Genomic DNA, 144179 nt, shown 5'->3' with positions numbered 1-144179 from the left:
ATAGCCAGGTAATTATTTCTTACCTGATCAGGTAGTAACAGTGTATTGAAATAGGCAGGTAATTTCTTTCTACTGATATTCCCTCCCTTAATGATTTCCTCTAAAACAGTCAGGTAATTATTTCTTACCTGATCAGGTGGTAGCAGTGTATTGAAATAAGCAGGTAATTTCTTTCTACTGATATTCCCTCCCTTAATGATTTCCTCTAAAACAGCCAGGTAATTATTTCTTACCTGATCAATTGGTAGCAGGGTATTGAAATAAGAAGGTAATTTCTTTTTATCGATATTCCCTTCCTTTATGATTTCCTCTAACACAGCCAGGTAATTATTTCTTACCAGGTCAGGTGATAGCAGTGTATTGAAATAGGCAGGTAATTTCTTTCTACTGATATTTCCTCCCTTAATGATTTCCTCTAACACAGCCAGGTAATTATTTCTTACCTGATCAGGTGGTAGCAGTGTATTGAAATAAGCAGGTAATTTCTTTCTACTGATATTCCCTCCCTTAATGATTTCCTCTAACACAGCCAGGTAATTATTTCTTACCTGATCAGGTGGTAGCAGTGTATTGAAATAAGCAGGTAATTTCCTTCTACTGATATTCCCTCCCTTAATGATTTCCTCTAACACAGCCAGGTAATTATTTCTGTTCTTACCTGATCAGGCGGTAGAAGTGTATTGAAATAAGCAGGTAATTTCTTTCTACTGATATTCCCTCCCTTAATGATCTCCTCTAACACAGCCAGGTAATTATTTCTTACCTGATCAGGTGGTAGCAGGGTATTGAAATAAGCAGGTAATTTCTTTCTACTGATATTCCCTCCCTTAATGATCTCCTCTAACACAGCCAGGTAATTATTTATTACCTGATCAGGTGGTAGCAGGGTATTGAAATAAGCAGGTAATTTCTTTCTACTGATATTCCCTCCCTTAATGATCTCCTCTAACACAGCCAGGTAATTATTTCTTACCTGATCAGGTGGAAACAGTGTATTGAAATAAGCAGGTAATTTCTTTCTACTGATATTCCCTCCCTTAATGATCTCCTCTAACACAGTAAGGTAATTATGTCTTACCTGATCAGGTGGTAGCAGGGTATTAAAATAAGCAGGTAATTTCTTTCTACTGATATTTCCTCCCTTAATGATTTCCTCTAACACAGCCAGGTAATTATTTCTGTTCTTACCTTATCAGGTGGTAGCAGTGTATTGAAATCAGCAGGTAATTTCTTTCTACTGATATTCCCTCCCTTAATGATATCCTCTAACTCAGCCAGGTAATTATTTCTTACCTGATCAGGTGGTAGCAGGGTATTAAAATAAGCAGGTAATTTCTTTCTACTGATATTTCCTCCCTTAATGATTCCCTCTAACACAGCCAGGTAATTATTTCTTACCTGATCAGGTGGTAGCAGTGTATTGAAATAAGCAGGTAATTTCTTTCTACTGATATTCCCTTCCTTAATGATTTCCTCTAAAACAGCCAGGTAATTATTCCTGTTCCTACCTGATCAGGTGGTAGCAGTGTATTGAAATAAGCAGGTAATTTCTTTCTACTGATATTCCCTCCCTTAATGATATCCTCTAACTCAGCCAGGTAATTATTTCTTACCTGATCAGGTGGTAGCAGGGTATTGAAATAAGCAGGTAATTTCTTTCTACTGATATTTCCTCCCTTAATGATTCCCTCTAACAGAGCCATGTAATTATTTCTTACCTGATCAGGTGGTAGCAGTGTATTGAAATAAGCAGGTAATTTCTTTCTACTGATATTCCCTCCCTTAATGATCTCCTCTAACACAGCCAGGTAATTATTTCTGTTCTTACCTGATCAGGTGGTAGCAGTGTATTGAAATAAGCAGGTAATTTCTTTCTACTGATATTCCCTCCCTTAATGATTTCCTCTAAAACAGCCAGGTAATTATTTCTGTTCCTACCTGATCAGGTGGTAGCATTGTATTGAAATAAGCAGGTAATTTCTTTCTACTGATATTCCCTCCCTTTATGATTTCCTCTAACACAGCCAGGTAATTATTTCTTACCTGATCAGGTGGTAGCAGGGTATTGAAATAAGAAGGTAATTTCTTTTTATCGATATTCCCTCCCTTTATGATTTCCTCTAACACAGCCAGGTAATTATTTCTTACCAGGTCAGGTGATAGCAGTGTATTGAAATAAGCAGGTAATTTCTTTCTACTGATATTTCCTCCCTTAATGATTTCCTCTTACACAGCCAGGTAATTATTTCTTACCTGATCAGGTGGTAGCAGTGTATTGAAATAAGCAGGTAATTTCTTTCTACTGATATTCCCTCCCTTAATGATCTCCTCTAACACAGCCAGGTAATTATTTCTGTTCTTACCTGATCAGGTGGTAGCAGTGTATTGAAATAAGCAGGTAATTTCTTTCTACTGATATTCCCTCCCTTAATGATATCCTCTAACTCAGCCAGGTAATTATTTCTTACCTGATCAGGTGGTAGCAGGGTATTAAAATAAGCAGGTAATTTCCTTCTACTGATATTTCCTCCCTTAATGATTCCCTCTAACACAGCCAGGTAATTATTTCTTACCTGATCAGGTGGTAGCAGTGTATTGAAATAAGCAGGTAATTTCTTTCTACTGATATTCCCTCCCTTAATGATTCCCTCTAACACAGCCAGGTAATTATTTCTTACCTGATCAGGTGGTAGCAGTGTATTGAAATAAGCAGGTAATTTCTTTCTACTGATATTTCCTCCCTTAATGATTCCCTCTGACACAGCCAGGTAATTATTTCTTACCTGATCAGGTGGTTGCAGTGTATTAAAATAAGCAGGTAATTTCTTTCTACTGATATTTCCTCCCTTTATGATTCCCTCTGACACAGCCAGGTAATTATTTCTTACCTGATCAGGTGGTAGCAGTGTATTGAAATAAGCAGGTAATTTCTTTCTACTGATATTCCCTCCCTTAATGATCTCCTCTAACACAGCCAGGTAATTATTTCTGTTCTTACCTGATCAGGTGGTAGCAGTGTATTGAAATAAGCAGGTAATTTCTTTCTACTGATATTCCCTCCCTTAATGATATCCTCTAACTCAGCCAGGTAATTATTTCTTACCTGATCAGGTGGTAGCAGGGTATTAAAATAAGCAGGTAATTTCCTTCTACTGATATTTCCTCCCTTAATGATTCCCTCTAACACAGCCAGGTAATTATTTCTTACCTGATCAGGTGGTAGCAGTGTATTGAAATAAGCAGGTAATTTCTTTCTACTGATATTCCCTCCCTTAATGATTCCCTCTAACACAGCCAGGTAATTATTTCTTACCTGATCAGGTGGTAGCAGTGTATTGAAATAAGCAGGTAATTTCTTTCTACTGATATTTCCTCCCTTAATGATTCCCTCTGACACAGCCAGGTAATTATTTCTTACCTGATCAGGTGGTTGCAGGGTATTAAAATAAGCAGGTAATTTCCTTCTACTGATATTTCCTCCCTTAATGATTCCCTCTAACACAGCCAGGTAATTATTTCTTACCTGATCAGGTGGTAGCAGTGTATTGAAATAAGCAGGTAATTTCTTTCTACTGATATTCCCTCCCTTAATGATTCCCTCTAACACAGCCAGGTAATTATTTCTTACCTGATCAGGTGGTAGCAGTGTATTGAAATAAGCAGGTAATTTCTTTCTACTGATATTTCCTCCCTTAATGATTCCCTCTGACACAGCCAGGTAATTATTTCTTACCTGATCAGGTGGTTGCAGTGTATTAAAATAAGCAGGTAATTTCTTTTTATCGATATTCCCTTCCTTTATGATTTCCTCTAACACAGCCAGGTAATTATTTCTTACCAGGTCAGGTGATAGCAGTGTATTGAAATAGGCAGGTAATTTCTTTCTACTGATATTCCCTCCCTTAATGATATCCTCTAACTCAGCCAGGTAATTATTTCTTACCTGATCAGGTGGTAGCAGGGTATTAAAATAAGCAGGTAATTTCCTTCTACTGATATTTCCTCCCTTAATGATTCCCTCTAACACAGCCAGGTAATTATTTCTTACCTGATCAGGTGGTAGCAGTGTATTGAAATAAGCAGGTAATTTCTTTCTACTGATATTCCCTCCCTTAATGATTCCCTCTAACACAGCCAGGTAATTATTTCTTACCTGATCAGGTGGTAGCAGTGTATTGAAATAAGCAGGTAATTTCTTTCTACTGATATTTCCTCCCTTAATGATTCCCTCTGACACAGCCAGGTAATTATTTCTTACCTGATCAGGTGGTTGCAGTGTATTAAAATAAGCAGGTAATTTCTTTCTACTGATATTTCCTCCCTTTATGATTCCCTCTGACACAGCCAGGTAATTATTTCTTACCTGATCAGGTGGTAGCAGTGTATTGAAATAAGCAGGTAATTTCTTTCTACTGATATTCCCTCCCTTAATGATCTCCTCTAACACAGCCAGGTAATTATTTCTGTTCTTACCTGATCAGGTGGTAGCAGTGTATTGAAATAAGCAGGTAATTTCTTTCTACTGATATTCCCTCCCTTAATGATATCCTCTAACTCAGCCAGGTAATTATTTCTTACCTGATCAGGTGGTAGCAGGGTATTAAAATAAGCAGGTAATTTCCTTCTACTGATATTTCCTCCCTTAATGATTCCCTCTAACACAGCCAGGTAATTATTTCTTACCTGATCAGGTGGTAGCAGTGTATTGAAATAAGCAGGTAATTTCTTTCTACTGATATTCCCTCCCTTAATGATTCCCTCTAACACAGCCAGGTAATTATTTCTTACCTGATCAGGTGGTAGCAGTGTATTGAAATAAGCAGGTAATTTCTTTCTACTGATATTTCCTCCCTTAATGATTCCCTCTGACACAGCCAGGTAATTATTTCTTACCTGATCAGGTGGTTGCAGTGTATTAAAATAAGCAGGTAATTTCTTTCTACTGATATTTCCTCCCTTTATGATTCCCTCTAACACAGCCAGGTAATTATTTCTTACCTGATCAGGTGGTAGCAGTGTATTGAAATAAGCAGGTAATTTCTTTCTACTGATATTCCCTCCCTTTATGATTTCCTCTAACACAGCCAGGTAATTATTTCTTACCTGATCAGGTGGTAGCAGTGTATTGTAATAAGAAGGTAATTTCTTTCTACTGATATTCCCTCCCTTTATGATTTCCTCTAACACAGCCAGGTAATTATTTCTTACCTGATCAGGTGGTAGCAGTGTATTGTAATAAGCAGGTAATTTCTTTCTACTGATATTCCCTCCCTTTATGATTTCCTCTAACACAGCCAGGTAATTATTTCTTACCAGGTCAGGTGATAGCAGTGTATTGAAATAGGCAGGTAATTTCTTTCTACTGATATTTCCTCCCTTAATGATTTCCTCTAACACAGCCAGGTAATTATTTCTTACCTGATCAGGTGGTAGCAGTGTATTGAAATAAGCAGGTAATTTCTTTCTACTGATATTCCCTCCCTTAATGATTTCCTCTAACACAGCCAGGTAATTATTTCTTACCTGATCAGGTGGTAGCAGTGTATTGAAATAAGCAGGTAATTTCCTTCTACTGATATTCCCTCCCTTAATGATTTCCTCTAACACAGCCAGGTAATTATTTCTGTTCTTACCTGATCAGGCGGTAGCAGTGTATTGAAATAAGCAGGTAATTTCTTTCTACTGATATTCCCTCCCTTAATGATCTCCTCTAACACAGCCAGGTAATTATTTCTTACCTGATCAGGTGGTAGCAGGGTATTGAAATAAGCAGGTAATTTCTTTCTACTGATATTCCCTCCCTTAATGATCTCCTCTAACACAGCCAGGTAATTATTTATTACCTGATCAGGTGGTAGCAGGGTATTGAAATTAGCAGGTAATTTCTCTCTGCTGATATTCTCTCCCATAAGGATTTCCTCTAACACAGCCAGGTAATTATTTCTGTTCTTACCTGATCAGGTGGTAGCAGTGTTTTGAAATAAGAAGGTAATTTCTTTCTATCGATATTCCCTCACTGAATGATTTCCTCTAACACAGCCAGGTAATTATTTCTTACCTGATCAGGTGGTAGCAGTGTATTGAAATAAGCAGGTAATTTCTTTCTACTGATATTCTCTCCCTTAATGATCTCCTCTAACACAGCCAGGTAATTATTTCTGTTCTTACCTGATCAGGTAGTAGCAGTGTATTGAAATAAGCAGGTAATTTCTTTCTACTGATATTCCCTCCCTTAATGATCTCCTCTAACACAGCCAGGTAATTATTTCTTACCTGATCAGGTGGTAGCAGTGTATTGAAATAAGCAGGTAATTTCTTTCTACTGATATTCCCTCTCTTAATGATCTCCTCTAACACAGCCAGGTTATTATTTCTTACCTGGTCAGGTGGTAGCAGTGTATTGAAATAAGCAGGTAATTTCTTTCTACTGATATTTCCTCCCTTAATGATTTCCTCTAACATAGCCAGGTAATTATTTCTTACCTGATCAGGTAGTAACAGTGTATTGAAATAGGCAGGTAATTTCTTTCTACTGATATTCCCTCCCTTAATGATTTCCTCTAAAACAGGTAATTATTTCTTACCTGATCAGGTGGTAGCAGTGTATTGAAATAAGCAGGTAATTTATTTCTACTGATATTCCCTCCCTTAATGATTTCCTCTAAAACAGCCAGGTAATTATTTCTTACCTGATCAATTGGTAGCAGGGTATTGAAATAAGAAGGTAATTTCTTTTTATCGATATTCCCTTCCTTTATGATTTCCTCTAACACAGCCAGGTAATTATTTCTTACCAGGTCAGGTGATAGCAGTGTATTGAAATAGGCAGGTAATTTCTTTCTACTGATATTTCCTCCCTTAATGATTTCCTCTAACACAGCCAGGTAATTATTTCTTACCTGATCAGGTGGTAGCAGTGTATTGAAATAAGCAGGTAATTTCTTTCTACTGATATTCCCTCCCTTAATGATTTCCTCTAACACAGCCAGGTAATTATTTCTTACCTGATCAGGTGGTAGCAGTGTATTGAAATAAGCAGGTAATTTCCTTCTACTGATATTCCCTCCCTTAATGATTTCCTCTAACACAGCCAGGTAATTATTTCTGTTCTTACCTGATCAGGCGGTAGCAGTGTATTGAAATAAGCAGGTAATTTCTTTCTACTGATATTCCCTCCCTTAATGATCTCCTCTAACACAGCCAGGTAATTATTTCTTACCTGATCAGGTGGTAGCAGGGTATTGAAATAAGCAGGTAATTTCTTTCTACTGATATTCCCTCCCTTAATGATCTCCTCTAACACAGCCAGGTAATTATTTATTACCTGATCAGGTGGTAGCAGGGTATTGAAATAAGCAGGTAATTTCTCTCTGCTGATATTCTCTCCCTTAAGGATTTCCTCTAACACAGCCAGGTAATTATTTCTGTTCTTACCTGATCAGGTGGTAGCAGTGTTTTGAAATAAGAAGGTAATTTCTTTCTATCGATATTCCCTCACTGAATGATTTCCTCTAACACAGCCAGGTAATTATTTCTTACCTGATCAGGTGGTAGCAGTGTATTGAAATAAGCAGGTAATTTCTTTCTACTGATATTCCCTCCCTTAATGATCTCCTCTAACACAGCCAGGTAATTATTTCTGTTCTTACCTGATCAGGTAGTAGCAGTGTATTGAAATAAGCAGGTAATTTCTTTCTACTGATATTCCCTCCCTTAATGATCTCCTCTAACACAGCCAGGTAATTATTTCTTACCTGATCAGGTGGTAGCAGTGTATTGAAATAAGCAGGTAATTTCTTTCTACTGATATTCCCTCTCTTAATGATCTCCTCTAACACAGCCAGGTTATTATTTCTTACCTGGTCAGGTGGTAGCAGTGTATTGAAATAAGCAGGTAATTTCTTTCTACTGATATTCCCTCCCTTCCTTCCTTACGAAGCAGATAATAAAAATATGAAAAAAAATTACGTTACTGAGATTATACCCTACGAGGCATATCATGAACAGATGTGAAATATACGTCAATAAAACTTTATCCTGAAGACGCCGATAATGAAATGGTGTGGAATATACGTCAATGAGACTATACAATTACGACGTTGATAATAAAAAGATGTTGAATGTACGTCAATGGGACTTTATTCTTACGAAACAGATAATATACAAATGTAAAAATTACGTCACTGAGATTATACCCTACGAGGCAGATCATAAAAAGATGTGAAATAAACATAAAAAAAACTTTATCCTCAAGACGCCGATAATGAAATTCTGTGGAATATACGTCAATGAGACTTTACTCTTACGACGTTGATAATAAAACAATGTTGAATGTTCGTCAATGGGACTTCATTCTTACGAAACAGATAATAACAATATTAACAAATTTACGTTACTTAGATTATACCCTACGAGGCAGCTCATAAAAAGTTGTGAAATATACATCAAAAAAACTTTATCCGCACGATGCAGATAATGAAATTCTGTGGAATATACGTCAATAAGACTATACAATTACGACGTTTATAATAAAAAGATGTAGAATGTTCGTCAATGGGACTTTATTCTTACTAAGCAGATGATAAAAAATGTAAAAATTACGTCACTGAGATTATACGTTACGAGTCAGATCATAAAAAGATGTGAAATAAACATAAAAAACTTTATCCTCAAGACGACGATAATGAAATAATGTGGAATATACGTCAATGAGACTTTACTCTTACGATACAGATAATAGAATGATGTGGATTATACGCATATAATAAAAAATATATTAAATGTACGTCAATATCATTGTAACCTAACGATGCAGATAATAAAAAAGTTGTAGAATATGCAGCATTTGTATTATAACCTTCAACAAAGATAGTAAACAAATATGTATTATACGTCAATAAGACTTAACCCTTACGATACAGATAATAGATGGATGTGGATTATACGTCAATAAGACTATCCCCTAAGGATGCAGACAATAAAAAGATGTGGAATGTACATCAAAAGGACTTTATTCTTAGGATGCAGATAATAGAAATAGGTGGAATCTTCGTCACTGAGATTATACCCTACGATGCAGATAATAAAAAGATGTGGAATATATGTCAATGATACTTTAACCTCACCGCGAAGATAATAAAAATTATGTGGAATATACGCCAATGAAACTTTACCTTGTCAACGCAGATAATACAACTATGTGTTATAATATACTTCAATTAAACTTTAACCTTACGACGCAGATAATAACAAGTTGTCGAATATACGGCAATTAGACTACTCCCTTTAACGAAGATAATACACAAATGTATTATAAACGTCAACTAGACTTACCCTTACCGCGCAGATAATAACAATATCTGGAATATACATCAATAAGACTATTCCCTTACAACGCAGATAAAACAAAGATATGGAATTTGTGTCAATGAGACTTTACTCTAACGACGCAGACAATAAAAAGATATAGAATATACGTCAATTAGCAATGATTTGACTATCCCTTACGATACAGACAATAAAAGCATATGTGGAATATGCGTCAATGAGACTATACCCTTACGAGGCAGATATAAAACGATGCGATGCGGGCAATACGTCAATGAGAATATACCCTTAGGACACAGATTATAAAAAAAATATGAAGTATCCATCAATGAGACTATAACCTAGCCGCGAGGTTGAATGTACGTCACTGAAACTATACCCTTACGACGCAGATAATAAAAAGAGGTTGAATGTACGTCATTGAGACTACACCCTTACGACGCTGATAATAAAAAAGAAGTTAACTATACGTCAAAAATTTACAATAGTAAAAAGATGTGAAATAAACGTTAATGAGACTATACAGTTACAAAGCAGATTATAAAAAAATGTGTTGAATATACGTCAATGAGACTATATTATTACAACACAGGTAATTAAGAGATGATTTCAGCTTTCCAATTCTGAATTTTCGATTTATAAGTAGCAACATTCCAGCAGCACCTGCATACGGTGTATGTATCTCCCAATGGATTCGATATCTCCCAGCTTGCAATTCCTATCATAATTTTATCGATAGAGGATTGTTGCTGACAAGGAAGCTATTAAATCAAGAGTTCCAAATGGGGAAGTTGAAATTATCTTTTCGCAAATTTTACCGACGCCATCACGAGTTGGTTGACTGTTATGGAATAACCGTTTCAAAATTGATATCGGATATGTTCCTTACTATGCAACTACAATCCCCTTCCCTTTCATACCGAATTAGACTATTAACCGCATTCGTTCTCTCAAAAAGAACACGACGGTTGTCAGATTAGGAGCAGGATTTGTTTAGTCTTTCGGAGGACCTGAGATCACCTCTAGTCTTTGGTGGGGTTCGTGTATAAACAACGAGATAATACTTTTACGACGTAGATAATAAAATATGGAATATATATCGATAAGACGTTATCCTTAGTACGCACATTATAAAAACAGATGTGGAATATACGTCAATAAGACTATACCTTTACGACGCATATAGTAAACAGATGCGGAATATACCTCAATGAGACTTTACCCTTACGACGCAGATAATGAACAGATGTGGAATATACGTCAATGAGACTATAACCTTACGACGCAGACAATGAAAACAAATATGGCATTTACGTCAATAAGACTTAATCCTTAGTCCGCAGATGATAAGAAAGATGTTTAATATACGTCAAAAAGACTTTATCTTTATTAAGCAAATAATAAAAAAGATGTGGAATATACATCAATAAGACTATACATTTACGACGTATACAGTAAAACAATATGGAATATACGTCAATAAGACATTATGCTTAGTACGTAGATTATACAAAAGATGTAGAATATTCGTCGATAGGAATAGACCTTTACGACGCATCTAATAGAAATATGTGGAATATACGTCAATGAGACTTTACTCTTACGATGCAGAAAAATAAAAAGATGTGGAATATACGTCTATGCGACAATACCCTTATGACGCAGATAATAAAAAAAAAATGTGGAATATCCGTCAATGAGACTATACGCTTTCGACGCAGATAATTAAAAGTTGTTAACTATACGTCAATAAAACTAAATATTCTTACAACGTAGATTTTAAAAAGATTTGGAATATATGTCAATGCGACTATACCCGTACGAAACAGTTAATAAAATATGTGGAATTATACGTCAATTAAACTTATCTTTAGTACGCAAACCATAGAAATACACCTTTACGACGCATCTAATAGAAATATGTGGAATATACGTCAATGAGACTATACCCGTACGACGCATATGATAATACAATATGGAATATATGTCAATGAAACAATAGCCTTATGGCATGTATGATGCAGATATGTATGATATATATAGTGTTCGTCTTTAAGGTATAGTCTCATATACAGATATTCACATCTTTTTTATCTGCATCATATACAATGATATATGTCATAATGCTATTGTTTTATTGACATATATTCCATATTTTATAAACATATGCGTCGTAAGTGTATAGTCTCCTTGACTTATAATCCATACCTTTTTATTGTCTACGTCGAAAGGATGTAGTCTCCTTGACGTATATTCCACATCTTTTTCTATCTGCTTCATACATGTCATTATGTATTCGCGTTTAGTTTTCTGTAATAAGTTAGTACTTCAGTCTCATTATGTATATCTCTTTTATATTCATTTGATAAAATTTACTGTCTGCAAGAGCATTAATTGTTCTAAATAATAAGGATGTTCCTATCCCAAGCATAAAAAAACATAGCCGTTTTTGACACAACCTTTTTCAACTTTTGATCTTCAGTGCTGTACAACTTCGTACTTTTTTCACTTTCGATCTTTTATTTCTGGGCGTCACTGGTGAGTCTTGCGTGGACGAGGCGCGTTTTTGGCTTATTGAATTTTAATCCTGATGCTTTTTGTTATCTATTAATAATGTTTTTTGTCTACTATATTCTCCTATATATTTTTATTGTAGTCCTGTAATATAATGTTGTCAATTCAATGTTATATTTAACATTGCCATTAAAAGACGAGGTTTGAAATGCCACAAAACCAGGTTCAACCCACCATTTTTTCCTTTTAACATGTCCTGTAGGTGTAATACCACCAAATCATGGTACGTCACATCCGGTTGCATACGAAAGTAGATCTTAAAAAAAATATTCCATTGAATTTGACCGTTGTAGGTAATTTATCCTACATTTTATTGCAGTAAAACTATTTCTGTGTCATAAACATATGTCTTGGGTATTTCAAAAGACCATTATTTTTTTATTTGTGATTTCTATAGAAAATTTTGTAATCTTGAGGTTACATGGTGACTAAACCTTGTACACAGATAGAATAAGGTGAGCAATTTGATTGGTTAACTTCCAATGATGGTTATTTTCTTATATGCAATGAAATGTTATCTGAAACTGTTTTTATAGAACTGGACAGGATAAAACTTTACTCATGCCAAGTATTTCTTTATTTGAAACAAAGATAAATTCTGCACAATTGTTTGAAAAGTGCAAATTTAACAAAGACTAATAGGGGAAAATCAATGGTGGTATTACACCTGTAACAAGTCAGGAAAATGGCCATTGTTATATTATTGTTCGTTTCTGTGTGTGTTACATGTTAACGTTGCGTCGTTTGTTTTCTCTTATTTATGAGTGTAAATTCACTTTGCGATAAGACGTGTCACGGTACTTGTCTATCCCAAATTCATGTATTTGGTTCTAATGTAATATCTCGCTCTATATATAGCGTATATATGCTATAGTTGCCTCTCGGCTCATTCACCATTTCAGTTGTAATTTTTTGACAAACAAAAAATAAAACAATGTGGCATTTACGTCAATAAATGATTTGTTGTTGCTTAACGACCGGCTGCCAATATGCCATTATCAGACGAAAATAATTTAACAAACAAGACAATAGAAATGTTATGAAATAGACACAAATAGGACTAACAGCTTATAAGAACAGAATCAATAAATGCAATTAATGAACAAATATATGTTGAATAGACATAAACGAATAGTATCCAGCGCAACAAATTTAAAAAAAAATGTCGCCTGAACCCGTATAATTTATGACACGATACTCAAACAGCTCAAAATCAAAATAAATTGCCATGTTCGACACTCAGAATGTATCTGTATATTAACAATAGTGTAAAAAAAGTGAAACAAACATTTCTTCACATCTACAAGACGGGAACATCACAACTGAAATGATGAACGAGCCGAGAGGCAACTATGGCATATATACGCTATAGATATAGACAAATGGTACCTCTACGATAAAACAAAGTTGTATATAAGCAATAAGACAGTACATCAATGGCACAATTAATTTATGAAAAATATACATAAATGAGATAGTCTATAAACCAAATATACCAGTAAGAAAAAGCTGTTATATTATCACCAACAACAAAGTATATTAACGACGAAAATGTTTCAACAATTGGGTATTGACGACAGAGCTCTCACTTCCAGAAATATGGTGTGCGTATACCTCATTGTCACTCAAACAACACACATGATAAAACAGCCATGTAAAAGGTTATTGATACATATTCTTAAGTAGAATGTATCGTATACACCACGGAAACAGTACTCATACATGTTCAACACAAATTAAACAAAAATCATATTCGTCATTGTGACAGTACCTTAACGACGCTGAACAGAGTAGAAGGTAGGTCAATCAAACCGTACTCAAACTACACATATTTATGTGTCGCATGTTTTATAATGAGACAGAACACTAACGAGACAAACAAATAAATGAAAATGTTTCAGACACGTCAACAAGTCGATATCCTAACGACGCAAATGATAACGAAAAATAAGTCCAATACGTGAACAAGACGATATCCTATGCATATGATAAAAAAATGTTTCCGTTACGTCAACTAGACGATATCCAAAGGACGCAAATGATAAAAAAATGTGTCCGATACGTCAACTAGACGATATCGTAACAATGGAAATGATTAAGAAAAATGTGTCCGATACGTCAACTAGAGATTTCCAATAAAATGACATACGTACCTAACTCGACGTACGCACGTAACGGGACCAGTTATTGCTAACCAATTAATTTTGTAAAATGCGTTACTCAAGTTTTAACTAAGTATTCATAAACTAGGAAACCCATTCATGATAAATTTAATCAATATCAAATATTTCTAAGATGATGAAAAACGAAAGAAATCATGATTTTTATATATCACGTGATTCTTGAGATTCCCACCTAAACTTCACTGTCATAAGACCACGTATATTTACATATCTTTACCTATCATACGATTCATTTAATGAACTTATTATTTGATATTTGTATTGATTTTGTGTGTCGTTCTCAGATATATTCCTCTTTTCGATTTTTAATGTTTTATAATATTTAATTTCTTATTTATCGATCGAAAAGGGGGAGTACGCCCTCTACCCCTGTATCCTCGGTTGCAAGTTTATGTATACTTAAACGAAAACCTCGCCCCATAATTTGGTATAGTTAAAGACGAAAAGAAAAATTACTTTTGAAAAATATATCATTGATATAAATTTCTACCCACATCAAATTATCTTCAATTAAATTATAGAACAATATTATTTTGTTTTACAAGTCGAGTACACCTTTTACATTCGGGTGTGTTGGAATTCACTTTAAACGTTAAATCGTTTTAAAACAACAAAAAGGCAACCTTCTCGCTTCGGAATTCGTTATTTTAATATTTGTATGCTAAATGTCGTCTTGGTAGTTTTTAAAATTCATAATGTGAGAAGAACTAAGATATGGGTCAAGTGAAATGACAAGAAATGATGGGTGTGTGTGATAACAAGTTGGTTATGTACTTGTTCCTTTATAGTATTTATGTTAATAAAATCATTCAAAGTTTAATGACAAAATATTTAAAGAGTAAAATAAATAGTTGTGGTTGATTTTTACTGAAGGCATATTCCAGCAACAATGCGTGTTCAAAGAGTAAAACATGCATGCAGTGTATGCTCCCCTCCGTCATGCTTCAATGCAGTAGGTCGAAATACGTTAAGTTAGGTTGGTTATGTCGAGTAAAGTCATTTTATTGGAATTCTCTACTAGACGATATCCTAACGACGCAAATGATAAATGTGGCATATTTAGTCAATGAGACAGTCTCTTAATAACACATATAAAACAGATGACATATCCGTCAAAGATACAGTACACTTACTAACTACAAACTAATAAAATATGACACATACAATGTTATGAAAAATTTCCCGAAACTCTAGCGTGAAAATAGTCCGGTGATTTTTTTTCTTCATATTTTGGAGAAAAAAAAACATGATAAAAACTATATTTGTGACTCACTATAGAAAAACAATCATATGGATTTTAATAAGTATCCTCCATTCTTCTTAAGGACTATAACTTTTACAAAATGTCGTCTGACAATTTTGCCATCCAAACAATAGGTAAAGTGCAAAAATATTAAATCAACTCGTTTAATGATTGCATGCGTCCGATGACCTTTTGGTATGGAATTACCGTCATCAGGAACGCCTGGAGCCAAACATATGAAATCCGGGAATGTATAAGAACCGAAACAATTGAAGAGCTATATGACAAATATACCTTAAACATATAGCCAAATTCATCTGAGGTCAACGTTCTCGACAGTTTTGCTCTTTCAGAATCTGTTCTATTTATATAATTTTTTTTTAAAGAAATAAACATAATTTCATTTTATCTCTATGTACTTATTATGGCCATGTCGGCCTTTTTCGGTTGGCGGGCGATATCATCGAACGGAATTTTCAACGCAATACTCCAATACAGATTTAATGTAGCTAAAGTTTCAAAGGAGAAATTATTGTAAATGTTACCGACGACGAAGGCGGACGCCAAGTTACTTTTTTATACTAGCATTGTACTGACAAAAGTTGGAAGCTGAATAGGAAATGGTTAGTTGGTTTGAATTGAAGACACATATAACTTTAAACCAACTTGGTCATTAGACAGACAATATTCCCAATGTTCTAAATGTAAACATTCTCGGATATGTTTTGGACTGTAAAGAAAACATGCGATATGTTTTCTGAAACTAGCGGAACATGAAATGATGTCACTGTAATCGTATAAGCGCAGTCAATATCGGAATTAGGATAACATTCATATACGCTTAGAAATATAAGATGTCAACACCGAAGTTTTCACTCGATTAGGTAAAAATAAAATTCTTTCAGATATCGTAACATTTTCTTCTGTAATTCTATTTTGAATAAATCATTCATTTAAAAAACTTGGTCCCACAATAAATGAAAAATTGGTGCTTTGGTGAAGAAATATCCAGGCAATGGTTCGAACACACAATTATAAAGATATATTTCTATAAACCTATTTTATTCAAACGACAGAAACAAATTGAACTAACAATACAAAGGAGGTTCATGTTAAGTTACGCTTAAGAATTCGGATGGCAGTGTTTTTAATGTGTTGAGTTGGACCTATGATGTACAAATACAGATGATAAAAACGCACCTATTCACAAATCAAGGGGACACAACGACTCACAGATAATAAAATAACGTGACTTTTTTGGGGTTTGGCATATTGGTCAAATAATTGTCGCAAAATAGTCTTAGAAGGAATTTGCAAAATAAGTTTACAAATAGGTTGTAAGATAAGTTTAAGTGTTGGTATTCATTTGTTGGAATGAATGAGATGTGATATATACAATATACCAGCACCTGTACAAACTACGATGAAATACGGTTTTCTATCAAACACCAAAATGACCTAGATGTTGACTTGCATACATTTGTATATTTGAGATTTCCAAATTACCATTCAACTATGAACTGTTTTTTCTATGAAAAAAAAAAGATTATGTCACCAAATAATTTGAATCATTTAAAACAGCTACATGTAGCTTTATGACATAATATTATTTCAAATATTAAGTTAAATTATGTTGTAGATAAATAGATCAAATGTAGATTATGTTACACAAATACTTTATTTGGTCAATGATATGATAACAAAATTGCATCACGGGATAACTATTTGTTAGTACTGCTGATACAGCTGAAGGGTAAGTCACACTACAAGTATGTCATATTGGCTTACTATCAACAAGACACTGTGTTACTGTTGCAGGAATACATTAAACTTGATAGGGATATTCTATAATTTGTTATCAATTGTTTGAGGTACGACAGATGTTTCCTGTCGTTTTCGTATAACCATTTTTCATACATAATTTTTTAAAATAGGGATATTTTCAATTTTTCATTCATGAGTTATCGTACTTAATAAATTTCAGAACGACATTTTGTGGATTTATGGCAGGGTATAACTTGAGAATGTTTGATTACATCTTTAAAAATTCAAACTTTTTTTTTCTAAAAGCGTTTTTTTTTATCTTTAAGATACGATAAATGAAAATTTAGACATAGTTTGTTTAACCTTGTTTAGTTGCTTTTCATGTTCATACGTATTTATACATGCCTGGTTTTTAAAAGATAATATTTGAGCATTTCTTAATGAACATATTAAGATAAGGACATCATACACAGGAAATATTAGAGAATGACAATATTTGATAAAGGCCGTCCGAATACACTACTTTTAAAAAAATATACGTAATGACAACATAGTCGAATGATTTGTTTAAGTATCATAAGAGACACACCATTGTCATATCAAATAAAGCCTTCAGGTGAAGTACATTTAAGAGTGTGTTTTTCATCTGTGTTGATACTTTAATTGAGATATATTGACATACAGATTAAGGCATTTCATCGCGTTAGGACGACACTTGGATAGTTTGTTAATATCTAGTAATGTTGTCGATCATTTAGCTGTACACATATTTTTTTCCATGTTTATAGTTTCCGGGTTAATTATTTTGGCAAAACTTAAACGTTATATAACAGGAATAAATCGTATACATTACGGATTTCATTATTTGCTTGATATCAATATTCGTGGAATTCATATATAACTTTGTTTTATTTGTTTGTCCATAATTTGTTCTGAAATGGTTTCTAGAGCTTTGTCAACTGTCTGTATTGGTTACATCTCACTAGTGACTATGACACTTTGGAATAGTGTTGTTAACGTAAATTTTGGAATGGTGTTGTCAACATCAACTTTAATTTTTTGACGATTATTCATGAGTATTCATAGGGAATTTACTGACCCCATGTATACCGTATTACGTCACTAGCGCACTATGCAACGAATTTATCTTACCGACTATATCTTTACGTGTAAAGTTAAGGCGTGTTATCGATCAAAATGAGCAAGCCAGTCTTCAATACTATAAGCATTAAGAAACAACGTCCATTGATCCTACAGGAATAGCTAACGATAACAACACGTTAGGTTAAAATGTGTTTAATGGATTTCTTTCAATCTTAATCATCAATTTCTTCGTCTGTTAACCCGTTTAAGATTTTTCTCAGATCCGTTTTGTTTTTACAACGGGACGTACAACCACTTCTAACCCTGTATGCAATAAGCCTCGCCTCCCGATGTAACTCTACTTCTAACCGTGGAAGACATAAGCCCCGCCTCCCTACTAACCCTATATCAAATATAAACGGTTTTCACGCAAGCGCTTTTAACCAATCAACTTCCTAGAAATTTATAGAAGGTAAGATAATATACTAAACATTAAACATATTCAATATTAGAAGATAAGATGACAAAATGTAAATGCTTAATCAGTACAAATATATTTGTATTATGATATACGATAATAAAACTACATCGCAGGATCAATATGCGTCATAGTAGTTCAGCTGACACATGTATATATTACGATAAATTGTGGGATTGGTGATAAAAGAATGAAACTTTGAACAATTGTAGACTAATATTTGGTTATCAATTTAAGATATTGACACACTCTACATTTAATTCCATCACACTCCTTACTCTCAAAGGCAGTGATAGTCGACCTTAATGTGTGCTATGATTCTAATTTTGTTAAACTTAAAATCCGATTTATATTTTTATCAAATCCTTCACATTTCTTTCGAGCATTGATTCGTTACGTGTCATTTAAGTTCAGATAAGATCAGTGCTCTCTTGATTTTCTAGTATATCTAGTTTCAAGAGTATGTTTAATAATGTCCACAATGCTCTTCAACTTTGTATTTGTTTGGCTTTCTAACTATATTGATCCGATCACCACTAATGAGTCTTATGTAGACAAAACATGCTTCTGGCATATCAAATTATAAGCCTTTGTACACCACTCATGGTGGACGTTTCGTTATATCAAACTATAAACCTGTAATGTTTGCATTGATAACTATTAAGGTAGGATAAATCCATCAAATTAAATCAGGATTACCGACGATAATTCATTATTGCTTGTTGTTAGTTAGACTGGTTTCAACGTCTGTTTCTTCTAAACCATTCTCTATTTCAAATCTACATGATGAAAAATAAGGAATATAGCTTGAAATCGGACATTGTCATTCTTATCATTTAGGAGTTATCGTCCATGAACAATGGGAAATGTCATTTTATGCTGTTTATTGGTATAAACGAGAACAAGTTAAAATATATCAGTGACACTCAACGTTTTGTTTGAAACTTACTTAATGTTTGTTTCATCTAGTTTTATTTTTTATTTTTTTCTACACTCCAACGTTAATTCATTTATTCCACAAAGCAAGCTTAGTGTCTCCTTCAAGCCATATATATATATTTCTAATGACTTATAAAGAATATTTGCATGTTTCAAGGCAATTTAAATAACTGATGATTAATTGCCTATATATTTATATAAACTTTGCATTTATTAAGTAACACTGTTAACATATTTTGCTCGTGTGTGCTCATAAGTGGCATGCATGTTCCACTAAATTTCATTATTTTAAATGCAGTTGTTGTAATTAATTAATACCTTGTACATGTATTATGAAGAGAGATTTTATAGGCAGTGCCTGTTGCTCAATCCTTTTCATATCTTAATAAATTAAATATGTTTAAAATCAACGAGTTAAAATGTCACAATCGGTAAAATTACAGACAAGTCCCTGTTTTTTTTAGTTCCTAAGGAAAAATCGAATATTAAATTGGTCATGTGCGGCGGTCGCCTGACAAACAGTGTATATCCAGTACCTTTACGATTTTTTTTACAAATTAAGCTATGTTGTTTCCTGTGTTAACATAACGGTCAAGTTCGATTTAAGTTTTTATCGTTATTATGTTGAGATCATTATAGAATGGAAACACATGATACTTACATTAATTTCTGCATTACCATTTCTGAATCATACAAACATTTATTTTGTTTTGTTTACTTGATCTTGTTTGGGGTACACTTTTGCAAATGTCATTTTCATGCAGATAAACACGGTTTGTTGTCAATCTTACAGCCTTTTCGCATATTTTTTTTAACTTTTGCAGATTTAATTTGATAAAGGTAACCGATGTTGTTATGAAAAAATACATGAAATAAGCCATTTAAAACATCAGAGGAAAAACCAATGGTCAAATATCATTTAGAAAATATAATTCAGGTATATTCAGGGAAATTAAACCTAACGACATTGCATACTCAGAATGAGCGAGACCGGGTGTGTCAGCATGTAAAGTTTCATGGTCACACAATTAAGTTAAATTCCTTAAAGGGCACACGCTACGAAATATATCAAAAATCTAAAATAGGATTGTTAAATCATAATTAAAGTGAAATAGTGAAATAATAAATCGCTTTAAACAGCAAATATGGTTCAATTGTGACAAAATAAGCTAAGAAATATCTCAGATGAATTATTTCCTTTCAACTATATATTCGATCTCAATAAATCCGTACGCATGTGCACTTTAATATTAAACCTTGGCTATAAAAGGATAACGCAATAATCGTGCATGATCAATTTATTAAAAACAAAATAATGTCAACATTGCAAGTGAAACAATGGTAAATCATTTGATTGACTGATTTGAAAAACGATGATTAACCTATATATTAAATCTATAATTTGAAATTTCAATATCAAAGTGTTGTATTTATATTGCACAATGGCTCTTTTGTCAATATCTATTTGGTCTTTTTTCGTACACTCTATATATTGTATAAATGTTTAGTGTTCAACTTTTATATCATCATTTTGCTCAAACATATTAAAAAATGAAAGCCAAAAGAACAGGTCTATCACCGACTATTGCAATATTTCATCGGGGAACTCGTTATTATACTCATCGGGTAAATTTGGTGTTACACGCATCGGTCACTCGGACGGAATCGATCAGGTCGATGTTGTATTTAAACAAATATTCTGTAGATCTATCATTTGTTAAAAAGCAAAAAAATGTTTTTCTCTTAACATCAATGTAACAAGCATCTTTAACTATCACTTAGACAATGTATCGAATACAATATGCATATGCAGTATGTTTATTTCAAATAACGAAGTTAAACAGATAAACTGATAAAAAGCTATCTAGTGATTGTTACCGCATCACGTGCTACACACACTTGTATTATCTAACTTCTGAAGTTCATATTATAAATCTCATGTGATTAAACAACCGTTCATAAAAACAACATGTTATGTCTGCCTCGTACACAGTTACTTAAAGTGTACTGTTTACTTTGAGCATTATTATTTCTTTCTCAAAAATATACATATATTGCTTAACTGATTGTGGTCATCATTTTCTCATTCACTTCTTAATATCACGTTACAATATTAAAAAAGGAAGGATTGTGTACTGAAAGCTGAAAGTTCATGCAAAATAACTAAATTAAAAAAATGTAATATTGATTATTAGCTTTTTGTAATCAACATTATTCTTTGATATATTGTATTACTGCTTTTGTAAACCAAAGTGTTCAATGTTTGTCCGTCTGTGCAATCTTATCTCGGGATTTAATTTTTATTGCATATCATATCAATTCTGCTGCCAGTCTTTTTCAATAATTTTTACGGTGTTTATGATAGCTAATATCTGCTTTAAACACTTATATAAATTTCAGAGTTGGTCCTTGCATTTATTGTGTTTATTTTGCCTGTATAATGAGTATCTATAATGAAAAGTTGACTGCCTTTTATACCTATTCATATTCGTTATTATCCGTTTTATTTGATAAGATTTCTGTTAAAAATAGTTTACTTCAAAAAGAGACTTGGCAATTGAAATACATCCGCCTTCGTATTTTTCCGATGGGCTGTAAATCACTTGCCAAAGCGCAGAGTCCGCTTGTACATGGTGTATGTACGGACTATTCAAGCACAATGGAATATCCGTGTATCAATAAGACAACATTATTTGCATGTTTAGAACACTTACAAAAACTTTTCTTTGGGCCCGTGGGTGGATTGTCTCAAGTCTAAATTTCTGTCCCTATCAAATACACCTTATTTTCCATTGGCAGTCAAAACTATGCGACCTTCATCCTCAATAACCTCTACTACCTCACCTTTATTTTTGATTGATATTTTGTTCTCTTCCTGAATATACATAGACAGTTTGACATTAAACGGTCAGCAATTAGAAATCGATCAAATTTTAGTTTCTATAAAAAAACATTGAATGAGTAAAAAATCGTCACTTAATGACAATAACTCATCAAAACCATAGTGATAATACTTTTCTTATTATGCATTCTTTCTTGTTATTGAGTATTAGGTGTGTATATGTTTCCGTTGGTTACATAGCTTTTTACATTTTTCAACCTTTATTAATTCCTTGGTTTTAAATGTCCAGATTGAGCATATCCATTTTCAAGAAGAAAAAACAAGATGCGGACATCAGGCGCAGGAAATAACATTATGTTTGAAAATGACGGCATTTATCTAGAGCAATACACATACACTTCTATATTTAAGACATATTCATCGACAAGTACTAAAACATATTTGTGTCAAGTTTGATGTTTGATATGAAACTCTGCTATCATATGTTACCAGATAAAGCTCTAAAGTTAAGTACCATTTATGTTCTGTTGTTAACCTGTATTGATAGGTAAATCAAAGAATATTGACCTACGGGTTAAGACACCTAAACAATCAAAATGTATTACCTTCAGATAAACATTTGTTTTGCTTGTTGGTGTTATATCTGTCAATGAAAAGTAAAACTTTTTGATAAACATTCCCCACATAATAGCTCTGATATTGCTTAGAAGAGTAAGAGTCTTTATTCAAAACCGATAAACGGTGTATGTGGGTTGAATTGTCGTTTTTTTTTAACTTCCAAGAGGATTTCCCATGGTACATACTTCAATCTGGACTAGGAGATGATTGGAAACTCTCAAATACATATTTTACTCGTTATTGCAAAGCCGTTTAGAAATTGTCGAATACAATATATAACACTCTTTAACCAGTGATGTGTATTTTATTTATTTAAAGTGTAAACTTTATAACATTATATAATGCTCAACATGAAAAGAAATTAAATTTTTGATGATTGAATTTTTAAATGCTAAAATAGTTAGTCTGGAAAGCTCCCTTTTCGGCCCCAAAATATAGGATTTTTACAAAGGAGTAGGTCCTGTAAGGACCGATTTTGGCCTCCAATTTTAAGTTCATCTGACGAAAGATTTCGACCATTTTTTTAACACTTAAGTGTCTATTTCATCGTAATCAATTAGTTTATGTGACAGATTTTAAATGATTTAGATATTAAAAACGATCCGATTGAAGCTCAACTATAAAAAATCTACAAAATATGCCGCAAAATGTCACTTTTCAGATGGTTTTTGTCAAAAATGAAAGTGGCCGCATCCATGTTCATCCACAACCTTTATATATGTTATGCAATGTCATAAAATACAACCAACTTACATTTCAATATTATGGATGAACACGAATGCGGCCACTTTCGTTTAACACGAAAACCATCTAAAATTTAACTGAAATGCTAGAATTGTGAAGATCTCAGTAATAAAGCATGACTTAATGGTGTTAGTACCCGATGTATGTGCATTGTATTGTCAAAATCAGTTTCAACAATTTTGTAAAACTGCTATATTTTTGGGCCAACAAGGGGTCTTACCGGACCTACTCCTTTGTGGAAATATACACTTTTAGTTTTTTATTGAAAAGAAAAATACTTCTATTCCAAAAATTTGGGCTGTTTTTTGACAACACAATGCACATGTACTAGATACTTACAGCATTAATTCATGCAGTATTGGCGAAATCTTTACAATTCAAGCATGTGTGCTAATTCTAAGACGGTGTTTGTCTTCAATGAAAATGGCCGCGTTTTTGTTCAGTCTTAATATTTAAAAATATGCTGTATTTGATTATAATACATAACATATATAAAGACTGAACACGAATTATGTTATAACTGTTGCCCTTAAATCCGATTAAGCTATATCATCTACTGCTTGAAATTATCTCTCTTACCCAGTACTTCCATAAACATTAGGGTAACCTCCTAACAATAATTCAGAAGTTTTTAACTCTCTGTCCTGAAATGCGACACAATTTAATATTTTGAATGCAGCGTTGATGCAGAAACATTTAAAATCAGTCAACCTTTATTTATAGAGAGTTTGTATCTTTCTTGAATAACAAAATGAAAATAACAAAATATAAATGGCACAACATAGAAGCGTTTTTTGCCACTTGGTTTTCTTATTTTTTTTTATTTTTTTTTTTTTTTAAATTTATTTTAATATTTGGGTTAGTTTGCACATTTCTTAGTAATTTCGAAAATTAAACAGTATTTTAGAAATGAAGTTATGTTCATCTGTGTTGTTTATTCCTTAGTTTTCTATGTTGTGTCGTGTGTATGATTGTTTGTCTGTTTGTCCTTTTCGTTTTTAGCCATGGTGTTGTCAGTTAAATTTCGATTTCTGAGTTTGACTGACCCTCTGGTATCGTTCGTCCCTCTTTTATGCACTCAAACGTAATATTTAACGGAAAAGCAAAGATTTTTTTTAACGTTTATGTGGCGATAGTAAACCTTGATAGTTCATTTTTCTATTAAAAAATAATGCATGACACACCCTCAATATGAGAACGGAAATTGAAATGCGAAATAGCGGAGTCTTAGTCGTAATACAGATTATGTAAAAACTTACTATTATTTAGGGTTCATAGTTATGGAGATATCAGAGCTAAATTCATTCAAGTGAACTGACCAAGATTTTGCCATTAATTGCATAATAATTGATTACATTATGAATGCAATACACAAATATTGCATTCATTTAAAAGGGTAATTTTTTTTATCTATATGTATATATATACCTCTTTTATTAATTTATATGCAGTCATAGAAAGTAATAGCATTTTAAAGGTTAGAGATTGGAAATAAACAATTCTTTGTATTGTTCATGTTTCATCTTTACATGACTTTGCTAGTTTGTCGTCAACTTGAAAATTTAAAAATCCATTCTAAGTCTTTCACCTATCTTTTAAAAAATTACAAAGTCATCCATTAAAATATTCTTGCCTGTCAAATAGTCTCTTTGTGATGTAAGTTGACATTTGTTTTTGTTTCAATTCAGTGTTTCTGTTGTTCCGTCATTTTCTTCGAATAGTTGATGTTTTTCCATCGGATTCAGTTTGTAACCTTGATTTGTTTTCCGCAAATGATTTGTGAATTCGGAAAAATAGGTATACTTGTGTTGCCTTCATTTATTCAATTTCCAAGAAAACCTCATTTCAACTAAAACGTGCAATTTTAGTTAACTTTTAAAAGAGACTTTATATACAGTTTTCAATATGTGATTCTAAGTGTTTGAGAAAAGAGTTACCAACCTGTAATTGTAATAGTAGCTATATGCAAACATACTGGACATACTATTCAATCTAGTTATACAGTAGCCCTCAGACAGGAGTCCCTTGTATGACGAGAATTACTGGCCCTTCTGAAACAGCTAAGTTTAAGCTTGGTTTTTCGTGTTATTGTGTTAGTTTAGATATATGTGCAATTATTTCATGACTGCTTTCGTTCGATATGTAGTTTGTTTTTATTTAACTTCTAAGTATCATCTCCATCATTTTCTCATCGCATTTTAAAAAATACGATTTCTGCATCAACATTTGCTGATAGACAACCCATTTATATTTCGTCACAGTCCCCACCACATTTACGCAACAGCGGTTAACATAACAATCCATAATAATATTTATATCAGCACATTTCATTATGTTGATTTTGGCTTGTGAATGACACAAAAAGTTGTATGCAAATCATAATTTATTCGAAGAAGCAGAGTTCGAAAAAAATATCAGAGCAGTTTTCATCAATTTGAGTAAATTTTTGTTGCTTTAAATCCGTTCCATATATAGACATCATGTATGTTTTCTGATCTCGATTACAAAAAAGGGACGAAATATGGCAAAGTCAAACTCATTACAACTTGTGGAGTTCTTTGAGAAATTCGAAACAAAATTATGTCACAAAAATACTGAACTCCGGGAAAAAGACAAGACATCATTAAATGGTCTAGTTGCCCACCTTCTCGTTTTACGAGGTATTTCCTCGATGACTTGATGTATACTTACAGTTACTATTTACAACTTTTTATCTGTATTTCAAATGTGATCATATCGTGTATGGGTACCATGATGCCATGATTTTTTGGATGGTATAATGTAAAACATCAGTATACTGACAGCATAAACAATCTATCTAAACTAAGAAATGAAGAAGGACCATTCAACAATGATTTCACATCTACATGTTCATTTAAATTGTTGATGGTACATACTAAAAGAGGGTAATTTGACTCATTTTATATTTGATTTCTCAAATATTGAATGTAACATAAAGGAGTAGGTCCGGTAAGACCCTTATTTGGCCCCAAATTATAACAGTTTTACAAAATTGTTAAAATATAAACTTCTAGTTATCTACAGGAAAAAAGAATGGTTTTGTTACATCAATATGTGCTGTTTTTGACAATACAATGCACATATGTCGGGTACTAGCATCATAAAGTCATGCTAAAATACTGAAATCTTCATGATTTTAGCATTTAACTTAAATTTTTGACGGTTTTCGTCTTTAATGAAAGTAGCCGCATTCGTGTTCATTCATAACATTGAAATGTAAATTGTATTTGATGATAATACATAATATATATAAAGGTTGAGGATGAACACGGATGCGGCCACTTTCATTTTTGTCAAATACGATTTTAAAATTGACACTTTTTGGCATATTTGGTGGATTTTCTATATAAAAGCTAGAATCGGACCCTTTATATGACAAAATCAGTGAACATCTTTCACATTAAATAATTGAATCAATTGAAATAGACACTTAAATGTTTAAAAAGTGTTCAAAATCTTTCGTCAGATGAACCTGAAATTTGAGGCCTAAACCGGCCGTTACCGAACCTACTCCTTTCACCAGAGGATCGTTCGTTAGTTTAGAAATTGTCAAAATATTTGTATTAGTACGCCTTATTTAAGACTATGAACTGTTTGTATAGTTCGTAATTCCTTTACATAGAACACAGATAAGTGAGATGGCTATATGGTTCTTGTAAAGGTTCGAGACTTTAGATTAGTCGAAACTGCTCCAATTTTCAAAATCGTTTGCCATATTCATGATATTGAACATTCTACTGATACAAACAAAATTGCAGAATTCCTACAAAATCATGACAAAACGTCAAAGATTAAAAAAGAGTTGTCAAAATTTGAGAATGAGATAAAATATACGATGCCTACTGATTCGGGGCATAACTTAAACACTGCATTTAGGTCCATCACCTTCCTCACAGGAATTAAGGTTTATTGTGTGTTTTCTTGTTTCATTACAATTAAATGTGCACAACGAAACTTTCATCTATATTTTTATCAAATCTGTCAAGCATACTTTAAACGTTCTATTTGTCAAGTCCCTTTATTGTTTACATGACTTTTGTAGTTACATTGCATCTGTAGCTTAAACTTGAAGAACGTTGGTAGTTCACTTTGATCCGAACTAGCAACTGACGTGCTTCAGTATCTATTTTAAATTATATCTCCCATGTTTGCTGTCTGTTGATATTTAAAATGTTATTGCTGTATATTTTTTTCTACTTAACATTTTTCACATATTTTTCATAGTTTTCGAACATTTGTCGAAGTCGAACATTCAAAATTAAGTTTTAAAAAGTCATATAAGCAAAACAACCAATACTCACAGTTGATTCAATATTATTCGTTAAACACCATTTTTCGTGGAATTCATTGATATCTCGATCTCTCTCTGTTTTCCATATTTGTGTTGCTGTCCGTCGTACAGCTGCCTTTTGTAGCCCTGACAGTTTCGAATGTTTCAATATAATTGAATCCCAAACAAAAAAAATTGAGGAACAAATCATAGTAACAAATGATAAACAAATCATGCAAATGAGCTAACACATCACAATCACAAATCACGAACAAATTGCTTACAATTCATAAGCAAATCATAAACAAATCGTAAAGAAATTGTAACGAAATTGTTATCAAATCATTAACAAATCAGAAGTAAATAATATTCCTACCTTTAGCAAATCATAAACGAATTGTTTTCAAATTATGAAGAAATTATAAACAAATTGTTAACATTTCTTTTTCCAGTTACAAAACTTTGAATTTTCGAAAAACTAAGGATTTTCTTATCCCAGGCATAGATTACCTTAGCCGTATTTGGCACAACTTTTTGGACTTTTGGATCCTCAATGCTCTTCTTCAACTTTGTACTTGTTTGGCTTTACGAATATTTTGACATGAGCGTCACTGGTGAGTCTTTTGTAGATGAAACACGCGTCTGGCGTACTAAATTATAATCCTGGTACCTTTGATAACTCTTTACACCACTGGGTCGATTCCACTGCTGGTGGACGTTTCGTCCCCCGAGGGTATCACCAGCCCAGTAGTCAACACTTCGGTGTTGATATGAATATCAATAATGTGGTCATTTTAATAAATTTCCACTTACAACACTTTGAATTTTCGAAAAACTAAGGATTTTCTTATCCCAGGCATAGATTACCTTAGCCGTATTTGGCACAACTTTTTGGACTTTTGGATCCTCAATGCTCTTCAACTTTGTACTTGTTTGGCTTTATGAATATTTTGACATGATCGTCACTGATAAGTCTTATGTAGACGAAACGCGCGTCTGGCGTACTAAATTATAATCCTGGTACTTTTGATAACTATTTACACCACTGGGTCGATGCCACTGCTGGTGGACGTTTCGTCCCCGAGGGTATCACCAGCCCAGTAGTCAACACTTCGGTGTTGACATGAATATCAATAATGTGGTCATTTTAATAAATTTCCAGTTACAAAACTTTGCATTTTCGAAAAAACTAAGGATTTTCTTATCCCAGGCATAGATTACCTCAGCCGTATTTGGCACAACTTTTTGGACTTTTGGATCCTCAATGCTCTTCAACCTTGTAATTGTTAGGCTTTATGAATATTTTGACATGAGCGTCACTGATGAGTCTTATGTAGACGAAACGCGCGTCTGGCGTACTAAATTATAATCCTGGTACCTTTGATACCTTTTTACACCACTGGGTCGATGCCACTGCTGGTGAACGTTTCGTCCCCGAGGGTATCACCAGCCCTGTAGTCAACACTTCGGTGTTGAAATGAATATCAATAATGTGGTCATTTTAATAAATTTCCAGTTACAAAACTTTGAATTTGAGTCTTATGTAGACGAAACACGTCTGTGGCGTACTGAATTATAATCCTGGTACCTTTGATAACTACTTTCACAAATCATATATTCCTTACTTGAGCAAATCATAAGCAAATCTTAAATAGATAATAATCAATGATCAATTCACAGATTTATAATTAACATCCAGATCAAAAACATGTTCTGCCCCTGAAACCCCCAAAATTTAAAGAGCAATAGTCATATTATCTTTGACTGCGATGAGGGATGAATTGTCCCTCTGTGTAGGTTTCTCTTACTTCTCTCCCGCATGTGACTATAACGAAATTTGAAGAAAAACATGGGCAACCACGTGTACTTAGTAGAATGATGTCGAATATGTGATGGCTCTTAGTCTTGGTCCAAATCTGCTACATTGTAGTATAGCTTTTTTTCCATTTTGCCCGGGGCTTAATCAGGAAACATCATGAACAATTAAAACATTAAATGTGCCAATGTATTATGTCTGCTGGCTCTGGGAGTCAGTCTTTTAATGAATGTTTCGATCTGTTTACACATCTTTTACACATTTGTATTTTGAAAATGTAGTCCTTACAAAACACAATTATCATGATTATAACCAGATACAGCAATGCACAGCCTTTAAATTTTAAAGTTTAACGTTCGAATAGTATTAGTTGAATATGTGAAATTATCAATAAATAACTAAGATTCCTTACCACCGTCATCTTTCATAGACTGAATAAAACTCCTCGTCTTGCAACCTGCTTTGTTCAGGTAATATAAAACAGTATTTGAAATTTGAATTTGACCTAAACCGGAAGTTATAGAGATAGATAAACAAAGAAAATTGAAATGCATTAACATTTTATTCCTTGAAGCAAATCATCAATCATTATGAATCTCACCATGATGGCTAACAGAGTTAACAAATCATTTTCAAATCATTTCATAGGATATTCAAAGTTTACAAATCATACCGAAATCACACCATTCTAGCTAACAAAGTTAAAAAATCTTTTCAAATCATTTCATACGATATTCTAAGTTAACAAATCATAAAGAAATCACACAAACACAGAAACAAATTGCTTACAAATCATACAACAGAAAGAAATCACAAAGAAATCATTTTGAGTGAATTTGGAAAATTCTGATTTGTTTATGATTTGTTTAATAAATCACAAGCAAATAGTACTAAAAAATCGCAGAATCACGATTTGAAAGAGATTTGAATACGATTTGAAAGCAATTTGTTCATTTATTTTTCTGTTTGGGATAACATCATTGTTATCACTTCAAACAAAATGTCTTTTAGAAACAATCATAAGAGACCATTTGTAACTTTCTCCCTGATGTTAAATCACTATATTCGCACACATTATTTTATCTGTATTTGCACTGTAATTGCTTCTGTGGGGCCGTAATATGAAGAGGGCGAGGTAAACGAATGATTAAATTTTGCGAAAAAAATAAGTTCAATGAAAATGTCCAGTAGAGTTCACACGGTCCGTATTTTTTTCTAATCTTGACGGTACCATGACAGCAAGTTCTTTTCTAAACAAACTTCACATTTTTGCAGTATTGCCTTGAAACTGCAATACATGTAGATTTGGTAAATTTTAAAAGCCATGTTAAAATGAAAAACAAACTGTTTAATACCGATGTAAGCTTAAACATTGTTAAATCATCAAATGTTTACGTCTAACATTAAAACATATGTAATTCAGAAAATAAAACGAAATTCAGTTCTGGGTTGTTAGATTGCATACATAATATATAAAATCTATACAGATACCATATTTGTTTAATGGTATGATAATACAACTGCATCACGGGACCAAAACATGTTTATATATATGATAAAGCTGAAGGGTAGGTCATATTATTAGTTTTTCATCTTGGCTTAAAACAATTATTGACTGTGACATGTGTTAAGGTAACATTACTCATTCGACTTCCATTGGGGTTTCCGCCGATAACTTGTTATTGATTTTGAGTAAAAACGGCGACCGGTAGACCGTTCAGATAATGTTCATACAAAACTTCGTATGTCAAATAGGGTCAGCCTTAATATTGGACCTTTTCACGTTTGCTGTTATGAGTTTTCTTCCTTGATGAATGGAAAATACTTGACTACATCCTTTTTTATCATTCGAGGGCTGTATTGCCAGTCAAGGTCATTAATAACTTCCATTTGCTGTACATCCTTTTCAAATTGTAATGTACTGTCTTTCTCGACAAAAGGAAATTGGAAGGGGTTGACAATTTATATAAACACAGCTTATGTGTTTAATGTATTAGTTGATAGCTTAAACAATTGAACTGATGAATTTGAAATGAATAAGACGACAGTTTAAAAATATCCAAACCTAGAAAATCGAATAAAAAACAAGGAAATAACCAAAGCCTGAATGAATACATATTTTCTTGGGTAACCGGCTTCTGCTATACATGCAACACCTTCCATCCGATACAAACTAAAACTGTTACAATCAGTAAAATTACAGACATTTTCTATCAATCTAAAAACTTTTGTACATGTGGTTTTTTTTTGGCGAGTGAGGAATACATGGATATGATCTTCTGATATAAATCAAACTTTTACAATGTCTGCTTTCTTTACTTGGATAAGTGTTTCTCAAATTTCTTTTATAAAATCATATTTGTTTATACTGAGAGACACTGATCTGCATTGAACATTGTTTAACAAATGTTTAAGATGATCTTTATAATATACGCATCAAATATACCAGGACTGCAATTTTATATTTACGCCGTTTGAATAAACAGGGATTAAAAAGGCAAAATGAAGAACGAAAATGAAGAGCATTGCGGACCAATGGGTTCTAGAAAATAGCCGAATTCAGCTAAGGTAATCAATATAATTCTTTAAATCACGATGTTTTTATATTTTTCTTTAAATTAATGTTTTAATAAAGCAATTTAAATAGTCTTTTTCATTCAAGACCTGCAATTACTTACTATCTAAAAGGCCTGGATTTCAGCCGGTAACATAATTAGATAAAAAACCAACCTATGTGTAATGACCCCAAAACATGGCCAACATCTCAATAATGAATACCTCAAAAAATGGTCACCATCTGATTTTGACCATTTAAGAGGTTGTTCTAAATTAGAATATGTCACAGATTGTACTTCAACTTAAACCGGAACCATCTGGAACACCAAAAAGCTCACAATTAGAAAATGTGATAGTGATGTTTTATGGTACTTTTTTTGTAATCAAAATATGAGGGGTCAAATATTTTTATTTTCTTAGATACATCTGTGTTACTGCATTTCGGTAAAACATAAATGTACATTTGTTTCCGTCACTGCAAGCGTATATTTAAAGACTTAATTTTTTTTCAATCAATATGCATTTTATGATAGCTGATGTAAGTTATCTTTTAAGGATTAAAACACTCGTATAAACTGCCATTCTTTCTAGCTTTGGTCATGGCATTAATCATGATAATAATGCATATTCTGCCTATAACATGTATACAATTATTATCTTACCTAGAACAATGGACTGTCCGATTCATGTTCGTTATTCAAAATGTTATTCTATATATAATTTATGATAAATTTCATCCTCCGAAAGGTAACTGAGGAACAGAAGAATGACTACTTTGGCGTACTTCCGCCAATTAGGGCATATCAACCGCTGACTTTACAGGATGTACAAACACGCTGCACCGAACGTGTACGTGCGCTCGTTTCCAAAATATTTAGACCATGATCCTTAACAACCTCTATAACACGACATGATTATTGTATTTAATAATAATTTGTTCTCGTCCTCAATATGCATGTCAAGATTGACACTGGACGTTATCAATACAAATTTTGAGAAAAACACATTGAACTACACAGGGATGTTAAGGTCGTTTCAAGAAAATTTCCATTTTTATACACAAGAAAAATCTTCTTGAACTCAGAGTTAGTTTTCTCTGTCTAAAAGCCAAAATACACGCCATATGAGTAAACGGGGGAAAAAGGGTCTATTCTTATTTACTTTCCAAACTTTTATTTTTAGAAATATATAAATACACTAGTGTCACGTCACTTCAAACTGAAAGTTAAGATATCTCCCCAAAAAGTCAAAATTGCAGGTGCAAGATGAAATCGCATCGCCCTGATTTTGGGCTCCTTGTGATCTGGATAACTTGTTTTACTGAAAAAGTGCTGCGACTTAATTTTTATTAGATGTTTTGTAATTAAAAAACAATAAAACATGGAGAATTCAATCGATTTATTGCTTTTTTGGCACTTCGGGTTGTGAAATTTCTTTGACACGAACGCTATATAACTAGTAGCAGCACTTTTTGAAAAGTATGAAATGTAACTTTCTACCAATACCAGAATGCAGTGGATTGGTAAAGCTCTTGAAGGTGGTTCGGTAGTATTTGCTTTCCCGAATTTAGGTTGCTCTTTTGTGTACCCTACTTAGGTAAATGTATCTAAACAGTGTGATTGGACAAATAATACAGTATCAACTGAACATACTTTCCCAAACTGAGTGATGAATCAGGTGTAGAAAATTATGAAATAATTTTACATACAGATGAAACTGAATTTTTGAGAATTTTTTTAAATAATGTATTCACTGCACCATAAAAGACTTAAAAGTTCTAGTGGCCTTAGGTTTTTAAAAATAGCAAAAAAAGTAAACGGTCATGAAACATATTCAAATTCTTTTCTGAATAGTAAAATGAAAGTACTTCAGTTAACTGTGAATGTAGAATTTTTTGCAGTGTTAGAAAGTGGTGAAAATTCCAAAAAGGCTACCATTATCCCTTATGGCCAGGAAATACAACCGTGCCACCTTAAGTGTGATATATATTTTTACCCTAAATCAATAAAGGAACTTTTTTTACCTATGCAATTTGTAAGTTTATCAATATAAAGTTGATTAAGGGCAAATATGATAAAAACAAGCCTTAAATTTCACTCCCGAGAGTAAAAATTGCTGATTCAGCAAATTTTGCCTGATCTGTAGGTAATAATGTAAAAATTTACCTGGAAAGTAGAACTTAATTATTTTTATGTATCTTGCAATACATTTTTAATTGTGAATGTTCGCTTTAACTTTTCGCTGTGTCTGACACATGTGCAACCACTGAAATTTGAGATGCAACATTCTTCGGTTGCATGTACATCCTATTATTTTCACCGTAATAGATAAATTGCATAATTTCTTATTTTTTTCAACACAAGTACAGCTATACTAATTTTCTTGAGGTTTAATTTGTAGTTTTGATGTAACATGACACCAGTTGGAGCTTTTGGGGAACCAGTAAGTGGTTTAGGGGTCCTTACTTATTCATTTAGCTCTCATATTGGTCTGAAATAGAGATAGAAATAGGGGTCTCTTTACATTGACTGGACATTATTTTTGACAAAAAATGTATTTATGATGTTTTATCAGCAGGATTAAATGGTTTATTCATTTTCCATGAAAATACCATTAGTTGTTAATATTTTCTGACAGTGAAAACCACAATAAAGGCAAATTGATTATGTAAGGGGCCATAATTTAAGTTAATGCATATATGAGAAATAGACAAACAGTCAACTTAGAGATGTATTCTAGTACATGCATTGTCAAACAGATTTTGGAATAATAGTTAACTGCAATCTTAAGACTCTTGTTGTATTACCCTCATAATCTGGAAATGTTTAAAGTAATATAAGGCATGTTGTAAACTGTGGAACGGACTTTAATATCAGTTTTCATGATTTGGTGCTTAAACTGTTTCTTTCAGTCAGATTAACAATAAAAAGAGTTGGCAATCCAATAATTCCTCCTGAATCACCATGTTTGACTTCTGTGTTGATTTGAAACATCATATATTTGGGTTTTGTTCACTCCTTACGTAAAAATGGTAAGATAAAAAAAAAAGTGAAAATCTGCCAGATGGGGAAGGGATGTAATGTTTCATTTTTTTGGGGTAAGAAATGAGTGAAGACAAGTATTCTTTATTGTAATATGTTCCAAAGTAAGACGTCTTTGCATTATAGGTGTCATGACTGGTTTCAAGTTTGTTATGTTTTGGTGAAGGTGACACGGTAGTATTTGCTTTCCAGAATTTAGGTTGCTCTTTTGTGTACCCTCTTAAGGTAAATTTATCTAAACAGTGTGATTGAACAAAAAATACAGTATTAACTGAACATACTTTCCCAAACTGAGTGATGAATCAGGTGTAGAAAAATATGAACTAATTTTACATACAGATGAAAATGAATTTTTGAGAATTTTTTTTAATTTTGTATTCACTGCACCATAAAAGACCTAAAAGTACTAGTGGCCTTGGGTTTTTAAAAATAGCAAAAAAAGTAAACGGGCATGATACATATTCAAATTCTTTTCTGAATAGTAAAATGAAAGTACTTCAGTTAACTGTGAATTTAGATTTTTTGCAGTGTTAGAAAGTGGTGAAAATTCTAAAAAGGCTACCATTATCCCCTATGCGCCAAGAAATACTACCGTGCCACCTGTACCTGCACTTTTCAATTATTTTAACATGTAGTAGCATAATCGCCCTGAAATGCACGAAAACAAGCGTTTGAAAGACCCTGTAGTAGTCGGATCGGCTGACGGAAAAACTACGAGTATATTTTGTTTTCACCGGCGTTTCATTTAAAAATATGTATGTGCGAATAAACAACTTTTCTCTTATTGCTATTTAATTTATTGAAGGAAAAAAAAAAAACAGAATTATGCAGGTCATTATTATACACCCCAAACGTGGATTACATGCATGTAGTGTTTGGGCATGCAGCCTTCCCCCTTTTTTGTTCAAATCCGGAATTGCATCTCGGGTGCTTGTATAGTTCTCGTTCTATAAATAAAAGTTCATTATAAAAATTAATTTAATAGATAAGACTACAAGGTCATAATTATACACCCCGAACGTGGATTACATGCATGTAGTGTTGGGGCATGCAGCCTTCCCCCTTTTTTTGGTGAAAATCCGGAATCGCATCTCGTGTGCTTGTATAGTTCTCGTTCTGCAAATAAAAGTTCATTATATAAATTAATTCAATAGATCAGGCTTCTAGGTCTCTTTCTAGTGTTTGTGTATTGTGAATCATTAAGATTTTAATGAAAAAAGCTGCATTTATAAAGAAGTTAGGTGTGTCATTGGCAATGTTTAAATTATAAATATACTATAAAACTCCTACCTGCATCACATCAATATATCTAGATTTTATTTGTTGAATATCTCCTGCTTATCAAGTGTGACTGGTATCAATTTGTAAATCATGATTTGTAATTTTTTGATTCATTCTGGTGATTGTTTTCCATCTATTTTCACCAGCTGCTATGCCAGTTTTTTTGTACGGCTTGCTTTTTTTTATTATGTCGAACTCAATAATAGTTATTTCTTGCATCTTATTACACAGAATATTCCATTTCAACCAATCTAGAGCAATATTTGACTTATTCTAATGTCCTTACAGTTACTTGGTAAAATTATTCTGCCCTTCTTTTACTGATTTTATTTTGCTTGTAATTCAAAGGTATACATTTTAAAATGTGTACACCAGCATTACCATAGGGGATATAATTCCTTTTTCATAGAATGTGTAAGTTTCAATATTTGCACAAACTACCTTTTGGAGTAAAGATAAGACATTTAGTACCCCAAATTAAAAAAAAAACTTTGTGCTGTATAATGTATGCTTCCACTACATCAGTTTACATGTATATATATATTAAGCGATTACCAGTTTGAAAAATTATATCAGATGCATACATTGTAAATGACTTATTTTAATCTCATCTGATTTTTTTCAGATTTAGGTACATGTACAATGTACCTATGATTCAATCTGCAGCCTGTTAAATATATCATCTTAATTTCCCAACCCCAAGACATGAAAGAATATATACAATTCTATCATGAAGTTGGAAATAGTGACCTATTTTTTTCTGCCGCTCATTTCATATTAAATTCCTGCCTTCTGTACAAAGTGTCTACCAATACAAATGGACAGCAAAGAAATAGTAGTATGAGCTTATGTGACATTCAGCACAATCAATCAATTGTGTTTTCCTTATTAAGTGCCATACTATTTTAATTCAGGTTAATCTTAAAGATGTTAAAATCAAAAAACTTATTTTCTATCACCTGTTGAGATTGGAGTCAACTGAAATGGTGTTTCTTTTTTGTCCAAATAGAAGAAAATTTATGTACCAGAATATATACATAAATACAGAAATAACTAACTTTATATAATTTATACATATCCACAATCACAAAGTGTCAGATCAATCAAAATGAATCATGATTTCCATGATATAGGGGACAGGACAAAATAGTCAGTAGGAAAGTAATAAAATGATACAATGTATGTACATGTTAACGCTAATAAAACTACTGCCTACCAAAAATCATGGGTTAATCTTTACCTGACCCAATCACAGCATTCCCAACTCACAGACACAAATTACTTTCTTCATATTTTAAATTTGCATGTATCATACATGTAATTATGTAGTACAGCTAAAGTATGATTCAAACATAAGATAATGGTGGTATAATTCGAACGACCGAATACCGAATACCAAAAACGCTAACCGGTTAACCGATCTTTTTTTTCAATTTTGATAGATTTGATATAAATCTGTATTGAAATCATAAATTTTGTCGTCGTGGTAATTAATTTGACAGATCAATTGTCAAGTAAATTGATTGCTATTGTTCATCCTAAAAAAAATAAATTGATAAGACTTCGGGGCAGGATCTAAAAGAAACATAATTAGTATAAATGTTTAAATTTTGTTAACAGTAACTTTAAATCAGTTTTGAGATTAAATTTTACTAATTACTTCATTATTTCGTTTTTGATCTTGTATTGTGTAAACCTACATCTAAATGTGCAATCTCCGTAGTGCAAGGGTAAGTCTTACTTTAAATTAAAATAATTGTGAAATGCAAACCAATGTGAATGTACTCAATGTATACGTGTTAGAACGAGGAACACACTTTAAGAAAAAAGCAAACACAGTAAAGAAACAAGTCGTACGATGACCTATAGTTGTTAATTTCTGTGTCATTTTGGTCTCTAGCGGAAAATGTCGTATTGGCAATCATACCACATATTCTCTTTCTATAATTAATCATTTCAAATTGAAACATACCGCATTATTTTCGGAGACAACAAGAGAAAAGGAAAGAATAATCGGTTTCAGACATATGACATATTCAATTCTACGAGATAAATATTTTTTTTTTCAATCTGAAGTTGGTAAAAACGCTATAGGTGATACGGTGTATTTCATTATTAAAAGTCAATTTACGCCAGGAATCCTCACGGACAAGCCTTATAATGCTAAAGGAAAATCTTATGCGTATTTATGTCTCGGATGAAAGGTTGTCAAATGACACTCATAACACATCTTATATCTATGTGGAGGATTCTATTGATAAGGCTTTCAAACACCAACTTAAACTACCGGTTAACCGGTTAATCGGTCGAACGATTATCCGAGCAACTGGTTAGGCAAACGTGTACGATTTGACAACACTAGTACATGTACATGATGTATATGTCATGTACATACATGTATGATATCTGTAGTTTTTCTGGTAGGATTAATATTTATATTGAATAACTTTTTATGTCGGTTTCCTGTAATTGTCATAAAAAATAACAAAACACTCATAGAAGCTTATAAATGAATATTTCAAAATTCCTCTTTACCATGTTAACAGTTAAACTGAATACCATATGTCTATCTGTAGATCTCTCACTCGTCTTGATAAGATATTGCAGATTTTTTTAAACAGATTATGAAAGAGGCATCAAATTACATTTTTGACATCCGTGAAATACAATTTTTTAACTGAAATCCTTTTTGAAACTACTATTTTAAGCATATTCACAAATCTCCAAACTGCCTTTATAATGTATATTATTTTGGTATTCTCTTTAACTGAAGTAAAAACTCTTTAAGATGGTATACATCAACTTCAATAATGATGAAAAAGAAGTTAAATTATTCGATTAATAATATTCCTCTCTCTTTCAGCATCAATACAATAAATTACAATTCATTTGGTTTTGAAACAGTCAATGCTTCTGCTTAGTAAGGTGCATTATGTAGAATTGCTGTCATTTTCTATTTTTCATGGACATATTTGGTAGTTTTTAACTGGTGTCTGACTGCAGGTTTTCATCCCTGAAATATAAAAATGCAAATATAATACATGTACAGTGTATATATCAAATGAAATTTTCAACATGAGAAAAATAATCAAAAGTTAGTGCAAACATACTTCTCCAAAAAAGTATTGTTAAAATGCTAACAAAATAATGTTTGTCTTTTTTTACCAGTAGTAATGTCTTCATTCAACATTTGAACACAAAATAAAATGTCTAAACACATTTTAATAGCGCACTATGTCGCTGATTATGTCTGATTATCAATTTAAAATATTGACACACTCTGAGTCATTCAATATGGCGGTTTTTGTTATCATGTATATCAGATAGAAATTACAACCCAACAAATATTGCATACTCCTAAAGGAGCGAGCAAGACTTTTGTCATTTCGTGGCCTTTTATAGCGGACTATGCGGTATGGGCTTTGACCATTATTGAAAGCCGTATGGTAACCCGTAGTTGTAAATTTCTGTTTCAGATGGTCTCCTTGGGGGATTTGTCTCAGTGGCAATCATGCCACATCTTTTTTTTTTTACGTATTTGATGTGTAGCACATCAAATACTCGGCAAGAACAGATAATGAATATTTCATTGTAATACGGTGTTATGGATTTTATTATGGTTCGTTAAGGTGGTACCCAACACTACAGGGAGATAATTCTGTAAAATCAGCTAAACGTTTTGTTTAAGGAAATATTAAGCTTCTCAATGATCAAAATAAGTGCTTGTCAAACTGCTATCTATCCAACCATTGTTGTCCGAGTAAGTGATTGGTTCAAGATTTCTGAAATATGTATATTTCTTTCAAAGGGTCAACGTTAAAATTTTGTCACGAGCCAAATTAATTTTAGTCAAGGCGTTGGGTACTACCTTACATTGATATAATTATAATTTTGCTCCCTGATTTTTATTAATATGTATATCTTTTAAACTGACTTAACCTGCCCGAAATTATATTCCCACCACCCTTATGTCAACAGAAGACAACAGTTTTATACATTACATAGTTGACAATTCATAACTTTAGTATAGTATAGTTGGCTAATGGTGTAGTATCTTTTGTGTCCATTCGTTTATAATTTCCACTAGATATTAGCACAGCGCATAATTCCACTTGTCTTGAAAGACATTATGTGAAGCGTACACCATTTTTGAATCCGTGAAAATCGCGAAATAGGACGTTATAAAATATTTTTTTCGCGACGTCATATAGCGTATAAGTCAATACAAGTTAGTTAATGCGTATAAACAATAGTTTAGTCTTTAAAATCATTGAACATTTTAGTCAAATAATTGTAACAAGATATCTTTAGAATAAAGACTATATTTGTTGTTAAAAAAAAAAATCGTTACATAATAGTATGTCAAACGTCAAACAAAAAACAACAATAAATAGATTATGTAATAATTAAAACTGCCCCACGAGACTAGTACGTGTTACTATTGATGATACATCTAAAGGGTAAGACACAATACGTATATATTAAATTTATCTAAAATCAGCAATTTACTATCATGTTAATTACAAAAATGTAGGTGATTTTTCCGATGACAATTTGTTACTTATTTTTCCGGCGATGCTGTTCAACAAATTTTCTTACATAATTTCTAATTGCAAAAAAATGGATCAAGCTTAATGTTCGAAATTCCCCCGACCAACAATAAAGCAGTTGCCGATGTCGGGCGTCAGTTTGGCAGTGAGGGATGTACAATTCTGCAGACATGTAAAATCATTTCGGGATATTAAATCCGATGCCACGTGCAAAGAGAGCGGAACACTCTTTGATCGGTTCTTAGATGGGCTTTAGAAACCTAAATAGCTGTCTTGATCAAATATACACTCATTGCCTATGGTAGTCCTAATTTTCCAAATCTTCATTCCGGACGGAATTATAGGACCTATATATTGTATGTATCGTTAATTGTACTCGTTCTTAACATAGATGAAGTACCTGCCAAAAGACGTAAACTAACCAACAATCAATCAATCAATGATATTTGACTAGTTGACATAAGTTGTTCATAAATGTCTGTTCTTTTTAAATTAGAGAATGGCTCTGTCATGGCATAAATTATGAACGCTTGATTACATTCTTATTATACTTGAAGTGTACTGTTTATCACATGAAAAGAACAGCGAATGTGTTGATCAATTATTAAAAAAATCGTTCATGTGTTAAGTGTGACATTAATTTAAAATAGATAAGGCGACATTCTCAATGATATCTAAATCTCGAAAATCGATCAAAAGAGGAAATTACTGGACAAACCGGCTCCTGCTTATATGCAACACCCGTCATGCCAGTGTGCATTTAGTCTACATGTCAAAATCAATATCATTATAAACACAAGTCCGTTATAACCGGTTTTCTAAAGGAAAATACCAGTGTATTAATTTCGGGATGTACGTTTTATTGGCTGGCAGCTGCAACAAAATGTCCACTTTGTTGATTTAGACCTTTAAACTACACAAAAATCATTGACCTTGCTTAACGTAATCCCGGTTGATAAGTAAATGATACTTTAATGCAGAAAAATCCAATTTGCTGTAAATATAAGAGCCTCTTGTTAAATGAAATGAGTATCTAACCATAGAACGTTTGAAGATTTAATTTAACAAAGATTATCGATGTTCTTTGTGCAAATGACGCAATTTGAAAATTATATAGCAAGTACGAAAAACAAAAGAGACAGCAGACATCAAATAGTTATCAATGGTATCAGGCCTATAATTTATAACACCAGACGCGCGTTTCGTCTACATAAGACTCACAAGTGACGCTCAGATCAAACAAGTTTATATCAAACAAAACAAGTTTAAAGTTGATGGACATTGCGAACCAAAAAAAAACAAAAAGTTGTGCCATTTATGGATAAGGTTATCTATGTCTGGGATAAGAACCCTTACTTTAAAAAAAAATAATATATAATTCCTACTTAACTTCAACATAAAATTTGTAAACAAATATTGATGTCTATGTCAACACCGAAATGATGACTACTGTATAAGTGGAATCCTTGGTACAAAACGTCCACAAATAGTGGTATCAACCCAGCGGTGTAAACAAGTTATCAAAGCTACAGGGTTTATAATGAAGTTTGCAAGACGAGTGTTTCGTCTTCACAAGACTCATCAGTGACGCTCAAATCAAAATTGTTATAATTACTCCCTTACTTTTAATCATTTTGTATTTTCATCATATATCAAATTTATTCGTTCACTGTATGCCCATTTGTGTTACTACGTTTTTTTCTAATTGGATTAAGCCATTTCAATGGATATTTTAAAGTGTGTATTTTTATGTTCTGGTGTTACCACTATTATTTCAGATGAAGGTGAAAGTTGTTATCAGTAAAACGTTTAACCCACTGTAATTATTTGCACCTATCATAGGTCAGGATTCTGATAATCAGTAGCTGTCTTTTGTTGATGTGGTTCATAGGTGTTTCTCGCTTGCTTTTCGTATTTTATATAGATTATACCGTTGGTTTCTCGTTTTGAATGGTTTTCCACTAGTATTTTTGGGGACCTGTATAGCTTGCTGTTCGTGACTTCGTGTTAAAGACCCGTACTTTTACTTATAATGGTTGACTTTTATAAAGTGTGCCTTGTCTAGAGACTAGTCTCATTTGCACTAATACCAAATCGTCTTATATCTATATAAAGCCGCATAAGTACAAATCATTGTGGTTTCGACAGCCCTGATATATACTGTACAGTTAATGAATTGTTGATTTCAGTTGATCGTGCAAACTAGTTGAAATGCGTTTTTTGCTTTTATTCAATTCGGTTATCAAAACAATTATTTTGCAAGAAAACCAATTTTGATCGATGTCTCTGCTGGTTGACATTTCGTCAACGAGCACATTACACCCCCCCCCCCTCCTCCCCCAGTAAAAACATTGCATGAGTTTACGAAGATCTTACACGTATGTGGTGACAACGTTTGCCATAATTCCTTTAAGCTATTTTGTTGAATTAGAAATATATCATAAATTTGCCATATAAATTCTAAAATCGGTTATGATTTTCTTTGCAATGTTTACAATTTACACATACACTATTATATAGTAAATACATGTAACCTTAGCTCTTTGACGAGTGTTGGTCAAATTCAATTTTATTAACAATATTTATTAAAGATAACAACTAAATAAAATTGATCTATTGTGTAGGTGTTAGCTGATGTCCGCCTCCATATTCGGTTTTTTCTTTCATCGTTGAAGACCGTTTTTGTATTGCTATTTGTTCGGGTTGTTGTACATGGTTTTTTTAATTTATTTCCCGACTCCATACTCTATTCTATAATAATTTATATTGAGCAGCAATACAATTTTTATTGAAATAGGATGATACTAACATGGTCCATTTGTTTAAAAAAAGTAATACTTTGTAGTAAACATATTGAGATGCAATACCACTTAGCAGTAAACAAATATTGATATGTAAATATAAAAGCTATCAAAATTTTTGTTCATTTTGGCTATTTTGCCATTATTCCATATCAAAGGGTTATATAAAATTGCACCAAGTTTTTTTCCAATACCTTTTGGGTCATTTTCGTACCTTTTATCTATTGTTTAGCAAATTTACCTGACGATATCGGAATATAGGTATTTAGTCGGATCTTAACACGAACTTGTGATTTGTTTCAAACCGGTTTTGTTGAAATAAACGAAGATTGTCGAAATGTTCAGAACTTAATCAAATCTTTAGCTACTTTATTTAAATATTGTGTACATACGTTAATTATGAGCTATGAAAGTCAAGTGGCTCGAGAATTTTTCTGAGGAAGTTTTAAAAAAATTGCAAAGAAATATTTTAACAGTGGGTTAGCTTTCATTAGTCTTCAATGTCTATAAATTTACAACTTTTAGTTATATTTATAATTTAGAATCATCATTGAAGGTGGAGCACTATTGCACAGTTAATTAATTATATTGATGTGTCATTTGTATCCAAGAATGACATTCCGTTGTATTAGGTGACAATTCGAAAAAGATATGCGAGTATTGTCTCCCTTTAACAGGTTCATTATTTTATAATTAAATTTAGGTTTCTGATATAATTTTGAAGAATTTCAAAATGTATCAATTCAATATATTTCAGATTTTGTTATTGGTGTATCAAAAACATTGATGCACGAATATAATTTCATAAATTTGAAACGTTTAAAATGATTACATACCATTATAAAGAACCGTTCATCATTTTTGAAAAAGATAATCACTGAATATCGAATTAATTATGTTCGTTCATGATAGATTGATTGGAAAATGAACCAGAGTTATCTAATGGTAATCACAGAGAGGGACTAGCAAGCAATTTTTTAGTGTTGCTTATCTAACGTTAAAACAATTTTCAACAATAAACAAATGTTACTTTATACAAATATAAGGACTGTGTTAGCTAAATCTACAAATTTTATTAGATATTATGATTTTTTATAACAATAGATTTATATGCTATATTGTTTAACTGTTCAGTTTATAACTTTTATATCATCATATTGTTCAAATTGAGAATGAATGCCAAAAAGAAAAGGATTACTACCGACTATTACAATATTTCATCGGGGGACTCGTTATTATACTCATCGGATGAATTCGGTGTAATACGCATCGGTGAATCGGAAGGATTCGATCATGTCAATGTTTTATGTAAAAATAATTCGTGTATTATTTGTTAAGATACAACACAGTCTTTTCTCTAAACATCAAGCGTCTAGAGCAATCACGTAGACAATGAATCAAAAACAATATCAAAGTGCATGTAAAATTCAATTAAACGAAGTGAAACAGATAAACTGATTTTGTTATTTTTTTAATAAAGTTATTAACGTAAGATATCTTCTGATTGTTACCGCTTCACATGCTGTACACATGTGTTTGTTCTACCGTCTGAAGTCCATATTATAAATAGCCTGTTATTAAATAAAAGTTCATGTAAACAATGTGTCATGTCTTTCTCGTACACATTTACTTGAATGGTACTTTGAGCATTATCATTTCTTTCTCAACAAAAGTTTATATTTCTTAACTCAGTTGTGGTTCTCATTTTCTCATTCACTTCTTACTATTACGTTACAATGTGGAAAAAGGAAGGACTGTGTACACAAACATGAAAGTTCTTGCAGACAAAATAATTAAATTTTAAAAAAAATATTATGTTGATGTTGATTATATACTTTTTGTAATCAAAATATGCGGAGTAAAATATTTTAATAATTCTTAGATATATTGTTTTATTGCATGTCGTAAAACAAAGGATTCATTTTTTATCTGTCATTGCAAGCTTGTCTCGCTTTTTAATTTTAATTACATATCAATTTTGCTCCCCGTTGTTCTCAATCATTACAATTTTCATTATATCTTATTTCAGTTTTCTTTAAACAATAATATAAATGTCAAATTTCAGGTGGTCATTGTAATAATTGTGGTTTTTTTTTGCATGTAAAATGATTCTCTATTATCAAGATTATGAAAAGTTGACTGCCTTTTATAATTATTCATATTTGTTATTAAGAGTTTTAGTCCATAAACTATCTATTATTAAAAAAAACAAGATGAGTACGTCAGGCGCAAGAAATATATGCTCATACAATTTATGTATGTTTAAAAATGATGGTATTTATCTAGAGCCATATACATACACTTCTATATTAAAGACATACTCAACAAAAAAACATTACAACATAGTTTTGTCAAGTTTAATGTTTACTAATACACTCTGCTGTCATATCATACCAGATAAAGCTCTAAAATAAAGTACAATTTATATTGCGTTGTTAACCTGTATTTATAGTATATAGTATATAGACATGTGGAGTAAGACACGTTAACAATCAAAATATATTACCTTCGATAAAATTTGTCAGTTCTGTTATAACAAAATATGAATTACAGACTTTTTTTTTAAATGGTTGTGTTATTTTGTAGGCGAAACACCCGTCTGGCGTATTGAATTATAATCCTGATACCTTTGATAACTTATTGCACATTTCTGAGTAATTTCCAAAACAAGTTTTTTTAACGTTAATGTAACCCTTGTTAGCCAACTTTTCCATTAAGACATAACACATCAACAAGCTGATAACGGAAACTTAAATGCGAAATAGTAGTGGTATTACATATTATGTAAATATTCACTATTATTTGGGTTTCATATAAACGTTTAACACTATTTTAACTCGATTGATTGGTGTTAAACGTCACTTTAGCTATATTAGCTATTATTTTATCCAAAAGGTATATTACTTTGTTATTGCAAATCCGTTGATATATTATTACGTGACATATTATAACCTTTTACAAGTGATTTGTAATTGTATCATGTCAAGTGCAATCTTCATACCATCATTTTATACTAACATCAAACGAACTTCAATTTGACATGATTAGATTAACTATATAAGTGCTTAACAATGCTTAAGTTATACAATTAAATTAAATTTGTTTAACGATATTATAAACTGTATCAGGGGATCAATGTGCGTTATACTAAATCAGCTGGTACGTGCAAAATCGTGGGATAGGTGATAACAGAATGAAACTTTGCACAGTTGTTAACATATGTTTGATAATGATTTGAAGCTATGGACCCAATTGGAGACTTCCAACATGGTGGACGTCTAAATTACACAACCATGTTTAAAAACAACTCACACAACATCTTTTAAAAGTCAATGAAATATAAATATCTTATCTAATCAATCTGTTGCATTTAGATTTTTTTTTAGCATCGAGAATTTTCGAAATGACAGCAAAAAAGAGAAAACGAAAAACGGCTTTTTTTGATATTTTTTTAATACATCAAATTTTAATGCTAAGATTTCTAAGGATTTCGTTTATATCATTTAAAATTGCTGTAATTACATCAAGGGTAGCATGTACGGATTTTGTGGTAGTTCATGTTGATCGACATTAATGTAACCCCCATTTTGTGATGTACATATTGTTGTTTGACTTTTGGTCATGTTTCATTTGTGGCATGACTTTGGCAGTTTGTCGTTTACTTCTAAATTTAAACATCCATTCTGTATCTTTTGCCTTTCTTTTTAAAAATTACAAAGTCACCCATTAAAATATTCTTATATATTAAATAGTGTGTTCTCTCTGATTTAAAGTGTAACCTGGATTTGTTGTCCACACATTATTTGTGAATTCTGAACAGAGGTATACTATTGTTGCCTTTATTTATTAATTCCCTAGAAACCCTCATTTGATTGAATTCCAGAGAATACAGGGTACCTAAACATATTTCAAAGCATAAGGTTGTGATGAGCATGCTAATGTTTATTCATGGAAATAGACAGAACAATTTGCAACTGCACAAAATCTTGATTAGAGCTTTAACACAATAATGCAATTTTCAAGATGACATGTTCTTAAATTTAACGCCTGAAAGAATGAAAAAAAAACAAATCAATACCAATTTTTAAGTACAAAGAATCTCATCACCATCGCCCAATTTAAGACAATGTACTGTTGGTATCTTTGGTGGTTCCTTTTGATAAAACATAATCATATGGTTATCAAATTAAAGGTACCAGGATTATAATTAAGTAGGTCAGACGCGTGTTTCGTCTACATAAGACTCATCACTGACGCTCATATCAAAATATGTATGAAGCCAAAGAATTACAAAGTTGAAGAGCATTAAGGATCAAATTTCCAAAAAGTTGTGCCAAATACGTTGAAGGTAATTTATGTCTGGGATAAGAAATCCTTAGTTTACGAAAATTCAAAGTTTTGTAAATAAGAAATTTATAAAAATTACCACATTATTGATATTCATGTCAAAACCGACATGATACCCTCGGTGACGAAACATCCATCAGCATTGGCATCGACCCATTTGTTTGAATAGTTATCAAAGATAACAGGATTATAACTTAGTAATTCAGACGCGCGTTTCGTTTACATAAGACTCATCAGTGACGCTCATATCAAAATATTTATGAAACCAAACAAGTATTATAATATAGTACGTCAGTGTAGAAATTTTACATATCATGGCGAAAGTCACAGGTCCATCACCTTCCTCAAATATTTTTTTGTTTATCGTTTGTTTTGAATCCTTTTATTGTTTAATTACAATTTAATGTACAAAACCAAACTTTCATCTATATTTTTTACTAAATCAATCACGTTTCATTCAAGTATTTAAATGACGTTAAATGTTCTTTTTTTCAAGTCCCTGTTAGTGTACATTGCTTTTGTAGTCACGTTTTCTCTGTTAACCTAAACTTGGATAAAGTAAGTAGTTCACTTTGATCCGAACTTGACTGCAATTTTTTCTTCTTCAGTATCTATCAACATTAATATGTCTCTTGTCTGCTGTAACGGTTCAAACAATAACATACGGGTGAATAGAAGTCTTGTTTTTTATCGTATAAATCTTTAAGTTACATCCCAGTGTTCTAACAGGGGTGATCTGAGCCGGATCGCCCTACCAGAACACCCAAGTTTGAGTTTCATTGTTATGCATGCTTTTCTTTGTTATTTAACATTTTGAATGTCAAATCCATTATAAAACTTATAATTAATTATACGGAAAAGATTATCTATCAAAATTCCCGTAGAAAAAAATCCAGTGTAAATGCTGGGATTCGAACCCAAGACCTTTAGCATATCAAACCACGACACATTTTTGTTTAATCTTTAACCACGACACATACCACTACACCAGTATGACTGGATACGAACTAATAGTAATTTGACATACTTAAAGGAAACAACATCTTTTTATAAGTCAGGCGAGTTGTCAGAACTGTATTCAGTGGGGTTTAAACCTTTTTCGTTAATAATTGAGTTTTCAGACTGATTGTTTAATTTGATTTTACACTTTTTCAAAAGCGGGGCGATTCGGTAAACAAGAGTGCGGCGATTTTTTTATAAATTGGCGATATAGTGTGGACCGATTGGCAAGTGGGACGAGTTGACATTGTTTGATATCTACTCATCGTGTTTGGGGGTCATAAAGGGTATACATCATATAGTAATATATAAAGTATATTGAAAATTGAGAATGGAAATGAGGAATGTGTCAAAGAGACAACAACCCGACCATAGAAAAAACAACAGCAGAAGGTCACCAACAGGTCTTCAATGTAGCGTGAAATTCCCGCACCCGGAGGCGTCCTTCATCTGGCCCCATAGTAAATATATACTAGTTCAGTGATAATGGACGCCATGGTTTTGTGGCGTTCTAAACCACATTTTATGAATTGTGAATGGTTTTTAGTCTAAAATAAAACAGCTGGGATGTAAAAAAGTTATCCCACTCGGACTTGGTATGTCAGTGTTAGATCATCCTCTGGCCTCCGGCCATTGGGGTGATCTTACACTGACACAACGCGTCCTTGTGGGATAACTATTACAGAACGACATAAGATACACATGTTTATATCGACCTCATGTAACGTAATTGTAAGATAATTTGTGCAAACAATATATCTCAATCAATAGTGCATCGATCATGGTTATCTTTCATCGATAGCTGTTTGACATTCATCGATATCGTATTTACTAATTATATTATTGTTTAAGCGTTTAGTCTATGAATCATGAATCTTGTAAAAACAGCAAAAAACTAAGTAAAACTTATCAAACATATCAATAAAGGGCAATTACTCATATTAGAAACACACATTATCAAACTGATTTAAAAGTACGATAAAGGAAAATTTAAAGCTTGTGAATCCTTTTATTGCAATTAGTGGTTTAACTGCTTATATATTTCTAAGTATTTATACATTGCTGTCTTTCAATGTTTGAGCGTTTCCTAACAATTTACTCTTTGAATAATTTTATTTAATCTTTATTGGGAATGAAAATAACGATACTTGTTTTACACCATACAACTTTGTTACTTTATAGAAAACATATTTAATGACAAAACTGTCGAATTTGTTTGTTTAGTTTAATGTTGAGAATACAATCAAATGTGATGTTGAATAAGATAGGTAAAGCTCTAAAAAAATACAAATAAGAATGTGTTGGTCGACTGTGTTGATAGGTCTTTTGAGGTATAATTGACATTTAAATTAAAACATTTTTCTCATGAAAGTATGGCTTGTTCAGTTAAAAGTTGATTTGTTTGTTGATGTTTAAATTTTTCTATTTATTCCAGTAGATCTTTTTCTTCTAAACAGTTTTTACATATCTATCATAGTTTTCAGAGTCGAACACTAAAAAAAAGTTTTATATTTATATTTGGATGAACCAATAGCTACTATGGATTCATTATTTTTCGTTGGATAACTTTTTTCGTGGAATTCATTAACAGCTCGATCTCTTTCTGTTTCCGCTGCTTTCCGTCGCAGCACCGCTACATTTTGTAGCCCTGACAGTTTCGAATTTAGTTATCAATACAAATGAATGGCAAAATTGCTATCAATCCAAACAAAGAGTCTTTTTTTTAAATAAACAGACCATTGTAACTTTCTCCTTGATGTGAAATCTTTATTTTCTCATTCTTTTAATTGTATTGGCAATTGGAAAACTTCTGCGTGGCCGTGATATGAATAGTCCGAGTGTAAATAAATATTTTTTTTGTCTAGTTGATGCCTATTTGCAAAGCAATTCTAGTCAAAATGTCAAGCAGAGTTCACATGGTACGTATTAGTTTCTAATCATGACAGCAACATAACAGCAAATCCTCTCCCAAAAAACGTCCGACATTTTTGGTATACACTCTGTCGTGGAATTCCAATGTCTTTGGTATATTTTGAAAAAAAAACTTTTTAACAGCGATGTCAACTTGAATCATCGAATATTGACGTGTTACTTCATAAACTAATAATACTGTGAACATTAAACAACTTCATTTTCAGATTGATTAGATTACATATTATGTATATTTAAAATCTATACAGATAATACATGTGTTTAATAATACGACAATAAAACTGCATCACGGGACCAATACTTGTGAATATAAATGAAACACCTGAAGGGTAAGTCATAATATTAGTTTTTCAGTTTGGCAAAAAATCAAATATTGACTTTGACATGTGCTTAGGTAGCATATAATCCATCGACTTTAATCAGTTTCCGACGATAATTTGTTTTTGATTTTGAATAGAAAGGCGACCGTTCATACAATGATTGTATACAATTTCTTATGAAAAATAGGGATCAGGCTTCATATTTGACCTTTTCACTTTTGCTGTTGAAGAGTTTTCTACCTTGATAAATTGGAAATATGTTTGACCGTCCAAGGGCTGTATAGCCAGTCAAGGTGATTAATAACTTGCACATCCTTTTCAAATTTCAATGTACTGTCTTTCTCGACACAAGACAAATTGGAAGGGGTTGATAATTTATACAGTTCAGGCGATTAATGTGATAGTTGATCTCTTGAACAATTGAACTAATAAATGTTGATCATTGACATCGTTCAGGTGTTTAAGGTGTCAGTTGCCACTTGCCCAATTGAACAAAGAATGTAAAATAAATAAGGCTACATAGTTAACCAATATTCAAACCTCGAAAATCGAGTAAAAAAAATCAACTCAAGGTAACAACCAAAAACTGAATTGATACCTTTTTCAACGGAAGCAAAAGGATGCATTCCCAGGAAACCGGCTCTTGCTGGTCATGCAACACTTTCAATCCCGATCCAAACTCAAACTCAATCAGTAACATTACAAGCAAGACTTCGTTTTCAACTGGATTTTAAAAGGAAAATCCCGTTTGTTTTAGTTTGGCGATGTGCGACAGTCGAATTGGCGGCTACCACACAGTGTCCATTCAATAACTTACAACGCTTTCACATTATATTTTCAAATGAAGATATGCTGTCTTATTTGACTAATGAAGGTCGAATTCGACTTTCACGATTTAAGCGTTTATCGTTGTTGAGCTTTATTACTTAAGGTGTAAAACCACCAAATCGTAGTACATCACATCCTGTTGCATACAGAAAGGGTACACACGAAATAGTTCCTTTAATTTGACAGTTGAAGGAAATTATATATTAATATTGCATTGTATTGCAGTCAAAGCAGCATGTTTTTCTTATTTTCTATAAAATAGTTTGGAAACTTGAGATTACATGATTACTTAAGCTTGTTGACAGGAAAAAAAGAGGTAACAACCTTATTTGTAAACCTTCAGTGATGGATATTATTATATACATGCATGCTATGAAATATTATATAATTTGTTTAGGTAGATCTGGACAATAGAAAACTTATACTTATACTTATGCCCAGTATTTCGTTATTTTCACAAAGATGAATTCTGCACAATTTTTGAAAAATACAAATTTAACGAAAGTTAATGGGGCAAAATTAATGGTGTTAGTGCAGTTTATATAGAAGCTACACATGCATCTTTGACAAAGATTGTACTCATATTTATTAATATGTCATGCTATTTTAGTGAAATATTGCGATAATGAAACATTCGAAACTGTAACGAATAAACGAGTACGCTGCACGCATTAAACATATGGAAGTTATTTGTCTTCTCTGGTCAGTACATCATAAAAAACGGAAACAGATGGAAAGAGCTGACGAATCTGTACACAGTCGTGAAGGAAAATGATTGAAAAGTGACTTAACACAAAGGAAACAAACACAATTGCTTAAATCTTTAAATCTTTAAACGGAGTATGTGATGAGTTGGAACACCTTACATCAGAAACAGAGGATACCAATGTGGTGAAACAAGTTTATACAACATGGGTATATTTGAAGAACAATCATTAGTGTCGCATGGATAATTTCAAAAGCTTCTGAAAGTTGAACAAGATAGAGAATTGAATGAAGCGTGGTTTCAAGAGAGAAATAAAATCTGTATTACCCTAAATGACAATTTTCAACAGTGGTTACGTCACTTTGCGTTGAGGTTTTGACTTATTCGGATGTGTCTATTTTTTGTGCTGCATTTTGTTGGGTTATGTAATGTATTTCGGTTGTTTCCTGTAATTAGTTAATACTTCAGTTTTATCATGTATATCTTTTGTATAGTCATTTTATAAAATTTACTGTTTGCAAAAGTATAAATTATTCTAAATAATAGGGATGTTCTGGTAGAGAAAACCCTGGCCGTTTTTGGACAACTGTTTTGAACTTTTGATCGTCGATGCTGTTCAACTTTGTACTTCTTTCGGCTTTCAAACTTTTGTATATGGGCGTCACTAGTAAGTTTTGTGTGGACAAAATGCACTTCTGGCGTATTACAATTTTAAACTGGTTGCCTTTTGTTAGCTATTGTCCGTGTGTTTCTTTGTCAATTGTGTTCTCCTATTTATTTATATTGTAGTCCTGTAATGTTGTGTTGTCATTTTAATGTTTTATATTTCACATGGCCATAAAAGAGGGAGCTTTGGCATGCCACAAAACCAGGTTCAACCCACCATTTTTTCTTTAAAAATGCCCTGTACCAAGTCAGGAATATGGTCATTGTTATATTAGAGTTCGTTTCTGTGTGTGTTACATGTTAACGTTGTGTTTCTGTTGTGTCGTTTGTTTTCTCTTATTTTTGACTGTGAATTCACATTACTTTAAGACGTGTCACGGTACTTATCTATCCCAAATTCATGTACTTGGTTCTGATGTTATATTTGCTATTCTCATAGGATTTTGTCTAATGCTTAATCCGTTTCTGTGTGTGCTACATTTTAATGTTGTGTCGTTTTTCTCCTCTTATATTTAAAGCGTTTCCATCAGTTTTAGTTTGTTACCCCGATTTTGTTTTTTGTCAATGGATTTATGACTTTTGAACAGCGGCATACTACTGTTGCCTTCATATCAAATCAAGCTCAGAAGATAGAATGTCCCGGATATTATGAGGCAATAGACGCGCAAGCACCAGCTCTATTGCATCTAGTCAATTATCAACTGCAAAATCGAGGAAGACAACGAAAAGCAGAATTGATGGCAAGAGCAAATACTTTACATATAAACAGGAGTTGCAACAAGCAAAACTACAACTTAGATAGCAAGAAGAAGAACTTAAAATGTAAACATAAATACAAGTGAGTGAGGCCAAAGTAAGATCAAGAGCTGGAAGAATCACTCATTTAAAATGAAATTAGGACCAAACCAAAAATGTTTAGTTACATAAATAAAGAAAGAAAGAAAACAAGTCACGACAGTATAACAAAAGGTATTTTTGGTACAGATATAAAGAACAACATTGAAAAATCTAAAATTCATGATCATTGCAACAAACAAAGTCAACGTAAACAAATTGAATACAATTGTTGCGCCTGTCCCAAGTCAGGAGCCTCTGGCCTTTGTTAGTCTTGTATTATTTTAATTTTAGTTTCTTGTGTACAATTTGGAAATTAGTATAGCATTCATTATCACTGAACTGGTATATATTTAATAGGGGCCAGCTGAAGGACGCCTCCGGGTGCGAGAATTTTTCGCTACATTGAAGACCTGTTGGTGACCTTCTGCTGTTGGTTTTTTTATGGTCGGGTTGTTGTCTCTTTGGCACATTCCCCATTTCCATTCTCAATTTTAATATCTGTAACTAATGAAGTTTTATCCCACAGTTTAGTGCTAGACTTAGTAGTTGCAAATACTGATTCATATGATGAGAGATTTAACTTTTAATGACAATTTACTATTGGAGAGCTTCATATAATTTTGAGCAGATTTTCTCAATAAGATGTTACGAAGGGTTATGATGCAGCCTTAGAAGAATTTAATGACTGTTATGGAAATTCAGACGTCTTATCTCGTGTGTACGTCAAAAGAGCTTTGGATTGGTCAGTGATTTAACCAGATAAGAATCTCAGCAATACACGATTTTTTTCCTGTATGTTATACTAGTCTACAACGTTGGAGAGTGTCCAGAGTTAGCGATACCCATACGCTTTTAATTTCAATTTGATACAAATTCAAAGTTAATACGTATATGGATAATACTAACATAATTCAAAACCTTACTAACCCATTTTAAATGTCTCGTATTTAAAATTCTCATAAATTAAATGAATTCGTGTTATCTGAAGGATATGATATTATTGTATAGATTTGCTCTCTAATTGACAACGCAGTGATATTAAGTAACGTTATAAGAAAAATGCACAAAATCGCATGTTAAATGGAAATGTATATCATTAGAGAATGGCGAAAAAATCAGGAAAAACATAGATCGAAGGATGAAACATTAAGACCTATATTTAATCTTGCATTTGCTTTTAATATCGAAAGTGAAAGTAGTCGCGTGACCCGAGTCCCCACTGAAAGTCGTACATTACATTTTCAACTTAAAAGTCCAGCATGATCCGAGCATCTTGAAATGTGAAACCAAGTATCAAATCATTGGTTTAAATGTATATTTTCTAAAAAATGCTATCCAAAGATTGAACTATATTGTCTTACGGTAACAGTAAATGTAAATCTGATGAAAAATGTGTAATTTTTAACGAAATCCATGTTTGATACTATGATATTTCAATGAAATGAACGCACATCAGTGTTTGGAAAGCAGTTTTCTTTTAAAAGAGATATTTTTAAATCATGTCCAATCAAGTAAATCTATCTTCAGTAACCCACTGACCTTTTTTTTAACCGTGTACCGATTCATATTGTTTTACGTCTATTATCAACGAACGCTTTGATGACGTGATCGGCTGTACTCATTGTTGAAGGCCGCATAGTGACCTGCAGATTTTCTAAATTTTTGAGTTATCTCATTGGCAATGATACCATATTTTCTTATTTTTATAAGGAGTGCAGATTATGATATGTGACATGTCTAGTCATCATATGGTTCCTACGAGAAAGAGGGTTAGTAATTGATGATGCGTAATTTGTTTCTAGTATTTACCTTTTTGATACAACATACTAGTGTACATGAAATACCATGTTACACCATTCACTCTTGGTATTTCATTTAATAAATAAAACAAACAAACAAACAAAACACTGGTTTTCTGAATCATTGATCATAATCAAAGTTTTATGCATTTTTTTACAAAATATAATCAATATCAGTATAACAGATAATTTGGGTCACAATAAATTATGCTTTATACAAACTATTCATTGAGTAATAAACGACTAAGAATGACCAGTGTCATCTTAAAACTAAATTATAGCTTATGCGTCTCCCCGTTTAATATTTTTTTCAATAAGCTTTAAAGTGTATCTTCAGTTTGAAACATTTCCTAAAAAAATTCATCTGCACTACAAGCATATAGTTGTATTAGTTCTTGATCCTTTTCATTCTTTCTAATCAGCGACGAAGAACATTGAAGAAGTGTAACAATAAGAAATTTAGGGTTACACATAAATCATCGTAAATATAAACTGAATGTAAACTGAGGTATTAAATAAAGCTGAAATAGAAAAACACATAAATTATTAATCACATAGACTAAACATAACATTATCCCACGGCAAGCATTAAACATAATGCAAGTAACATAAAAGTAAAAATATAGGCAACAGACCAATAATGTGTCAATATAGCATCAAACTATAACCTCAAAATGTTCATGTAATGCCGAATTCAATGAAGAGTATGAGGAAAGTTAGTGATTTTTTTTTCATTAGTCCTCCATACTTACATGTAGAATCAATAGGTCTTTCATTGAGCAAGTCTCCATTTTTAAGGCTAGAACTATTAAGAGGCATAAGTAAATATATTATTGTTGTGCATTTTATCAGGATTCTTTTTCTTTCTTTATATTTTCCTCTAATGACAGAATCTAGTAATTTGTCTAAATTTGGTCATGCTAGGTACCTGTAATGTATATGGTTTTCCAAGCACACAATTAGATTATAAATTAGAACTATACTACTTTGCAGGACAAACTATTAAACTCATTTTTATATTAACAGATTTTCTTATGTAATCGTGTAGAATGAATGTAATGCTCCATATATTAATATAGGTCACCCACTGTACAGCCTGATTTGTGTACATGTACAATACACTTTTACAATAAATGAAAAACAAAATGATATACACAAACAAATGAAAACCAGTTTTGTCAAGGAGAAAAAAAGAAAAATGCATTAATTTAACTGTTTAAATAATAAAGCTTTCCTCATTTCAACCACTACTTTAAAGTGGGACTGGTTCTCTGCATCTTGTATTTGACAGGTCAACTAAAAAAGAGAGTTATTATTAAATACATAAACAGATTATTTTTTACAAACATACATGTACATGAGGTATAAAGACTTTTTTTAACCTTTCTTATTTATCCGTTTCAATTAATTTTAAAAACTGACAACTGGACCAAGAGTCCAGAAATCTTTTTTCCCTGCTAGTCCTCGCTTTCTTTCCATCGCAAAATACAAAACTTGCATTGTGTAGGAGTTTCATAAAATTTACACGAGACATACTAATTAAGTCAATGCGGAAACTAAAATTTGGCTGGATAAACAGTCACGGGTAAAACTAATATGCCCTTGATGCCTACAGCAGGGCATAAAAAACACCCACAGGTTTTATCAATTGTTATGTCCAATGTATTTTGTATGTTTTAAGGGAACAACTTTAACTTTACTAAGATAATGAAAAACTCGCTAGCACCTACAACATTCAAAAACGGGGGGGGGGGGGGGGAGGGGGGGGGGTGGGTGGGGGGGGGTTCTTTGTGGGAAAAAATTGGTTAATTATATACATATATGGAATAACTGAAGCATAACTGGGGCAGTCAGTGGCCTCCAAAAATTCAAGATCCCCCAGTGCTTTATTTATAACTATATGTACCTCAACATGCTCTAATAAATCAAGACGATATTGCTTGTATTAAATCCAAGACTTAATGTTTAGGCTGGTACTTATACATTACCCGCCTACGTCCACTTGTATATTTGTCCATCTGATGAGTTAAGCCTTTTCAACTGATTTTTATAGTTCCTTCTTATATGTGTCTTACATGTATGTTGAACCGTTAAACAACTGTCCCAGGTAAGGCCTTAGGGAAAAAGTTGGGATCCCGCTAACATGTTTAAACCCACCACATTATGTATGTATGTGCCTGTCCCAAGGCCGGAGCCTGCAATTCAGAGGTTGTTGTTTGTTTATGTGTTATATATTTGTTTTTCGTTCATCATAGTTTATATACATAAGGCCGCCAGTTTTCTCGTTTGAATTGTTTTATATTGTCATTTCGGGGCCTTTTATAGCTGACTATGCGGTGTGGGCTTTGTTAATTGTTGTTGGCTGTATCGTGACTTAAGTTGATAATTTCTGTGTCATTTTGATCGCTTGTGGGGAGTTGTCTCTAGGCAATCATACCACATCTTCTTTTTTAAAGTAGCTCTGCTTCATAATTCGACCAAGACAAATTTACATTGCACAGTATATAAACCTAGCAAAAAAAAATTGTTTGTACCTTGAAAGAACCTCAACCATTATTTTTTTAATAATAATACGGAGATTAATGGTACATGCTATCCAATAATTGTCAAAGTAAAAAATTAGGCTTTCTCTTGATCTTTCCTGTTCCTAAATCCTGAATTGTATGCTTACTTTTCTAATCAATATCAGATATTTAGGAATCAGATTTTCAAAAGTTGTAGTTTGTTGATGTTGTTCAACAGTGTTTTTCGTGTCTTGTATTATATACATTAGATAGAACTTTGGTTTATATCATTTTAATGGTTTTACACAAGTTATTTTTGGGGCCCTTTATAGCTTGCTGTTCGCTGTGACCCAAGGCTCCGTGTTAAAGACCTATAATGGCTTACTTTTACAAATTGTGACTTAGATGGCGAGTTGTCCCATTGGCTCTCATATCACAGCTTCTTATATCTATATAATAGTTGTTTCTGAGAATATTTACTGTATATTCTTGAACTATTGTGCATTTTTCATTGTGATTTTTTAAGAAAAGACAAAACTAAATTTAAATTGCAAATTGGGTAACAGAAAAGACTGCTTCATAACAGCATGGACAGATACATGTATCTGATACAAGAATGTGAGTTTCTATTATTATGACATGATACTCATTCAGTCGCATGATTCACATGCATGAAAACTTCTTATTTTTTTCTGAATTTAAAGGACTAAACAATTTACTGCCTTGACAATATCTGCTATAATTGGCGTACAAACATGTACATGTAAATATATATGCAGCTACATTGTTTGGACTACATAAATATTTGTATCTTGTCTTGTATGAATTTTTGATTTTAGTTTCTTTCGTATAATTATAAGTTTCGCAAGACGTCCATTATTACTGAATTAGTAAACATATTTGTTAAGGGGCCAGTTGAAGGACACCTCCGTTTGCAGGAGTTTCTCGCTACATTGAAGACTCATTGTTGGCCTTCGGCTGTGGTCTTTGACATATTCCCCATTTTCATTTTCAATTTTATCATCTGCATGCATGCATTTTTATTTTTATTTAAATACTGATGATAAAGGGCTGCAAAGAGAACATGGCAAGGTGGGCAGTCATGATTAACAAATTACATAATAAAATATATAATACAATAATATTTGAAAGCTCTTTTATTTATTTTCTGTGATGCCTACCTTAGATAGACTGTCATATATTAGTCCAAATGATTATGTCATCTGGCAAGGCTACTTTATTTTTTTTTCTATGACGCCTTTCTACGACTTATACATGTTATAACTTTTACATATATGTATATATGAAGGCTTCACAGTAAAAAATCAACAAAACTACCTTTCCAGAAATTATTATAATATTTGGACTACATAGCTATAGCAAGATGTGGTATGAGTGCCAATGACACAATTCTCCATCCAAATAACAATTTATAAAAGTAAACCATTATAGGTCAATGTACAGACGGCCTTCAACACGGAGCCTTGGGTCACACCGAACAACAACCTATAAAGGGTCCCAAAATTACTAGTGTAAAACCATTCAAACTGAAAAACAAACGGTCTAATCTATATAAAAAAAACGAGATACGAGAAACACGTATAAATTACATAAACAAAGGACAACTACTGTTAATCAGATTCCTGACTTAGGACAGGTGCAAACAATTGAAGCGAGATTCAACGTTTTAATATACATGCATTTAAATTGGTCAATTCAATCAACACATACATGATATGGATGAGTTTGAGTACATGCATACACTACTATTTTTAACATAATTTTCCCCAGGTGCAGAACTTTTTCAGAGAAAATTGCAAAGTCCAGGAAAAGTCCAAATAATTATGACATCTATGGAAGAATTTTATGCTGTTTTTTGCTTTCGACGATTTGAAAATAGGAATCTATAAAAATAGGGTGTTGAAAAATACCCAAAGTTATTAGCAACAAATATAACATTCTTGACTTGAGACTGTAATTGGGATATAGCCCAAATCATTATGACGTCTTGGAAGGTCGTTATATTTTTTGTTTACGCCTTACACAAACATAGGAAAGCCTCAAAGTAAAAATTAAATATAGCCTTCCAAGACGTCATAACTATTTGGACCATGATAACACCATTGTGGGTCTCATTGGGTTCTAAGCGTGACGCATGAAAGTCAAATTATATGCCGTTAAAACGGGAAATGATGTCTAGCGGGACACGGGAAATTACAAAAAAATGAGAAATGTTTACGTACATAGTGTAAGAGGGATACGGGAATCTGTCAAAACTGTCAGCGGGATCCAGGATCAGAATCCCCCATTGAGACCCTTGTCATTGTTCACTGCAAATGAAGGAATGAGGAGTCCAAGGCTCCAAATTGGTGGCTGATGGTTCATTCGAAGAAGGTTGTGTGCCCAAGGCTCCAGTGTTTGGTGTCCATGATTGGGGCGGGGGGGGGGGGGGGGAGGATCCCGGCTCCGAAGCAACTACGGGGCTAGTTCATATAATTCCCACGATGACGTCCCAGAAACAAATTAAAATAGCCTTGCCAGACGTCATAATTATTTAGACTACTATGGGGCAGTGGCAATGTTAATCAATATGTTAACAGGATGCCTACAAAATGTAAATTAGGAACGGATTACAGGGCGAGTGTTCAGAAAGGGATCCTGGCAAGATGCATAAGACTTATCTCATTCGATATTCTATTCATTTACTGACTAGATTCTATAAATTATTCTAATTTCATATATTTTTTGCAGTCTACTTTCGTTTTGACCACTTGTATATCATACTTGATATCACTGAACTCGTTTTTGTCTTATACTATGCCAATTTTTGCCATTTAAAAGAAATGATTAACAATGCTTGTTTCATAAATGTTACATATAAGGTGTCTTAAACTTACTTTTCTTGTTGGATTTTAACGTAGAAGTTAACGCATTTCCCGTAGCAATGTGCTTTCCATTCTGCAAACCACAAGATACTATATGATTGCGATCACCTTCTGATTGGTTGATCCTTCAAAGGACAAATGTTGTCTGGGACTAGGTGTTGGGTTCCAGATTGGTAACACAAGGTTCTATTCTGGTTCCAGATTGGTTACACAAGGTTATCTGAATGTTCCTGATTGGTCACACACGGTTCTATCAAGGTTCAAGACTGGTTACACAAGGGTCTATATAGGCTCCAAAATTGTTTTTCATAACGTTATATTATAACGTTTTCATAATGTACTGGTTTTAATGTTTTAATGTTTTAATGTTAAATCACACAGTTTTTCATTACAAAACGGAAACGTTCGACGAATATTTCCTAAACGTTTTGTTTTTGTGTTTTGTTGATAAGCAATGTTATATACAGTCTATAACATATACTCTTTATCTTACTTTATTTTAATGTTCATATTTTTAGATGGCATAAATGAGTTATAACGATCAGAAATGATAGACATATTCATCTTACTGACTCTCCTTCAGGTATGTATCGTTTTAATGTTCAAACTTTATAACTGTTCTTTTTTGTTCTTCTGTCTCGTTGTTTAATGTCAAACGAAGTTATCACATGCACATTATGTGTATGTTGATGTAAACCGTTGGTTCGTTTGCAAATTACCGGGTTTCAATCCCGATTTCAATGTTATCTGACCACACAACTGTGATGGTGTCAAATCAGTTTATAATAGGTTAAAGACTTTGTTCATCAAGTAATTGATACACAAAAATGAATCGTGGGAACACGTGTCAATTTGTGTGTTAACCATCGAGTCATAGATACACCAAATTGAAACTTAAGTACACATTTGTTAGCTTTTCACAGTTCATTAAATATATTCAATTGTTTTCAATTTAGACATTTTTATATTTTTTCGTTTGGGCTTGTATTATATCGAGTCATAGATACACCAAATTGAAACTTAAGTACACATTTGTTAGCTTTTCACAGTTCATTAAATATATTCAATTGTTTTCAATTTAGACATTTTTATATTTTTTCGTTTGGGCTTGTATTATATTTTCCATCCAGTTTATATAATCCGTTCATCCTATCTCAACTCTTTAAAATTCAACAGTCTATCCTAAATTGAGGTAAATAATATGGCATTCCAAATACCGTTTGATCCCTAACATCACTGAAGAGACATTAATTGTCGAAATCCGGATATGGTGTACTAATTTTTGCACATCATGTTTGTGGTATACCATGTTTGCCGCAAATCCATTGTTTTCTGTTTGGTATTGAATTAATATTAAGATCCGTTTTGTTACTTCTTATGATCAACTTATTTGGCAATCGTCAATGGCAACCAGCAGGGTTGAAGAACATCAGTTGTTCGACTTGTTAGTCAAATACGTTTTGTTAAATATACTTTTTCCCTTTTTTTGGTCTTTTTGAAAAATGTTGTTTGTGCTCTATTTAAACCTCTCTATAACGCAATTTGTTTTCTATGCACACGTATAAAATTTGCAGTTTTTATCCAACGCAATCATAGGTTTAAACGTTGTTTTCAATTTTCACTGGTTTTATATTTTTTCGTTTAGGCTTGTATTATATTTTCCCTCCGGTTTATATAATCCGTTCATTATATCTCGACTCGAGGTAAATAATATAATGTGGCATTCCAAAAGCCGTTTTGATCCCTAACATCACTGAAGAGATATTAATTGTCGAAATTCGGATATTGTGCACTAATGTTTGCACTTCATGTTTGTGGTATAATATTTTTTGCCGCAAGTTTATAATTTTCTGTTTGGTATTAAATTAATATTAAGATTCATTTTGTTACATCTAGTGATCATTTTATTTGGCAATCGTTTATGGAAGACAACATGGTTTAAAAAACATCTATTGTTCGACCTGTTAGTCAAAAACGTTTTGTTATAATATACTTTTTACTTTTTTTGGTCTTTTAAAAGTGTTGTTTGTGCTGTATTAAGACCCCTCTACAACGAAATTTGTTTTACATGCACACGTATAAAAATTGCGGTTTTTTATCCAACGCAATCATAGGTTTGAACGTTGTTTTCAACTAGTAGGAGTTGTGTGTTGAGAATTTGGATTATATAATTAGAATTTTCAAAATCTGATTATTAGTTTTAGTTTTTAGCCAAATTGTTAGTAAGATTTTGCATATCTTTGACATGCAATTTTTTTAATGATGTCCTTTGAATTGCGTGGCAGTGACAAGATTTAGATTTTCCAGATTGACCACGAGACAGTGTTCATTGTGTTTTGGATGTTGATATTTTGATATATGATGGAATGGTACTGTATGTACATGTAATGTCGTTAATTCTCTTATTGTTATAAGATCTACAGTTTAGAAGAATCTAACACTATTTTGATTAATAAATAAAACCAGTATTTTCTGACACTCTTAAAGTATAAAAATGTTGTCATTTCTAAGGGATCTAGTAGTTAAAGTGATTTAAGTTCATTAATGGACGAACATGTTTATTAACATGATTTTTATCTACAACAATATGTATACAATTAAAACAACGTTTCTCTTTATGACGTTAGTTTGTAAAATCTCTTTTTCCCCAATAGATACCACTCCACATCTAATTGTAGCAAAATACTTCTTAAAAACAAATCCCCAATAGGTTTCAACAACATAATCTTGTTTAAAACATTATGTGTTTACAACTAGTTCCGCCCATTACCAAGTCTTGAAGATTACAAATGGTATGTTGTGTAATGTTTGGCAACTTTTTAATATTACGCTTAATTTGTAGTTATACAAATTAATGCTTAAATGCATATTCAAAATGATTTCTTGCTGAGCAATACATGTACAACCATTTCTTTACACCTTGTTGTCAATGAAAATGTAATTCTTATTTCGTCAGCTGGCGGAAAGATGGATCTTCCCTCCTTCAATTCTCGTTGAATTTTGAATATTTCTGATTATCCATAGCATTTTCAAAGCTGAATCTGATGGAAATTGATATAACGAAATAAAGGCATATTAGAACAAGACAATATGACATTGAAAACCTATTAATATTACACAAACACTCATCTCCACTTGTATGCATACTTATGTCTTCTCACAGTCACAGGTTATTTCTCTTAATTAGAATAAACACAAAGGTAGTTTATAGGTCTCTTTTTAATTAATATTTGTACACTTTCTGAAATATATGTACAGATGGGTGCACTCCTAACATGTACAGCAAGTTAACTTGATAACCAGTCATTTGGACTGGTCAAAGTTAACCTGTGACCGAATATAGGACTGCTCTGACCAGTCCTAGGACCAAAATCTAGTTAACTTGAAAAGCGGACTTGGTCCTAGGACTGTTTTTATGTCTGCCAAAAAGTTAACTTTGAAACATGTCCGCTATTGATATAAGTTAACTTCGAACCAGTCCTGTCATAAGTTAACATAAGTTAACTTCGGAACCAGTCCTGTTATAAAGTTAACATAAGTTAACTTGGAAACCGGTCCTGCCACAAAGTTAACTTCTGCTTGGACAAATCCGATCAAAACCAGACCTGTTCCCAAGTTAACTTTTGACTGGTCTGCGCAACACTAAGTTAACTTGTAACCAAGACCGCTCTTCGTTGATTAAAAAAAAATAATATCTTTGTTTCGTAGTATAACCATTAATACCTATAAACATGCTTATAAACATCGAAAATAAAGTAATTTGAAAATTAATACTTCCGGTTTATGAACAGGATTAAATACAAAGATTTGAAAATAAGTACGCACAGAACGTAACACAAATTTATCTGTGATCTGACAATCTATCTATTATAAAAACGATCTCGGTTACAATGATAACAGGCATAGAAAATATACATATGTATCCGAGATCAAATTCAATCATATATGTATATTTTTGAAAAGAAGTATATGTGATGTTAGGTGTATACGTCCTTGTTAGTTATACATCCTTGAACTATGAAGCCACAATCAGCAATAGTTTAATTCATTTAAATAATGACTACAAATTTTTGTTCGCCTAAATTAAGGGTGCCAGCATGTCCTTTTTTACTCAAAATACTGATACGTAACAAAATTTCAGTAGTTTTGATGCCTCCAGTTGACTTGTACAACAAAATTATTTGACCGCATCCACTAAAACTGACCATATATGCACTTTAATTTGTAAATCTATATACCCGCATAGTAAATCAGCCATATTTTTTATGTCAGGATTCAATGTATAATACAATCATGACAATGGACAGCAAAATTGCAATATAATAACAAAAAATTTTTGTTCGCATAAATTTAGGATACCAGCATGTCCTCATTTTATTCAGAATATTGATACGTAACAAAATTTCAGTAGTTTTGATACCTCCAGCTGACTTGTACAACAAAATTTTTTGACCGCATTACCAAAACTGACCATATGTGCACTTTAAATTGTAAATCTATATACCAGCATAGTAAATCAGCCTAATTTTTAATGTAAGGATTCAATGTATAATACAATCATGACAATGGACAGCAATATTGCAATATAATAACAACAAATTTTTGCACGCATAAATTAAGGGTGCCAGCAAGTACTCTTTTTACTTAAAATACTGTTACGTAACAAAATTTTAGTAGTTTTGATGCCTCCAGTTGACTTGTACAACAAAATTATTTGACCGCATCCACCAAAACTGACCATATATATGCACTTTAATTTGTAAATTTATATACCCGCATAGTAAATCAGCCATATTTTTTATGTCAGGATTCAATGTATAATACAATCATGACAATGGACAGCAATATTGCAATATAATAACAAAAAACTTTTGTTCGCATAAATTTAGGATACCAGCATGTCCTCATTTTATTCAAAATATTGATACGTAACAAAATTTCAGTAGTTTTGATACTTCCAGTTGACTTGTACAACAAAATTATTTGACCGCATCCACCAAAACTGACCATATGTGCACTTTAATTTGTAAATCTATATACCCGCATAGTTAATCAGCCATATTTTTTATGCCAGAATCAATGTATAATACAATCATGACAATGGACAGCAATATTGCAATAAAATAACAACAAATGTTTGTTTGCATAAATTTAGGACACCAGCATGTCCTCATTTTATTCAAAATATTGATACGTAACAAAATTTCAGTAGTTTTAATACCTCCAGCTGACTTGTACAACAAAATTGTTTGACCGCATCCACCAAAACTGACCATATGTGCACTTTAATTTGTAAATCTATATACCCGCATAGTAAATCAGCCATATTTTTTATGTCAGGATTAAATGTATAATACAATCATGACAATGGACAGCAATATTGCAATATAATAACAACACATTTTTGTTCGAATAAATTTAGGATACCAGCATGTCCTCATTTTATTCAAAATGTTGATACGTAACAAAATTTCAGTAGTTTTGATACCTCCAGCTGACTTGTACAACAAAATTGTTTGACCGCATCCACCAAAACTGACCATATGTGCACTTTAATTTGTAAATCTATATACCCGCATAGTAAATCAGCCATATTTTTTATGTCAGGATTAAATGTATAATACAATCATGACAATGGACAGCAATATTGCAATATAATAACAACACATTTTTGTTCGAATAAATTTAGGATACCAGCATGTCCTCATTTTATTCAAAATGTTGATACGTAACAAAATTTCAGTATTTTTGATACCTCCAGTTGACCTGTACAACAAAAATTTTTGACCGCATCCACCAAAACTGACCATATGTGCACTTTAATTTGTAAATCTATATACCCGCATAGTTAATCAGCCATATTTTTTTATGCCAGAATCAATGTATAATACAATCATGACAATGGACAGCAATATTGCAATATAATCACAACAAATTTTGGTTCGCATAAATTTAGGATACCAGCATGTCCTCATTTTATTCAAAATATTGATACGTAACAAAATTTCAGTAGTTTTGATACCTCCAGCTGACTTGTACAACAAAATTGTTTGACCGCATCCACCAAAACTGACCATATGTGAACTTTAATTTGTAAATCTATATACCCGCATAGTAAATCAGCCATATTTTTTATGTCAGGATTCAATGTATAATACAGTCATGACAATGGAAGCAAAATTGCATTATTATAACAAAAAATTTTGATTCGCATAAAATTTAGGATACCAGCATGTCCTCATTTTATTCAAAATATTGATACGTAACAAAATTTCAGTAGTTTTGATACCTCCAGCTGACTTGTACAACAAAATTGTTTGACCACATTACCAAAACTGACCATATGTGAACTTTAAATTGTAAATCTATATACCAGCATAGTAAATCAGCCTTATTTTTAATGTTAGGATTCAATGTATAATACAATCATGACAATGGACAGCAATATTGCAATATAATAACAACAATTTTTTGTTCACATCAATTTAGAATTCATGCATGTCCTCATTTTATTCAAAATATTGATACGTACCAAAATTTCAGTAGTTTTGATACCGCCTGCTGACTTGTGCAACAAAATAATTTTACCACATCAACCAAAACTGACCATATGTTCACTTTAATTTGAAAATCTATATACCCGTATAGTAAATCAGCCATATTTTTTATTTCAGGATTTAATGTATAATACAATCATGACAATGGACAGCGAAATTGCAATATAATAACAAAAAATTTTGGTTTGCATAAATTTAGGATACCAGCCTGTCCTCTTTTTATTCGAAATATTGGTATGTAACAAAATTTCAGTAGTTTTGATACCTCCAGCTGACTTGTACAACAACATTATTTGACCGCGTCCACCAAAACTGACCATATGTGCACTTTAATTTGAAAATCTATATACCCAGACAGTAAATCAGTCATTTTTTTTTGTCAGGATTTAATGTATAATACAATCATGACAATGGACAGCAATATTGCAATATATAATAACAAAAAATTTTTGTCGCATAAATTTAGGATACCAGCATGTCCTCATTTTATTCAAAATATTGATATGTAACAAAATTTCAGTAGTTTTGATACCTCCAGCTGACTTGTACAACAAAATTATTTGACCGCATTACCAAAACTGACCATATGTGCACTCTAATTTGTAAATCTATATACACCATGACGTACCCGCATAGTATTAATCAGCCATATTTTTTATGTCAGGAATCAATGTATAATATAATCATGACAATGGACAGCAATATTGCAATTTAATAACAACAAATTTTGGTTCGCATAAATTTAGGATACCAGCGTGTCCTCCTTTTATTCAAAATATTGATACGTACCAAAATTTCAGTAGTTTTAATACCTCATGCTGACTTGGAAAACAAAACTATTTGACCAAAACTGATCATATGTGCACTTTTATTTGCAAATCTATATACCAGCATACCATTGTACCGAGCGCCTTAATGTCTTCTCCTGGCGCTACTGTTAACATTTAAGTAGGACCGTAAATGTACACGTAATCAATAATATTGGAAAACTATTAATGCAAAAAATATTCTGAATAAATTGAGAATGTCAGAATTTCATCTCTTTATTCATAATAACAGTCACATCATATATAGGAGTTCATGATGGTGTACGTGTAAAACAAAACTAGTATGCCACATCATCAAAGTACCAACACTGACATGTCTGAATTCGTTTGTACTTTTTACAATGATTTTAATAAAAAAAAGTATACGAGGTTCTCTTCTTGGAACTATGCTGTATAAAATAAATTGGGGGTTAGTTGAAGTTCCTAAGGACAACTTAACAATTTCTGATAGACGCACTAGGGGGAAACATAAATTTAGGCAAATATCCACAAATAAAGATTTCTATAAATTTTCATTTTATCCTCGCACTATTTCGGACTGGAACTCACTACCTGAAGCAATAGGTATGTCTGACACCCTGGAATCCTTCAAAAGTGGCATATCCACTCTAACACTTGAAGGATCCACAGCAACTTATTAAACTTTGAAGCCACTGTACATAATGTATATATGTTATTGATAATGATTTTTCTTTGTCATATTATTTTTAAATTAAGTCCATATGTACATAGCACACAATTTCCGGGAAGTTTTACACTCCTACCTAGGAGTCTACTCCCGTATTCGGAAGAAGAAGAAGGAATCTATTATGTCGGTTGATTGATTTTGTTTATAGTTAAACGTCAAGTGGCAACTATTTCATTAAAGTGCGCATTGAGTATAAATTTAGGACGTCCCATATAAATATCGGCAATGACAAATCTCTCGATAAATCTGACGAATTTGACGAGATTGTTGATAGTTTTACCACACCGTATGCTTACGGACACTGTACAATGTCTGTTAGAATATTCTGCGGGAAATAGAATAGTTAATCCAATGCAAACAAGTTGAATATCAATGAAATATCCATGCAAGTATAAATTTGTGCATAAAATAAAATTTAGGAAGGGACAGGTAAACAACGGGGAACGAAGTAACGTAGACAATGTTGCCGATATCCCGTAATATGAGAATATTGTTCCGATCTGTTGGATAACCTTTCAATCCGCCTTCTAATAAAAAAAAACTATGTGTGATCGTATAGCTATTTTTTATTTGTATAAGAATACATGTATATCAAATAAAAGAGAGCATTTGTATAATATCTAGTAGAGTCTAGCGAGTAAATAATAAATGATATCTGTGGAAAAACAATGCGAATGTTGTTTACATATTTTAATGAAAGCTCAAGTCTGATATGAAAACTCTTATAACGATAATCTGTCATAAGCAGACCTATCCTCAGGTCTGGTCAATAGCAGACTTGTCCACAGGTCTGGTCAAAAGCAGACCTGTTCTCAGGTCTGGTCAGGAGCAGACCTGTCCACAGGTCTGGTCTGAGGTTGACCTGTCCTCAGGACTGGTCAAAAGCAGACTTTTCCACAGGTCTGGTCTGGGGCAGACCTGTCCTCAGGACTGGTCAAAAGCAGACTTGTCCACAGGTCTGGTCTGGAGCAGACTTGTCGACAGGTCTGCAGCAGTCCTAAAAAGGCAGACCGTAGGTCTTGTCCACCAACGACGAAGTTAACTTGCTTGACTGTTTAAAAATTCTCAAGTTAACTTAGAAAGCAGTCAACAAGTTAACTCTAAGTTAACTTTTGTCAAGGTTAGGACCGCACCCATCTGTATGTCCATAATAACTTTTTAAATATAGACTGATATAAATTTCTGTTAGAAATACAGGATTATAAATGGAATCTGTAGATGACATTAATCATTTATAAAACCGTCCATTTTAATTTGAGATCAATTTATAGTTACTGAATTACGTCGATGTTCGTTATACGATGATTTTGATGAAGACATAGAACATCTTAACAGGTTATCGGGAAGAAAAACAAGTTAAAATAAAAAAAAAATGTAAAAACCATCACTAAGGAGATCGGGTTAGTTACAAAACTATAATACTTAAAGCTCACAGTTTGTTTAAAAACATTTTGACAGTTTCCAGAAATGTACAATTATATGCAAAGATGTATGAAAAATGATAACAACCTAGTAGGTACTGACATGATTTATACCATATTCTAAAATGACATGCCCTTTTCGCTTTGTAAATATCAAGGAGATAACATTACCAATCTATCTATATTAACTCCGAGATATACAGAATTATGTCCGTTAAAATATACCTCCCACATACATCCACATTTATTGTTACCTATGTGCAAACGCTTTGCCGATTTTGCTGGGTTGAACATTGCAATTGAAAAAGAAAACGTACAAACTTAAAAAAAACTGATGCGATAGAGCTGGGAAAAACGTAGAAAATCAAAGTTAAACTAGAATTGCCATTGCAAGCAATAGCGGATGGCACCCTTCCCCCATTGCCAGGTGAGTGGCAGCCATTTTGAAAATTCCAAAATCAAAGAGTGCATCTTCACATGCAAATTATCATTTTTTTAAAGTTTCATTAAGTTTGGAGCATTTTGAAATTTTGGATTTTTTTGCTGTTTCCGTGGTTACGGCGGCCATTTTGAAAAATCCAACTTCAAAATGCAACTCTGCACATGTCAATTACCATTCCTGTAAAGTTTCATCCAATTTGCAGCATTTTTACTATTTTGAAATTTTGGACATTTCTGCTGTTTCCATGGCAATAGCAGCTATTTTGAAAATTCCAAGTACTGCTGGTAACTTAGGGCGCCACTGCCAACATTTACATAAACTTTCAAGAGGTTGCCTCTTATAATGAAAGATTTAAAATTTTTGATTTTTTTTTTACATTTTATCAGTTTCCATGGTAACGGCAGCCATTTTTTTACCATTCCAATGTCTCTTGCACAATTTCACATGGCGGTTCATATTATGTTATAGTTCCATCAACATTGGTCTGACCAATTCCAAGAAATAGCGTGGACAAAATGTGTGGCAGAATAAAAAGAAAAAAAAAACAAAAAAAAACAACAATAACAGTATGTAACCCCAACTCCGTTGAGGGTGCCATAATTAAATTCTGTGAAATTCTAGTTATGATTTTGGCACATTTATGTCATTTTCAACGTCAGCGAATAAAAAATCCCACGCCGAATGTTTTCCGTCACGCGTACCCTCCAAATTTATATAATATTGCAATAAAATTAAGTTTTGAGGTATGTGTTTGTTTTTTTTTGTCTATGTTATTGTATTATTCACACCTTCACTGATGAAAGCAAGGTGGGCACAAACATGACAGCTCCATGGCTACAAAATGTCCACCGTCAATTTGATGGTAGCTTACGAACAAATGTTATTTGAAAATGGCAAACGTTGGCTTTGAGAATTCAAAGAATGAAACACATTTTTTTCTCTCTGTTATGTTAGAAATATTTCATGCACTTATAATATGATCAAATATACTTATATGTTGTGCAAATGTACTTATATGAGGTGCAAACATTCATGTATGATGTGCAAATATTCGTATATAATGTGCAAATATCCTTATTTGATGTGCAAATGTACTTATATAAGGTGCAAACATTCGTGTATGAATAGCAAACATTCTTTAAGTTATATAAAGTGCAAATATTCTTATATGATGTGCAAAGATCCTTATTTGATTTGCAAATATACCTATATGATGTGAAAATATCCTGAAATGATGTCAATTTACTGATATAATATGCATTTTCCCTTATATTGATTATGTGCAAACATCTTTATATGTGGTTGTGTCGTTATATAATGGGCGTGTTATCTTATATCATATGGTTCGGTTTATCGCATATCACCTTGTTTATGACGTTAACAAAGCGTTTCCGTAGAGTTTTATTTATGACGTCAATAAAACATACAGGTTCGCGGCAATTTTATGTTGTCCGCTCACAATTAAAGAATAACAGTTTTTATCCTAAATACTTCATTTAAAACAGTTATAAGAGTTTCAGTATATAACGAATAACCATACATTGTCTCAAATTATCAATCTGTTATTTGTACTCGGCTCGAAACAGGTAGAAATGCTCGGCACAGCCTCGCTTTCTACCTGTTTCTAAGCCTTGTACAAATAACATTAATATTTCGAGACAATGTATGGTTATTCTATATATATGATGTCGAAACATCGTTATATGATGTGCTCTCATCGTCGTTATTGTCAATGAACATGAATATTCGATTCCAAATTTCTTTTTCAGATGGGAAGCAAAATAATGTATTTCACTGAAAATAAGGGAAATAATAAAACAAATAATGAAATAAAAAATATGTTTTCCTGCTCACACTATAGATGAAGAATTAGTGCCTAACTAATCTGATTTAAATTCAATGTCTGTCTTAAACTTTCGTTACAATGAACTGACGACATGCTTCATATTGTGTTCGGGCCCATTCCTTTCAAGTAACTTAATTGTTGATGTGCCCGTTCCCAATGAAGATTCATACACAAACATTGTAACGATACATCGTATTCTTTCAATACCAATGAATAAACATTTCTGAATCCACATGTATATAAGGGAAAGGGTCCGATAGTTAAAAATTAAAGTCTGTCCAAAATATCGATCAAAAACACAGTTTTTACTGGTTTGCTGTCAGTTTAAACATATGGTGCTGGTCTAAACTTTTCTCATATAAAAGAAAACACATCAATGTTGGTATTATGTGCTAGTGTTTTGCAAAAGTAAGTGATCTGTGTAAAAAGGGTTTAAGAAAAATACCCACCTCCAAGGAAATTATTGTCGTCCCTGACTTTGGGGTTTACATCTTTCGAGTTTCTGCGTGCTATTTCCAAGACAAGATATGCATATAGATCAACATGGTCTTTAATCCACAGACGACTCCTTATTGTCGATTTGCAATGCAACATTTATCATTTGGTTTTTTTTGTATTTAATAAACTATCATAGATAGATAGAATTAAACCAACCATAAATTACCAATAAGACGAGATCTTTTAAAAAGTGAAATCACAGAAACGCAGGTATCCGAGGAAAATTCAAAATGGAGAGTCCCTAATCAAATGTCAAAAGCAAAATACATCAAACGAATGAAGAACAACTGTCATATTCCTGACTTGGTACTTACCAGATTTGTCAAGTTATTCTCCTTGTTGTAGTAATTGCTCTTTAAATGCGTTTTTTTGGCCTATTATGAGTGTTCTGCTTCTTTTTTTGAATCCATTACAGATAGATAGTCATTTTTGATAGTAAAAATTATCAGCAAACCAACATATATAAGTAGGTAAATGGTTATCAAATTTGTAAGTACAAGTATAGACATTGATATAAAGGTGTAATTTCCCTTAAAGGATTTATTAACGTTTCTTTTTATTTTTGGCAATGTCGGAGACACTCATACGATTTAGTGTTAATCTGCAACAATCATAACAAAATTAAATGTGTCTGCATTTAATCCTTATTTAAATAATGCCAACCCGATATAAACAAGATTGTAAAAGTCTCGTTTTAAATATTATCAGAAATTGAACGTATTCGTGTTAACTGAAGAATATGATATTATCGTATAATTTGCTCTCTATTTGACAAAATAAACGTCAAATATATATAAAGCACGATATTTCATATTCACTAAACAAGGCATTCAACACTCAGCGAAAAGATTTATCAAACAATAGTCTGTAAAATACATTAAGATAATATTCGTCACGAGTTTAAAATTCATTTAATAAAACCCAGACTAAATATACTTTTACTACAAATAAATATTTTAACTTCTTCATCAATATATTGTTTTTTACCCTTTTGTCACGTGATGTGATTCTTGCAGCTTATCATCCATGAAAGGTTTGGTTTTATTGTTGAAGAAATATGCGGCAGTGAGAAGGTAGAGAAAAAGTCTTGAACTAAGTCGGTCGCAAAGTTGTATAAACACAGACATGTACATAGATTATACCACTGTATCGAGTGTGATACGATTTTTTTTCCACTCGAGACAGTTAAGATTTTTAAAACGCTCTGCATGTTTGAAATGTTTAAAATTTAACTGTCCAGATTGAAAAAATATCGTATTAGACGAGCTTTGGTGGTGGATTCCGTTTTTCAAATGATTTTCAAACAATACGCAGGCAAACCTATCCCTTCTTTTCGATTGATCTGCAAAAAGATGTGTTCTTTTTATAGGTCGTCATCAGGCATTGTAGCATTTTTCATGCCGTTATAATTGGAAATTTAGAAGTAAACAAGAACATTAGTCGTCATAATCGGTTTTTATCCAAGGACGAAATGAGATCAAACGAACCACACATTGATTAAGATTAATAAGGCAATAGGTGCAGACAGGGATAAATTGATGAAGAATTAGAGAAACATATTCATCGATTATTCAAGACCATATGCTTACTTGCGCCGTATTATTTAATCCTTGGATCAACGTTGGACCTATGTATTGTATAAAACCTTCCAGCTTTGTGCCAACGTTATTTATTTTCTATTCGTATATGAAAGTAAAGTTAATCACCCAGTTCATTTATTAGATTTAGTGCTTCACGAAACCGCTTTCTAAATCATTAATATATTTTATTAGCAATCAAAATTGTGAAACTGCGTATTCTAGAGGTGGCATGAATCAGATGTGGTACTAAAAAAATTTCAAAGATCTTTAAGAGTACATACAATCTAACTTACTTGCATCTTGCAATAGTATATACTTTACAGAAGTATTCCACATTCCAAACAAAAAGACAAATTGAAAGAGTTGAGGTATTCCACATTTCAAACAAAAAGACAAATTGAAAGACTTGGTGATTGCTTTTTTTTTCATAAAAAAGAGTGGCCAACGTAAATACACGTATATTGTCTTAGTGGGATAAATCTTACTTTGTAAAGGATCACTCTGATTCAAACAAAAAGTTCTCTGAAACTGACATTATCAAGATGCTTGACTTCTTAATTGACAAAATATTGGTTACGTTCGAGGGACGGGTTTTTCAACAGACTGTCAGCATTTCAATGGAAACCAGTGGTGCCCCTCTTCTTGCCAACGTGTTTCTTCCTTCTTATGAGGCTGTTAAAAAAAGAGTTTCAAATGACGAAGTTGAAATCATCCCTTCGTAAATTTACGGACGCCATCACGAGTGTGTTTACCGTTATGGAATAACAGTTTCACAGATGATATCGGATATGTTCCTTACGTCGTAAATACAATCCCCTTCCCTTTCATGAATGTGTCCTATCAAATTAGACTTTTTACTGGATTTGTTATAACATGAGCAACAATACTGGTGCCACATGAGGAGCAGGATCTGCTTACCCTTCTGTAGCACATGAGATCACCACAAAATGTTAGTGGGGTTCGTGTTGCTTATTCTTACGTTTTCTATGTTATTTCATGAATACTATTGTGTGACTGTTTGTCTTTTTCATTGTTAGCTATGGCGTTGTCAGATTTTTTTTTTTGATTTATGACCTTGACTGTCCCTCTGGTATCGTTCCCCCATCTTTTATATATATATAAAAAGAAGATGTGGTACGATTGACAATAAGACAACTTGTAATTGTTATAAAATATGTAAACCAACTCATTTTTGCGAATACTATATTTCGCGTCAAGTCCCTTCATGCCAATTTCGCGGTTATTTAATTTTGCGATTTTCAAATTTACTTGTAATTCAATAAAGAAAGATCCAAGTTTTACAAGTTCGCGACGATTTATATTCGCGTTATTTTTCTACTCGCAAATGTCGCGAAAATAATCGCTCGCTTGTATGGCGTTGATCCTATCGTGTGACATACATTTTGTATTTCTGTTGTGATAGTTTAGATTATTTTTACCGATAACCGCTACGAATTTCAGCTAACGGCGACTATAATAGTTGATGTGTTTCCGTCCGTTTTAGTTTGTTACCCAGATTTGTTTTCTCTCTATCAATTAATGACGTTCGAACAGCGGTATACTACTGTTGACGTTTGGCTAACATATGACCACTTTGCACTTATGCTTTGGGCCTTCGTCTCAAAGCAACGTGGGCCAACGTCTTAAAACAAGGTTGGTCCATTGTTGTACCAACGTACACATGTTGTCTATGTCTTTTTTTGTTTTGGGTTACGAATTGGTAACACAAGGTTCTATTCAGGTTCTAACTTGGTAACACAAGGTTATATAAAGGTTCCGTATTGGATACACAAGGTTCTATTAAGGTTATACAAGGTTCTATGTTCTAAAATTGTTTGACGTAACTTTATATCATAGTCCACACTTTAATGCTTCCATAAAATTATAAAACAATGTGTTCACATCAAAACTGAAACGTTCAATGAGCAGTTTCTGAACGTTTTTTGTTTTGTGGACAAGCAATATAATTGTACAGTCTATCGAATATAGTTTATAACTTAAATGTTTTCCTTGTTCATATTTTTAGATGTCATAGATTGTATAACGATCAGAAATGATGGATATGTTCCTCTTACTGACTCTCATTCATGTATGTATCGTTTTAATGTTCTAACTATGTTTTTTTGTTCTTCCGTCTCGTTTTTTCATGTTAAAGAAAACGGAAAATGGAGTTTACCACGAAGTTATCATATACACATTAAGTGTAATACATATGTGTATGTTAATGTGTACCTCGTATGCAAAATAACGGTTTCAATCTCGATGTCAATGTTAACTGACCACATTTAACTATAGTGTCAAATCAGTTTATTTTTAGGTAAAAGATTTTGTTTAAAATAGTTTTTCACCGAGTTATTGAATCTAGTGTACATATGTTAATATGTGTGTTAACCATCAAGTCAATGAATCTTAAGTACACCGTTGTTTGCTTTTCACAGTTCATTAAATATATTGACACATTAACAAACAATAAGGAGATCTTGAAAGAATTATAACGCTCATTGTTCTTTGTCATGCGTTCGGCAAAAGCTATAAACAATAAGTCATATAGTGTTTCCCCTCTCCCATTCAAAACTCCAATGAGACAATTTCAAACAGATCATCACATATTTGTTAATGTTTAACAATCCGTTGCAATATATGCATTACTTGGGAATTTGTCCTTACATTGAGAAAACAATATATAAACATACCGATGAAGCTATTTGACATTTTGTATTTCTTTTAAAACTACAACTGATCAATTTCTACAGCATTATCTATAATTAATAGGAGAAAACAGAGATCGAAAATTAATTATAACATAAGCTGGTTTAGTGCCCTGCGGTTTATATATATAAAACACCATTCAACAATTTAAATAGAAGGAGTCGTCTTCTTTTTCATTCTTACCTTCAAGGGTGACTTGCGACGGTTGGTCATCTTCTGACAGTGAAACAGTCGCTTTAACGGGGTGTTCGTTTGGCTCTGTTGAAAATATCAAATACACAACCACCACCAGCCAATATTCTGGTGCATTACGGATTCCATATGTGGCCTGTTGCAAAGTCAAATGTTTGTCTTTATCAAACTTATCCACATTTTCAATTGACAGATTTAATTTACCCGAAGACCTATATTACAGTACCTGCCTATTGTATTTATTGTTAATTTATTTTGCCTGCTCCTGGGATTGACCTTGGTTTACTGGCTTAGAGGTCAAGAGTTCCTACTATTTCTGGTAAATAAAGTGTTAGCAATATGCTTTGTTAGAGACGTGCACGGTGTAAGGGCTTTTAGTACACAATAGTATGTGTTAAATTGTATTGCTAACCTTTACAAGTTTCAGTTTATGAATTTGATTGTGTTGATGTTGTATCCGTTGTTTATCTGATATTTACATACAGTGTTGATGCTTTTTAAATGTGATTTCACAAATCACCAGTTTTTAAATACTCCATCTGTGTTGCTCTTTACAAACGTTTGTACTGGCATTTTTTGTTTAATCAAAATAATTGGTTTTGCATAATAAGCATATACTAGACTTAGGTGTACAGGTACATATATTAAAGAAGGTGTTTTTCCAGTGGCATGTAGTAAAATAGTTATTTTTTTTTCTTCTCGGTAAAGTATTTTGTTGACTCAACATATTAAGGGGTAAATAGGACTAAAAAGATAATCACTTCAAGCCTAGTTTCGTACTGTGTGCATCCTATTTTGAATGGCATTTTTATAATGATATATGCATACATATACACAAAGTATGAATGGTGTTAAAAGAAAGGATTATATATTGATTGATTGATTGTTGGTTGCTTAACGTCCAGTGGCAAATATTTCATGCATATTCAGGACGAGAACAAGTTAACAATAATTACAATAGGTAGGTTGTTATAATAAAGGATTATGGTCGGGGAAATTTGGACTGCCACTGGAAAATGAGGGTATATTGGATAGAGACAGAAATTTTGCCTTTCAACAGGCCACCTACGGACCCCTCAAAGAGTTGTTGCAAGGGTTCTTAACGTGCAAAGAGCGTGGCAATCTCCTAACACGAGGCATCGGATTTAACGTCCCCCTTCTGACCGGACGTGACTGCGAACTTGATACATCCCGCACAGCCAAACGGACGCCCCACTTCGGCAAGCGTTTTACTGCCGGTCGGGAGAAGACTAAGTGACCATATTTCTAAACCCCAGTCACCCTTGGGGTTGAAAGGATTATATAAATTGCGTCTTTAAAATATGATTATTAGTGTTGTTTTGAATCATGTTGCAAGTTAGATTTTGCATATATTTGAATCATGTGGCCTGTGTCAACATTTGTTTTTTCATGATTGACCGCGAGACAGTGTTTTGTGTGTTTTAGATGTTGATATTTTGAGATATAATAGAAATGGTACTTTGTACACATGTAATGTCTTTATTTCTCTTAGTTGAAATTTCCAATACAATGACATACGTACCTAAATCGACGTACGCACGTAACGGGACAGGTTAATGCTTTCCTATTAATTTTGTGAAATGCGTCACTCAAGATTTAACTAAAAATGTCTAAACCATAAAACGCATTATTAATAAATTTAATCAATATCAAGTATTTCCAAGATGATGAAAAACTAAAGATATCATAAAAAGTAAAAACACAAAAATACTGAACTCCGAGGAAAATTCGAAAAGGAAAATCAAAAATCAAAAGGCAAAATCAAAAGTCCAAACACATCAAACGAATGGATAACAACTGTCATATTCCTGACTTGGTACAGGGATTTTCTAATGTCGAAAATGGTGGATTGAACCTGGTTTTATAGCTAGCTAAACCTCTCACTTGTATGACAGTCGCATCAAATTCCATTACATTGTCAACGATGCATGAACAAAACAAACATACTCAAAGAGTAAAAATGTCAAAAATAGGGGTACAATTTGTATATATCACGTGACTATTGAGATTCCTGCCTAAACTTCGCTTCCATAAGCCCACGTATATTACGTATCTTTTTCTATCATACGATTCATTTGAGTTGTCTTTTATGGTTTCGACAACGACTTTATTTTCCGATATACTTTGCAAAATTTAATGAACCTCTTATTATTTGATATTGTTGTTGATTTTGTTTGTCGTTATCAGATTGGTGTGCCTTTTTTTCATAATGTTTTATTATATTGAATTTCCGTGAATATTTATTATAAGAGGGATTTTTTTAGCAATCTCGGGGAAAAAATGAACTCAAAGTGTTAATCAGAATGTGTCTCTGTTGAGTTGATAAATGGGATTGCATCATACTTTATTAGGCATCATTTCAAACGTTCTCTTCTGCAGTTAAAATCCTTTATTTTACAATTTTTTTTCCACAGGGAAAACGTACGACAACGGGATGTGTATGTTTAAAAGAAAAATAATAGAGTCTTGTACCTCTTTACATTTTGATAGTTGACACACACTTTTCTGTCAAAAAAAAGTCAACGACCATTAGATAAATAAAAATGTAATTGATGATAATGGATGTAAATGGTTGTAAATAAATGTGTACACCAATTCGTTATATAAAGATTGTTATTTAGAAGGTGCACTTGATTAACAACTGATGACTAATAATGACTGCGTATAAACATGAACCGCTGTCGATAGTAAACTATCAATTTATAGTACATAGTAATTGGCTAAAAATATCCTGTACCCAATTATCTCTGAATAAAACTCGATGATAATGCCAATTTATATACTTGTTACATTTTGAGACAACTATAATGTCACTTCAGTCTTTACGGGAATTTTCTGTTACGTATCCAATTAGAAGTGGATTCTACAAAGATCACATAATTATATTGATTGAGTTAGCAAAAATTGTTAGTTTCAATTTTTGTCACGCTCTGGCGATATATATGTATATATAAGCTCTCCGACAGATCCATGGACAGGATTAATCATCCTTAATATATATGTAATATTTGTCGCAGGATATAAGGCATACATCAATATTATCATCATCATTAATGCTATACCTTGAGGCTAAATCTCCGTCATAACTACATGTATAAAATATGGCTTGAGGCGTCTTCGTAGTAAGTATTATAACTTGAGGCTTCATTTTTATGAGATATTTGAGCAGATTTATTTCATTGTATTTCAAGAACTTATTAAACGCATGCATCTCTGAGCTACATAGTTTTAATAACTGTCCAAGTTAAAGCCAATAGAGATCATATAAGTAAAAAAAAATAAGAAAGGAATTGACTCGTGAGAATGAATCGAGCATAAAAACAGCAGTTCCTACTACTTCAAAATAAACTTAATCTGATAGTATCCAGAGCTTCTGAAAATTATCTTAAAAAAACTACAACTAATAAATAGAGAATAATTATCTAGGTTTTTAATATTGATCAATTATGTTGTACTGTTACATCACTTGTGATAAATCATTAATATTTAATATTAGTGGTTCACTACACTGTATAAATCTGTTTGGGATAGAGCAGGTGCAATATTTAAAAGTTGCGTTTTTTATCTGAAAGAAATGCACATTTTTCATCTGTATATAGATATAACAACAAGCTGGCCAGTAGTGATGTACAACTATTGATAACTTTAAAAGCAGGTTTGTGTTCAAAGGCACTTATGTACAAAATTCAACGAACATGTTGGAGCCATGAAATTTAGGCTTCCTTCACAAATAACATCAGACAGCCACGATGAACCGAACAGTGCTGCAAATGGCGTTCAGTACAAACAATCAATCAATCAATAGATATCATCGATGACAAATTCAAGCATTGTCCCTTAATCTTCTCCGTCGCGTGTTGTTCTTGAGAAAGTGTTTAAAGTGTGCATCTGTGATCATATGAATATAAATATACATATTAACGCTGTCATTGCAAATGTTGCAACCATTCACAGAGACCAAAGAACGTGGTAATCACTCATTTGCGCAGGTGTACTCCACTTTTGTCAATTGAGCTTAATCAATAGTGTACAAAAATATGGTTTATAAATTATAATGTACTTCAAATATTTAATCGTTTTGCAACCAACCTTAATGCCGACTGACAATCATAGAGAACGATCTGTGTTTTAATAACAATACTTAGTTATCAATCATCAGCTCATGCTATCACAAACTTTGATTAAACAAAAGAGTCACAATTATCCAATCAGCTAAGTTAACAAATAATCTATAGCTAGTATAAGACATTTTAATTAAATATTCTTTGTTTATTTTATCTTTTTACCTATATTCACTATTGCTACTGGTATTATCATTACATGTGTGATTGTGTTCGTCGTCGAGTTCTTTATGGCACATATTATCCGTGTTGAAAATATAAGTGTCTCTCTTATATAAATAAGAAGATGTGATTTGTGTTTGCCAATGAAACAACTCTCATTCCCAGTCACAATGTATAAAAAGTTACCAATTGTAAGCACAAAAAAAAAACGACAACAACTAAACAACAGGCTTCTGATTTGGGACAGGGGCATTCAAATACCAGTTTTTTGTATTGAAAACCTCTACCGATTATTAATATACCAACGAAGCATATAGGTGCCATTGTGTACAGTTTTATACAGGTAACATGGAAAAGACGAACAAATGCTAAAACGTTATTGTAAAAATGCAAATGATCAAAAAACTTTTTTAATGGAAGTATTACATTTGTATTTTTTTATGACTTAATAAAATTGAGAATGGAAATGGGGAATGTGTCAAAGAGACAACAACCCGACCAAATAAAAAACAACAGCAGAAGGTCACCAACAGGTCTTCAATGTAGCGAGAAATTCCCACACCCGGAGGCGTCTGTTCAAGCAATTTGAAGGGTATTGCATAAGAATGATAACTACACTTTATCAATCTAAATGCGTCCGAAGCTGTTTTCTGGATTTACCTCAATGTTATTGTTTGTCATGCGTGATAAAATAATGAGTTCATGAAATGCATTTTACTAATCATGCCTCTCGTTTAAAACATTTGTAGGGGTAATTTTGTGTTAATCATATAACTAATGCTGTCAAAGCGCTTCTGATATTTTCTTACCATTAACGTATTAGATAATTTATATAAAAAAATATCTGGTACATTGCGAATAAGACAACTCCTCACATGTTCCCAAATGACACAGACTTCACCAACTGTAGGACATTGTACGTTCTTTACAATGAGCAAAAGCCATACCGCATAGTCAGCAGTAAAATGCCCCAAAACGACAAATTCAAAACATTTCTGTGACCAGGTGGAATAAGGCTCAGATAAATTATGCAGAACGTTCATATATTTTAATAAATATAATATATAATAGAAGGCAACGACAGATCTGAAATATACAGATAATGACAAATAAATACAACTTTACATATAAATGCATATGAATATATCATTTTGTAGCAAATAATGTATATTATGTTTAATTACACAATTGCAAATAAATATTAATGCAAAACACAGTTAAATGACCACTCTGAATGTAAACAATTTGTTAATCAATGCAAATGAAAACTGTTCACTAAAGTAAGTTGACCATACTACTCTATAAAATACTATATAACATTGAAAGTTAATTACAGGTAAAAAGAATATATAAAGTTTGAAATACAATTAGCAAAGTAAATGAAACTAAATAAAATATTTAAGTCAAAAACATTTAACCATAAACTAATTTGAAAAACCCTTAAATGTAAATACCTTATAATGCTGGCTACGGCTCTTAATGTTGTTTCTGGTGTTTCTTATTCTGCATTGACAATATAGTAGAAAAGTACAATATATATAGTCAAAAGGTGAACTGTTTAACTAGATAGAACCAGATAAAACAACTATTAAGTAAGGTAGTTTGTCCAATAGCCAGTGGTGAGTAAATATCAAAGATCCTAAATAGAGTATTTTGGATTCATTGAACCATATAATACAAAATATGTTCAATATAGTAAGATCATTACATTATAGGGTAAAATAGATATAATAGATATAAACTAAGTACAAAATTGGGAATAATATCAAATAGATAATATGTATATAAATGAACTTGTCCACATACTCCCCAGCTAAGTATTAATCGTCTCGATAATGCAAATATCTATATCCACATACTCCCTTTACTATCATAATAAGTATCACAAAAAATAAGTGACAAAAATAGGACAAAAAAAAAATTAGAGACACAAATAAGACACACAAAAATAAGGCATAACTATGTACAACAAATGTCATCAATGAATTTACTTAGAAAAAATAGAATTTGGAAGTCTATTTGGATTTGTATGTTTCCCTGCAGTTGTTCTTGTTGTTCGTCTTGGTATAAACATATCATCTGAACTGTCGGATTCACTGCCTTTATCATCCACAGTTTGTTGCATATTACATTTAATGACATCACGACGGTTCAAAGTTCTAGAAACACCAGCGCCATCATTAGGTTCTACAGTGACGGTATTTTCTGACAAACGCACTACACGATAAACAGTCGAGCTCCAAGTGTCTTGTATCTTATTTCTTCCATGTACACCACGGTTTCTAATATAAACTTTGTCATCGACACAAATTTCAGGATTGAAACGTTTCTCATCATGTTTAGTCTTGCGGTATTCAGCACGATCTTTTGTCTGCTCCCCAGCTTTTTCGTAAGCATATCGTAAACGATTCTGATGCGCAATAATCCATTCATCTAATGATTGATCAGTTTCATCAGTCTGATTTGTTCCAAGTAAAAAGTCAATTGGCAATTTAGGACTACGACCAAACAATAAATAATAAGGACTATAACCTGTTGTTGAGTTCTGTGACACATTGTAAGAAAATACCAGTTCCGGTAAATACTTTGGCCAATGTTTCTTCTTATCTGGAGAAAGTGATTTCAGAAGATTGTGTAGTGTTCTATTAAAGCGTTCACATTGTGCGTTTCCTTCGGGATGATAAGGTGTAGTTCGAGATCTACATATTTGGTACAGTTTACAAAGCTGACAAATAACATCAGATTCAAAGTTCCGACCTTGATCGGAGTGTAGACGCTCTGGTACTCCATATACACAAAACCATTCAGTCAACAATACATTCGCAACAGTGTCTGCTTTCTGATCTTTCGTAGGTACTGCACGAGTAAACTTCGTAAAAATATCTGTCATAACTAATACATTTTCTTTTCCGTGTGCTGGTTCAAGAACAGTAAAGTCAATTGCAAGTATTTGTAACGGTCTGTTAGCTATCAAATGGCCCATTGCTGGTCTTATGGCAGGTTGTGGCATCTTTGAAACAATGCAACGTTCACATGATTTACAATAATCCTTGATCTGTCTAAACATTCCCGGCCAATAACACCTGATTCTAATATTGCAGAATGTGCGCTCAATTCCTTGATGACCTAATTTATCATGACAGTTCTTCAATACTTTGTCCCGTAAAACGGCTGGTAAAATTAATTGCTTCAAGTGTCCCTCATTTGGATCAATGATTACCCTGTAAACTAAACCATCTTCTACTTCAATACGGTCCCACTGACGTAATAATGTTACTAACGGCCTTTCAAATTTCCGTTGCTCCGATCTCAATGGTTTACGTTTAGTGTTCCATATTTCAATAAATTTACCAATCACTGTATCTCGTTTCTGTAAATCTTTAATCTCCTGTCTATCTAAAGTAGGTAGTGTCACGAATGATTCCTCTATATAAACTGATTTCTGTGGCACAGACTGTATATTTGCTGCTAAGTCATTTGGTACAACAGTTCCTGCAGCAAAAGTTTGAAGTAAATTTTTAACATCCTCAGATTTCGAAAGTTCAATTTTATCGTGCATACGGGGTAGTGCGTCGGCATTGGTATTATGTTTAGCTTGTCTATATTTTACCTCAAAATTGAAAACGGCTAATTTCGACAACCATCTTTGTTCATGTGCACTTAGTTTCGATGTTTGTAAATAACACAATGGATTATTGTCTGTAAAAACTGTAAATTTGGATCCAAGTAAATAATCTCTAAACTTTTCTGTAATAGCCCAAGTTAAAGCTAGGAGTTCTAATTTTCTGGAACTATAGTTATCCATATTGCGCTCATTTGGCCTTAAAGCACGACTAGCATACGCAACAACACGCAATTTTCCATCGACAAATTGTGACAAAACAGCACCTAATCCTTGCATACTTGCGTCAGTTTCCAAAATAAACGGTTCATCAAACTTCGCATAACTTAATATTGGAGCAGTAACTAAGTGTTCTTTCAGAGTATCAAAAGCAGTCTGACAATCAGTAGTCCAATCCTTACCAAATAATTTTCGTGGATGAGGTGTAAACTTTTGAGCTAATTTGTGTAAAGGTCCTGCAATTTTACTAAATCCCTGTGTAAATCGACGGTAATATCCTGCTAAACCCAAAAAAGACTTTAACTTCTTAACGGTTGTAGGTATTTCAAAATCTTGAACTGCACTGATTTTATCTGGATCTGTATGAATTCCTTCATCTGAAACGACGTGGCCCAAATAGCGAACTTCTCGTTTAAAAAAATGACATTTGGAAGGCTTCAGTTTTAAACCATGTTCTCGTAATCTCTTGAAAACAACTTTTAAACGCTTCAATTGTTCTTCAATATTTGCAGAATACACAATAATATCATCTAAAAAGACTAACAAAATGTTAAAAATCTCATCTCGAAAGCAATGTTGCATCAAACGCTGAAATGTTGCAGGTGCGTTGCATAATCCGAACGGCGTTCGTAGATATTCGTAAAGTCCAACCTGTTTTGTAAAAGCAGTTTTCTCTATATCATCTTCATGCATCGCCACGACATTGTAACCACTAGTTAAATCCATTGTTGAAAACAATTTAGCTCCACTCAAAGCATCAAAGGATTCCTCAACACGAGGTAATGGGTAAGCATCTTTGTAAGACTTCTGGTTCATTTTTCTAAAGTCCACGCACATGCGCAGAGAATTGTCTTTCTTCCTCACTAGTACAATAGGTGAAGCGTACGGACTTGTGCTTTCACGAATAATCTTCTTTTCAACTAGCTTCTGTATATGTTGCTTGACCTCTTCGTACTGATTAGGCGGAATTCGTCTATATGGTTGAACAATTGGTACATCATCTACTGTGCGAATTTTATGTTTTACTGTCTTTGTATATCCAACATCAGTATCACTTTTCGAAAAAATGTCACTATAGTTATAAAATAATGTTTTTATTTCCTCTCTCTGCTTGCTTGTTGTTGACAAATGGCTAATATCTACAGGCATTTCAAAATCTTCAATCTTTAACAAATTCACATCAGTTTCTGCAAAATAAGCAATATCATGAATATAAATTTCCTCTGTATGACCTGTTCGTATAAATTCAACATGTCCTTTATCATGGGTTTCTACATCACCTTTCAATAAAATACCAACTCTAGTTCTTGGAGCAAGCCATATATCATCATCTCCAATATTAGCAACTCTAAAAGTTAATCGTCCATTTCGAACAGTAACAAACGTATGTACAACAATAAAAGAAGAAGGCAAGTGTCCACTAGTGTGTAAAGGTTCAACCACAGCATTATACAATCTTGGTAAATTCGGCCCAGTTCCATTTAAAATAATCACAGAATTCGCAGGAATACGAACTGGTGAACTAGAACAAAGTTTAATAAATCCAATAGTATTACAATGTTCGTTTTTGTCACAAGCTTTAAAAAGTTCTCTAAGTTTAAAATTTTCGGCTATTTCGGTAACTTGTTCTGAATACTGGTTCCCATAATCTTCTTGCAAAAGTTTTTTACATAAGCTAATAACATTCATTCCCAAAAGTCCAGGGACATTTTCTTTTCTCATACGGGTATAACTATCAATAGGATCCTTCACAATCAAAACACCTCTGTTTGGCAAACGTTGTCCCATAATGTCAATATCAACTTCAACATATCCTATATACGGTATACAAGTTCCATTTGCACCTTTCAGATTAAACGTAATATCAGTTTGTAGATCAGTACACCTCTTCAGAAAACGGTTATAAAATGACTCTGTAACTGTTGTAACAGTTGACCCAGTATCTACTAGACAGTTAACTTTAAATCCCGCAACGTAAGCACTAACGATTGGACATTTACCCACTAAACGATCAGCTTGAATTGAGTCCATATGGTTATCATCTACAATGGGACTCTTCACAGTAGACTCTACCCGTTTCCCGACTTCTTGGAATTAACAACTGGACAATCTGCAATCTTGTGACCTGGCTCATTACATCCAAAACATAACAAAGTGCGTCGTTGTGGCTCAAACCTATTGTATCTACTGTTATAATTAGTCGACTGTTGCTTTGTATTAACGATCTTTGTTAATGTTTCAATCTGTTCACTTTGTTTCTGTACAATACCCAATAATTGGTTGAATTTATCAGATTGTTCACTACTACTGTCAGTTTTATCCTTACTAGCGCAAACATCAGCTGTTGGTTCTTCCGGTACAGTATCGGTTGTTTCGCTTTTCATCTTTGTGTTGTATCTTTTATCTTTATATTCTTCCTCCTCAGACCACATAATAGCTTCTTCACGTAAATCCAAAAATGGTATATGAGATTGTGCACGAACTATTTGTTTCAGATGTTTTCTTAAGAAACTGTCTTGTACATTTTGTGAAAATTGGTCGCACAATGTTTTCTCTTTATTAGGCATCCAAGTAGAATCTTTATTTGTAATCTTACTCATTAAATCCATTAACACATACGAATATTCCCTGAGTGATTCATTTGGCTTTTGCACACGATCTAGAAAATTCTTCTGTAGTTTAGTAATGTTATCCTTTACACCAAAGGCATCTTGTAAAATTTCTAAACTTTGATCTGGACTTTGTCGAACTAGATGAGAACGATATTTCACTTCATCTTTAGCAGAACCTTCAAGTTGTAAATATATAAAATCCGCTCGTTCTTGACGGGACATCTCACGTGCATGTAACACAGTATTAACATCTTCAATCCAATCTTCAACTTGAAAATTATATCCAGTAAACTTTGGAACTTTTCTGTCTTTCTGCACATATACAACATTCTTTTCGTTCGATGGTGTCTTTTTCACTTCATTTTCAACACTAGGTTTCCAAGATAGTTCTTTAATTCTATTCTGTAACTCAGTCACTTGCTTTTGTAAAGACTTACAAGTAGGATTACTTGCCATTATCAACTTTCAAAACTATTGAAAATTACCACAAAAATATATACAAAAATTGCAAAAATACACAATATATAACTCCACTCTATATTCACAAAAAATGAATCAATGCATAACTATAATCCAGTATGAAAAATACACATAATCCAAAATGAATAATTCACATAATCCAGATTGAAAAAATAATAAACATATTTCATCATATGTCACCATGTATCACAATATCACATATATTCCAAATACAGAAAACAGTTACTTCATTGGTAAACGGTTTCGGCACTGTTATACATCTCCGTCAATGTTCGTCTTCAATCGTTAACTCCGACAAGGTTCGGTTAAGTCCGTATATATTCCGATAACACAAATAATATCCGTCACTGGTCGGCTCCTTCCGTGGATTTTCGGTCTGGTAGAAACTCCGTCAAAGTTCGTTCATCTCCGTGGATAGCCCGATGACACACACATCAGCTTCGTAAAATGTTCAGCTTCCTCCGTGGATACACCTCTCAGCCGTCAGATGGAATGCCAGCAGTCATTGCCTTCTGGTTTGTCGACGACGCCATATGTGACCAGGTGGAATAAGGCTCAGATAAATTATGCAGAACGTTCATATATTTTAATAAATATAATATATAATAGAAGGCAACGACAGATCTGAAATATACAGATAATGACAAATAAATACAACTTTACATATAAATGCATATGAATATATCATTTTGTAGCAAATAATGTATATTATGTTTAATTACACAATTGCAAATAAATATTAATGCAAAACACAGTTAAATGACCACTCTGAATGTAAACAATTTGTTAATCAATGCAAATGAAAACTGTTCACTAAAGTAAGTTGACCATACTACTCTATAAAATACTATATAACATTGAAAGTTAATTACAGGTAAAAAGAATATATAAAGTTTGAAATACAATTAGCAAAGTAAATGAAACTAAATAAAATATTTAAGTCAAAAACATTTAACCATAAACTAATTTGAAAAACCCTTAAATGTAAATACCTTATAATGCTGGCTACGGCTCTTAATGTTGTTTCTGGTGTTTCTTATTCTGCATTGACAATATAGTAGAAAAGTACAATATATATAGTCAAAAGGTGAACTGTTTAACTAGATAGAACCAGATAAAACAACTATTAAGTAAGGTAGTTTGTCCAATAGCCAGTGGTGAGTAAATATCAAAGATCCTAAATAGAGTATTTTGGATTCATTGAACCATATAATACAAAATATGTTCAATATAGTAAGATCATTACATTATAGGGTAAAATAGATATAATAGATATAAACTAAGTACAAAATTGGGAATAATATCAAATAGATAATATGTATATAAATGAACTTGTCCACATTTCAAACGAGAAAACCAAGTCCACAAGCTTCAATAATGAATCATTTGAATGTCAGTGAAATTCGATACGCATTGATAATTAAAAAATATATTTTAGCAGCATTCGACGACGTTTGGTTTTTAAATATGAATTTTGGTGCGATGGATGTACATAATGCTCGTATTTACTTAAGTTAGGCTTACTACGACACGACATCATGCAATGACATCTTTGTATAGGTCTTGCATTTAAACGATACGACTACTACTGTATATTTAGCAAAAAGTAATCGAAAAATAAACCATAACCTTTTTTTGACATATATAAAGGCAACAGTAGTATACCGCTGTTCAAAACTCATAAATCCATGGACAAAAAACAAAATCGGGGTAACAAACTAAAACCGAGGAAAACGCATTAAATATAAGAGGAGAACAACGACATAACACTAAAATGTAACACACATAGACAAAATCCCGCGAGAATAACAAATAAAACATATATATAACATCAAAACCAAATACATGAATTTGGGATAGACAAGTACCGTGACACGTCTTACCGCAATGTGAACCCACACTAAAAAAAAGGGAAAACAAACGACACAACGTTATAATGTAACACACACAGAAACGAACTATAATATAACAATGGCCATATTCCTGACTTGGTACAGGGCATTTTTAAAGAAAAAAATGGTGGGTTGAACCTGGTTTTGTGGCATGCCAAACCTCGCACTTTTATGACCATGTGAAATATAACATCAAAATGACAACACAGGACTACAATATAAATGAATTGGAGAATACAATTGACAAAGAATCACACGAACAACAGCCAACAAAAGGCAACAAGTTCAAAATTTTAATACGCCAGAAGTGCATTTTGTCCACACAAGACCTACAGATGGGTGCGGTCCTAACCTTGACAAAAGTTAACTTAGAGTTAACTTGTTGACTGCCTTCTAAGTTAACTTGAGAATTGTTAAGCAGTCAAGCAAGTTAACTTCGTCGTTGGTGGACAAGACCTACGGTCTGCCTTTTTAGGACTGCTGTAGACATATCGACAAGTCTGCTCCAGACCAGACCTGTGGCCAAGTCTGCTTTTGACCAGTCCTGAGGACAGGTCTGCCCCAAATCAGACCTGTGGACAAGTCTGCTTTTGACCAGTCCTGAGGACAGGTCTGCCTCAGACCAGACCTGTGGACAGGTCTGATCCTGACCAGACATGAGGACAGGTCTGCTTTTGACCAGACCTGTGGACAAGTCTGCTATTGACCAGACCTGAGGATAGGTCTGTTTATGACAGATTATCGTTATAAGAGTTTTCATATCAGACTTGAGCTTTCATTGAAATATGTAAACAACATTCGCATTGTTTTTCCACAGATATCATTTATTATTTACTCGCTAGACTCTACTAGATATTATACAAATGCGCTCTTTTATTTGATATACATGTATTCTTATATAAATAAAAAATGGCTATACGATCACACAGAGTTTTTTTTATTAGAAGGCGGAGAGAAAGGTTATCCAACGCATCGGAACAATATTCTTATATCACGGGATATCGGCAACATTGTCTACGTTACTTCGTTCCCCGTTGTTTACCTGTCCCTTCCTAAATTTTACTTTATGCATAAATTTATACTTGCATGGATATTTCATTGATATTCAACTTGTTTGCATTGAATTTACTATTCTATTTCCCGCAGAATATTCTAACAGAAATTGTACAGTTTCCGTAAGCATACGGTGTGGTAAAACTATCAACAATCTCGTCAAATTCGTCAGATTTATCGAGAGATTTGTCATTGCCGATATTTATATGGGACGTCCTAAAATTATACTCAATGCGCACTTTAATGAAATAGTTGCCACTTGACGTTTAACTATAAACAAAATCAATCAACCGACATAATAGATTCCAAGAAGAGAACCTCGTATACTTTTTTTTATTAAATCATTGTAAATAAAATAAGTACAAAGGAATTCAGACATGTCAGTGTTGGTACTTTGATGATGTGGCATAATAGTTTTAAACGTACACCATCATGAACTTCTATATATGATGTGACTGTTATTATGAATAAAGAGATGAAATTCTGACATTCTCAATTTATTCAGAATATTTTTTGCATTAATAGTTTTCCAATATTATTGATTACGTGAACATGGTGAACATTTACAATCCCACTAAAATGTGAACAGGAGCGCCAGGAGAAGATATTAAGGCGCTCGGTACAATGGTATGCGGGTATATAGATTTGCAAATAAAAGTGCACATATGATCAGTTTTGTTCAAATAGTTTTGTTTTCCAAGTCAGCATGAGGTATTAAAACTACTGAAATTTTGTTACGAATCAATATTTTGAATAAAAGGAGGACACGCTGGTATCCTAAATTTAGGCGAACAAAAATTTGTTGTTATTAAATTGCAATATTGCTGTCCATTCATTCCATTGTGTATATAGATTTACAATTTAAAGTTCACATATGGTCAGTTTTGGTAATGCGGTCAAATAATTTTGTTGTACAAGTCAGCTGGAGGTATCAAAACTACTGAAATTTTGTTACGTATCAATATTTTGAATAAAATGAGGACATGCTGGTATCCTAAATTTATGCGAACCAAAATTTTTATCCGACCGCAAAATTTGAAAAAAATTTCGTCGTATATTGCTATCACGTTGGCGTCGTCGTCTGCGTCGTCGTCGTCGTCATCGTCGGCGTCCGAATACTTTTAGTTTTCGCACTCTAACTTAAGTAAAAGTGAATAAAAATCTTTGAAATTTTAACACAAGGTTTATGACCACAAAAGGAAGATTTTGGGAGTTTTGATCCCAACATTTTAGGAATTAGGGACCAAACAGGGCCCAAAATAAGCATTATTCTTGGTTTTTGCACAATAGCTTTAGTTTAAGTAAATAGAAATCTATGAAATTTAAACACAAGGTTTATGACAACAAATGGAAGGTTGGTATTTATTTTGGTATTTGAGATCCCAACAGTTTAGGAATTTGGGGCCAAAAAGGGAAACGCAGGTATCCGAGGAAAATTCAAAATGGAGAGTCCCTAATCAAATGTCAAAAGCAAAATACATCAAACGAATGAAGAACAACTGTCATATTCCTGACTTGGTACTTACCATATTTGTCAAGTTATTCTCCTTGTTGTAGTAATTGCTCTTTAAATGCGTTTTTTTGGCCTATTATGAGTGTTCTGCTTCTTTTTTTGAATCCATTACAGATAGATAGTCATTTTTGATAGTAAAAATTATCAGCAAACCAACATATATAAGTAGGTAAATGGTTATCAAATTTGTAAGTACAAGTATAGACATTGATATAAAGGTGTAATTTCCCTTAAAGGATTTATTAATGTTTCTTTTTATTTTTGGCAATGTCGGAGACACTCATACGATTTAGTGTTAATCTGCAACAATCACAACAAAATTAAATGTGTCTGCATTTAATCCTTATTTAAATAATGCCAACCCGATATAAACAAGATTGTAAAAGTCTCGTTTTTAATATTATCAGAAATTGAACGTATTCGTGTTAACTGAAGAATATGATATTATCGTATAATTTGCTCTCTATTTGACAAAATAAACGTCAAATATATATAAAGCACGATATTTCATATTCACTAAACAAGGCATTCAACACTCAGCGAAAAGATTTATCAAACAATAGTCTGTAAAATACATTAAGATAATATTCGTCAGGAGTTTAAAATTCATTTAATAAAACCCAGACTAAATATACTTTTACTACAAATAAATATTTTAACTTCTTCATCAATATATGACACAGGCCACATGATTCAATATATTTTTTTTTACCCTTTTGTCACGTGATGTGATTCTTGCAGCTTATCATCCATGAAAGGTTTGGTTTTATTGTTGAAGAAATATGCGGCAGTGAGAAGGGAGAGAAAAAGTCTTGAACTAAGTCGGTCGCGAAGTTATCGATACAAAGTTGTATAAACACAGACATGTACATAGATTATACCACTGCATCGAGTGTGATACGATTTTTTTTCCACTCGAGACAGTTAAGATTTTTAAAACGCTCTGCATGTTTGAAATGTTTAAAATTTAACTGTCCAGATTGAAAAAATATCGTATTAGACGAGCTTTGGTGGTGGATTCCGTTTTTCAAATGATTTTCAAACAATACGCAGGCAAACCTATCCCTTCTTTGCGATTGATCTGCAAAAAGATGTGTTCTTTTTATAGGTCGTCATCAGGCATTGTAGCATTTTTCATGCCGTTATAATTGGAAATTTAGAAGTAAACAAGAACATTAGTCGTCATAATCGGTTTTTATCCAATGACGAAATGAGATCAAACGAACCACACATTGATTAAGATTAATAAGGCAATAGGTGCAGACAGGGATAAATTGATGAAGAATTAGAGAAACATATTCATCGATTATTCAAGACCATATGCTTACTTGCGCCGTATTATTTAATCCTTGGATCAACGTTGGACCTATGTATTGTATAAAACCTTCCAGCTTTGTGCCAACGTTATTTATTTTCTATTCGTATATGAAAGTAAAGTTAATCACCCAGTTCATTTATTAGATTTAGTGCTTCACGAAACCGCTTTCTAAATCATTAATATATTTTATTAGCAATCAAAATTGTGAAACTGCGTATTCTAGAGGTGGCATGAATCAGATGTGGTACTAAAAAAAATTCAAAGATCTTTAAGAGTACATACAATCTAACTTACTTGCATCTTGCAATAGTATATACTTTACAGAAGTATTCCACATTCCAAACAAAAAGACAAATTGAAAGAGTTGATGATACTTTACAGAGGTATTCCACATTTCAAACAAAAAGACAAATTGAAAGACTTGGTGATTGCTTTTTTTTCATAAAAAAGAGTGGCCAACGTAAATACACGTATATTGTCTTAGTGGGATAAATCTTACTTTGTAAAGGATCACTCTGATTCAAACAAAAAGTTCTCTGAAACTGACATTATCAAGATGCTTGACTTCTTAATTGACAAAATATTGGTTACGTTCGAGGGACGGGTTTTTCAACAGACTGTCAGCATTTCAATGGAAACCAGTGGTGCCCCTCTTCTTGCCAACGTGTTTCTTCCTTCTTATGAGGCTGTTAAAAAAAGAGTTCCAAATGATGAAGTTGAAATCATCCCTTTGTAAATTTACGGACGCCATCACGAGTGTGTTTACCGTTATGGAATAACAGTTTCACAGATGATATCGGATATGTTCCTTACGTCGTAAATACAATCCCCTTCCCTTTCATGAATGTGTCCTATCAAATTAGACTTTTTACTGGATTTGTTATAACATGAGCAACAATACTGGTGCCACATGAGGAGCAGGATCTGCTTACCCTTCCGTAGCACATGAGATCACCACAAAATGTTAGTGGGGTTCGTGTTGCTTATTCTTACGTTTTCTATGTTATTTCATGAATACTATTGTGTGACTGTTTGTCTTTTTCATTGTTAGCTATGGCGTTGTCAGATTTTTTTTTTTGATTTATGACCTTGACTGTCCCTCTGGTATCGTTCCCCCATCTTTTATATATATATAAAAAGAAGATGTGGTACGATTGACAATAAGACAACTTGTAATTGTTATAAAATATGTAAACCAACTCATTTTTGCGAATACTATATTTCGCGTCAAGTCCCTTCATGCCAATTTCGCGGTTATTTAATTTTGCGATTTTCAAATTTACTTGTAATTCAATAAAGAAAGATCCAAGTTTTACAAGTTCGCGACGATTTATATTCGCGTTATTTTTCTACTCGCAAATGTCGCGAAAATAATCGCTCGCTTGTATGGCGTTGATCCTATCGTGTGACATACATTTTGTATTTCTGTTGTGATAGTTTAGATTATTTTTACCGATAACCGCTACGAATTTCAGCTAACGGCGACTATAATAGTTGATGTGTTTCCGTCCGTTTTAGTTTGTTACCCAGATTTGTTTTCCCTCTATCAATTAATGACGTTCGAACAGCGGTATACTACTATTGACGTTTGGCTAACATATGACCACTTTGCACTTATGCTTTGGGCCTTCGTCTCAAAGCAACGTGGGCCAACGTCTTAAAACAAGGTTGGTCCATTGTTGTACCAACGTACACATGTTGTCTATGTCTTTTTTTGTTTTGGGTTACGAATTGGTAACACAAGGTTCTATTCAGGTTCTAACTTGGTAACACAAGGTTATATAAAGGTTCCGTATTGGATACACAAGGTTCTATTAAGGTTATACAAGGTTCTATGTAGGCTCTAAAATTGTTTGACGTAACTTTATATCATAGTCCACACTTTAATGCTTCCATAAAGTTATAAAACAATGTGTTCACATCAAAACTGAAACGTTCAATGAGCAGTTTCTGAACGTTTTTTGTTTTGTGGACAAGCAATATAATTGTACAGTCTATCGAATATAGTTTATAACTTAAATGTTTTCCTTGTTCATATTTTTAGATGTCATAGATTGTATAACGATCAGAAATGATGGATATGTTCCTCTTACTGACTCTCATTCATGTATGTATCGTTTTAATGTTCTAACTATGTTTTTTTGTTCTTCCGTCTCGTTTTTTCATGTTAAAGAAAACGGAAAATGGAGTTTACCACGAAGTTATCATATACACATTAAGTGTAATACATATGTGTATGTTAATGTGTACCTCGTATGCAAAATAACGGTTTCAATCTCGATGTCAATGTTATCTGACCACATTTAACTATAGTGTCAAATCAGTTTATTTTTAGGTAAAAGATTTTGTTTAAAATAGTTTTTCACCGAGTTATTGAATCTAGTGTACATATGTTAATATGTGTGTTAACCATCAAGTCAATGAATCTTAAGTACACCGTTGTTTGCTTTTCACAGTTCATTAAATATATTGACACATTAACAAACAATAAGGAGATCTTGAAAGAATTATAACGCTCATTGTTCTTTGTCGTGCGTTCGGCAAAAGCTATAAACAATAAGTCATATAGTGTTTCCCCTCTCCCATTCAAAACTCCAATGAGACAATTTCAAACAGATCATCACATATTTGTTAATGTTTAACAATCCGTTGCAATATATGCATTACTTGGGAATTTGTCCTTACATTGAGAAAACAATATATAAACATACCGATGAAGCTATTTGACATTTTGTATTTCTTTTAAAACTACAACTGATCAATTTCTACAGCATTATCTATAATTAATAGGAGAAAACAGAGATCGAAAATTAATTATAACATAAGCTGGTTTAGTGCCCTGCGGTTTATATATATAAAACACCATTCAACAATTTAAATAGAAGGAGTCGTCTTCTTTTTCATTCTTACCTTCAAGGGTGACTTGCGACGGTTGGTCATCTTCTGACAGTGAAACAGTCGCTTTAACGGGGTGTTCGTTTGGCTCTGTTGAAAATATCAAATACACAACCACCACCAGCCAATATTCTGGTGCATTACGGATTCCATATGTGGCCTGTTGCAAAGTCAAATTTTTGTCTTTATCAAACTTATCCACATTTTCAATTGACAGATTTAATTTACCCGAAGACCTATATTACAGTACCTGCCTATTGTATTTATTGTTAATTTATTTTGCCTGCTCCTGGGATTGACCTTGGTTTACTGGCTTAGAGGTCAAGAGTTCCTACTATTTCTGGTAAATAAAGTGTTAGCAATATGCTTTGTTAGAGACGTGCACGGTGTAAGGGCTTTTAGTACACAATAGTATGTGTTAAATTGTATTGCTAACCTTTACAAGTTTCAGTTTATGAATTTGATTGTGTTGATGTTGTATCCGTTGTTTATCTGATATTTACATACAGTGTTGATGCTTTTTAAATGTGATTTCACAAATCACCAGTTTTTAAATACTCCATCTGTGTTGCTCTTTACAAACGTTTGTACTGGCATTTTTTGTTTAATCAAAATAATTGGTTTTGCATAATAAGCATATACTAGACTTAGGTGTACAGGTACATATATTAAAGAAGGTGTTTTTCCAGTGGCATGTAGTAAAATAGTTAATTTTTTTTCTTCTCGGTAAAGTATTTTGTTGACTCAACATATTAAGGGGTAAATAGGACTAAAAAGATAATCACTTCAAGCCTAGTTTCGTACTGTGTGCATCCTATTTTGAATGGCATTTTTATAATGATATATGCATACATATACACAAAGTATGAATGGTGTTAAAAGAAAGGATTATATATTGATTGATTGATTGTTGGTTGCTTAACGTCCAGTGGCAAATATTTCATGCATATTCAGGACGAGAACAAGTTAACAATAATTACAATAGGTAGGTTGTTATAATAAAGGATTATGGTCGGGGAAATTTGGACTGCCACTGGAAAATGAGGGTATATTGGATAGAGACAGACATTTTGCCTTTCAACAGGCCACCTACGGACCCCTCAAAGAGTTGTTGCAAGGGTTCTTAACGTGCGAAGAGCGTGGCAATCTCCTTACACGAGGCATCGGATTTAACGTCCCCCTTCTGACCGGACGTGACTGCGAACTTGATACATCCCGCACAGCCAAACGGACGCCCCACTTCGGCAAGCGTTTTACTGCCGGTCGGGAGAAGACTAAGTGACCATATTTCTAAACCCCAGTCACCCTTGGGGTTGAAAGGATTATATAAATTGCGTCTTTAAAATATGATTATTAGTGTTGTTTTGAATCATGTTGCAAGTTAGATTTTGCATATATTTGAATCATGTGGCCTGTGTCAACATTTGTTTTTTCATGATTGACCGCGAGACAGTGTTTTGTGTGTTTTAGATGTTGATATTTTGAGATATAATAGAAATGGTACTTTGTACACATGTAATGTCTTTATTTCTCTTAGTTGAAATTTCCAATACAATGACATACGTACCTAAATCGACGTACGCACGTAACGGGACAGGTTAATGCTTTCCTATTAATTTTGTGAAATGCGTCACTCAAGATTTAACTAAAAATGTGTAAACTATAAAACGCATTATTAATAAATTTAATCAATATCAAGTATTTCCAAGATGATGAAAAACTAAAGATATCATAAAAAGTAAAAACACAAAAATACTGAACTCCGAGGAAAATTCGAAAAGGAAAATCAAAAATCAAAAGGCAAAATCAAAAGTCCAAACACATCAAACGAATGGATAACAACTGTCATATTCCTGACTTGGTACAGGCATTTTCTAATGTCGAAAATGGGGGATTGAACCTGGTTTTATAGCTAGCTAAACCTCTCACTTGTATGACAGTCGCATCAAATTCCATTACATTGTCAACGATGCATGAACAAAACAAACATACTCAAAGAGTAAAAATGTCAAAAATAGGGGTACAATTTGTATATATCACGTGACTATTGAGATTCCTGCCTAAACTTCGCTTCCATAAGCCCACGTATATTACGTATCTTTTTCTATCATACGATTCATTTGAGTTGTCTTTTATGGTTTCGACAACGACTTTATTTTCCGATATACTTTGCAAAATTTAATGAACCTCTTATTATTTGATATTGTTGTTGATTTTGTTTGTCGTTATCAGATTGGTGTGCCTTTTTTTCATAATGTTTTATTATATTGAATTTCCGTGAATATTTATTATAAGAGGGATTTTTTTAGCAATCTCGGGGAAAAAATGAACTCAAAGTGTTAATCAGAATGTGTCTCTGTTGAGTTGATAAATGGGATTGCATCATACTTTATTAGGCATCATTTCAAACGTTCTCTTCTGCAGTTAAAATCCTTTATTTTACAATTTTTTTTCCACAGGGAAAACGTACGACAACGGGATGTGTATGTTTAAAAAAAAAATAATAGAGTCTTGTACCTCTTTACATTTTGATAGTTGACACACACTTTTCTGTCAAAAAAAAGTCAACGACCATTAGATAAATAAAAATGTAATTGATGATAATGGATGTAAATGGTTGTAAATAAATGTGTACACCAATTCGTTATATAAAGATTGTTATTTAGAAGGTGCACTTGATTAACAACTGATGACTAATAATGACTGCGTATAAACATGAACCGCTGTCGATAGTAAACTATCAATTTATAGTACATAGTAATTGGCTAAAAATATCCTGTACCCAATTATCTCTGAATAAAACTCGATGATAATGCCAATTTATATACTTGTTACATTTTGAGACAACTATAATGTCACTTCAGTCTTTACGGGAATTTTCTGTTACGTATCCAATTAGAAGTGGATTCTACAAAGATCACATAATTATATTGATTGAGTTAGCAAAAATTGTTAGTTTCAATTTTTGTCACGCTCTGGCGATATATATGTATATATAAGCTCTCCGACGGATCCATGGACAGGATTAATCATCCTTAATATATATGTAATATTTGTCGCAGGATATAAGGCATACATCAATATTATCATCATCATTAATGCTATACCTTGAGGCTAAATCTCCGTCATAACTACATGTATAAAATATGGCTTGAGGCGTCTTCATAGTAAGTATTATAACTTGAAGCTTAATTTTTATGAGATATTTGAGCAGATTTATTGCAAGAACTTATTAAACACATGCATCTTTAAGCTACATAGTTTGGCCACGAGCTTCACTGAAGAGACATGTATTGTCGAAATGCGCATCTGGTGCAAGAAAATTGGTACCGTTAATTTTATTACTACCACTTGGTCGATGCCTCTGCTGGTGGACTATTAGTCCCCGAGGGTATTACCAGCCCAGTAGCCAGTACTTCGGTACTGGCATGAAAATACGGATTTTTTGTGTTATTAAAATTTGCTGTTACAAAATATTAGAAATAATTATAAATTAAGGAATGTATCTCCCTCATGCAAAGCTCTGATTCCTTTCACGGATTTGGCTACACTTTTTGGACCTTTTGGATAATAGCTCTTCACCTTTTATATAAGCTTTGGATTTTAAATATTTTGGCCACGAGGTTCACTAAAGAGACATGTATTGTCGAAATGCGCATCTGGTGCAAGAAAATTGGTACCGTTAATTTTACTTTAATAACTGTTCAAGTTAAAGCCGATAGAGATCATATAAGTAATTTTTTGGGAAGAAAGGAATTGACTCGTGAGAATGAATCGAGCATAAAAACAGCAGTTCCTAGTACTTCTAAATAAACTTAATCTGATAGTATACACAGCTTCTGAAAATTATCTTTAAAAAAACTACAACTCATAAATAGAGAATAATTATCTAGTTTTTAATATTGATCAATTATGTTGTACTGTTACATCACTTGTGATAAATCATTAATATTTAATATTAGTAGTTCACTTCACTGTATAAATCTTTTTGGGATAGAGCAGATGCAATATTTAAAAGTTGCGTTTTTTATCTGAAAGAAATGCACATTTTTCATCTGTATATAGTTATACAGTAACAACAAGCTGGCCAGTATTGATGTACAACTATTGATAACTTTAAAAGCAAGTTTGTGTCCAAAGGCACTTATGTACAAAATTCAACGAATATGTTGGAGCCTTGAAATTTAGGCTTCCTTCACAAATAACAACTGACCACAACGATCAAGTGAACAGTGCTGCAAATGGCGTTCAGTACAAACAATCAATCAATTAATAGATATCATCGATGACAAATTCAAGCATTGTCCTAAAATCTTCTTCGTCGCGTGTTTTTAAAGTGTATATGTGATCTAATGAATATAAATATACATATAAACGCTGTCATTGCAAATGTTGCAACCATTGACTAGAGACCAAAACACGTGGTAATCACTCATATGCGAAGGTGTACTCCACTTTTGTCAATTGAGCTTAATCAATTATAGTGTACACAAATTTGATTTATAAATTATAATTTACTTCAAATATTTAATCGTTTTGCAACCAACCTTTATGCCGACTGAAAATCATAGAGAACGATTTGTGTTTTAATAACAATACTTATATCAATCATCAACTCATGCTATCACAAACTTCGATTAAACAAAAGAGTCACAATTATCCAATTAGCTAAGTTAACAAATAATCTATAGCTAGTATAAGACATTTTAATTAAATATTCTTTGTCTTTTTACCTATATTCACTATTGCTTCTGGTATTATCATTATATGTGTGATTGTGTTCGTCGTCGAGTTCTTTATGGCACATATTATCCGTGTTGAAAATATAAGTTTCTCTCTTATATAAATAAGAAGATGTGATTTGTGTGTGCCAATGAAAAAACTCTCATTCCCAGTCACAATGTATAAAAAGTTACCAATTGTAAGCACAAAACAAAACGACAACAACTAAACAACAGGCTTCTGATTTGGGTCAGGGGCATTCAAACACCATTTTTTAGTATTGAAAACCTCTACCGATTATTAATATACCTTATTACAACGAAGCATATAGGTGCCATTGTGTACAATTTTATAGAGGTAACATGGAAAAGACGAACCAATGCTAAAACGTTATTGTAAAAATGCAATTGATGAAAACACTTTGTTAATGGAAGCATTATATTTGTACTTTTTTATGACTTAACTCTGTTCAAGCAATTTGAAAGGTATTGCATAAGAATGATAACTTCATCAATATAAATGCGTCCGGAGCTGTTTTCTGGATTTACCTAAAATGTTGTTGTTTGTGATGCGTGATAAATTAATGAAATTATCATTTCCTATAATGAGTTCATGAAATGCATTTTACTAATCATACCTCTCGTTTATAACATTTGTAGAGGTTATTTTGTGTTGATCATATAACTAATGTTGTCAAAGCGCTTCTGATATTTTCTTACCATGAACGTTTTAGATAATATATATAAAAAATATGTGGTATATTGCGAATGAGACAACTCCTCACATGTTCCCAAATGACACAGAATTCACCAACTGTAGGACATTGTACGTTCTTTACAATGAGCAAAAGCCATACCGCATAGTCAGCAGTAAAATGCCCCAAAACGACAAATTCAAAACATTTCAAATGATAAAACCAAGTCCACTAGCTTGAATAATGAATCATTTGAATTTCAGTGAAATTCAATACGCATTGATAATTAAAAAATATATTTTAGCAGCATTCGACGACGTTTGGTTTTTAAATATGAATTTTGGTGCGATGGATGTATATAATGCTCATATTTATTAAGTTAGGCTTACTACGACACGACATCATGCAATGATATCTTTGTATAGGTCTTGCATTTGAAAGATACGACTACTACTGTATATTTAGCAAAAAGTATTTGAAAAAAAAACCATAACTTATTTTTGACATATAACTCTTCATCGGTTTCGGTACTTATACATCTTCAGATTTCAAAAAATTGATTGGCTCTAAACGTTCCTGATGTTGGTAAATCCAGAAAAGCGCATCGGACGCAAGACATTATTAATCGTGCTGTTTTCAATTTTTTACATCACTGGGTCGATACCTCTGCTGGTGGACTATCAGTCCCCGAAGGTATCATCAGCTCAGTAGTCAGTACTTTGGTACTGACATGATTTAACAAAATTTACTAAAATGGTCCGTTTATAAATTTGGAATTATTAAGAAACTATAAAGGTTTCAACTTCCTCAGGCAAAGTTGGCTTTACCTTAATTTGGCTATGTATTTAAGGTATTTTTGACATATAGCTCTTCAACGGTGTCGGTTCTGTACTTGTCATCTTCGGATTTCAAATGTTTGGCTCTGAGCGTTCCTGATGTTGGTAAATCAAGAAAAGCACGTCGGACGCAAGAAATTGTAAAACGTGTTGTTCTCAATTTTTCAACAGATATAGTTTGGCCCATTTTTAATTGCTTAAGACTCAAACAGAGCAAGTGAAGCAATTTTCTTGTCGACGTTCATGGTTCTTTCCGTTAGGACATTTTGCTATTCCCTCATTTTTGTTTTTTGTTTTTTAAAATAGAAATATTTCATTACATAGTGTTGCTTGTCATGAATAAAAGCTGGGATGGAAAAAACAAAACAGATGAATCTAAATTTATAAGACTTAGTATTTTTCTATTTTTGTGTAGAATGTGTATTAGAACAATTTTGTGTTTTGGAGGGAGGAGTATTGTTACCAAATAAAGTTCGTTAACATTCTGTAACATCTAGTGATTTCAAAACTACATAAGCAAAACTATTTTGCCGTTTGATCAAGGACTTCCAGTTTTGAATTTTCCTCGGAGTTCAGTATTTTTGTGATTTTACTTTTTATGTATAGAACATTTATTATTTTTAATGATGTTGTCATTACTTTGACGAGTCTAATTTAAAAATAATTTCACGTTTTTCCCGTTCAACAAATGTCTCAACTATAATAAAACAGACCAAAACACAAAAACTTAACTATAACCACTGAACCATGAAGTTTAACTTTATTTAGATTAAAACATATTTTATTTGCTCAAAGCAAAAAAGCATCAGACACAAGTAAAACATACTTAAAGTTCAACTTTGGACGCTTTTGACCATATAGTTGATATGGATCATTTAAAAACAAGCCAAAACATTTGAAATTTGTTAAACAATAAGCATTGAAACCAAATATATAATTAATTTTACAGCTAAATTCCTAAGGCATGTAAATCTAAGACTTCGGTTAGCTTGCATGGTTTGTTTGTATATTGTACAATTGCAATTGGCATAACGTCTAATCAAATGTAAAAGTACTTTATAAGAAGATATCAACATTAATTACAAAGCTTGAATTAATATTTATACAACGGAGCAAGCAAACCTTCCAAAGTTTTACTCTACATGCAGTAGGAAAATAGCTGTAATAATGCTTAAAGCGCTTTTTCAAAAATGAAAAATACAAAGTTTACAATATATGCAAGTATACTATAAATGAGGATCTGTCAAGCTGACAAGAACACATATATTTTTTTCTAGGTTTAATTATAATAAAGAAAACAATTTCAATATGATGAGTAATGAAAATTTTTGTTGTGTAAGTTGTACTGATATGGCCCTTAATTGATCGTAAACTAAGAATTTGAGTGTTCCGTGTGTTATTTTTACTTTTTGTTTACCAGATTCAACTTTAAAAATTGAAGGGTAATCTAATTTCTGAACATTTATCATGTTTTTACAATAATAAATGTAACTGGTCAATTTCCAATTTCTATATATGATTATATTTCACAAATAATGCCACAACACATGTCATATTTGCTGTCTATTTAGTAGTCTCTTGTTATAACTTGTTTGATTAATTTTTTATCAATTATATCATATATTTACCTATATGATCTCCTATCATACATGTATCTGCATTCATTTTTTTTTGTGCTTTACCATCTTCAACATTTACCTGTTGATAAGAAATAAAATATTGTATATTTGTGCATATGCATGATCAGTACAGTGAGTTACATCTACATGTACTGTACGTTGTACATTGAGTTGGCTTTATAAAATAATGCATTGGATCATTGAAAAAAAAAGTTTTGTCATTTTGAATTTGTTTTATCTGAGTAATCTGTAATGTTATAATCTCATGTTGCCCGTTCTATGCCCTTTAATTTGGATTAGTTTGTAAGCATATTCTATTCTGATTCTATTTCATTAACTGATAGAAGTAAATACATGTACAAGTTCTCTTTCCATGTTTATAACTGCGATACATGACCTTCACTTCGGAAAGTCGCACAGTTACAAATATTTAGAGAGAAAAAAAAACAAGCTCATAGTCTATAAAACATGTTTTTGAGTTTGAGAACCATACGTTGAATCAATCTGGTTGCATTGTAAAATGTAGTATCGGTAAAGGAATGAATAAAGACAGGAAATTCACAACTCTTTGGGAGCTATATTGTGACTTTAACATTGTTTAATCAAAACCTTACAAAAATCTTTAGGTAAGGGATAAAAATAATGGTAGGTAAGGGTAGTGCGGTTAACACACATACTTTTTAGTTGGCCTAAATGTACAGTAGTTTTCGTTATGTTTATGTACATTAATTTGTACGTGTTTCTTGTTATTCCCTTTTAGACCATTGGTTTTCCTGCTCAAGGGGTTTAACACTAGTAATTTTGTGGTCCTTTATCATTTTTATAGCTTGTTGTTCCGTGTGAGCCAAGGCTCTGTGTTGAAGGCCGTACATTGACCTATAATGGTTTACTTTTATAAATTGTTATTTGGATGAATAGGCACTCATACCACATCTTCCTATATCTATCTACTGAATGTTTACTATTTCAATGGGTTATATTTAAAAACAGGGATTTGAAGCAACCATTATTTTGAATTAGGAGAAAAAAACCTGAGTCAACGGACTCTTATTGACAATTTGGAAAACAAACTCAGGGCGAACTTTGTAATCAAATATATCTTTTATCATGATTATTATAAATTTCTTATTAGAAAGAAAAAAGTTTTTCTATTAAAATTAAGAAGTCAAACACATCAATCTTTTAGTTTCAGAAGAATTCTAAATCATTATAAATGTATGTCAATGAAAATTAAATCAGTGTTTGCTTCAAGACAATTATGTTAATACCCTTGTCAACCTAACAGAAGTTCCAGTGGAAACTTTATCATAAACAATGTCATAATACCTGTACCTGATGGAACAAATATTCTATACTAGTTATTCCGTTAGGAACATCTACTGTAATATTTTTTCCTGTGGAAGTTATATTCCAGAATATTTTTTCCATTAGGAACTTACATTATGAAGGAACTTCTATTCCGTGACACCCCCCCCCCCTTTTCTCCCAAAGACAAATGGTCAATGCTCTTCTTCCTATACTTATGAGTTGATGTGATGTTTCTAAAGTAGGTCTTTTTATGGTGTCAAATTGCTTTTTCTAACCAAAAGAAATAAATAACAAACTTATCAGAAACAAATGAAACTGAAAGTTTTGCCTTCGAATTTCCGTTGCTAGATTTGCAAGGGTCATGAAAGGATGACAGCAACTCATTTTTTCCTCTTGTCCACTGCAATCCAACTCCTGTCCATGTTTGCAGCATATGTATTTAAAATTATGTTATGATAATGTGAGTCTGAAACCTAGACATCATAGTGATAGTCTAGCCTCATGAGTCATGTCTAGACTATCGGATCAGGATCAGACTTATCCCAATGGCAGTTGGAATGCCTTGGCCACATGGTTTACTATGTCTTTGTTACACTCTTTCAATAAAAATAAGTTTTTGGCTACACAATATTCATCAAAAATACCATTATTTTCTATCCTTCTGCACATTTGTTGATTTCCCTCCTTCTGTTATTGACAATAAATCTACCTTGTATTGTGAAGAGTTTTACAAAGGGAGATACTTTTAGGTGTATTTTTCAGTTTTTCATCTTTTATTCAAATAAGTTTATATCAATTTGCAACGAAAACCCCGTTAAGGAATAGTAGTTTGTAGTGAACCATAACGCTAAAGAAAATATTGTTTCAATTTGAGTGACTTTTGAGGTTTTATGGACATTTACAGTACAGGCTGGATTCAAATTTTAGAAAAACATATTATATGTCAATAAAAATAAAACAAAAATAAAGGTTGAAATAAGATCAAAATTACAGTTTATTTTAGTAGAAAGTCTGAATTTTAAGGTAAAACTGTTTTTTTTTGTCACATAATACTATTCAATAAAAAGAAAAAAAAATGTCCATTTTCAACAACATTTTTCGGCAAATTTGGTACTAAAATAAAATTGCCCTGTTTTCACATATTTTGAGATAAATTGTCATTTTTTATACATAGAACTGTTAGATGTACTTAATACTTTACTAGGAACCCAAAATCAGCTGAAAACTCCACAACCCCTTTCCTGGGATAGGAAAATCCTTATTATTTGGTAAAATTCATAGTTTTGTAAACAGGAAATTTATACATATGACTCATCAATGACGCCCAGATCAAAATAGCTATAAAGCCAAACAAGTACAAAGTTGAACATGTTGAACAGGATTGAGGACCCAAAATTCCAAAAAAATGTGTGCAGAATACAGGTAAGGTAATCTATTCCTGGGATAAGAAAATCCTTAGTTTTTCGTAAAATTCATAGTTTTGTAAACAGGAAATTTATAAAAATGACCGTATAATTGATATTCTGGTCAACACCAAAGTGCTCACTACTGGGCTGGTGATAGCCTATGGGGACGAAAAGTCTACCAGCAGTGGTATCGACCCAATGGTGTAAATGGTTATCAAAGGTACCAGGATGATAATTGAATACACCAGACGTGCGTTTCGTCTACAAATTTCTCATCAGTGACGCCCAGATCAAAATAGCTATACAGTCAAACAAGTACAAAGTTGAAGAGCATTGAGAACCCAAAATTCTAAAAAAAATTGTGCAAAATACAGCTAAGGTTATCTATTCCTGGGATAAGAAAATCCTTATTTTTGTCGTAAAATGTATAGTTTAGTAAACAGGAAATTTATAAAAATGACCATACAATTGATATTCATGTCAATACCGAAGTGCTGACTACTTGGCTGGTGATACCCTCGGGGACTAAACGTCCACCAGCAGTGGCATCGTCCCAGTGGTGTAAATTGTTATCAAAGGTACCAGGATTATGATTAAATACGGCAGACACGCGTTTCGTCTACACAAGACTCATCAGTGACGTCCAGATCAAAATAGCTATAAAGCAAAAAAGTAAAAATCGGAAGAGGATTGAAGACCCAAAAATAACAAAATAAATTCTGCAAAATACAGCTTTGGTAATCTATTCCTGGGATAAGAAAATAGTTTTTCGTAAAATTCATAGTTATGTAAACCGTATCAGTTCAACATAATATAACAGTAGAACAATAATCCTTATTCAATAACACAATATCACTCTCAAGTCTTCTAGTTTACTATCTCCACAATCTGATCTCTCTCGCATTCCCTTATATACATAATTATAGGCGGTACTAAAGATGGGGTACTGGGTGGTTCTAAAGATACTGGGCGGTACCTCAACCGTTTTAGACAGGCTACCGGGCGGTACCCCGACAGTTTCAAAGATGGTGTACCGGACGGTACCCCGACGGTTCCAAAGATGGAGTACCGGGCGATGAATTTCAATAATATAGATACCGTTCAAATAAATAGAAATACCGGGCGGTGCCCTATAGAAATGTAATAATAAATAATACTGACAAACTAAAATCGCTACAAAAGGTTAACTTCTCCCCATATCAAATAGTTAAAATCGAAGTATGTGAAAGCTTTGAATTGTTTAAACGTTATGGGTAGCACTGACTGGGCTGATGATTTCAAATGTTAATAAATTTATATAGATGTCCCGTTTGGTCTAAACTAGTTAATGGTTTCATAGAGTATAGCTCCGAAAGAGAATCAAAGATCGAATTTGTCAAGGCTGTGCATTACCAAAGTTTCGTCTGTGTCTTGATACCTTTATAACCACGCAAATTGAAAGTATGTATGTAGAGTCTGACTATCCTTCACTCTCTCACGGACCTTTTAAGTCTGATTTCGCATATACCGTCACGCTTAAGGCATTTGCAGGCAATCAGTCATCAAAATGTTGCCAATCCCTTTCATGGAGATATTATGGAGAAAAATGAACATAAAAAGAAGATTTGTCCATTAGAAATTCGTTTACATCCACATTTAAATACGTGGCGGCATTTTGTGTAAAGTTATGGTTGTTAATATGATACTGTTGTACATAAAAAAACAAACTTGTTTAAATAATTTTGTAATTACATTGTGTCTATGATTAATTGTTTTTCGTTCAGTGCATGTCTACTTTTTGTGAATATATATTTTGATTGAGTTACTCATTTATAAAAGTATCGGAAATGAAGTGACGTCATTTTCTGACTTCAAAATAACCATTTTTTTCAATAATTTGCCTGTATAGAGATGACATCGAGTTGTTCTTTTGGTCATTAATTGTGTCGAACACGATTGTTAACGAAAGGCCGTATTTAAAAATTGAAAAAGTTACACGTAAGTCAATGCTTACGTAAAATGAGAGAGAACGAGCTACATGTACATGTATTGATGTTGGCAACAGGAATGACTCAACTGCAGTTTGCAATAATTTAAATATCTCTAAAATGACTATTGCAAGGCTTAATGTATTTGGTTTTGATGTCATATTTGTTATTCTCATCGGATTTTGTATAATGCGTAGTCCGTTTCTGTGTGTGTTTGATTTTAATGTTGTGTCGTTTTTCTCCTCTTATATGTTATGCGTTTCCCTCAGTTTTAGTTTGTTACCCCGATTTTGTTTTTTGTCTATAGATTTACGAGTTTTGAACAGCGGTATACTAAAGTTGCCTTTATTAAGACTCGTCTTACAGATACTGGCACATCAAATGATCGCCCCCGTAGTAGCAGGTCACGTAAAACGACGTTACGTCAAGACAGGCACATCCGCATAATTCATCTCCGAAATCGATGTGTTAACGCGTCACAAACGGCACGACAAACCCACGGAAAACAGTACAACATAACATCTGCTCAAACAGTTCGTAACCGATTGCGTCAAGCTGGTCAAAGAGCTCGTCGTCCATTGAAGGAACCTATCCTTACGCAGCGTCATTATGGCGATGGCGCAATTTCAATGGACTCTGGTACGCATTCGATGGAATAGGCAAACATGAAGACAAGTTCTTTTTACCGTTGAATCCTAATTCAACTTGAAATTTAGCGACGGCAGAGCCAGTGTCTACCGGATGCACAATGAACGATTTGCTGATGTGTGCGTGCAGGAAACAGTTCGGTTTGGTGGTGGCGGAATCGTGGTAGGGGCGAAATAATCTACCAGGAACGCACCGAACTCAAAATCATCGTTGGTAACCTTAATGCAACAAGGTATAGGGACGAAATTATTGATCCAGTTGTTCTCCCGTTTCTCCGAATACATCGTTTTAACCACGTTGTTCAGCAGGACAACGCCCATTGTCACGTAGCACACATTTCGATGACCTTTTTGGAGAACACCAATATTTGTGTGTTGCCTAAGCCAGCAATGTCTCTAGATTTATCGCCAATTGATCATCTTTGGGACGAACTTGGACGACGTATCAGAAATAGCCAAAATCCATCGGAAACGCTCGCCCAACTCCGAACAGCCCTTATAAGGGACTGGAACAACATGCCTCAAGACTTTATTCGACGTTTTGTTGTCATAAATGCAAGAGGTGGTCATACAAGGTATTGATATGTTAACCTGAATTCTGTACTCGTCCTGTTAAAATTGTCCGAAAATGTGCAATATTGTTTTCAATAGAGAATACTTGTTATTGTTCTCTTCAAAATTATGTTAGCTAACTATTCGATTAACTTATTGTAATTAATTTTTGTAATAAAAAAAATAAATTAATTTACAAGCATGTAAAGTTTCTTTTTTTGCCTAGTATTTATTTATAGGACATTAAATCCAATTTAGACAATTTTGACTATTTGAAATGTGCCGTTATACCGGAAACTAAAGTTTCAAGTGAGTAGTCAATAGAAATTAAAAAAAATATGGTATGATTTATTGATGATGATCTTTCCCTTTACACTCCAAACTCTGATTATGTTCAATGAATATATCCTTCAGAACTAGATAAAATGAAACAATAGACACGGCTTCCTCCGTCGCATTAATATACTTATATCTCTACTTTGGCTCCAGCGGTCATCTTAGTACCAGAACCCAATTTTCTCCTGAAATAATAAATTTCCCAACCTAAGAACAATATACGAACTACAATTGGAAATGGGATATACATATCATGTATTCAAGAACCTGCAGCTGCTACTCAGACTTCATAAATGTCAATAGTCCCTGGGCTAAAAGTTGATGAATCAGGTTTATGTAAAAACAACCCGTCTGTTTCTAAAAGTATTTAACAGTTGTTTTCTATTCGTTTGATGTGGTAAAGCCTTTGATTTGGTCATTAAACAAATGACTTTCCGCTGAAAATTGTCTTTGCATTTCGTTTTCTTTTGTTGTTATTTTACCTTTTTACTGATACCTGATTGGCTTTGTATTCTGTACAGTTTTTAAAAGTACTTTTCTACATTGGCTAGAGGTATATGGTGAGGGTTGAGATCTCATAAACATATTTAACCACGCCGCAATTTTGCGCCTGTCCCATGTCAGGAGGCTCTGGCCTTTGTTAGTCTTGTATGATTTTTAATTTTAGTTTATTTTGTATAATTCGGAGTTAAGTATGACGTCCAGTATCACTGTACTAGTATACATATTTTTAAGGGGCCAGCTGAAGGACACCTACGGGTGCGGGAATTCTCGCTACATTGAAGACCCATTGGTGGCCTTCGACTGTTGTCTGCTCTATGGTCGGGTTGTTGACGCTTTGACACATTCCCCATTTCCTTTCTCAATTTTATGTATTACGTACTATGCATACCATTTCTGGAGTCGATTTCACCAAAAAAAACTTACGACTAAGATTTATCGTAAGTATACGGATTTGTTCATTGACCAATCTTAGTCGTTAGTTTTTTTGTGAAATCGACTCCTGAGTCTGATGAAAACTGTTCAACAAGAATTCTAAGGATGAGTCAATCAAATTTTCCGATAAATTGTTCCGATAAATTGTGTGTGTGGCCATAGTATATCCTCAGACACGATTTTTATTAACATATTTCGTTTTAATCTAAAATTGAATGGACAGCAATAAACAAAATTTTTACCTTAGCAAACTATAAAAAAACAATCATGCCGTCAGAGGAAATCCCACACATGTTCAACACAGTCATATTTAGTAGAATTTATAATCTTGAAACAATTGCAGATCATTTTATAGATCAAGTTACGGAATTAATTTATTACAGCACTTTTGTTATCAGGAAAGGGTATCAAAAGAAAATTATGTTTGAACTTGTATTCTATACTTCTAATTTGTAGATGGTATCATTAGTTGGATCATACGAGTTCGTCTGTCCATCGCAGGCACACTGGAATCTTAGGGCAAAATCCATGTGTAAGGCAACAACAAACTATACTTGTTTATTCGACATTAACCTTCAAATAAATGTATACAGAGATAGATGTTATAGACCTAGCATTGTAGGTCCTGGTAAGTTATTTATATAAACGTTTGTTTCATAAAGGTCATGATGGGAGAGTGTCATTTTTTTTCTATTTGAGCTTCATCAGATTGAACATGGCAAAATAAAAAACAAATCTCATATTTTCTAAACATTCAACATTAAGATGTTCGATTCATGGTAAAACAGATATGTAAATAGATAAGCTTTCAGTATTAAAGATAATGGAAAACACCAGCGACATTGCGGAATCATGACTTAATTAAAGTACTTACGCCTTATCTAAAGCTTAGAATGTTAGTACTGTAATCTGATAAAGTCGTGCTAATTATAGGGTTCACAATTTTATCTGCTGTCAAAATCTTTATGTATGAGCCTGTCACTGTTTCCTTATTGTAAAATACCAACAATTCGCAACTGTACCCCCGGTGAAAGTTTTTTTTTGGAAAAAAATCCCCCCCAAAAAGGAAAGAAAGCATCAAAAAGGGGAAGACGAGTACACTTTTTAATGTTCAGAAGTGTTTGAGTTGACAATTTTGTCTTGAAAACGTATAAAAGAAAAATATTTGATACATCATCTCTCTTCAGATTTTATTATTTTAATATATTGAGGCTGTAGGTTTGTTAAACTACACTAAAATGCAAATTTCCTGTTTGAGTATAGATGAAATACATAGGTCAAGTGAAATATCTTTCTAATGAGTCCTAACAATTGAGCTGTTGTGTTATAATCACAAATTTCTACTTGGTAGTAAAAGTATAATATCAAGTTTTAAAATTTAATTTTGGTAACTTTGATAATTATTGATATGGCAAATTAAGATATAGCAAAATTTCACTTATATAAAAACAAACACGTTATAAAAGTAAATGTATTCAAACATTCATGTCCATGATTATTATTCACTTTCTTTGCAGGTTATAAATACGTCTTTCAACCTAACTTAAACAGAGTAGCATGTAGTGGTAATCGATATCAGCCTTTCATTTTTGAGACAGTTGGATACAGTGATTGCACCTTTCAAAAATCACTTTGTAACAGCCTAGGTCAGGAGACATATCAAATCGGCGACACTACGGTCGACAGAAAATGTATTTGTAATACTAATGGAGGATATTCTTTTATCACGAGCTCAGCCCACCAATGTTACTGCAATCCTTCAACTGAAGATTGCTCCTGTTATCTCGGAAATAATCCATACAACGAAACGGTTGGACTGGAAGGTAATGGACATTTTCTTTTTTTTCCAGATTTTAGTTCTATTAATATTTGATTTTGCTTGTCTATCAAAAATTAAAACCGCTTTAGGGATTGAGGTTACATTTAGGTTAAGCATAAGGCTTTCCCTACAATTACTAGATCTAATCCATTGCTAATACCGATGGACGCTTTGTCCCGGGAGATTCCAGCCATGTAGTCAACACTTTTTTTATTGATATCAATCCCCGTCAGTATTTGATGACCAATTTTGAATGCAGTTCGTTTATACATGTTATAATCAGATTGAAACGGCAGGAATTTCATTGTAACTATTGAATTTATTCACAGGTTAAACTCTTTAGAGCTTGACATAGTGTATTGATTCTTGCCTTTTGTTGAAGACTTAATCTTGCCATCTAACTGTCTTTCGGTTGTTTTATCGAACTCTGTAAGAAGTGCAACATTCGTCCGACTCCTTGGGATGACTTACTACGCTGTTGCCAGGTCATTAAAATGGAATATTCTGGTTTTAATATTGATTTACTAACATAGTTTTTGAATAAAAAATGAACACATTTATTATAAAACCAGTTGTTGGCAATATACGAGTTAAATTCTTCTCATGTTTTTGTGATGGTATGTTACTTAACCCCTGCCAGGACAGATCGTGCTTTATTTTTATATGATAAGACATACTCTCTCAATCCGTTTAATTGAGATCTGGAGCTGGTATGTCAGTAATTGCATGCTGGTGGTCCTTCGTTAATTTATCCATCGCTGTCATGTTGCTTACTTTCGTATGTAACCTATTCTGACATCGGACATGGTCTTCTTTTCCACGTTTACTCTGTGTATTGCTCTGCGTTTGTTTCTTCTTTTATTGGCAAGATGTATAGGGGTCGGTTGAGATCACATTAAACATGCTAAACACCGACTGTCCAAAGTCAGAAGACTCTGGCCTGTTTTAGTCTTGTATGATTTTTAATTTAAGTTCATTTACATGCTGTGGAGTTTCGTATGACGTCCATTTTCACCGAACCAGTACAAGTTTTTGTTCAAGGGGCCAGCTGAACCCCACCTCGTGGTGCGGAATTTTCTTGCTGTGTTTAATATCCATTGGTGGCCTTCGGCTGTGTTCTGTTCCTTTGTCGGGTTATTTGTCTCCTTGACACAATTCCCATTTTCATTCACGTATATTCAGAATAGAGGCGTTTATTCCGATGCATGTGTAAAGAGAATGCTATGATCTTTGCACTTTAAAAACCCATGTAACAACTCTTTAAAGGGGTCCATATGTGACCATTGACAAGCCAAAATTTGTATCCCTTTCCAATATCATGAAGATGAATGTACTCCCATGTTCCAATTTCAGTCCAAATTTCCGCGACTTCATAGTGAAAAGATGAGAAGTGAATGCATTTGCATATAAGCTGGTCATGGCGATTTTGCAAACTAAATTGCTACTAACTATTACTACTGTCGGGAAAAGTTATCCATTTGTATATTGTAGAAAACATTTTATTTTCCAGATATCAAATGTTATCATGAAATGAAAATGACAAGAATCCCTTACTTGGGCGATATGTAAGTATTTTTTCAAAAGTATTGAATTAATTTAAATATTTGTATACATGTATATATACAAATTGAATGTTGTCTCGTTAAATTTATCTAAACATCTTATAAATCTTAGTTGTCATGATGCGCAAATGAATATAGACTAAAAAGTTTGGATGTTGAATACCAATACTAAATGGATAAAGATTTTCAGTTAGGCTATCGACAAAAACATCCAGAAATCTCAAAACTACATTCTTTGAACTTCTGTGTAAATCATAAAAGAAAATTTGTTTTGAATATTTTTTGAGACATGTTTTGTGCGATCTATGTTTCAGTAACCATGTATATTGTTTTTTTATTATAGGTTTAATATTTCACGGACAATAAAAATCAATGAGTTTGATAACAACAAATACAACATTAAACATCTTCCGACCAGTAAGTTTATACCTGCTATAGAAAGGATCAATCACTACTAATAAAGTATAACGTTGTTTTAGTGATATTAGTTTCGATCGTTATCCGATTAATAGAAAGTAGAAAAAAAATAAAAAAATATTTGAAAGTCTGGATTTGACAACACATGATACCAAATGTTCTAATTATTCACTCATAAATGCTAAATATGTTTATATATGTCATACCAAAGGAAATTGGATATAGTCATAGAGTTGACAACTTCAATTCGAAAATTAAAGGTCTTATAAATCGACAAACATTTTCTTCAGATGTTCATAAGACATAAGTCTGTAGGACATCAAAATTAATATTGTTGAATTTTGTTCGACATATTCAGATAAGGACTTTGAGCTTCATACAGTTAGCGCGAAATAGCAACTGCTGGGAACATAGCCTCATTTTGAGATAATATCAATTATAATTATAAATTAACAACAATCGTACAAAACGAAAATGTACTTTAAAAAGCTGTAAATATGTGTAAAATGTATTTCTGGTTTAAACGTTTGCTTTCCGACCTTTCTATACAAAAATGTCCTGATTATATTGACCTGTTCATTGATCAAACTGTTTAACATAATTTAAATAGGCTTACAAATGTTTACTATTTTTGCAATTTAGGGGAAAAAATGATTTTTTAGTAACTCCACCTGTTGCCTAAATTATATATCTAATGTGAACTTTCTGAAGTATGAATAATGATCTAAAACGCCATTTACATGTACCAAGGCTGATATTCCAAACTTACAAGAATATATTTACACAGAAATCTCATCGTAAATAATTGAAACAATATGCAATTGCCTCAAAATTGGTAAGTTGATGGAATAATGGTGTTCCTTGTGATGATCAAAATCATTGACCCACTAGCCTGTTAATGAAATTAAGACACATTTACATGATTAAACAAAGGTCCAGTGGCTTTTCCATATTGTTAAAGTTACAGATATGGTGATAAGTGATAACAACTTTTGTTAGTTTTAAAAGTAAGACACTGTGCTTACACGAGCAACACGACTGATGCCAGATGGTGGTAATAATTTGCATACCCTTCCGAAGCACCTGACTTCACCTTAAGTTTTCGGTTGAATTTGTGTTTCTCATTTGAATGTCCCTATGGGATATTTCGCTTCTTATACATCTCATCAAAGATGCCAGACGTATAATTTTAAGGTATGCTATTCTCTTGTTTCAACAACATACAACCAACCAATTGCGCTAGAAACAAAACAGTTTTAAAGCGATTAATTGTTGTTAGTTGGTCAATGCTGATACAATATGAAACGTGTTTAACAAGTAAAGGTCCGCCATTGGGTTGTCAGTTTGTCTATGACTAATGTTGTCAAATATCCATTGAGTAGCTCCCCCCTATGCTTTTAACCTGTTGAAATATCCCCAAAATACCCATTGATATTTTAAGTTTGGCAGAGTAAGATCAAATAGTCTGGTTTGTAAATTCCACTATAAGAACGATTTGCAAACATATAAAACTTGATTAAAACAAATTGTCAATTCATAAATATATATGTACATTCATGTATATGAGGAAATAGGAAGATGTGGTTTGAGTGCCAATGAGACAACTCTCCATCCAAATAACAATTTAAAAAAAGGTTAACCATTATAGGTCTATGTACGGCCTTCAACACGGAGCTTTGGCTCACACCGAACAACAAGCTATAAAGGGTCCCACGATAACTAGCGTAAAACCATTCAAACGGGAAAAACAACGGTCTAATGTGGTTGTTAGTAGTAATATTAATTTGCAAAGTCACACATTAATAGATTTTGGAAAAGATTCACTTCTAGATTACGTAAATAATGCAGGTGAAAGCTTTGTCAGAATTGATATCACCATAACTTTTGATTCATGCTTCTTTGTTTATGTTCATTAATAATTATGGTTGCTGTTAAAACATATATTGGATATATTTTATTTAACAAACTATGAGTTAAAAGCTGAAGATACAAGTGTATATGTGAGAACACGTAGCATATATAGTTTAGATGATAATAACGTATATTTCGCTCGTCAAAATGTTTGCGAACGTGATTTATTATAATTGAACCATTAAACATAGAACACAAACACTAAATGAAACATTGAATTGAGAAAAAGTTCACGAACCCAACTGTCAGTTAAAAGTACCCTTTTTTGTTCAAAGCAATGAAACATTAGTTCGACAATGAAACTATCGTAAAATACAAAACTCTTTCATCAGCTGCATATCGTATTTTGCAGATGAATATCGCATTGTAGCAGTTAAATCGGTTTTCCTGTTGTCATTAGCATACGGTAAGTACTTTAAAACACATGAGCTGTTTAGTTAAGAATTCCTTTAAATAGTATTTCTTATTATTCATTCATGTTTCTACGAACTTGGAAAATGTCTGTGAGAATCATATACAAATTTCCACACCATAGCCGAAATCATTAATAAGAAAATGTATAAGATTTTTCTCATTTTTTGCAAATAATAAATAGTTAAAAAGTTGAACTTAAAAGGGAAAAAATCAGCAGTACAATTATTAAAGGAATGGAATATTGATTATTTAAAAGTAGCTTACCTTCCTCTGTCGTTCACCTTGGTCTATGTGCATATTAAACAATGGACACAGATAAATTCATGACAAATTGTGTTTTGGTGATGGTGATGTGTTTGTAGATCATACTTTACTGAACATTCTTGTTGCTACAATTATCTATATCTATAATGAACTTTGCCCAGTAATTTCAGTGGAAAATGGTTTCTAAAAATTTACAAAAAGTTGGGAAAATTGTTAAGAATTGACTATAAACATATAAAGGACGATACCAATTATGGTTATGTTATAATCCTAAATCTACATTTTACCCCTATGTACTATTTCTAGCCATGGCAGCCATCTTGGTTGGTTGGCCGAGTCACGCCACACATTTGTCAAACAAAATGCCTAAATGATGATTGTGGCCAAGATTGGTTGAATTTGGCCCAGTAGTTTCAGAGGAGAAGATTTTTGTAAAAGTTTACGACGACGGACGACGACGACGCCTGACGCCGGACGCAAAGTGATGAGAAAAGCTCACTTGGCCCTTCGGGCGGGCCAAGTGAGCCAAACATGCACCAAAATATAAGATTCAAAATAGAAGTTACGTCTATAAGTCAAAGTTATTTTGCCATGAATATAAAATTTACAATTTCGCAATGATACGCATGCTATAATAAGACGATAATTAAAAGATATAGCTGGACATTTTCTGAACCGAAAACAGCAGCTTCATTCAGTGCCAAACAGGACTCTCCGATAAATTTAATGTCGAAATGTATGAAAAGGGCTGAAAATTATTAGAAATATATTAGACAGTTCGTCAGGCTAGAACAACCAGCAGTAACAGACTCCCGCAGAAAGTTGTCGTACAAACAACAAGAAAAGAGTCCAGATAGTCTGACTTGGTAAGATAGAACAAACAGCAGCAACAGTCTCCTGTAAAAAGTTGGCGCACAAACAACAACACATTAGTCCAGATAGTCTGACTTGGTAAGATAGAACAACCAGCAGCAACAGTCTCCTGCAAAAAGTTGTCGCACAAACAACAACACATTAGTCCAGATAGTCTGACTTGGTAAGATAGAACAACTAGCAGCAACAGTCTCCTGCAAAAAGTTGGCGCACAAACAACAACACATTAGTCCAGATAGTCTGACTTGGTAAGATAGAACAACTAGCAGCAACAGTCTCCTGTAAAAATTTGTCGCACAAACAACAACACATTAGTCCAGATAGTCTGACTTGGTACGATAGAACAACTAGCAGCAACAGTCTCCTGCAAAAAGTTGGCGCACAAACAACAACACATTAGTCCAGATAGTCTGACTTGGTAAGATAGAACAACTAGCAGCAACAGTCTCCTGCAAAAAGTTGGCGCACAAACAACAACACATTAGTCCAGATAGTCTGACTTGGTAAGATAGAACAACTAGCAGCAACAGTCTCCTGCAAAAAGTTGGCGCACAAACAACAACACATTAGTCCAGATAGTCTGACTTGGTAAGATAGAACAACTAGCAGCAACAGTATCCTGCAAAAAGTTGTCGCACAAACAACAACACATTAGTCCAGATAGTCTGACTTGGTAAGATAGAACAACCAGCAGCAACAGTCTCCTGTAAAAAGTTGGCGCACTAACAACAACACATTAGTCCAGATAGTCTGACTTGGTAAGATAGAACAACTAGCAGCAACAGTCTCCTGTAAAAAGTTGGCGCACAAACAACAACACATTAGTCCAGATAGTCTGACTTGGTAAGATAGAACAACTAGCAGCAACAGTCTCCTGTAAAAAGTTGGCGCACAAACAACAACACATTAGTCCAGATAGTCTGACTTGGTAAGATAGAACAACTAGCAGCAACAGTCTCCTGCAAAAAGTTGGCGCACAAACAACAACACATTAGTCCAGATAGTCTGACTTGGTAAGATAGAACAACTAGCAGCAACAGTCTCCTGTAAAAAGTTGGCGCACAAACAACAACACATTAGTCCAGATAGTCTGACTTGGTAAGATAGAACAACTAGCAGCAACAGTCTCCCGCAAACAGTTGGCGCACAAACAACAATACATTAGTCCAGATAGTCTGACTTGGTAAGATAGAACAACTAGCAGCAACAGTCTCCTGTAAAAAGTTGGCGCACTAACAATAACACATTAGTCCAGATAGTCTGACTTGGTAAGATAGAACAACTAGCAGCAACAGTCTCCTGTAAAAAGTTGTCGTACAAACAACAACACAAGAGTCAAGATAGTCTGACTTGGTAAGATAGAACAACTAGCAGCAACAGTCTCCCGTAAAAAGTTGTCGTACAAACAACAACACAAGAGTCCAGATAGTCTGACTTGGTAAGATAGAACAACTAGCAGCAACAGTCTCCTGTAAAAAGTTGGCGCACAAACAACAACACAAGAGTCCAGATAGTCTGACTTGGTAAGATTAAACAACCAGCAGCAACAGTCTCCTGTAAAAAGTTGGCGCACAAACAACAACACATTAGTCCAGATAGTCTGACTTGGTAAGATAGAACAACTAGCAGCCACAAACAGTACGAAATTAAAACACATACAATGTGGTGCGTCTTATCATTTTGACTTACCTTCGTCGGGTCTGCTCAAACCTTAAACATTGAGGGCAAAGGATGTATAACTCCTTCAATACGTAATGAACTTTAAAACAAAATCAACATAAAGCCCAACTCGACATAATATTCACAATATTCCTAGTTTAACTATCTTTACTAGGTGCGTGTATAATTATTAGTAAAATTCCTGTCAGAATGTCTTTTATCAGCTAAACATCTATCGGTGAAGTACTATTACAAATACAATTGTACACTAATTACTACTCTGAACATAAAATTTTATTATATTTTCAGTTGTTGTTTGGATTATTGTATTGCGGGTAATGCGACAATTGATTAAAACTCGTAGCAGTAAGTTCGTAATATATTATATATATACCATGATTGGCTTATGTTTAGAAATATAGTATTTTGTTATCACCCTCCAACCGACAGTTAAACCATTGATGGACGTTTGGAAATCGTTTGATACACCTAAGTAGCTGAACATGTGTTTTTTTTTACATATAAAGCAAAAGTGTGAAATTTTGACTGTTTGTTGGCTATTTATAAAGTACATGCTTATCTACTTTTATTTCTGTTATCCGAAATATCTAACATATTGTTTGTTTTATTGTGTTTTTGGTGATGTTGTACCCTTTTAAACTTGTTATACTTTTATTTCTATATATACTAGAGTTACTCCCCTTTGAACACATGACATGTTGATACTTGTTTAGTATTAATTGTAGTGAGATTGTTTAAATGTTATTCTTTGTTGTATCTAAGATATTAGTGACTTACTGATCTTTCTTTAATAAAATATTTCGTATTTCGTTTATCTATTCTAAAAAAAAAAATAATGGTAAAACATGTCATTTAAAGAGCAATAACCACAATAATGAGTTGTTTAACGATTTAGGACATGTTTTATCATATTTTAGGTCTTGTCATGTTGATCATTTTGGTATTAAAGTTTTTCTCTGTCTATTACAGTGTTCAAGATAATAGTAAAAAATGTCAGTTTTAATGTCCAATGACCGTAGGAAGATCTCAACCATTTTAAATTTTTGAACTTGTCAGGTTCTGTATTTTAGAACTTTTTGACTAACCAAGCATTTCACCACTCCTTAAAAAGAAGCCCACTTGACTGTTTGGCTAAACGAGCCGCTTAAAACACTAACAGAAAAACAAAAACTGTAGTATCATTTCGGAGTACATAAAAACAAAGAACAGAAACAGCTGTCTACTGTATTTATGAGGGATATTTTATATGAAAAAAAATAAATAAAAAAAATACCGAACTCCGAGGAAAATTCTAAGCGGAAAGTCCCTAAGCAAATGACAGTATCAAAAGGTAAAAACACATCAAACGAATGGGTAACAACTGTCATATTCCTGAATTGGTACAGGCATTTTTTTATGTCGAAAATGGTTTTTATAGCTATCACTTGTATGCCAGTCGTAAACAATTCCATTACCAACTAAACAACTATTGATGGAAAACCAGAAAAATTGGTAGAACCAACTTTAGATCCTTGAACCGACTTAAAAAGAAGCAAACATCATAAAATATAAAAAATCCAGCAAGATATATAAGAAACTTATTTTTCCTGAAAAGATACTAGTGTAGAACGTGATGTGAAATTTACAATGACTGTCAATATGGTCTTTTTATAGAACAGTTAGAATGTGTGTTTGTTCTTTGATCCTTTAACATTGATCATGACGTTGTCTGTATTTTCCCACTAACTGTACAGCGCAAACCCCTTTAAATCTAATATTTTACTATTATGTCGATGCTGGTGATGCACAACGAGACGCACAAATCGGATATAATATAATCGAATGCGGAAATGGAAACGTTCTATTTTTACAGATAACTACTCTTTTTATACAATATGAAATAAGTTGATTGTCCCTTTGGTATTTTCCCACTCTCCACAAATGGGTCGAACAACTTCCCCGTGCAGCATATATTCAGACGCCCAGTCAACTAAACACAACGGACCATTTGTGAAGTCGTCTCCCTTTGACATGTTTGACCTAAATAAAATGGACAGTAAGAATCTTTTACACTTGAAGGACCCCTAGCAAAAAACGTGATGTAAAATTTTACAATAACTGTCCGTGTAGTCTTTTAATTTTTTTTATCGAAATTATTGAAAATAATGTCTTTGCATGTGGAAATCGACATCATGTCGTTAAATATTGCTGAGAGAGCGTTCTGTAACTCTGTTAATTTCGAAACTTTTAAGTAAAGTAATTCTTTTGTAAATTAGATACGATTTGAAAGATAAAATAATTAAAAAAAGAAAAACTAATGTATCGGAGTTACTAGCCCAAAGATAACCGCTATAATACAAAATTCAATGGTACCAGAACCCATCATTTTTCTACGGTAACATCACCGAATAAAACTTTTATTGATATTTTCGAATAACCTGAGGTATTAACCAAGCTACCCTTGAGTGATAATGTATCACTCTATACGATTTTGAACTTGTTTCACTATTCATGTAGGAACCGATGATCCCTAAGGAGAATGTGTGTTTTTCCTATCACAATTGTTCATTGATCAAGACGACATTGTCGGTATTTTTCGACTACTTGTACGGCATTAATCACTTTATATTATTCTCTCCATGTAGTTTGGTAACATTTTTTTCAAAATTTATTTACAGCTCCTAGAGAATTTGATATAATTGAATGCACTGATTGTTCAATGACCATTGGATGGATTATTGATGTCCCAGACGAGTGCCTATCGTATGAGCTTGATCATCGACTTCGAGGAACAGACGACTGGTCTACCGAGACATTCCTTTCTGGAGATGTATTGACAGATGAAGATGGACGACGCATGTACAAACTTCAGAATCTGAAACCTGAAATATATTATGAAATTAAAATGCGTTCAGTTTATAAAGATGATGTCAAAAGCCATTATTCGGAGTCTAAAGCCAAGCAGACCCTGAAACTGGGTAGGGAAAGATTTGGAATTACTTTTGCATTTAAATGATCGTTCAACATGACAAATTTATATTTACTGACACTATCCGAATATTTTTGTTTCTATCAGGTTCCCCTGCAAATAAGCCAGTTTTTAACAATACATGTATAACGGCTTAATATTTATGAGATTTTACATTGTACCTTTTACGGTTTTAGTTATGTTTTGTTTTCTTTGCTCTGAAACGTTTCATTTTATGTACCCACATATAAAGCATCGAACAAAAACGTTTGTTTTGTTTAAATCAGACTGCAATAACTAATTGATAACGTAATTAGTTACTGAAAATTCAACCGAATACAGAAATAGAAAAAAGATAATCATGAAATAGCTGCAGCGATAGAAAACAAACAACATCTGATTTGGCATATTTTATTAACTTTTATTCCATTGGTGCACTTGAGTATGACGATTGGTGATATGTTCAAGGAGTATGAACAAGTTGAAAGGACAGATTGTTTTTTTAAGAACACTCGTAAACTAAAAAAAAATAAAAATAACGGAGATTAAATTTTGTTTAGATATCTTCAGAAATATGCAACCTGAACAAAAATTGTGCAATCTAATATTTTACTTTTTTGTCGATGCTGGTGATGCACTACGAGACGCACAAATCGGATATAATAGAATCGAAATCGGAAAAGGAAACGTTCTATTTTTACAGACAACTGCTCTGTTGATACCATTTGGAATAAGCTGAATGTCCCTTTGGTATTTCCCCCCTCTCTTTTGACATGGCGAATTCCTTGCTGGATAACGAAATAATCGTATCGAGTCACAGAAAAATTAGCGTACACGTGAAATCAGTAAAACACACCATGATTCATGGTCGTCTATGGAGACGGAGATGTAAACAAATGGGTCTATCTACTTCCCCGTGCAGCATAAATTTAGACGCCAAGTCAACTAAACACAACGAACCATTTGTGAAGTTAAATAATCCAAACAAGTACAACTAATGTATCGGAGTTACTAGCCCCAATATAACCGCTATTATACCAAATTTGATGGTACCAGAAGTTCGACCATCATTTTCCTACAGTAACATCACCGAAAAAAACTTTTAGTAATATTTTCGAATAATCTGATGTATTAACCAAACTACCCTTGAGTGATAATGTATCACTCTATACGATTTTGAACTTGTTTCACGATTCATGTAGGAACCGATGATTCCTAAGGAGAATGTGTGTTTGTCCTATCACAATTGTTCATTGATCAAGACGATATTGTCGGTATTTTCGACTACTTGTATGGCACTAATCCCTTTGTATCATTCTCTCCAGGTAGTTTGGTGACATTTTTTTTTAAATTTATTTACAGCTCCTAGAGAATTTAATATAATTGAATGCACTGATTGTTCAATGACCATTGGATGGTTTATTGATGTCCCAGACGAGTGCCTATCGTATGAGCTTGATCATCGACTTCGAGGAACAGACGACTGGTCTACCGAGACATTCCTTTCTGGAGATGTATTGACAGATGAAGATGGACAACGCATGTACAAACTTCAGAATCTGAAACCTGAAACATATTATGAATTTAAAATGCGTTCAGTTTATAAAGATGATGTCAAAAGCCATTATTCGGAGTCTAAGGCCAAGCAGACCCTGAAACTAGGTAGGGAAAGATTTGGAATTACTTTTGCAATTCAATGATCGTTTAACATGACAACTTAATATTTACTGACACTATCCGGATATTTTTGTTTCTATCAGGTTCCACTTCAAATAAGCCAGTTTTTAACAATACATGTATAACGGCTTAGTATGTACGAGATTTTACATGTTACCTTTTACGGTTTTAGTAATGTTTTGTTTTCTATGCTCTCAAACGTTTCATAGATATAGGAAGATGTGGTGTGAGTGCCAATGAGACAACTCTCCATCCAAATAACAATTTAAAAATTAAACCATTATAGGTTAAAGTACGGCCTTCAACACGGAGCCTTGGCTCACACCGAACAACAAGCTATAAAGGGCCCCAAAATTACTAGTGTAAAACCATTCAAACGGGAAAACATATTTGGTACCCAAATATAAAACATCGACCAACAACGTTTGTTTTGTTTAAATCAGACTGCAATAACTAATTGATAACGTGAAAATTCAACCGAATACAGAAATAGAAAAAGATAATAATGAAATAGTTGCAGTGATAGAAACCAAACAACATCTGATTTGGCATATTTTATTAGCTTGCATTTCATTGGTGCACCTGAGTATGTTGATGATTGGTTATATGTTCAAGGGATATGAACAAGTTGAAAGGACAGATTGTTTTTTTTAAGAACACTCTTCGACTAAAAAGAAAAAAATAACGGAGATTAAATTTTGTTAAACAATTGCTCTTATCCCAACATATCGTCAGAAATATGCAACCTGAAAAAAAATTGCACAATCTTATATTTTACTATTATGTCGATGCTGGTGATGCACAACGAGTCGCACAGGTCGAATATAATAGAACCTATTGCAGAAATGGAAACGCTCTATTTTTACAGAAAACTGTTCTTTTTATACCATTTGGAATAAGTTGGATGTCCCTTAGGTTTTTTCCCCTCTCTTTTGACACGGCGAATTCCTTGTTGAATAACTGAAAAAAAATTATCAAGTCACAGAACAGTTAACGTACCTATAAAAACTGTGAAACACACCATTATTCATTTTCATGTATGGAGCCTATGATGTAAACGAATGGGTCGATCTACTTCTCCGTGCAGCATATATTTAGACGCCCAGTCGGCTAAACACAACGGACTATTTGTAAAGTTAAATAATTCAAAAAAGTACAACTAATGTATCGGAGTTAATAGCCCCAATATAACCGCTATTATACCAAATTTGATGGGACCAGAAGTTCGACCATCATTGTCCTACAGTAACATCACCGAATACAACTTTTATAAATATTTTTGAATAACCTGATGTATTAACCAAACTACCCTTGAGTGATAATGTATCACTTATACGATTTTGAACTTGTTACACCATTCACGTTGGAACCGATGATCCTTAATGATAATGTGTGTTTGTCGTACCACAATTGTTCATTGCTCACGACGACATTGTCGGTATTTTTAACTACTTGTATGGCACTAATCCCTTTTATATCATTCTCTCCAGGTAGTTTGGTGACATTTTGTTTTACATTTATTTACAGCTCCTAGAGAATTTAATATAATAAAATGCACTGATTGTTCAATGACCATTGGATGGTTTATTGATGACTCACACGAGGGCCTATCGTATGAGCTTGATCATCGACTTCGAGGAACAGATGACTGGTCTACCGAAACATTCCTTTCTGGAGATGTACTGACAGATGAAGATGGACAACGCATGTACAAACTTCAAAATCTGAAACCTGAAACATATTATGAATTTAAAATGCGTTCAGTTTATAAAGATGATATCAAAGGCCATTATTCGGAGTCTAAGGCCAAGCGGACCCTGAAACTAGGTAGGGAAAGATTTGGAATTACTTTTGCAATTTAATGATCGTTTAACATGACGACTTTATATTTACTGACACTATTCGGATATTTTTGTTTCTATCAGGTTCCACTTCAAATAAGCCAGTTTTTAACAATACATGTCTAACGGCTTAGTATGTATGAGATTTTACATGTTACCTTTTACGGTTTTAGTAATGTTTTGTTTTCTATGCTCTCAAACGTTTCATATTTTGTCGCAACATATAAAGCATCGACCAACAACGTTTGTTTTGTTTAAATCAGACTGCAATAACTCATTGATAACGTAATTAGTTACTGAAAATTCAACCGAATACAGAAATAGAAAAAGATAATCATGAAATAGTTGCAGTGATAGAAACCAAACAACATCTGATTTGGCATATTTTATTAGCTTTCATTTCATTGGTGCACCTGTGTATGTCGATTGGTTGTATGTTCAAGGGGTATGAACAATTTGAAAGGACAGATTGTTTTATTAAGAACACTCGTTAACTAAAAAGAAATAAAATAACGGAGATTAAATTTTGTTTAGCAATTGCTCTTATTCCAACATATCTTCAGAAATATGCAACCTGAAAAAAAATTGCACAATCTAATATTTTACTATTATAGTGTCGATGCTGGTGATGCACAACAAGTAGCACAGGTCGGATATACTAGAATCTAATGCGGAAATGGAAACGCTTTATTTTTACCGAAAACTGTTCTTTTTTATACCATTTGGAATAAGTTGAATGCCCCTTAGGTTTTTCCCCTCTCTTTTGACAGGGCAAATTCCTTGCTGCATAACGTAAAAATCGTATGAGTCACAGAACAAATAACGTACCTGTAAAAACTGTCAAACACACCATTATTCATTGTTGTGTATGAAGACGATGATGTAAACAAATGGGTCGATCTACTTTCCCGTGCAGCATACATTTAGACGCCCAGTCGGCTAAACACAACGGACCATTAGTAAAGCTAAATAATTCAAACAAGTACAACTGATGTATCGGAGTTAATAGCCCCAATATAACCGCTATTATACCAAATTTTATGGTACCAGAAGTTCGACCATCATGTTCCTACAGTAACATCACCGAATAAAACTTTGATTAATATTTTTGAATAACCTGATGTATTAACCAAGTCATCCTTGAGTGATAATGTATCACTCTTACGATTTTGAACTTGTTTCACCATTCACGTAGGTACCGATGATCCCTAAGGAGAATGTGTGTTTGTCCTACCACATTTATTCATTGCTAACGACGACATTGTCGGTATTTTCGACTACTTGTAATGCACTAATCCCTTTATATCATTCTCTCCAGGTAGTTTGGTGACATTTTGTTTTACATTTATTTACAGCTCCTAGAGAATTTAATATAATAAAATGCACTGATTGTTCAATGACCATTGGATGGTTTATTGATGACTCACACGAGGGCCTATCGTATGAGCTTGATCATCGACTTCGAGGAACAGATGACTGGTCTACTGAAACATTCCTTTCTGGAGATGTACTTACAGATGAAGATGGACAACGCATGTACAAACTTCAAAATCTGAAACCTGAAACATATTATGAATTTAAAATGCGTTCAGTTTATAAAGATGATGTCAAAAGCCATTATTCGGAGTCTAAGGCCAAGCAGACCCTGAAACTAGGTAGGGAAAGATTTGGAATTACTTTTGCAATTAAATGATCGTTTAACATGTTTAACATGACACATTTATATTTACTGACACTATCCGGATATTTTATTTCTATCAGGTTCCACTTCAAATAAGCCAGTTTTTAACAATCAATGTATAACGGCTTAGTATGTACGAGATTTTACATGTTACCTTTTACGGTCTTAGTAATGTTTTGTTTTCTATGCTCTCAAACGTCTCATAGTTGGTACCCACATATAAAGCATCGACCAACAACGTTTGTTTTGTTTAAATCAGACTGCAATAACTAATTGATAACGTAATTAGTTACTGAAAATTCAACCGAATACAGAAATAGAAAAAGATAATCATGAAATAGCTGCAGCGATAGAAAACAAACGACATCTGATTTGGCATATTTTATTAGCTTTCATTTCATTGGTGCACCTGTGTATGTCGATTGGTTGTATGTTCAAGGGGTATGAACAATTTGAAAGGACAGATTGTTTTATTAAGAACACTCGTTAACTAAAAAGAAATATAATAACGGAGATTTAATTTTGTTTAGCAATTGCTCTTATTCCAACATATCTTCAGAAATATGCAACCTGAAAAAAAATGCACAATCTAATATTTTACTATTATAGTGTCGATGCTGGTGATGCACAACGAGTAGCACAGGTCGGATATACTAGAATCTAATGCGGAAATGGAAACGCTTTATTTTTACCGAAAACTGTTCTTTTTTATACCATTTGGAATAAGTTGAATGTCCCTTAGGTTTTTCCCCTCTCTTTTGACACGGCAAATTCCTTGCTGCATAACGTAAAAATCGTATGAGTCACAGAACAAATAACGTACCTGTAAAAACTGTCAAACACACCATTATTCATTGTCGTGTTTGGAGACGATGATGTAAACAAATGGGTCGATCTACTTCCCCGTGCAGCATACATTTAGACGCCCAGTCGGCTAAACACAACGGACCATAAGTAAAATGATTGAAAATAATGTCTTTGCATGTGGATATTGACATCATGTCGTTAAATCTTGCTGAGCGAGCATTTTGTAACTTTGTTAATTTCGAAACTTTTAAGTAAAGTAACTCTTTTGTTTCTGGCATTACTCGATGTGATTTCACCATTATTTAATGTTGTTATGTCATTAGGCAATTTAGTTTTAAAATTACTTGATGTGTATGTAACATAACGTAATGTAGTTGTTTCATTACATGATGTGGTTTTGTTATATCGTAATAATGATTTGCTAATTCTTTATATGACTTAAACATTACCATGATTACGTTATGAAGTTTCAAATTTGACGATTTTACACTACATGATGTGTTTGTATCAGTATTTGATGTGGTTATGTCATTCTTTGATCTGGTTATCCCATTATCATGATTATTACTACGAGGTAAAACCACGTGACCATTTTGGAAAAAAATATGTACTATTTTTTTTACCGATTTCCATATGTCGTTTGTGTAATGCTCTTTGGATGAGTACCGCTATCCATTAAGGGCATACTATACAGTTACAATGGAGGTGATGACGTTGCTAACGTAAATTGTTATTTTCGTGACGTTAAACTATGACTTATCGGGAAAAGATTAATTTTTTGACTGATTTTTATCATTCAAACTTATTTAACTTGAAAACGAGTTCATGGACCCCTTTTTTTTAAAATGTCATTTTGGTTTGATTACCCGATGATTATGTGTGGCAATTTTCATGAAAACGTAAATAGTATAAAAAAGAAAATATAGTATGATTGCCAATGAGACAACTATCTACAAAAGACCAAAATGACACAAACACTAACAATTATAGGTCACACCGTACGGCATTTTTTTTTTTAATTTGATAAATATACCGCAAAAAAAGATATTTTTTTCTACATTCATGAACATTTGATAAATATGAATTATTTCTGAAAAGAAATGTATATACTGAGAGCGCTAAACTTTACACCTCCATCGATTGGCTCTAAAAACAACAACGCTGTATCTGTATGAACCAAACAGGGCTCCTTAGATATAATTGTATATTATAGTGTGATGATATTGTAACAAAATCCAATGACAATAACATTACAATAGTAAGGTTCTATGAAATTTAACCAAACTCTGTCGAGCAGTGAATGTTCGGCAAATCAAAGAGCAGTGCATGGATAAAATCAACAAAAAATGGACAGACGGACGAACTTTCGTAAAGACGGACGGGTACATGGATCCCTCCAGCTAATATCAAAGAAAGCAGTAAATATATGAATTGTCGACAAAACAAAATGAAAAATAATTAAACAGGCTTTCCAACAGGTGAAACAGAATATCTCGTTTTATAAATACCCTCCTGTATAGAAAATATATTAAAAAAAGATTTCTACTTATGTTAGATTCACGCCACTGTTAACCATATCTTTGATATATCGTAGTGTTCTGCTTTCTTGATCGAGGTAAGAGTAAAACACATAATTATTTTAAAAGGCTCCGACATGAAAAAATAATACGGAATGGAAAGTGAGATTGGGTCAAAGAGACAATAATCCGACTGAAGAGCAACCCCCCCCCCCCCCCCCCCACCCAAGTCACAAATGGGTCTCTACCGAAAATCACACTCTCACATGTGGGTTCTAGCTTGCCCCTAAACATTAATCTAAACTAAAGACCGAAACATACAAGATTACGGAAGACCAGAGGTTCCAGACTTGGGACAAGCGCAAAATGCGGCAGGGTTGGACATGTTTTGTGAGATTTTAACCCCCACTCTAATCCTATATAGAATATATATACACAAAGCTGATTTTAAATACATTCAAAATAAAAAAATAATAAATAAAAATTGATGTAGAGCTAAAAATCGGATTTGGATGTGATTTGATTGCAGCGGTTTTATTGTATTCATCTATTTGCATCAGTTGTATGATTGTTCTTGTAGTCATTAGACAATACGGAGGAACAACGATCTTAATCCTAATTGATCACTACTATGCCACAATGTAATTTCATAATAATGTTATCAAAGCTTATGAACCATGATTATTTTATGTACATGGTGCTCGTCTTGTTTTAAGGAATATATTGTCATTGTTTGGTTGTTTAAAAATCATCCCAGCATTCTCAAACACATCAATACTATGATATTATTACGTAAGTATTTCTGTTTTGGCCTTGTTATTGGTCCGAGGCTTGCTGTATTGGCCTGAGGCGAAACATTGAAGTGGAGCAATCCAAATCTCAGTTTATTTTTATTAGATGCAATATATTATAATGTTCTGTTGCTGTTTCCAGGTGTCTTCAGCATTTTCTACCCTTTTCAGTCACTATAAAGAGTTACAATTTAAATTTAGACTCAACACATAAATAGTAATTAGAAAGGTACTGCCATTGCATGTGGTTTCGGTTATGCAGAAACTAATTGAAAAATTTATAAAAAAAAAATAATGAAAAAGTTGAAAATGATAAAACTATCCATAAGCCAAATGACCAAAGAATGAAGATTTGCATAATTACAGAATGTATATGCCTGGTTCCTGGTTCGGGTTTACAAATGAATGAAAGTTTACAAAAAAAGCGAAAGTAAACAGTTGATCGATTTGTACCACCGTGAAATTGATGAGGTCCCCAAACCTGCAATAATTCCATCGTATGCTTTCATTTCTTTTTAAATAAATGTGAACGTCTTTAGTCTGAAATATATGCTATAATGAACATGCCAGCATATTTATGATGACCTAATAAAACCTGCGTCTTCCAAACAACTGTTTACTTTCAGTTTGTGTTTAACGTGGTTTTCGATGTAAAAACTAGAGACGTTCCGAAATCCTATATGTATGTCTACTCGGCCATTATAGAATAACTCGGTCAATACAGAAAAAAATCTGTATTGGCTGAGTTATTCTGTAGTGGCCGAGTTTACAACTTTTATTACATAGACAGTTTTCGATATATTAGGTCAAATAACAGTGTAGTTAATTAATAAAGTAACTATATTGACTGATTACATGGGCATTATGATATGTTCTCCACTTAAACCTATAGTAGTATTGGTATTTAACATCGGCGCCAAATCGTATTTACTTTCCTAACGCGTCTTATTACAAGAATGTGTTCATAGTACACGGATGCACAACTCGCACTATCATTTTCTATGTTCAGTGGACCGTGAAATTGGGGCCAAAACTCTTATTTGGCATCAAAATAAGAAATATTATAGCACAGAGAACATGTGTACTAAAAGAGGGACGAACGCCATGGCTAAAAAAGAAAAAAAGACAAACAGAAAAACAAAAGTACACATGACACAACATGGAAAACTAAAGAATAAACAACACGAACCCCACCAAAAACTAGGGGTGATCTCAGGTGCTCCGGAGGGGTAAGCAGATCCTGCTCCACATGCGGCACCCGTGGTGTTGCTTATGTGATTACAAATCCGGTAAATAGTCTAATTCGGTAGGTCAAATTCATGAAAGGGAAGGGGATTGTAGTTACGACGTTAGGAACATATCCGATATCATTTGTGAAACGGTTATTCCATAACGGTCAACCAACTCGTGATGGCGTCCGTAAAATTTACGAAGGGATGATTTCAACTTCACCATTTGGAACTCTTGGTTTAATAGCTTCCTTGTGAGCAGTAACCCTCTATCAATTAAATCATGATAGGAAATGCAAGCAAGGGAATAGCGTATCAATTGGGAGATATATACCCCGTATGCAGGTGCTACTGGAATGTTGCTACTGCGTTTCAATGGATTGGACTTCAACTTAATAAAAAACTACCTTGACCGAAAACTTTAACTTAAAGCCGGAAATACGAACGGACGAAAGGACACACAGACCGGAAAACATAATGTCCATAGGTGGACATAAAAAGTAGTATGCAATATGAAAACTAACAAAAAAAACTTTAACATCAAACTTGTTGAAATCGAACATTTCACCTAATTTACACACATTCATTTTCTGACACCTTTTTAAACCAAAAACCGGAAGTTAAAATTTTGTATAAAAATTAGTAAAAATCTGAATTAACCGGTATTTATGTATTACATCTGTTTTAACGACTACTTGTCAGACACAATAAATGGTTTCAACATGTTGACCAAGACGAAATATTATGTATATTTAGTCATTGGTTTACAAATATTCTTAGTCCGGCAATAATAGGTCAAAACACCAGGTGATCGATACATGCACAATATAGCCTTTAGCTTAATAAGATGTCCAATCTTATCTGTTTTTATGTATATCTGTTTGTTTATTTTTTTTATAATTTGTAGTTGAAACATTATATCTTTTTGTATCGCTACGACAATTCTATTCTTGTTTATATTTATTCTGATAATCACGATACAAATATTAATTTATTTTAGTTTTGCAATTATCAGAGGAAGATAAAATCAGTTATAATAAACTAATGCAAAGTGAAAAAACAGAAAAGAGGTATTTTGTAAGAACTATGATAGTTGGTAAGGAATCGGTCGGTAAAACATGTCTCTTGAGAAGATTGTTGAAGGAGAATATATCTGATGTTACCAGTACAGACGGTGTTGATATTGTCGTTAGTAGATGCAAAATTAACATAGAAGATGGACAATGGATAATAGGCAAAGGTATATAAATAATCTGAGTTGATAAATAATGAATATGTATTCAAATAATACTGTTATGCGTTTACTTTTCTACATTGGCTAGAGGAAAAGGGGCAGGGTTGAGATCTCACAAACATGTTTAACCCCGCCGCAGTTTTGCGCCTGTCCCAAGTCAGGAGCCTCTGGCCTCTGTTAGTCTTGTATTATTTTAATTTTAGTTTCTTTTGTACAATTTGGAAATTAGTATGGCGTTCATTGTCACTGGACTAGTATATATTTGTTTAGGGGCCAGCTGAAGGACGCCTCCGGGTGCGGGAATTTCTCGCTACATTGGAGACCTGTTGGTGACCTTCTGCTGTTGTTTTTTATTTGGTCGGGTTGTTGTCTCTTTGACACATTCCCCATTTCCATTCTCAATTTTATTCAAAGAAAAACAATACAATCGAAAAGCGATAATTTGAACTTTAAACATATCGTATAGAAGACTTAAAAAGAAGTACTGAAGTGTAATTTGCGTTCAGAGAAATAACATTAGAATTTTCAAAATCTAAATTGTTATCTTACAAAACACTTCTTTAACCAAAACTGCTCAAACAGAAATCTACACTTCACAAGTATTAAGTGATATAGATACAATGGATAAGCGTTGATTCTTGAAAAAGAAACCATGAGCCCGCAGGGCGAATGGTTTGTTTTTCATGAATCAACGCTTATCCATTGTATCTATAACTTAAACTATTGCGATTAGTGTCTTTTCAAAATTAAAGCCTATTCTTAATTAGAAGGTATTGTAAGTGAGTTTAAATAACCATGTTATCGTGACAAACGATGCATTACATACAACAAATTATATATTACATTTAAATGTTTAAAACAAGACAAATACATGTTTTACACAACACGTCTGCCCTTAACGATTTTCATTTATCAGGCATCTGAACATTATACGTTTTGACACAATGAGACCTATTTGATCATATTTCTAATAAAATTGAGAATGAAAATGGAGAATGTGTCAAAGCCGGGGACAACAACTTGACAAAAACATATATATAGCATATATATAAAGCATGTGTCCTTAATTTCTAACAAGAAGTCTTATTCTTTGCACATCACGATTTTCTAACATAGGAATTTGCGAATAAACAGATTAAATCATACTATATTGATTTATAAAACAAAAATGGACACCTATAATGTTAACATTTTCCTTTCAAACATGTGGAATAGCTAACAATGATCCGATATAAACGACCAGACTCGCTTTTATAAAACTAAATATCTAAAATATCTTAAAAAACAAGAAACAAACCAGGAAAACTAAAGAATAGGGACATCAACACAAAAATACCAGGAATCGAACCTACCCGACAAGTTCTAACTCATTCAGCATATCCATGAAACCTCGCGACTACCAACACATACTAAACGATTGCCTATTATTGTATATATAAAGGTGCAATCCATGTGTGTCCGTTGTACCGATGTATATCAAATATTCATTTATATATGTATATGAATTAGACATGTAAATCGTTACCAATTGGTAGCCGAGAGGTTTCGTCGATATGTTGGTGTTAGTGTCTCTTCAGAGAATTCATGGACGGGTTCGACTCACAGTCAAGCATATATAAATTACAAAAATTAAAGGTAAGTTTTTAAATTGATTCCATTACTGAACCGAAATCAGTAAATTGGCCAATTCAAACCTAATGCAATTAGGCACACAAGGGAAACAAAAGAATATAAAATGGTGAGTCCATTTCAGCGACGAATTAAGGAAGCGTTGATTCTAGAAAAAGAATCCACGGCAAATGAATAGGCTGACGTCACCACAATGGTTTAAGGTCACCACCACACTGTTTTCGTGTTCCGATGTGTTATAGAGTCTATAAGTCATCAAATTAATCATTATGATGATGAATATGTGTTAAAAAAGACACATACTATATATATATATCATTTTCTTTACGAGTTAACATATTTAAACAAACGAATCCGAAGGATTTTGTTTTAAAGTATCATACAAATTAATCATATTTTACAGAATTTTCATCTCATTGAAAAATGCTTATTTATACATTTCTAGGTTTCGTACAAACTGCTTTTCTTCCGTTATTTTATTAATTCGATTATTCGATTATTTATTAAAAGTCAAGTTTAATAATAAAACACTGTATTTGAACAGTAGCGGATCCAGGGAGCGTAGATAGTGTATGTTCCCCTAATTGATCGCAAAAAAAATCATGTTTTTTTCACAGATATTTGTAGGCGATATTTATTCCTTTTTCTATAGGTACCCCCTTTTTAAATCTAAATTTAATTGGATTTTCGCAAAGGAAATAATAGTTTACATTTATTTTTTCACAACTTAAAGAAGAAACATTAAGTAATTGTTTCCAAAATTAGGGGGATTCGTAACGATCCTATATAGTTTGAAAAAGGTTTCTTAAGATTTGGGTACACATAATTTGTTGCTTTTTGTTGTGAGATGAAAACAAATGAAGATCTTGACCTTTAAGTACGTTTAACAGTTTCCTAAATATTTAGGAGGCGGATACATTTAAAAAAAAGGTGGACCTTCGCCCATGGAATAACATGAACATACATATCTTATACCATGGCTGAAGCTCCGCCTTTTCCTTTGGATTCTAATTGAGTTGCACATTTAATTAGCAAAGTATGGTACAACATCAATTTGCATATAATATACCATGGTTTTGCCTCGCCACACTTTTTAAGCAAATTATTTCATAAAAACATCAAAGGAAAAAATGTAATTTATGTTACAAGTTTTCTTTTAACACATATAAATGAATTTTGTGTATTTACTGTCTTCTGATATGTTGAAAAATCTATTTTTATTGTCAATGTTGTCAATTTTTATGACGACACTCCCGCTCTGACGTTATATGTATTTATATGCCAACATGTGTGTACGTTGTAATTGTTAATATAAATAAGACAAAAAGTTCTTTGAGCCTTATTTTACATTGAAATTTATTATAATGAATGGCAAAAATTAATTTTGAATTTATTGAACAATAAAATTATTCTTTTACTCTTCATATTTTACATAATCCGTTTCGCGGATTCTTCAATCTTCTTCATCTGTATGCCGAGACTGCAACTACGTGACATCGTGTTAGTACTTTGTCAGCCGCATAGCACATATATGAGGTAAAACAAAAGTGATTTAAGAAAAGGTAAAAACACGTAAAAGTATTGTTTATTTTCCAGAAAAAAAATAATAATTCAAGTAATTAAACAAGAGTTATGAACAAGTTTGATTAAAACAAATTAGAAACGCATGTATACAATTAAATAAAAAATATATATTGCTTTTATTTTATCTTCTACGTTCTGCAAGAGTCTGCAAATTGAAAGAAAAAAATAATATTAAAACGTTTGTGCTAAATTACAATCAATCTGTCCATTTAAAAAAAAATTCTAAGACCTGTAAATTTGAAAATTTAACTTAATATTTGATCAACTCTACAGTTTTCATTCTGTGCATCTGTTTGTTTGCCCATTTGTTTTTCTGTCTGTCTCTCTGTCCTGCTTCAGGTTAAACATGTTAAAAGTTTCAAAAAGTTCTAAACATTAACATTGAATTTAAGTTCCATATTATCGATATACGAATAAGGACGGTGTCACAAATTACATGTTAGTATCTTAGATATGTCCTGTACTAAAGGGAACAAATGCTGTATACACATGATACAACAATATTGACTCTTCCATATTTACAAATTGAGGAAGAAAAGGGGCACCTTTGTGCCACAGACACCTTCTTTTTTTTTTATATTAAACTGCTTGTACCAAATATTTTGTAGGAGTACCTGTTTATCACATCTTAAATTAAAAAAAATCAGTGTGGGAGACACAAAACATATTAATCGCTGGCTTAATTTTCTTCATTAAAGTGGGGTGTGAGATGTGGATCAATATAAGAGGGACGAAAGATACCAAACAGACAGTCAAACTCGTAAATCTAAAACAAACTGACAACGCCATGGCTAAAAATGAAAAAGACAAACAGACAAACAATAGTACACATGACACAACATATAAAAATAAAGAATAAACAACACGAACTCTAATATATTTAAAATATATTCTCTTTGTGAGAAAATTATTTGGTTCTCAGAAATCAAATCCTTCATTTAAATTAATTCAGATCCCATTGATGCTTGCAAGGTAACAGGATCTTGAGCTCCTTACTAATGTAAATCATAACATTTCCCCCCTTGGAAATAGTTTAAAGGACCCGCCACCCCAATCAGACAAAAACACGCTTAAGCATTAAGCCTTAAAACCCTGGTATATCATATGTATAGGAATTGGCATGACATTAGTGAATAGATCAACATGGGGCGTAAAAATCATAATTAACATAAACAAAACTTCAAAATTGACGATTTTGATGGTGCTACCACCTACAGCAGCGAAATATTTCCGAACTTTTTTGTGTTTAGATTTATTCTATAGAGCTTCTCCTAAAAGATATATATGTAATAAATAAACTCATCATAGATACTAGGACTAAATTTTGTATAAACGGTAGACGCGCGTTTCGTCTACAAAAGACTTATCACTGACGCTCGAATCCAAAAAAGTTTAAAACGCCTAATTAATCACGAAGTTGAAGAGCATTGAGGACCAAAATTCCTTAAAGCTTTCCAAATACAGCTATGGTAATCTATGACTAAGGTAGAAAAGCCTTAGTATTTTCAAAAATTAAAATTTTGTAAACAGTTAATTTTTAAATATAACCATATCAATGATAATTCATGTCAGCAAAGTGTGTATACTGTTGCTGTTTAAAAAAAATAAAATGAAATTAGATAAAATTTACAATTTTCTAAACTTCTTTTTGATTACGTTTCCATTACGGTTGCTAGGGAAGAAAAAAATTGAAATCAATTTTCAATCTGTTTCATATCACTATAAATATGACCTCTATATATGATATATACTGGCAACAAAAATAAAGCTATTCAAATTACTTTAAAGGGGAAATTTTCAAATTATTTTTTTTTTACACAAAATATATTTTTTTTTTTAAATAATTTTTTTTTTCAAATTCTTATAAGGTATTTTCACATCTAGCATATGAAATTTCATCAATTTTCCAACAAGGACTTATCACTGTTTGCCTGATTCTTACATAGTTTTGTACTTAAGGTCACATTCGGTAAACTTGTAAACTAAACGAGAATTTTGATAAGTAAGCAAAGATTTCAGTGCATTGAATATTTTGTTCGTTTATACGCCCTAAAAAAAATTACTTGGAATTACCTAAAAAAGTAATTCAATTACTTGATTCAAGTAATTGAATTTGTCAAAATTATTGATCATTGATAGTTACTGTCATTATTGGTGATGTTAAGTAATTTCAAGTAAATACAAGTAATTTACTTTTACAGTAATTCTAACTAATCCAATTCAGTAAACACAATAACCAACATAAGTAATTCTAAGTAATATTTTTAGTAATTTCAAGTACTTATTACAAGTAAATACTAGTAATATAACAAGTTATTGTAAGTAATTCACAGTAAAACGTCAAGTAATTCACAGTAATAATACAAGCAATTTTTAAGTAATCCGTAGTAATAAACTTTAGTAATTCTTAGTAAAATAATAAGTAATTACAAGTAACCCTGAGTAATAATATCAAGTAATTCTAAGTAATAATTTCTAGTAATCCTAAGTAATAACTTTTAGTAATCCTAAGTAATAATTGTAAGTAATCCTTAGTAATAATTTTAAGTAATTCTTATTTAAAATCTTGTTAATCAAAGTAAAAATAAAAGTCAGTAATTCCTTTAATACACATTAAGTATTTCTTTTAATGATAGTGAGTAATACTTTTAATACATATAGATTATTTGTATTAATAAAAGTAAGTAAGTCTTTTAATATTTATTGAGTAATTCTTTAACACATAAATTATATAAATATATATAATATATTTATAATATATTTATAATATATTTATAATATATTTATATAATATATTTATAATATATTTATATAATATATTTATAGATTAAAATAAAATTCTACACTGTTCTATTATAAATGCATATAATTTGAAATAGTAACATACCTTTTTAAAAATGATTATATACTTTATCTTTTGTTATAATCCATTTCTCTTGTTTGTTGTAAGTTAACATGGGCTACCTCCCCAGCAACTTTTTGTGTTAAATTTTCATTTAATTGAATTAGTACACAAAGAATATGAAAATGTCTAGTAATTCTTATACTAAGTAATTCCGATCAAATTTTTTAAGCATTTCAAAGTATTATCTAAAAACAGGCTATTCTCAATTTAAAATTATCTTTAATTATGTAATTTGCATGATTTCTTGTGCTGAAATTCCATGTTTATTCTGCATTATTAATTTTAAGCATTGCATGATACTTTCCATACAATGTATTTTGTATAGATAGTGTTGTGCACAGCACATGCAGTACATTCGATTGTATATGTGTTATCTACTTTGGAAAAGAAAGTGTTGGGCGCCACAATGAACATTTAAATACAGAATGTACATGAAATTTATAAAAAAAATCAAGCACAGGAAATTATGCAAATGCCATATAATTAAAAATAATTGCCTGTTTAAAGAAAATTGTTATCCAAAATTATGCTATTTTCAGACTTAAATTAACCTACATATTGTTGAAATTGTTAAATTATGGAGTCAAATTTCATAGGAAGCATTTATTATTATTTATCACATATTTTGTACTGATATGTACGTTTTTGCATGGCCAATAATAGCCGGAAGTCAAGGTTGGTTATCAGCCCTCGGGGCCGATATCGATATCAGCCCTCGAAATCCATATCAAGCCCACGAGTTTAACTTTCGGTAACCTGTCAATCAAAGGCTATCTGTAAACAAGTTGAACACAATGACAAGAAATTTAGAAAGTTACAAATGTGCTGTAGAAGAAAAAAAGTAGATATCAACAGTGAAAATCACAAAAGTTCCCGTAAAATTTTGACGTCATGAAGAATTTAGAAAATATATGACGGCACACTGGAATGAGTAGCGATATAGGATTCTTCCTAAGCATCTTTTAACATTTGTATAAATGTAACACTTTAAAGTCGTTTAATATTTGCAATTCTTAGAATTAATACATTTATTGTTTATTATTTCTGAAACTTTTCACAAAACGTTGTTAACCTACTGTGATACGAATTTTGTTTTTTTCGTTAAAAATCTTTTTAATTTTTTTATGAAAAATCAAACATAATTTGGTGTAAGCTATTTGTTTTCTCCTGCTTGAAAATATGTGATAAATAGATTATTACATGTCATTTTCCATATGGTCCATGGTATCAGCCCACGACCCATATCAAGCCCTCTGGCTTGATACGGGAGTCTAGGGCTGATACCAGGGCCATATGGAAAATGCTATGTAATAATCTATAAATGTACAGAAGTAACTCATATATATACAGATGTATACACGTCAAATATATTGTAATTCTTGAATTTGTACATCACAAATCATAATAAGCAATTTGTATTTAGAAATCTTTTTACAAGACCTTTACTCACAATCAAGACATTATTACAGCAAATGGCTAGATTCCAAACACCAAATTGATATCAATTAAATTGAAATCTTATCTAGACGCATAATTTATTTCAGAAGTTTTAAATATATAGAGTAAAATTATATAGTAATCATTTTAAGTAATTTATCTAAATTAAATCCTACCTAGTAATGAGAAGTAACTTTTTTCAAGAAATCAGAAGTAATTTTAGTAAATCATTTACTGTATTTAAGTAAAAATGAATAACTTAGTAATTTTTTAAATAGTTTTACAATTCAAGTAATCTTTTTTACTTAAAACTAT

General features: G+C 32.7%; 1 protein-coding gene across 1 annotated transcript; it reads left to right on the top strand.

Moving 5' to 3' along the window:
* Positions 1 to 62485: 62485 nt before the first annotated feature.
* On the top strand, positions 62486 to 130743 carry LOC134701211 (uncharacterized). Its single transcript, XM_063562347.1, has 11 exons — positions 62486 to 62537; positions 114102 to 114273; positions 115163 to 115468; positions 116975 to 117029; positions 117370 to 117443; positions 119707 to 119760; positions 122874 to 122930; positions 125243 to 125542; positions 126895 to 127194; positions 128737 to 129036; positions 130406 to 130743. The coding sequence occupies exons 1-11, from the start codon at positions 62502 to 62504 to the stop codon at positions 130741 to 130743; spliced, it is 1992 nt and encodes a 663-aa protein (XP_063418417.1). The 5' UTR covers positions 62486 to 62501.
* Positions 130744 to 144179: the final 13436 nt, after the last annotated feature.

Source organism: Mytilus trossulus, unplaced genomic scaffold, assembly GCF_036588685.1.
Source record: "Mytilus trossulus isolate FHL-02 unplaced genomic scaffold, PNRI_Mtr1.1.1.hap1 h1tg000233l__unscaffolded, whole genome shotgun sequence".
Taxonomy (NCBI): domain Eukaryota; kingdom Metazoa; phylum Mollusca; class Bivalvia; order Mytilida; family Mytilidae; genus Mytilus; species Mytilus trossulus.
This window is presented reverse-complemented; position numbering and strand designations above follow the sequence as displayed.

Bases quoted from the DNA above. Each gene is read 5' to 3' on its own strand.
- LOC134701211 (XM_063562347.1), top strand. From the start codon at position 62,502: ATGATAGACATATTCATCTTACTGACTCTCCTTCAG. The intron at 117,030-117,369 runs GTAAGTATTTTT...TTTTTATTATAG, and splicing joins ATCCCTTACTTGGGCGATAT to GTTTAATATTTCACGGACAA. The intron at 117,444-119,706 runs GTAAGTTTATAC...CGTATTTTGCAG, and splicing joins CATTAAACATCTTCCGACCA to ATGAATATCGCATTGTAGCA.